This window comes from Anser brachyrhynchus (genome assembly GCF_964034855.1).
Source record: "Anser brachyrhynchus genome assembly, contig: SCAFFOLD_108, whole genome shotgun sequence".
NCBI classification, from domain to species: Eukaryota; Metazoa; Chordata; class Aves; order Anseriformes; family Anatidae; genus Anser; species Anser brachyrhynchus.
Window position 1 is genome coordinate 386,478 of NW_027664112.1, and position 142,251 is coordinate 528,728.

The 142,251-nt window shown below is 52.6% G+C and overlaps 1 long non-coding RNA gene across 1 annotated transcript; it reads left to right on the forward strand.

Moving 5' to 3' along the window:
• Nucleotides 1-1,123: 1,123 nt before the first annotated feature.
• LOC308186292 lies at nt 1,124-121,658 on the forward strand. Its single transcript, XR_013944008.1, has 3 exons — nt 1,124-1,302; nt 39,084-39,332; nt 120,933-121,658. It is a non-coding gene; the product is annotated as an uncharacterized lncRNA (long non-coding RNA).
• Nucleotides 121,659-142,251: the final 20,593 nt, after the last annotated feature.

The following is a 142,251-nucleotide window of genomic DNA, read 5'->3' on the forward strand; positions in this document are numbered from 1 at the left end:
TTATGCGCTTGAGTGGAGTTGTATTGGGTGTTGTGGGGTATGGTCCTAGAACATTCATGCCGGGTGGTTTGGTAGGAGTGTGTTTAAGGGTTTAATGGCCGTGTACATGTATGGGTTTAGCACCTGCTTATAAGATAGTCCGTATATAATGTATATTACTGGTACTATAGTATGTATGTATATGGGGTATATAAATTTATGCACGAATATGCATAACCAAATACCCCCGCCTCGGGGGGGGAGGGGGGGGGGGTTAAGCATAATGGCATAGATGGGGTAGAATTATTGGGGGCTTGCGGTTAGTTCCTGTAGTTGAGAACAATGGCGGCTTTTCGAGCCGCAGGCCTCGGGTAGTGTCCGGGCAGGAATAATGACTTATTTTATGTTTTTTTTAGGGATTTGCTTTGCGGTGGGTGTTTTGGGTGTGGCGTCGAATCCTTCGCCGTATTATGGGGTTGTTGGTTTGGTGTTAGCGTCTGTGGCGGGGTGCGGGTGGTTGCTGGGCCTTGGGGTTTCGTTCGTGGCTTTAGTGCTGTTTATGGTGTATTTGGGGGGTATGCTGGTGGTGTTTGTTTATTCAGTAGCTTTAGCAGCGGAGCCTTTCCCTGGGGCTTGGGGGGATTGACGGGTGATTGGATGTGCAGTAGCGTTTGTGGCAATTGTTTTTGGGGGGTTGGTGTTTGGGGGGTTTATGGGGGCTTGGAAGTTCGGGGTTTCTACTGTGAATAATGTTGGGGTGTTTGTTGTTCGGTCGGATTTTAGTGGAGTTTCCATGTTTTATTCACATGGGGCAGGGATGTTTTTAGTGGCGGGTTGGGGGCTGTTGTTGACTTTGTTTGTTGTATTGGAGCTTGTGCGGGGGTTGTCGCGGGGTGCTATTCGGGCGGTTTAGGGGTTAGGGTCAGAGAATAGTTTATTGAAAATGCCAGCTTTGGGAGCTGGAGATAAAGGTTTGAGTCCTTTTTTTCTGAGTTTGGGGTACTCTAAGAAGTGGTAAGTCTTCAATCTTTGGTTTACAAGACCAATGTTTTTATAAACTATTAGAGTATTTAGCAGTTGAGTATTTTGTTTTCTAGGGCGCTTGCGGCGGGGAGGAGAAATAGGAGGATAGTGAAGTAGGCGATTGAAGCGAGTTGGCCGATGATGATGAATGGGTGTTCGACGGGTTGGCTTCCTACTCATGTTAGGACGAGGAGGTCGGCGACTAGTACTCAGAATAGGAGCTGGGAGAGTGGTCGGAATGTTATTGCTCGTTGTTTTGATTTGTGCAGGAATGGGATTAGGAATAGGATCAGTACGGAGGTGGCCAGTGCTAATACGCCTCCTAGTTTATTTGGGATTGAACGTAGGATGGCGTAGGCGAATAGGAAGTATCATTCTGGCTTGATGTGTGGTGGGGTTACTAGCGGGTTTGCTGGGGTGAAGTTTTCTGGGTCTCCCAGGAGGTTAACCGCTCATGCTTCTTTCTTATGAGACGTTAGTAAACCAATTACATAGCCTTGTCAAGACTAAATCACAGGTAAAAATCCTGTACATCTCATGTGGCCAACCACTCCCAACTAGGATTCCAAGACGCCTCATCACCCATCATAGAAGAACTCGTTGAATTCCACGACCACGCCCTAATCGTTGCCCTAGCTATCTGCAGCCTAGTTCTCTACCTTTTAGCCCACATACTAACAGAAAAACTCTCGTCCAATGCTGTAGACGCCCAAGAAGTAGAGCTGATCTGGACAATCCTACCTGCTATCGTCCTGGTACTCCTCGCCCTCCCATCCCTACAAATCCTCTACATAATGGACGAAATCGACGAACCAGACCTCACCCTAAAAGCCATCGGCCACCAATGATACTGAAGCTACGAATACACAGACTTCAAAGACCTATCATTCGACTCCTACATAGTGCCCACCCCAGACTTACCCAACGGCCACTTCCGACTGCTAGAAGTTGACCACCGCGTAGTTATCCCAATAGAATCCCCCATCCGCGTAATCATTACTGCAGGAGACGTACTCCACTCCTGAGCAGTCCCAACGCTCGGAGTTAAAACAGACGCAATCCCAGGCCGACTAAACCAAACTTCATTCATTACCACCCGGCCTGGGATTTTTTACGGACAATGCTCAGAAATTTGCGGGGCTAATCACAGCTACATACCCATTGTAGTAGAATCAACCCCACTCCCACATTTCGAGGCCTGATCGTCCCTTCTATCATCATCCTAATCATTAAGAAGCTATGCAACAGCACTAGCCTTTTAAGCTAGCCAAAGAGGGACTTCCCCCTCCTTAATGATATGCCACAGCTTAACCCCGCACCATGATTTTCAATCATAATTATAACCTGATTAACCCTAGCACTCCTCATCCAACCAAAACTACTAGCCTTCACCACAACCAACCCCCCATCAAATAAGACCTCCCTCACTACCAAACCCACACCATGATCCTGACCATGAACCTAAGCTTCTTTGACCAATTTTCCAGCCCCAATCTATTCGGCATCCCCTTAATCCTACTATCCCTACTCTTCCCAGCCCTACTATTCCCGTCCCCAAACAACCGATGAATCAACAACCGCCTTTCTACTATCCAAACATGACTCCTTCACCTAATCACAAAACAACTAATAGTCCCACTCAACAAAAATGGCCACAAATGAGCCATAATATTTACATCCCTAATAATCATACTTCTTACAATCAACCTTCTAGGCCTCCTTCCATATACATTCACCCCAACCACCCAACTATCTATGAACATAGCCCTAGCCTTCCCACTATGGCTCGCCACACTACTAACAGGCCTACGAAACCAACCATCAGCCTCTTTAGCCCACCTATTACCCGAAGGTACCCCTACACCCCTAATCCCCGCACTAATCCTGATCGAAACAACCAGCCTACTAATCCGCCCCCTAGCCCTCGGAGTCCGCCTTACAGCCAACCTTACAGCAGGACACTTACTCATCCAACTCATCTCTACAGCCTCCATTGCATTAATACCCACCCTTCCTGCAGTATCCATCCTAACAATAATCATCCTACTACTCCTAACCATCCTAGAAGTAGCAGTAGCCATAATCCAGGCCTACGTCTTCGTGCTCCTTCTAAGCCTATACTTACAAGAAAACATCTAATGGCACACCAAGCACACTCATACCACATAGTTGACCCAAGCCCTTGACCAATCTTCGGGGCAGCCGCCGCCCTACTCACAACCTCAGGATTAATCATGTGATTCCACTACAACTCATCCATACTACTAACCCTAGGCCTCATCTCAATACTCCTAGTAATACTCCAATGATGACGAGACATTGTACGAGAAAGCACCTTCCAAGGCCATCACACTCCCACAGTCCAAAAAGGCCTACGATACGGCATAATCCTTTTCATCACATCCGAAGCATTCTTCTTCTTAGGGTTCTTCTGAGCGTTCTTCCACTCGAGCCTGGCCCCAACCCCAGAACTAGGAGGCCAATGACCCCCAACAGGAATTAAACCACTCAACCCGATAGAAGTCCCCCTACTAAACACAGCCATCCTACTAGCCTCAGGCGTTACCGTAACGTGAGCCCATCACAGCATCACAGAAGGAAACCGAAAACACGCCATCCACGCCCTAACCCTAACGATCCTCCTGGGATTCTACTTCACAGCCCTACAAGCAATAGAATACCACGAAGCCCCATTCTCAATCGCCGATAGCGTCTACGGATCTACCTTCTTCGTTGCCACTGGATTCCACGGACTCCACGTAATCATCGGATCCTCCTTCCTGACCGTCTGCCTCTTCCGACTGATCAAGTTCCACTTTACATCAGACCACCACTTCGGATTCGAGGCAGCAGCCTGATACTGACACTTCGTAGACGTCATCTGACTATTCCTCTACATAACCATCTACTGATGAGGATCTTGCTCTTCTAGTATATTAATTACAATTGACTTCCAATCTCTAGAATCTGGTATAAACCCAGAGGAGAGCAATGAACGCACTCATGTTCATATTCGCCCTATCATCAATCCTAAGCGCCGCCCTAACCGCATTAAACTTCTGACTCGCCCAAATAAACCCCGACTCAGAGAAACTCTCACCGTACGAATGTGGATTCGACCCACTTGGATCTGCTCGATTACCATTCTCAGTCCGATTCTTCCTCAGTAGCCATCCTGTTCGTCCTATTCGACCTAGAAATCGCCCTCCTACTCCCCCTGCCATGAGCCGTCCAACTCCAATCCCCCCTAATGACCCTCACCCTGAACTGTAGTGATCCTCCTTCTCCTAACACTCGGACTGGCCTACGAGTGAATTCAAGGGGGCCTAGAATGAGCAGAATAACAGAAAGTTAGTCTAACCAAAAAGATAGCTGGTTTCGACCCAGCAGATTACAGCCAACCCTGTAACTTTCTTATGTCGCCCCTACATTTAAGCTTCTACTCAGCCTTCATTTTCAGCGGACTAGGACTAGCCTTCCACCGAACCCACCTAGTATCCGCCCTACTATGCCTTGAAAGCATAATATTATCGATATTCGTAGGCCTATCAATATGATCCATCGAAAACCAAGTCTCCTCATTCACCATGGTACCAATTCTCATGCTAACCTTCTCAGCGTGTGAGGCGGGCACAGGCCTGGCCATCCTAGTAGCCTCCACCCGCACACATGGCTCCGACCATCTACACAACCTAAACCTCCTGCAATGCTAAAAATCATCCTACCCACAATCATACTTCTTCCAACAGCCCTGCTGTCTCCACCAAAATTTCTATGGACTAACACCACCTTATACAGCCTCCTAATCGCTGCCCTAAGCCTACAGTGATTAATCCCAACCTACTACCCCTACAAATTTTTATCCAACTGAACAGGAATTGACCAAATCTCATCCCCCCTCCTAGTACTATCCTGCTGACTACTCCCACTCATAATCATAGCAAGCCAAAACCACCTGCAACAAGAACCCCTACAACGCAAACGAATCTTTATCTCAACCTTAGTCGCAGTCCAGCCATTCATCCTACTAGCCTTTTCCACCACAGAACTAGCACTATTTTACATCTCATTTGAAGCAACCCTCATTCCCACCCTAATCTTAATCACCCGATGGGGGAACCAACCAGAACGCCTAAGCGCTGGCATCTACCTGCTATTCTACACGCCAGTAAGCTCTCTACCCCTGCTAATCACAATCATACACCTATACGTTCAAATTGGCACCCTGCACCTGCCAACCCTACAACTAACCCACCCAACCCTATCCACCTCATGGACAGGAATACTATCAGGTCTAGCACTGCTCATAGCATTCATAGTAAAAGCCCCACTATACGGCCTACACCTCTGACTGCCAAAAGCCCACGTAGAAGCACCCATCGCAGGCTCAATACTCCTCGCCGCCCTACTACTAAAGCTAGGAGGATACGGAATTATACGAGTCACTCTATTTATGGGCCCACTGTCCAACCTCCTGCACTACCCCTTCCTAACCCTGGCCCTATGAGGCGCCCTAATGACTAGCTCAATCTGCCTACGACAGACAGACCTAAAATCACTAATCGCTTATTCATCCGTTAGCCACATAGGCCTAGTTATCGCCGCAGGAATAATCCAAACCCACTGATCATTCTCAGGGGCAATGATCCTAATAATTTCCCATGGACTAACTTCCTCCATACTATTCTGCCTAGCCAACACAAACTATGAACGTACGCACAGCCGAATTCTACTACTCACACGAGGCCTACAACCTCTCCTACCACTCATAGCTACTTGATGATTGCTGGCCAATCTAACAAACATAGCCTTACCCCCAACAACAAACCTCATAGCAGAGCTAACCATTATAATCACCTTATTCAACTGATCTGCCTTCACGATCATCCTAACAGGAATCGCAACCCTACTAACCGCCTCCTACACCTTATTCATACTACTAATGACCCAACGAGGCTCAATCCCCTCCCACATCACATCTATGCAAAACTCAACCACGCGAGAACACCTGCTCATAACACTCCACATTATCCCAATATTCCTCCTAATCCTCAAACCCGAACTGATCTCCGGAATCCCCTCATGCAAGTATAGTTTAAACCAAACATTAGACTGTGATTCTAAGAATAGAAGTTCAAACCTTCTTACCTGCCGAGGGGAGGGTTTAACCAACAAGAGCTGCTAACTCTTACATCTGAGCCTAAAACCTCAGCCCCCTTACTTTTAAAGGATAACAGCAATCCACTGGTCTTAGGAACCACCCATCTTGGTGCAAATCCAAGTAAAAGTAGTGAACCCCACACTACTAATCAACTCCCTCACACTACTCACGCTGACAATCCTCCTAACCCCAATCATCCTGCCATTTCTATTTAAAAACTTTAAAAACACCCCACAAGCCACCACCCGCGCTGTTAAAACCGCATTCCTAATTAGCCTAGCCCCTACAACCGCATTCATCTACTCGGGAGTAGAATCTGTCACCTGCCACTGGGAGTGAAAATTCATTATAAACTTTAAAATCCCCCTGAGCCTAAAAATAGACCAATACTCAATAACATTTCTTCCAATCGCCCTATTTGTAACATGATCAATCCTACAATTCGCCATATGATACATGGCCTCAGAGCCATACGTAACAAAATTTTTCACCTACCTACTGACATTCCTAGTCGCCATACTCCTCCTAACAACCGCAAACAACATATTCCTCCTATTCGTAGGCTGGGAAGGAGTACGAATCATGTCCTTCCTTCTCATCGGCTGATGACAAGGCCGAGCAGATGCCAACACCGCCGCCCTACGAGCCGTAATCTACAACCGAATCGGAGACATCGGACTGATCCTGAGCATAGCATGACTAGCTTCAACATTCAACACCTGAGAGATCCAACAAGCCGTACACCCCCACCAAACCCCAATCCTCCCCCTCATAGGATTAATCCTCGCAGCCGCAGGAAAATCCGCCCAATTTGGACTCCACCCATGACTGCCCGCAGCAATAGAAGGCCCCACCCCAGTATCAGCCCTACTGCACTCCAGTACCATAGTAGTAGCCGGAATCTTCCTGCTCATCCGCATGCACCCCCTGCTAGCCACCAACCAGACAGCCCTAACTGCCTGCCTATGCCTAGGTGCTCTATCAACCCTATTCGCTGCCACATGCGCCCTAACCCAAAATGACATCAAAAAAATCATTGCTTTCTCAACATCCAGCCAACTAGGACTAATAATAGTCACTATCGGACTAAACCTCCCACAACTAGCCTTCCTACACATCTCAACCCATGCCTTCTTTAAAGCCATACTATTCCTATGCTCAGGGTCTATCATCCACAACCTAAACGGAGAACAAGATATCCGAAAGATAGGAGGCCTACAGAAAATACTCCCAGTCACTACTTCCTGCCTAACCATCGGAAACCTGGCGCTGATAGGAACCCCATTCCTAGCCGGATTCTACTCAAAAGACCTCATCATCGAAAGCTTAAACACATCATACCTAAATACTTGAGCCCTACTCCTAACCCTTATAGCCACAGCATTCACCGCAACCTACAGCATCCGCATAACCATCCTAGTCCAAGCTGGACAAACCCGAATCCCCCCAGTAGTATCAATAAACGAAAACAACCCACTAATCACCGCCCCCCTAACCCGACTCGCCCTAGGCAGCATTACAGCAGGAATAATCATTACCTCTTTCATCACACCAACCAAAACCCCCCCAATAACCATACCCCTTATCACCAAAACCGCTGCCATCCTCATAACAATCCTAGGAATCATCCTAGGCCCCTCATGTACAGGGCCACACCCCTCTAACGGCGCAAGCTTACATAGAAACATTATTAACAGACCTAGACAGATACAAAAACCCCTACAAGACCACGTATTAACTAACCCTGTTAACCCGACTCAGGAGCGCCTATAAGAGCGATTAAAATCTGTGAAAGGAACTCGGCAAATTAATAAGGCCCGACTGTTTACCAAAAACATAGCCTTCAGCAAATTAAACAAGTATTGAAGGTGATGCCTGCCCGGTGACTTAGGTTTAACGGCCGCGGTATCCTAACCGTGCAAAGATAGCGCAATCAATTGTCCCATAAATCGAGACTTGTATGAATGGCTAAACGAGGTCTTAACTGTCTCTCACAGATAATCAGTGAAATTGATCTCCCCGTGCAAAAGCGGGGATGTGAACATAAGACGAGAAGACCCTGTGGAACTTAAAAATCAACGACCACCGCGAATCCTCAATCAACCCCACTGGGGCCACTACCATCGCAGAGCCTGGTCGATATTTTTCGGTTGGGGCGACCTTGGAGGAGAACAAATCCTCCAAAAACAAGACCATACCTCTTTACCTAGAGCTACCCCTCAAAGTGCTAACAGTGACCAGACCCAATATAATTGATTAATGGACCAAGCTACCCCAGGGATAACAGCGCAATCCCCCTCAAGAGCCCATATCGACAGGGGGGTTTACGACCTCGATGTTGGATCAGGACATCCTAATGGTGCAGCCGCTATTAAGGGTTCGTTTGTTCAACGATTAACAGTCCTACGTGATCTGAGTTCAGACCGGAGCAATCCAGGTCGGTTTCTATCTATGACACACTCTCCCCAGTACGAAAGGACCGGGAAAGTGGGGCCAATACCACAAGCACGCCCCCCCCCCGCTCTAAGCAGTGAAACCAACTAAACCGTGAAGAGGGCCTTCCCCCACCACTTTCAATCCTAGAAAAGGACCAGCTAGAGTGGCAGAGCCCGGCAAGTGCAGAAGGCTTAAGCCCTTTCCCCAGAGGTTCAAATCCTCTCCCTAGCTTCACCCATGATTCAAATAACAACACTAAGCTGCCTCATTATATCCCTCCTATACATCATCCCAATCCTGATTGCCGTAGCCTTCCTAACCCTAGTAGAACGGAAAATCCTAAGCTACATACAATCCCGCAAAGGCCCTAACGTTGTTGGGCCTTTTGGCCTACTTCAACCATTTGCGGACGGACTGAAACTATTTACCAAAGAGCCCATCCGACCCTCTACCTCTTCCCCACTTCTATTCATTCTGATACCAATACTAGCCCTTGTCCTAGCCCTCACCACTTGAGCACCACTACCACTCCCATTTCCCCTAGCAGATCTAAACCTCGGAGTTCTCTTCCTAATAGCCATGTCAAGCCTAGCCGTCTACTCAGTCCTATGATCAGGCTGAGCCTCGAACTCAAAATACGCACTAATCGGAGCCCTACGGGCAGTAGCACAGACCATTTCATACGAAGTGACACTGGCCATAATCCTGCTATCAATAATCATACTAAGCGGAAGCTACACACTCAGCTCCTTTGCCGTCGCACAGGAGCCTCTATACTTCATTTTCTCCTCATGACCCCTAGCAATAATATGATACGTATCCACCCTAGCAGAGACAAACCGAGCTCCTTTTGACCTCACAGAGGGCGAATCTGAGCTAGTCTCAGGGTTTAACGTTGAATACGCCGCAGGACCCTTCGCCTTATTCTTCCTAGCTGAATATGCGAACATTATGCTAATAAATACACTTACAGCCATCATATTCCTAAACCCAAGCGCCCTAGGGCCACCCACAGAACTATTCCCCGTCATCCTAGCCACAAAAGTCCTCCTACTATCTTCTGGTTTCTTATGGGTCCGAGCTTCATACCCACGATTCCGATATGACCAACTAATGCACCTACTATGAAAAAACTTCCTACCCCTCACACTAGCTCTGTGCCTCTGACACATCAGCATACCTATCTGCTATGCAGGCCTACCTCCTTACATAAGGAAATGTGCCTGAACTACAAAGGGTCACTATGATAAAGTGAACATAGAGGTATAACAGCCCTCTCATTTCCTGTTGACCTTAGAAAAGTAGGAATTGAACCCACACAAGAGAAATCAAAATTCTCCATACTTCCCTTATATTATTTTCTAGTAGAGTCAGCTAATCAAGCTATCGGGCCCATACCCCGAAAATGATGGCTTAACCCCCTCCTCTACTAATGAACCCTTACGCGACCCCAATCATAACCTTCAGCCTCATCTTGGGCACCACAATCACAATTTCCAGCAACCACTGAGTTCTGGCCTGGACAGGACTGGAGATCAACGCACTAGCCATCATTCCCCTAATTGCCAAATCCCACCACCCACGAGCAGTAGAAGCCGCAACGAAATACTTCCTAACCCAAGCAGCTGCTTCCGCCCTGGTCCTATTCTCTAGCATAACCAATGCCTGAGTCACCGGCCAATGAGACATCACACAAATAAACCACCCAACCTCCTGTCTACTACTGACAGCAGCAATCGCTATTAAACTGGGCCTAGTGCCATTTCACTTCTGATTCCCAGAAGTTCTACAAGGATCGCCACTAATAACAGCCCTGCTACTCTCGACCCTCATAAAATTCCCCCCACTAACCCTGCTCCTACTAACATCCAAATCCCTCGACCCAGCTCTACTCACCGCCATGGCCCTAGCCTCAACAGCACTAGGAGGCTGAATAGGACTGAACCAAACACAAACACGCAAAATCCTAGCCTTCTCGTCCATCTCCCACTTAGGCTGAATCGCCATCATCCTAGTTTACAGCCCCAAATTGGCCTTACTTACCTTCTACCTATACACAATCATAACATCAGCCGTATTCCTAGCCCTTAACAAAATCAAAGCCCTTAACCTATCCATGATCACAACCTCATGAACAAAAACCCCAGTGCTAAACGCCACCCTAATACTAGTACTTTTATCCCTAGCAGGCCTCCCCCCATTAACAGGCTTTATACCAAAGTGACTTATCATCCAAGAACTAACTAAACAGGAAATAACACCAGCAGCCATGGCAATTGCCATGCTATCACTGCTCAGCCTCTTCTTCTACCTACGCCTCGCATACCACTCAACAATTACCCTTCCCCCCAACTCCTCTAACCACATAAAACAATGATACACTAGCAAAGCCCCAAGCACACCTACTGCGGTCCTTGCCTCACTATCAATCCTCTTACTTCCCCTGTCCCCAATAATACATGCCATTGTCTAGAAACTTAGGATAACACCCCAAACCGAAGGCCTTCAAAGCCTTAAATAAGAGTTAAACCCTCTTAGTTTCTGCACATTAAGACTTACAGAATATTAACCTGTATCTTCTGAATGCAAGTCAGACGCTTTAATTAAGCTAAAGCCTCCCTAGACAGATGGGCTTCGATCCCACAAAACTCTAGTTAACAGCTAAATGCCTAAACCAATTGGCTTCTGCCTACAAAGACCCTGACGCACCCTAGTGCGCATCGATGAGCTTGCAACTCAACATGAATTTCACTACAGAGCCGATAAGAAGAGGAATTAAACCTCTGTAAAAAGGACTACAGCCTAACGCTTCAACACTCAGCCATCTTACCCGTCACCTTCATCAACCGATGACTATTTTCCACTAACCATAAGGATATTGGCACCCTGTACCTCATCTTCGGGGCATGAGCAGGAATAGTCGGCACCGCACTCAGCCTATTAATCCGCGCAGAACTAGGACAACCAGGAACTCTCCTAGGCGACGACCAAATTTACAATGTAATCGTTACCGCTCACGCCTTTGTAATAAGCTTCTTTATAGTCATACCCATCATGATCGGAGGATTCGGCAACTGATTAGTCCCCCTCATAATCGGTGCCCCCGACATAGCATTCCCGCGAATAAACAACATAAGCTTTTGACTCCTCCCCCCATCATTCCTCCTACTACTAGCCTCATCCACTGTAGAAGCTGGCGCCGGCACAGGCTGAACTGTCTACCCTCCCCTAGCAGGTGACCTTGCCCACGCCGGAGCTTCAGTAGACCTGGCTATCTTCTCACTCCACTTAGCCGGTATCTCCTCCATCCTTGGGGCCATCAACTTTATCACCACAGCCATCAACATAAAACCCCCCGCACTCTCACAATACCAAACCCCACTATTTGTCTGATCCGTACTAATTACCGCCATCCTACTCCTTCTATCACTCCCCGTACTCGCCGCCGGTATTACAATATTACTAACTGATCGAAACCTAAACACCACATTCTTCGACCCCGCTGGAGGAGGAGACCCAATCCTGTACCAACACCTATTCTGATTCTTCGGACACCCAGAAGTCTATATTCTGATCCTACCGGGGTTCGGAATCATCTCACACGTAGTCACGTACTACTCAGGCAAAAAGGAGCCCTTCGGCTACATGGGAATAGTCTGAGCCATACTATCCATCGGCTTCCTAGGATTCATCGTCTGAGCTCACCACATGTTTACAGTAGGAATAGACGTTGATACCCGAGCCTACTTTACATCAGCCACTATAATCATTGCCATCCCTACCGGAATCAAAGTATTTAGCTGACTAGCCACCCTGCACGGAGGAACAATCAAATGAGACCCCCCCCAATACTATGAGCTCTAGGATTTATCTTCCTATTTACCATCGGAGGATTAACAGGAATCGTTCTTGCAAACTCTTCCCTAGACATCGCCCTGCACGACACGTACTACGTAGTTGCCCACTTCCACTACGTCCTATCCATAGGCGCCGTCTTTGCCATTCTAGCAGGATTTACTCACTGATTCCCACTACTCACTGGGTTTACCCTACACCAAACATGAGCAAAAGCCCACTTCGGGGTAATATTTACAGGAGTAAACCTAACGTTCTTCCCCCAGCACTTCCTAGGCCTAGCAGGAATACCCCGACGATACTCGGACTATCCCGACGCCTACACACTATGAAACACCATTTCCTCCATCGGCTCCCTAATCTCAATAGTAGCCGTAATCATACTAATATTCATCATCTGAGAAACCTTTTCGGCCAAACGAAAAGTCCTACAACCAGAACTAACTACCACAAACGTTGAATGAATCCACGGCTGCCCTCCCCCATACCATACTTTCGAGGAACCGGCCTTCGTCCAAGTACAAGAAAGGAAGGAATCGAACCCTCACATGCTGGTTTCAAGCCAACTGCATTAACCGCTCATGCTTCTTTCTTATGAGATGTTAGTAAACCAATTACATAGCCTTGTCAAGACTAAATCACAGGTAAAAATCCTGTACATCTCATGTGGCCAACCACTCCCAACTAGGATTCCAAGACGCCTCATCACCCATCATAGAAGAACTCGTTGAATTCCACGACCACGCCCTAATCGTTGCCCTAGCTATCTGCAGCCTAGTTCTCTACCTTTTAGCCCACATACTAACAGAAAAACTCTCGTCCAATGCTGTAGACGCCCAAGAAGTAGAGCTGATCTGGACAATCCTACCTGCTATCGTCCTGGTACTCCTCGCCCTCCCATCCCTACAAATCCTCTACATAATGGACGAAATCGACGAACCAGACCTCACCCTAAAAGCCATCGGCCACCAATGATACTGAAGCTACGAATACACAGACTTCAAAGACCTATCATTCGACTCCTACATAGTGCCCACCCCAGACTTACCCAACGGCCACTTCCGACTGCTAGAAGTTGACCACCGCGTAGTTATCCCAATAGAATCCCCCATCCGCGTAATCATTACTGCAGGAGACGTACTCCACTCCTGAGCAGTCCCAACGCTCGGAGTTAAAACAGACGCAATCCCAGGCCGACTAAACCAAACTTCATTCATTACCACCCGGCCTGGGATTTTTTACGGACAATGCTCAGAAATTTGCGGGGCTAATCACAGCTACATACCTACTGTAGTAGAATCAACCCCACTCCCACATTTCGAGGCCTGATCGTCCCTTCTATCATCATCCTAATCATTAAGAAGCTATGCAACAGCACTAGCCTTTTAAGCTAGCCAAAGAGGGACTTCCCCCTCCTTAATGATATGCCACAGCTTAACCCCGCACCATGATTTTCAATCATAATTATAACCTGATTAACCCTAGCACTCCTCATCCAACCAAAACTACTAGCCTTCACCACAACCAACCCCCCATCAAATAAGACCTCCCTCACTACCAAACCCACACCATGATCCTGACCATGAACCTAAGCTTCTTTGACCAATTTTCCAGCCCCAATCTATTCGGCATCCCCTTAATCCTACTATCCCTACTCTTCCCAGCCCTACTATTCCCGTCCCCAAACAACCGATGAATCAACAACCGCCTTTCTACTATCCAAACATGACTCCTTCACCTAATCACAAAACAACTAATAGTCCCACTCAACAAAAATGGCCACAAATGAGCCATAATATTTACATCCCTAATAATCATACTTCTTACAATCAACCTTCTAGGCCTCCTTCCATATACATTCACCCCAACCACCCAACTATCTATGAACATAGCCCTAGCCTTCCCACTATGGCTCGCCACACTACTAACAGGCATGTTTAACCATGTACGTGCCCCAGGGCCGGCTTAAAGTAGGCTCTATTGTCCCACTTTACTGCTAAATCCGCCTTCCAGAAGTGGTTTCACGCTTCTTTCCGTGTGCCCTATGAATAGGGAATGTAGCCCATTTCTTCCACTCCATAGGCTATACCTTGACCTGTCTTATTAGCGGGGTGCTATTGTGTCCACTGTTGTGCTCTCATTCGAGGTGGGCTGGCGACGGCGGTATGTAGGCTGTGTTGGCAAGGGGTGGTTGGGTTAATCGGGGATTATCGATTGTAGAACAGGCTCCTCTAGGTGGGTTTGGGGCACCGCCAAGTCCTTAGAGTTTTAAGCGTTTGTGCTCGTAGTTCTCTGGCGGATACTTCGGTAAAGTAAGTATCAAGATTTAGGGCCAGGCATAGTGGGGTATCTAATCCCAGTTTGGGCCCTGGCTTTCGTGGGTTTAAATCAGTCTTTAGTTCCTAAGATCATCTTAATGGTGTGTTTAGGTGCATCTTGGGCTTATGACAGCTTAGTTGCATTTTGATCTTAGTTAGCTAGGACAGGCATTTTACCACTCTTTACGCCGTGTCAATAGGACGGTTGATTTGGGTTTCTTGTATGACCGCGGTGGCTGGCACAAGATTTACCAACCCTTGAAGTTAGGCTGTTGCTATAACTAAGTCAAGTTTGCACTCATTGCTTAATGTTAATTACTGCTGAATACCCGTGGGGGCGTGGCTTAGCGAGGCGTCTTGGGCTACTACTTGGGTGTGCCTGATACCCGCTCCTCAAGGCCTGTATGGGGGTAGGTGGTCGAGGGCGTTTACACTGGGGCGCGGATACTTGCATGTATATATTTAGCAAAAACCAACCGTAAGGTTAGGACTAAGTCTTTTGTCCGCAGGCATGTTTTATGCCATCTTGGCAACTTCAGTGCCATGCTTTGTGTTAAGCTATGTGGACGGGGGTGTGGTTAGCTGATAGTTGAGTGGTGAGTGAGAGTGAAGTATATGAAATTATTGCTTGTGTTTACTATTTTTAGTACTGGAGTTTCTCTAAGTCCTAGGACTAGGAGGAAATGGTGTTTCATAGTGTGTAGGCGTCGGGATAGTCCGAGTATCGTCGGGGTATTCCTGCTAGGCCTAGGAAGTGCTGGGGGAAGAACGTTAGGTTTACTCCTGTAAATATTACCCCGAAGTGGGCTTTTGCTCATGTTTGGTGTAGGGTAAACCCAGTGAGTAGTGGGAATCAGTGAGTAAATCCTGCTAGAATGGCAAAGACGGCGCCTATGGATAGGACGTAGTGGAAGTGGGCAACTACGTAGTACGTGTCGTGCAGGGCGATGTCTAGGGAAGAGTTTGCAAGAACGATTCCTGTTAATCCTCCGATGGTAAATAGGAAGATAAATCCTAGAGCTCATAGTATTGGGGGGGGGCCTCATTTGATTGTTCCTCCGTGCAGGGTGGCTAGTCAGCTAAATACTTTGATTCCGGTAGGGATGGCAATGATTATAGTGGCTGATGTAAAGTAGGCTCGGGTATCAACGTCTATTCCTACTGTAAACATGTGGTGAGCTCAGACGATGAATCCTAGGAAGCCGATGGATAGTATGGCTCAGACTATTCCCATGTAGCCGAAGGGCTCCTTTTTGCCTGAGTAGTACGTGACTACGTGTGAGATGATTCCGAACCCCGGTAGGATCAGAATATAGACTTCTGGGTGTCCGAAGAATCAGAATAGGTGTTGGTACAGGATTGGGTCTCCTCCTCCAGCGGGGTCGAAGAATGTGGTGTTTAGGTTTCGATCAGTTAGTAATATTGTAATACCGGCGGCGAGTACGGGGAGTGATAGAAGGAGTAGGATGGCGGTAATTAGTACGGATCAGACAAATAGTGGGGTTTGGTATTGTGAGAGTGCGGGGGGTTTTATGTTGATGGCTGTGGTGATAAAGTTGATGGCCCCAAGGATGGAGGAGATACCGGCTAAGTGGAGTGAGAAGATAGCCAGGTCTACTGAAGCTCCGGCGTGGGCAAGGTCACCTGCTAGGGGAGGGTAGACAGTTCAGCCTGTGCCGGCGCCAGCTTCTACAGTGGATGAGGCTAGTAGGAGGAGGAATGATGGGGGGAGGAGTCAAAAGCTTATGTTGTTTATTCGCGGGAATGCTATGTCGGGGGCACCGATTATGAGGGGGACTAATCAGTTGCCGAATCCTCCGATCATGATGGGTATGACTATAAAGAAGCTTATTACAAAGGCGTGAGCGGTAACGATTACATTGTAAATTTGGTCGTCGCCTAGGAGAGTTCCTGGTTGTCCTAGTTCTGCGCGGATTAATAGGCTGAGTGCGGTGCCGACTATTCCTGCTCATGCCCCGAAGATGAGGTACAGGGTGCCAATATCCTTATGGTTAGTGGAAAATAGTCATCGGTTGATGAAGGTGACGGGTAAGATGGCTGAGTGTTGAAGCGTTAGGCTGTAGTCCTTTTTACAGAGGTTTAATTCCTCTTCTTATCGGCTCTGTAGTGAAATTCATGTTGAGTTGCAAGCTCATCGATGCGCACTAGGGTGCGTCAGGGTCTTTGTAGGCAGAAGCCAATTGGTTTAGGCATTTAGCTGTTAACTAGAGTTTTGTGGGATCGAAGCCCATCTGTCTAGGGAGGCTTTAGCTTAATTAAAGCGTCTGACTTGCATTCAGAAGATACAGGTTAATATTCTGTAAGTCTTAATGTGCAGAAACTAAGAGGGTTTAACTCTTATTTAAGGCTTTGAAGGCCTTCGGTTTGGGGTGTTATCCTAAGTTTCTAGACAATGGCATGTATTATTGGGGACAGGGGAAGTAAGAGGATTGATAGTGAGGCAAGGACCGCAGTAGGTGTGCTTGGGGCTTTGCTAGTGTATCATTGTTTTATGTGGTTAGAGGAGTTGGGGGGAAGGGTAATTGTTGAGTGGTATGCGAGGCGTAGGTAGAAGAAGAGGCTGAGCAGTGATAGCATGGCAATTGCCATGGCTGCTGGTGTTATTTCCTGTTTAGTTAGTTCTTGGATGATAAGTCACTTTGGTATAAAGCCTGTTAATGGGGGGAGGCCTGCTAGGGATAAAAGTACTAGTATTAGGGTGGCGTTTAGCACTGGGGTTTTTGTTCATGAGGTTGTGATCATGGATAGGTTAAGGGCTTTGATTTTGTTAAGGGCTAGGAATACGGCTGATGTTATGATTGTGTATAGGTAGAAGGTAAGTAAGGCCAATTTGGGGCTGTAAACTAGGATGATGGCGATTCAGCCTAAGTGGGAGATGGACGAGAAGGCTAGGATTTTGCGTGTTTGTGTTTGGTTCAGTCCTATTCAGCCTCCTAGTGCTGTTGAGGCTAGGGCCATGGCGGTGAGTAGAGCTGGGTCGAGGGATTTGGATGTTAGTAGGAGCAGGGTTAGTGGGGGGAATTTTATGAGGGTTGAGAGTAGCAGGGCTGTTATTAGTGGCGATCCTTGTAGTACTTCTGGGAATCAGAAGTGAAATGGCACTAGGCCCAGTTTAATAGCGATTGCTGCTGTCAGTAGTAGACAGGAGGTTGGGTGGTTTATTTGTGTGATGTCTCATTGGCCAGTGACTCAGGCATTGGTTATGCTAGAGAATAGGACCAGGGCGGAAGCAGCTGCTTGGGTTAGGAAGTATTTCGTTGCGGCTTCTACTGCTCGTGGGTGGTGGGATTTGGCAATTAGGGGAATGATGGCTAGTGCGTTGATCTCCAGTCCTGTCCAGGCCAGAACTCAGTGGTTGCTGGAAATTGTGATTGTGGTGCCCAAGATGAGGCTGAAGGTTATGATTGGGGTCGCGTAAGGGTTCATTAGTAGAGGAGGGGGTTAAACCATCATTTTCGGGGTATGGGCCCGATAGCTTGATTAGCTGACTCTACTAGAAAATAATATAAGGGAAGTATGGAGAATTTTGATTTCTCTTGTGTGGGTTCAATTCCTACTTTTCTAAGGTCAACAGGAAATGAGAGGGCTGTTATACCTCTATGTTCACTTTATCATAGTGACCCTTTGTAGTTCAGGCACATTTCCTTATGTAAGGAGGTAGGCCTGCATAGCAGATAGGTATGCTGATGTGTCAGAGGCACAGAGCTAGTGTGAGGGGTAGGAAGTTTTTTCATAGTAGGTGCATTAGTTGGTCATATCGGAATCGTGGGTATGAAGCTCGGACCCATAAGAAACCAGAAGATAGTAGGAGGACTTTTGTGGCTAGGATGACGGGGAATAGTTCTGTGGGTGGCCCTAGGGCGCTTGGGTTTAGGAATATGATGGCTGTAAGTGTATTTATTAGCATAATGTTCGCATATTCAGCTAGGAAGAATAAGGCGAAGGGTCCTGCGGCGTATTCAACGTTAAACCCTGAGACTAGCTCAGATTCACCCTCTGTGAGGTCAAAAGGAGCTCGGTTTGTCTCTGCTAGGGTGGATACGTATCATATTATTGCTAGGGGTCATGAGGAGAAAATGAAGTATAGAGGCTCCTGTGCGATGGCAAAGGAGCTGAGTGTGTAGCTTCCGCTTAGTATGATTATTGATAGCAGGATTATGGCCAGTGTCACTTCGTATGAAATGGTCTGTGCTACTGCCCGTAGGGCTCCGATTAGTGCGTATTTTGAGTTCGAGGCTCAGCCTGATCATAGGACTGAGTAGACGGCTAGGCTTGACATGGCTATTAGGAAGAGAACTCCGAGGTTTAGATCTGCTAGGGGAAATGGGAGTGGTAGTGGTGCTCAAGTGGTGATGGCTAGGACAAGGGCTACTATTGGTATCAGAATGAATAGAAGTGGGGAAGAGGTAGAGGGTCGGATGGGCTCTTTGGTAAATAGTTTCAGTCCGTCCGCAAATGGTTGAAGTAGGCCAAAAGGCCCGACAACGTTAGGGCCTTTGCGGGATTGTATGTAGCTTAGGATTTTCCGTTCTACTAGGGTTAGGAAGGCTACGGCAATCAGGATTGGGATGATGTATAGGAGGGATATAACGAGGCAGCTTAGTGTTGTTATTTGAATCATGGGTGAAGCTAGGGAGAGGATTTGAACCTCTGGGAAAAGGGCTTAAGCCTTCTGCACTTGCCGGGCTCTGCCACTCTAGCTGGTCCTTTTCTAGGATTGAAAGTGGTGGGGGAAGGCCCTCTTCACGGTTTAGTTGGTTTCACTGCTTAGAGGGGGGGGGCGTGCTTGTGGTATTGGCCCCACTTTCCCGGTCCTTTCGTACTGGGGAGAGTGTGTCATAGATAGAAACCGACCTGGATTGCTCCGGTCTGAACTCAGATCACGTAGGACTGTTAATCGTTGAACAAACGAACCCTTAATAGCGGCTGCACCATTAGGATGTCCTGATCCAACATCGAGGTCGTAAACCCCCCTGTCGATATGGGCTCTTGAGGGGGATTGCGCTGTTATCCCTGGGGTAGCTTGGTCCATTAATCAATTATATTGGGTCTGGTCACTGTTAGCACTTTGAGGGGTAGCTCTAGGTAAAGAGGTATGGTCTTGTTTTTGGAGGATTTGTTCTCCTCCAAGGTCGCCCCAACCGAAAAATATCGACCAGGCTCTGCGATGGTAGTGGCCCCAGTGGGGTTGATTGAGGATTCGCGGTGGTCGTTGATTTTTAAGTTCCACAGGGTCTTCTCGTCTTATGTTCACATCCCCGCTTTTGCACGGGGAGATCAATTTCACTGATTATCTGTGAGAGACAGTTAAGACCTCGTTTAGCCATTCATACAAGTCTCGATTTATGGGACAATTGATTGCGCTATCTTTGCACGGTTAGGATACCGCGGCCGTTAAACCTAAGTCACCGGGCAGGCATCACCTTCAATACTTGTTTAATTTGCTGAAGGCTATGTTTTTGGTAAACAGTCGGGCCTTATTAATTTGCCGAGTTCCTTTCACAGATTTTAATCGCTCTTATAGGCGCTCCTGAGTCGGGTTAACAGGGTTAGTTAATACGTGGTCTTGTAGGGGTTTTTGTATCTGTCTAGGTCTGTTAATAATGTTTCTATGTAAGCTTGCGCCGTTAGAGGGGTGTGGCCCTGTACATGAGGGGCCTAGGATGATTCCTAGGATTGTTATGAGGATGGCAGCGGTTTTGGTGATAAGGGGTATGGTTATTGGGGGGGTTTTGGTTGGTGTGATGAAAGAGGTAATGATTATTCCTGCTGTAATGCTGCCTAGGGCGAGTCGGGTTAGGGGGGCGGTGATTAGTGGGTTGTTTTCGTTTATTGATACTACTGGGGGGATTCGGGTTTGTCCAGCTTGGACTAGGATGGTTATGCGGATGCTGTAGGTTGCGGTGAATGCTGTGGCTATAAGGGTTAGGAGTAGGGCTCAAGTATTTAGGTATGATGTGTTTAAGCTTTCGATGATGAGGTCTTTTGAGTAGAATCCGGCTAGGAATGGGGTTCCTATCAGCGCCAGGTTTCCGATGGTTAGGCAGGAAGTAGTGACTGGGAGTATTTTCTGTAGGCCTCCTATCTTTCGGATATCTTGTTCTCCGTTTAGGTTGTGGATGATAGACCCTGAGCATAGGAATAGTATGGCTTTAAAGAAGGCATGGGTTGAGATGTGTAGGAAGGCTAGTTGTGGGAGGTTTAGTCCGATAGTGACTATTATTAGTCCTAGTTGGCTGGATGTTGAGAAAGCAATGATTTTTTTGATGTCATTTTGGGTTAGGGCGCATGTGGCAGCGAATAGGGTTGATAGAGCACCTAGGCATAGGCAGGCAGTTAGGGCTGTCTGGTTGGTGGCTAGCAGGGGGTGCATGCGGATGAGCAGGAAGATTCCGGCTACTACTATGGTACTGGAGTGCAGTAGGGCTGATACTGGGGTGGGGCCTTCTATTGCTGCGGGCAGTCATGGGTGGAGTCCAAATTGGGCGGATTTTCCTGCGGCTGCGAGGATTAATCCTATGAGGGGGAGGATTGGGGTTTGGTGGGGGTGTACGGCTTGTTGGATCTCTCAGGTGTTGAATGTTGAAGCTAGTCATGCTATGCTCAGGATCAGTCCGACGTCTCCGATTCGGTTGTAGATTACGGCTCGTAGGGCGGCGGTGTTGGCATCTGCTCGGCCTTGTCATCAGCCGATGAGAAGGAAGGACATGATTCGTACTCCTTCCCAGCCTACGAATAGGAGGAATATGTTGTTTGCGGTTGTTAGGAGGAGTATGGCGACTAGGAATGTCAGTAGGTAGGTGAAAAATTTTGTTACGTATGGCTCTGAGGCCATGTATCATATGGCGAATTGTAGGATTGATCATGTTACAAATAGGGCGATTGGAAGAAATGTTATTGAGTATTGGTCTATTTTTAGGCTCAGGGGGATTTTAAAGTTTATAATGAATTTTCACTCCCAGTGGCAGGTGACAGATTCTACTCCCGAGTAGATGAATGCGGTTGTAGGGGCTAGGCTAATTAGGAATGCGGTTTTAACAGCGCGGGTGGTGGCTTGTGGGGTGTTTTTAAAGTTTTTAAATAGAAATGGCAGGATGATTGGGGTTAGGAGGATTGTCAGCGTGAGTAGTGTGAGGGAGTTGATTAGTAGTGTGGGGTTCACTATTTTTACTTGGATTTGCACCAAGATGGGTGGTTCCTAAGACCAGTGGATTGCTGTTATCCTTTAAAAGTAAGGGGGCTGAGGTTTTAGGCTCAGATGTAAGAGTTAGCAGCTCTTGTTGGTTAAACCCTCCCCTCGGCAGGTAAGAAGGTTTGAACTTCTATTCTTAGAATCACAGTCTAATGTTTGGTTTAAACTATACTTGCATGAGGGGATTCCGGAGATCAGTTCGGGTTTGAGGATTAGGAGGAATATTGGGATAATGTGGAGTGTTATGAGCAGGTGTTCTCGCGTGGTTGAGTTTTGCATAGATGTGATGTGGGAGGGGATTGAGCCTTGTTGGGTCATTAGTAGTATGAATAAGGTGTAGGAGGCGGTTAGTAGGGTTGCGATTCCTGTTAGGATGATCGTGAAGGCAGATCAGTTGAATAAGGTGATTATAATGGTTAGCTCTGCTATGAGGTTTGTTGTTGGGGGTAAGGCTATGTTTGTTAGATTGGCCAGCAATCATCAGGTAGCTATGAGTGGTAGGAGAGGTTGTAGGCCTCGTGTGAGTAGTAGAATTCGGCTGTGCGTACGTTCATAGTTTGTGTTGGCTAGGCAGAATAGTATGGAGGAAGTTAGTCCATGGGAAATTATTAGGATCATTGCCCCTGAGAATGATCAGTGGGTTTGGATTATTCCTGCGGCGATAACTAGGCCTATGTGGCTAACGGATGAATAAGCGATTAGTGATTTTAGGTCTGTCTGTCGTAGGCAGATTGAGCTAGTCATTAGGGCGCCTCATAGGGCCAGGGTTAGGAAGGGGTAGTGCAGGAGGTTGGACAGTGGGCCCATAAATAGAGTGACTCGTATAATTCCGTATCCTCCTAGCTTTAGTAGTAGGGCGGCGAGGAGTATTGAGCCTGCGATGGGTGCTTCTACGTGGGCTTTTGGCAGTCAGAGGTGTAGGCCGTATAGTGGGGCTTTTACTATGAATGCTATGAGCAGTGCTAGACCTGATAGTATTCCTGTCCATGAGGTGGATAGGGTTGGGTGGGTTAGTTGTAGGGTTGGCAGGTGCAGGGTGCCAATTTTCACGTATAGGTGTATGATTGTGATTAGCAGGGGTAGAGAGCTTACTGGCGTGTAGAATAGCAGGTAGATGCCAGCGCTTAGGCGTTCTGGTTGGTTCCCCCATCGGGTGATTAAGATTAGGGTGGGAATGAGGGTTGCTTCAAATGAGATGTAAAATAGTGCTAGTTCTGTGGTGGAAAAGGCTAGTAGGATGAATGGCTGGACTGCGACTAAGGTTGAGATAAAGATTCGTTTGCGTTGTAGGGGTTCTTGTTGCAGGTGGTTTTGGCTTGCTATGATTATGAGTGGGAGTAGTCAGCAGGATAGTACTAGGAGGGGGGATGAGATTTGGTCAATTCCTGCTCAGTTGGATAAAAATTTGTAGGGGTAGTAGGTTGGGATTAATCACTGTAGGCTTAGGGCAGCGATTAGGAGGCTGTATAAGGTGGTGTTAGTCCATAGAAATTTTGGTGGAGACAGCAGGGCTGTTGGAAGAAGTATGATTGTGGGTAGGATGATTTTTAGCATTGCAGGAGGTTTAGGTTGTGTAGATGGTCGGAGCCATGTGTGCGGGTGGAGGCTACTAGGATGGCCAGGCCTGTGCCCGCCTCACACGCTGAGAAGGTTAGCATGAGAATTGGTACCATGGTGAATGAGGAGACTTGGTTTTCGATGGATCATATTGATAGGCCTACGAATATCGATAATATTATGCTTTCAAGGCATAGTAGGGCGGATACTAGGTGGGTTCGGTGGAAGGCTAGTCCTAGTCCGCTGAAAATGAAGGCTGAGTAGAAGCTTAAATGTAGGGGCGACATAAGAAAGTTACAGGGTTGGCTGTAATCTGCTGGGTCGAAACCAGCTATCTTTTTGGTTAGACTAACTTTCTGTTATTCTGCTCATTCTAGGCCCCCTTGAATTCACTCGTAGGCCAGTCCGAGTGTTAGGAGAAGGAGGATCACTACAGTTCAGGTGAGGGTCATTAGGGGGGATTGGAGTTGGACGGCTCATGGCAGGGGGAGTAGGAGGGCGATTTCTAGGTCGAATAGGACGAACAGGATGGCTACTGAGAAAGAATCGGACTGAGAATGGTAATCGAGCAGATCCAAGTGGGTCGAATCCACATTCGTACGGTGAGAGTTTCTCTGAGTCGGGGTTTATTTGGGCGAGTCAGAAGTTTAATGCGGTTAGGGCGGCGCTTAGGATTGATGATAGGGCGAATATGAACATGAGTGCGTTCATTGCTCTCCTCTGGGTTTATACCAGATTCTAGAGATTGGAAGTCAATTGTAATTAATATACTAGAAGAGCAAGATCCTCATCAGTAGATGGTTATGTAGAGGAATAGTCAGATGACGTCTACGAAGTGTCAGTATCAGGCTGCTGCCTCGAATCCGAAGTGGTGGTCTGATGTAAAGTGGAACTTGATCAGTCGGAAGAGGCAGACGGTCAGGAAGGAGGATCCGATGATTACGTGGAGTCCGTGGAATCCAGTGGCAACGAAGAAGGTAGATCCGTAGACGCTATCGGCGATTGAGAATGGGGCTTCGTGGTATTCTATTGCTTGTAGGGCTGTGAAGTAGAATCCCAGGAGGATCGTTAGGGTTAGGGCGTGGATGGCGTGTTTTCGGTTTCCTTCTGTGATGCTGTGATGGGCTCACGTTACGGTAACGCCTGAGGCTAGTAGGATGGCTGTGTTTAGTAGGGGGACTTCTATCGGGTTGAGTGGTTTAATTCCTGTTGGGGGTCGTTGGCCTCCTAGTTCTGGGGTTGGGGCCAGGCTCGAGTGGAAGAACGCTCAGAAGAACCCTAAGAAGAAGAATGCTTCGGATGTGATGAAAAGGATTATGCCGTATCGTAGGCCTTTTTGGACTGTGGGAGTGTGATGGCCTTGGAAGGTGCTTTCTCGTACAATGTCTCGTCATCATTGGAGTATTACTAGGAGTATTGAGATGAGGCCTAGGGTTAGTAGTATGGATGAGTTGTAGTGGAATCACATGATTAATCCTGAGGTTGTGAGTAGGGCGGCGGCTGCCCCGAAGATTGGTCAAGGGCTTGGGTCAACTATGTGGTATGAGTGTGCTTGGTGTGCCATTAGATGTTTTCTTGTAAGTATAGGCTTAGAAGGAGCACGAAGACGTAGGCCTGGATTATGGCTACTGCTACTTCTAGGATGGTTAGGAGTAGTAGGATGATTATTGTTAGGATGGATACTGCAGGAAGGGTGGGTATTAATGCAATGGAGGCTGTAGAGATGAGTTGGATGAGTAAGTGTCCTGCTGTAAGGTTGGCTGTAAGGCGGACTCCGAGGGCTAGGGGGCGGATTAGTAGGCTGGTTGTTTCGATCAGGATTAGTGCGGGGATTAGGGGTGTAGGGGTACCTTCGGGTAATAGGTGGGCTAAAGAGGCTGATGGTTGGTTTCGTAGGCCTGTTAGTAGTGTGGCGAGCCATAGTGGGAAGGCTAGGGCTATGTTCATAGATAGTTGGGTGGTTGGGGTGAATGTATATGGAAGGAGGCCTAGAAGGTTGATTGTAAGAAGTATGATTATTAGGGATGTAAATATTATGGCTCATTTGTGGCCATTTTTGTTGAGTGGGACTATTAGTTGTTTTGTGATTAGGTGAAGGAGTCATGTTTGGATAGTAGAAAGGCGGTTGTTGATTCATCGGTTGTTTGGGGACGGGAATAGTAGGGCTGGGAAGAGTAGGGATAGTAGGATTAAGGGGATGCCGAATAGATTGGGGCTGGAAAATTGGTCAAAGAAGCTTAGGTTCATGGTCAGGATCATGGTGTGGGTTTGGTAGTGAGGGAGGTCTTATTTGATGGGGGGTTGGTTGTGGTGAAGGCTAGTAGTTTTGGTTGGATGAGGAGTGCTAGGGTTAATCAGGTTATAATTATGATTGAAAATCATGGTGCGGGGTTAAGCTGTGGCATATCATTAAGGAGGGGGAAGTCCCTCTTTGGCTAGCTTAAAAGGCTAGTGCTGTTGCATAGCTTCTTAATGATTAGGATGATGATAGAAGGGACGATCAGGCCTCGAAATGTGGGAGTGGGGTTGATTCTACTACAATGGGTATGTAGCTGTGATTAGCCCCGCAAATTTCTGAGCATTGTCCGTAAAAAATCCCAGGCCGGGTGGTAATGAATGAAGTTTGGTTTAGTCGGCCTGGGATTGCGTCTGTTTTAACTCCGAGCGTTGGGACTGCTCAGGAGTGGAGTACGTCTCCTGCAGTAATGATCACGCGGATGGGGGATTCTATTGGGATAACTACGCGGTGGTCAACTTCTAGCAGTCGGAAGTGGCTGTTGGGTAAGTCTGGGGTGGGCACTATGTAGGAGTCGAATGATAGGTCTTTGAAGTCTGTGTATTCGTAGCTTCAGTATCATTGGTGGCCGATGGCTTTTAGGGTGAGGTCTGGTTCATCGATTTTGTCCATTATGTAGAGGATTTGTAGGGATGGGAGGGCGAGGAGTACCAGGACGATAGCAGGTAGGATTGTCCAGATCAGCTCTACTTCTTGGGCGTCTACAGCATTGGACGAGAGTTTTTCTGTTAGTATGTGGGCTAAAAGGTAGAGAACTAGGCTGCAGATAGCTAGGGCAACGATTAGGGCGTGGTCGTGGAATTCAACGAGTTCTTCTATGATGGGTGATGAGGCGTCTTGGAATCCTAGTTGGGAGTGGTTGGCCACATGAGATGTACAGGATTTTTACCTGTGATTTAGTCTTGACAAGGCTATGTAATTGGTTTACTAACATCTCATAAGAAAGAAGCATGAGCGGTTAATGCAGTTGGCTTGAAACCAGCATGTGAGGGTTCGATTCCTTCCTTTCTTGTACTTGGACGAAGGCCGGTTCCTCGAAAGTATGGTATGGGGGAGGGCAGCCGTGGATTCATTCAACGTTTGTGGTAGTTAGTTCTGGTTGTAGGACTTTTCGTTTGGCCGGAAAGGCTTCTCAGATGATGAATATTAGTATGATTACGGCTACTATTGAGATTAGGGAGCCGATGGAGGAAATGGTGTTTCATAGTGTGTAGGCGTCGGGATAGTCCGAGTATCGTCGGGGTATTCCTGCTAGGCCTAGGAAGTGCTGGGGGAAGAACGTTAGGTTTACTCCTGTAAATATTACCCCGAAGTGGGCTTTTGCTCATGTTTGGTGTAGGGTAAACCCAGTGAGTAGTGGGAATCAGTGAGTAAATCCTGCTAGAATGGCAAAGACGGCGCCTATGGATAGGACGTAGTGGAAGTGGGCAACTACGTAGTACGTGTCGTGCAGGGCGATGTCTAGGGAAGAGTTTGCAAGAACGATTCCTGTTAATCCTCCGATGGTAAATAGGAAGATAAATCCTAGAGCTCATAGTATTGGGGGGGGTCTCATTTGATTGTTCCTCCGTGCAGGGTGGCTAGTCAGCTAAATACTTTGATTCCGGTAGGGATGGCAATGATTATAGTGGCTGATGTAAAGTAGGCTCGGGTATCAACGTCTATTCCTACTGTAAACATGTGGTGAGCTCAGACGATGAATCCTAGGAAGCCGATGGATAGTATGGCTCAGACTATTCCCATGTAGCCGAAGGGCTCCTTTTTGCCTGAGTAGTACGTGACTACGTGTGAGATGATTCCGAACCCCGGTAGGATCAGAATATAGACTTCTGGGTGTCCGAAGAATCAGAATAGGTGTTGGTACAGGATTGGGTCTCCTCCTCCAGCGGGGTCGAAGAATGTGGTGTTTAGGTTTCGATCAGTTAGTAATATTGTAATACCGGCGGCGAGTACGGGGAGTGATAGAAGGAGTAGGATGGCGGTAATTAGTACGGATCAGACAAATAGTGGGGTTTGGTATTGTGAGAGTGCGGGGGGTTTTATGTTGATGGCTGTGGTGATAAAGTTGATGGCCCCAAGGATGGAGGAGATACCGGCTAAGTGGAGTGAGAAGATAGCCAGGTCTACTGAAGCTCCGGCGTGGGCAAGGTTACCTGCTAGGGGAGGGTAGACAGTTCAGCCTGTGCCGGCGCCAGCTTCTACAGTGGATGAGGCTAGTAGGAGGAGGAATGATGGGGGGAGGAGTCAAAAGCTTATGTTGTTTATTCGCGGGAATGCTATGTCGGGGGCACCGATTATGAGGGGGACTAATCAGTTGCCGAATCCTCCGATCATGATGGGTATGACTATAAAGAAGCTTATTACAAAGGCGTGAGCGATAACGATTACATTGTAAATTTGGTCGTCGCCTAGGAGAGTTCCTGGTTGTCCTAGTTCTGCGCGGATTAATAGGCTGAGTGCGGTGCCGACTATTCCTGCTCATGCCCCGAAGATGAGGTACAGGGTGCCAATATCCTTATGGTTAGTGGAAAATAGTCATCGGTTGATGAAGGTGACGGGTAAGATGGCTGAGTGTTGAAGCGTTAGGCTGTAGTCCTTTTTACAGAGGTTTAATTCCTCTTCTTATCGGCTCTGTAGTGAAATTCATGTTGAGTTGCAAGCTCATCGATGCGCACTAGGGTGCGTCAGGGTCTTTGTAGGCAGAAGCCAATTGGTTTAGGCATTTAGCTGTTAACTAGAGTTTTGTGGGATCGAAGCCCATCTGTCTAGGGAGGCTTTAGCTTAATTAAAGCGTCTGACTTGCATTCAGAAGATACAGGTTAATATTCTGTAAGTCTTAATGTGCAGAAACTAAGAGGGTTTAACTCTTATTTAAGGCTTTGAAGGCCTTCGGTTTGGGGTGTTATCCTAAGTTTCTAGACAATGGCATGTATTATTGGGGACAGGGGAAGTAAGAGGATTGATAGTGAGGCAAGGACCGCAGTAGGTGTGCTTGGGGCTTTGCTAGTGTATCATTGTTTTATGTGGTTAGAGGAGTTGGGGGGAAGGGTAATTGTTGAGTGGTATGCGAGGCGTAGGTAGAAGAAGAGGCTGAGCAGTGATAGCATGGCAATTGCCATGGCTGCTGGTGTTATTTCCTGTTTAGTTAGTTCTTGGATGATAAGTCACTTTGGTATAAAGCCTGTTAATGGGGGGAGGCCTGCTAGGGATAAAAGTACTAGTATTAGGGTGGCGTTTAGCACTGGGGTTTTTGTTCATGAGGTTGTGATCATGGATAGGTTAAGGGCTTTGATTTTGTTAAGGGCTAGGAATACGGCTGATGTTATGATTGTGTATAGGTAGAAGGTAAGTAAGGCCAATTTGGGGCTGTAAACTAGGATGATGGCGATTCAGCCTAAGTGGGAGATGGACGAGAAGGCTAGGATTTTGCGTGTTTGTGTTTGGTTCAGTCCTATTCAGCCTCCTAGTGCTGTTGAGGCTAGGGCCATGGCGGTGAGTAGAGCTGGGTCGAGGGATTTGGATGTTAGTAGGAGCAGGGTTAGTGGGGGGAATTTTATGAGGGTCGAGAGTAGCAGGGCTGTTATTAGTGGCGATCCTTGTAGTACTTCTGGGAATCAGAAGTGAAATGGCACTAGGCCCAGTTTAATAGCGATTGCTGCTGTCAGTAGTAGACAGGAGGTTGGGTGGTTTATTTGTGTGATGTCTCATTGGCCGGTGACTCAGGCATTGGTTATGCTAGAGAATAGGACCAGGGCGGAAGCAGCTGCTTGGGTTAGGAAGTATTTCGTTGCGGCTTCTACTGCTCGTGGGTGGTGGGATTTGGCAATTAGGGGAATGATGGCTAGTGCGTTGATCTCCAGTCCTGTCCAGGCCAGAACTCAGTGGTTGCTGGAAATTGTGATTGTGGTGCCCAAGATGAGGCTGAAGGTTATGATTGGGGTCGCGTAAGGGTTCATTAGTAGAGGAGGGGGTTAAACCATCATTTTCGGGGTATGGGCCCGATAGCTTGATTAGCTGACTCTACTAGAAAATAATATAAGGGAAGTATGGAGAATTTTGATTTCTCTTGTGTGGGTTCAATTCCTACTTTTCTAAGGTCAACAGGAAATGAGAGGGCTGTTATACCTCTATGTTCACTTTATCATAGTGACCCTTTGTAGTTCAGGCACATTTCCTTATGTAAGGAGGTAGGCCTGCATAGCAGATAGGTATGCTGATGTGTCAGAGGCACAGAGCTAGTGTGAGGGGTAGGAAGTTTTTTCATAGTAGGTGCATTAGTTGGTCATATCGGAATCGTGGGTATGAAGCTCGGACCCATAAGAAACCAGAAGATAGTAGGAGGACTTTTGTGGCTAGGATGACGGGGAATAGTTCTGTGGGTGGCCCTAGGGCGCTTGGGTTTAGGAATATGATGGCTGTAAGTGTATTTATTAGTATAATGTTCGCATATTCAGCTAGGAAGAATAAGGCGAAGGGTCCTGCGGCGTATTCAACGTTAAACCCTGAGACTAGCTCAGATTCGCCCTCTGTGAGGTCAAAAGGAGCTCGGTTTGTCTCTGCTAGGGTGGATACGTATCATATTATTGCTAGGGGTCATGAGGAGAAAATGAAGTATAGAGGCTCCTGTGCGACGGCAAAGGAGCTGAGTGTGTAGCTTCCGCTTAGTATGATTATTGATAGCAGGATTATGGCCAGTGTCACTTCGTATGAAATGGTCTGTGCTACTGCCCGTAGGGCTCCGATTAGTGCGTATTTTGAGTTCGAGGCTCAGCCTGATCATAGGACTGAGTAGACGGCTAGGCTTGACATGGCTATTAGGAAGAGAACTCCGAGGTTTAGATCTGCTAGGGGAAATGGGAGTGGTAGTGGTGCTCAAGTGGTGAGGGCTAGGACAAGGGCTACTATTGGTATCAGAATGAATAGAAGTGGGGAAGAGGTAGAGGGTCGGATGGGCTCTTTGGTAAATAGTTTCAGTCCGTCCGCAAATGGTTGAAGTAGGCCAAAAGGCCCGACAACGTTAGGGCCTTTGCGGGATTGTATGTAGCTTAGGATTTTCCGTTCTACTAGGGTTAGGAAGGCTACGGCAATCAGGATTGGGATGATGTATAGGAGGGATATAACGAGGCAGCTTAGTGTTGTTATTTGAATCATGGGTGAAGCTAGGGAGAGGATTTGAACCTCTGGGAAAAGGGCTTAAGCCTTCTGCACTTGCCGGGCTCTGCCACTCTAGCTGGTCCTTTTCTAGGATTGAAAGTGGTGGGGGAAGGCCCTCTTCACGGTTTAGTTGGTTTCACTGCTTAGAGCGGGGGGGGGGGCGTGCTTGTGGTATTGGCCCCACTTTCCCGGTCCTTTCGTACTGGGGAGAGTGTGTCATAGATAGAAACCGACCTGGATTGTTCCGGTCTGAACTCAGATCACGTAGGACTGTTAATCGTTGAACAAACGAACCCTTAATAGCGGCTGCACCATTAGGATGTCCTGATCCAACATCGAGGTCGTAAACCCCCCTGTCGATATGGGCTCTTGAGGGGGATTGCGCTGTTATCCCTGGGGTAGCTTGGTCCATTAATCAATTATATTGGGTCTGGTCACTGTTAGCACTTTGAGGGGTAGCTCTAGGTAAAGAGGTATGGTCTTGTTTTTGGAGGATTTGTTCTCCTCCAAGGTCGCCCCAACCGAAAAATATCGACCAGGCTCTGCGATGGTAGTGGCCCCAGTGGGGTTGATTGAGGATTCGCGGTGGTCGTTGATTTTTAAGTTCCACAGGGTCTTCTCGTCTTATGTTCACATCCCCGCTTTTGCACGGGGAGATCAATTTCACTGATTATCTGTGAGAGACAGTTAAGACCTCGTTTAGCCATTCATACAAGTCTCGATTTATGGGACAATTGATTGCGCTATCTTTGCACGGTTAGGATACCGCGGCCGTTAAACCTAAGTCACCGGGCAGGCATCACCTTCAATACTTGTTTAATTTGCTGAAGGCTATGTTTTTGGTAAACAGTCGGGCCTTATTAATTTGCCGAGTTCCTTTCACAGATTTTAATCGCTCTTATAGGCGCTCCTGAGTCGGGTTAACAGGGTTAGTTAATACGTGGTCTTGTAGGGGTTTTTGTATCTGTCTAGGTCTGTTAATAATGTTTCTATGTAAGCTTGCGCCGTTAGAGGGGTGTGGCCCTGTACATGAGGGGCCTAGGATGATTCCTAGGATTGTTATGAGGATGGCAGCGGTTTTGGTGATAAGGGGTATGGTTATTGGGGGGGTTTTGGTTGGTGTGATGAAAGAGGTAATGATTATTCCTGCTGTAATGCTGCCTAGGGCGAGTCGGGTTAGGGGGGCGGTGATTAGTGGGTTGTTTTCGTTTATTGATACTATTGGGGGGATTCGGGTTTGTCCAGCTTGGACTAGGATGGTTATGCGGATGCTGTAGGTTGCGGTGAATGCTGTGGCTATAAGGGTTAGGAGTAGGGCTCAAGTATTTAGGTATGATGTGTTTAAGCTTTCGATGATGAGGTCTTTTGAGTAGAATCCGGCTAGGAATGGGGTTCCTATCAGCGCCAGGTTTCCGATGGTTAGGCAGGAAGTAGTGACTGGGAGTATTTTCTGTAGGCCTCCTATCTTTCGGATATCTTGTTCTCCGTTTAGGTTGTGGATGATAGACCCTGAGCATAGGAATAGTATGGCTTTAAAGAAGGCATGGGTTGAGATGTGTAGGAAGGCTAGTTGTGGGAGGTTTAGTCCGATAGTGACTATTATTAGTCCTAGTTGGCTGGATGTTGAGAAAGCAATGATTTTTTTGATGTCATTTTGGGTTAGGGCGCATGTGGCAGCGAATAGGGTTGATAGAGCACCTAGGCATAGGCAGGCAGTTAGGGCTGTCTGGTTGGTGGCTAGCAGGGGGTGCATGCGGATGAGCAGGAAGATTCCGGCTACTACTATGGTACTGGAGTGCAGTAGGGCTGATACTGGGGTGGGGCCTTCTATTGCTGCGGGCAGTCATGGGTGGAGTCCAAATTGGGCGGATTTTCCTGCGGCTGCGAGGATTAATCCTATGAGGGGGAGGATTGGGGTTTGGTGGGGGTGTACGGCTTGTTGGATCTCTCAGGTGTTGAATGTTGAAGCTAGTCATGCTATGCTCAGGATCAGTCCGATGTCTCCGATTCGGTTGTAGATTACGGCTCGTAGGGCGGCGGTGTTGGCATCTGCTCGGCCTTGTCATCAGCCGATGAGAAGGAAGGACATGATTCGTACTCCTTCCCAGCCTACGAATAGGAGGAATATGTTGTTTGCGGTTGTTAGGAGGAGTATGGCGACTAGGAATGTCAGTAGGTAGGTGAAAAATTTTGTTACGTATGGCTCTGAGGCCATGTATCATATGGCGAATTGTAGGATTGATCATGTTACAAATAGGGCGATTGGAAGAAATGTTATTGAGTATTGGTCTATTTTTAGGCTCAGGGGGATTTTAAAGTTTATAATGAATTTTCACTCCCAGTGGCAGGTGACAGATTCTACTCCCGAGTAGATGAATGCGGTTGTAGGGGCTAGGCTAATTAGGAATGCGGTTTTAACAGCGCGGGTGGTGGCTTGTGGGGTGTTTTTAAAGTTTTTAAATAGAAATGGCAGGATGATTGGGGTTAGGAGGATTGTCAGCGTGAGTAGTGTGAGGGAGTTGATTAGTAGTGTGGGGTTCACTCCTTTTACTTGGATTTGCACCAAGATGGGTGGTTCCTAAGACCAGTGGATTGCTGTTATCCTTTAAAAGTAAGGGGGCTGAGGTTTTAGGCTCAGATGTAAGAGTTAGCAGCTCTTGTTGGTTAAACCCTCCCCTCGGCAGGTAAGAAGGTTTGAACTTCTATTCTTAGAATCACAGTCTAATGTTTGGTTTAAACTATACTTGCATGAGGGGATTCCGGAGATCAGTTCGGGTTTGAGGATTAGGAGGAATATTGGGATAATGTGGAGTGTTATGAGCAGGTGTTCTCGCGTGGTTGAGTTTTGCATAGATGTGATGTGGGAGGGGATTGAGCCTCGTTGGGTCATTAGTAGTATGAATAAGGTGTAGGAGGCGGTTAGTAGGGTTGCGATTCCTGTTAGGATGATCGTGAAGGCAGATCAGTTGAATAAGGTGATTATAATGGTTAGCTCTGCTATGAGGTTTGTTGTTGGGGGTAAGGCTATGTTTGTTAGATTGGCCAGCAATCATCAGGTAGCTATGAGTGGTAGGAGAGGTTGTAGGCCTCGTGTGAGTAGTAGAATTCGGCTGTGCGTACGTTCATAGTTTGTGTTGGCTAGGCAGAATAGTATGGAGGAAGTTAGTCCATGGGAAATTATTAGGATCATTGCCCCTGAGAATGATCAGTGGGTTTGGATTATTCCTGCGGCGATAACTAGGCCTATGTGGCTAACGGATGAATAAGCGATTAGTGATTTTAGGTCTGTCTGTCGTAGGCAGATTGAGCTAGTCATTAGGGCGCCTCATAGGGCCAGGGTTAGGAAGGGGTAGTGCAGGAGGTTGGACAGTGGGCCCATAAATAGAGTGACTCGTATAATTCCGTATCCTCCTAGCTTTAGTAGTAGGGCGGCGAGGAGTATTGAGCCTGCGATGGGTGCTTCTACGTGGGCTTTTGGCAGTCAGAGGTGTAGGCCGTATAGTGGGGCTTTTACTATGAATGCTATGAGCAGTGCTAGACCTGATAGTATTCCTGTCCATGAGGTGGATAGGGTTGGGTGGGTTAGTTGTAGGGTTGGCAGGTGCAGGGTGCCAATTTTCACGTATAGGTGTATGATTGTGATTAGCAGGGGTAGAGAGCTTACTGGCGTGTAGAATAGCAGGTAGATGCCAGCGCTTAGGCGTTCTGGTTGGTTCCCCCATCGGGTGATTAAGATTAGGGTGGGAATGAGGGTTGCTTCAAATGAGATGTAAAATAGTGCTAGTTCTGTGGTGGAAAAGGCTAGTAGGATGAATGGCTGGACTGCGACTAAGGTTGAGATAAAGATTCGTTTGCGTTGTAGGGGTTCTTGTTGCAGGTGGTTTTGGCTTGCTATGATTATGAGTGGGAGTAGTCAGCAGGATAGTACTAGGAGGGGGGATGAGATTTGGTCAATTCCTGTTCAGTTGGATAAAAATTTGTAGGGGTAGTAGGTTGGGATTAATCACTGTAGGCTTAGGGCAGCGATTAGGAGGCTGTATAAGGTGGTGTTAGTCCATAGAAATTTTGGTGGAGACAGCAGGGCTGTTGGAAGAAGTATGATTGTGGGTAGGATGATTTTTAGCATTGCAGGAGGTTTAGGTTGTGTAGATGGTCGGAGCCATGTGTGCGGGTGGAGGCTACTAGGATGGCCAGGCCTGTGCCCGCCTCACACGCTGAGAAGGTTAGCATGAGAATTGGTACCATGGTGAATGAGGAGACTTGGTTTTCGATGGATCATATTGATAGGCCTACGAATATCGATAATATTATGCTTTCAAGGCATAGTAGGGCGGATACTAGGTGGGTTCGGTGGAAGGCTAGTCCTAGTCCGCTGAAAATGAAGGCTGAGTAGAAGCTTAAATGTAGGGGCGACATAAGAAAGTTACAGGGTTGGCTGTAATCTGCTGGGTCGAAACCAGCTATCTTTTTGGTTAGACTAACTTTCTGTTATTCTGCTCATTCTAGGCCCCCTTGAATTCACTCGTAGGCCAGTCCGAGTGTTAGGAGAAGGAGGATCACTACAGTTCAGGTGAGGGTCATTAGGGGGGATTGGAGTTGGACGGCTCATGGCAGGGGGAGTAGGAGGGCGATTTCTAGGTCGAATAGGACGAACAGGATGGCTACTGAGGAAGAATCGGACTGAGAATGGTAATCGAGCAGATCCAAGTGGGTCGAATCCACATTCGTACGGTGAGAGTTTCTCTGAGTCGGGGTTTATTTGGGCGAGTCAGAAGTTTAATGCGGTTAGGGCGGCGCTTAGGATTGATGATAGGGCGAATATGAACATGAGTGCGTTCATTGCTCTCCTCTGGGTTTATACCAGATTCTAGAGATTGGAAGTCAATTGTAATTAATATACTAGAAGAGCAAGATCCTCATCAGTAGATGGTTATGTAGAGGAATAGTCAGATGACGTCTACGAAGTGTCAGTATCAGGCTGCTGCCTCGAATCCGAAGTGGTGGTCTGATGTAAAGTGGAACTTGATCAGTCGGAAGAGGCAGACGGTCAGGAAGGAGGATCCGATGATTACGTGGAGTCCGTGGAATCCAGTGGCAACGAAGAAGGTAGATCCGTAGACGCTATCGGCGATTGAGAATGGGGCTTCGTGGTATTCTATTGCTTGTAGGGCTGTGAAGTAGAATCCCAGGAGGATCGTTAGGGTTAGGGCGTGGATGGCGTGTTTTCGGTTTCCTTCTGTGATGCTGTGATGGGCTCACGTTACGGTAACGCCTGAGGCTAGTAGGATGGCTGTGTTTAGTAGGGGGACTTCTATCGGGTTGAGTGGTTTAATTCCTGTTGGGGGTCATTGGCCTCCTAGTTCTGGGGTTGGGGCCAGGCTCGAGTGGAAGAACGCTCAGAAGAACCCTAAGAAGAAGAATGCTTCGGATGTGATGAAAAGGATTATGCCGTATCGTAGGCCTTTTTGGACTGTGGGAGTGTGATGGCCTTGGAAGGTGCTTTCTCGTACAATGTCTCGTCATCATTGGAGTATTACTAGGAGTATTGAGATGAGGCCTAGGGTTAGTAGTATGGATGAGTTGTAGTGGAATCACATGATTAATCCTGAGGTTGTGAGTAGGGCGGCGGCTGCCCCGAAGATTGGTCAAGGGCTTGGGTCAACTATGTGGTATGAGTGTGCTTGGTGTGCCATTAGATGTTTTCTTGTAAGTATAGGCTTAGAAGGAGCACGAAGACGTAGGCCTGGATTATGGCTACTGCTACTTCTAGGATGGTTAGGAGTAGTAGGATGATTATTGTTAGGATGGATACTGCAGGAAGGGTGGGTATTAATGCAATGGAGGCTGTAGAGATGAGTTGGATGAGTAAGTGTCCTGCTGTAAGGTTGGCTGTAAGGCGGACTCCGAGGGCTAGGGGGCGGATTAGTAGGCTGGTTGTTTCGATCAGGATTAGTGCGGGGATTAGGGGTGTAGGGGTACCTTCGGGTAATAGGTGGGCTAAAGAGGCTGATGGTTGGTTTCGTAGGCCTGTTAGTAGTGTGGCGAGCCATAGTGGGAAGGCTAGGGCTATGTTCATAGATAGTTGGGTGGTTGGGGTGAATGTATATGGAAGGAGGCCTAGAAGGTTGATTGTAAGAAGTATGATTATTAGGGATGTAAATATTATGGCTCATTTGTGGCCATTTTTGTTGAGTGGGACTATTAGTTGTTTTGTGATTAGGTGAAGGAGTCATGTTTGGATAGTAGAAAGGCGGTTGTTGATTCATCGGTTGTTTGGGGACGGGAATAGTAGGGCTGGGAAGAGTAGGGATAGTAGGATTAAGGGGATGCCGAATAGATTGGGGCTGGAAAATTGGTCAAAGAAGCTTAGGTTCATGGTCAGGATCATGGTGTGGGTTTGGTAGTGAGGGAGGTCTTATTTGATGGGGGGTTGGTTGTGGTGAAGGCTAGTAGTTTTGGTTGGATGAGGAGTGCTAGGGTTAATCAGGTTATAATTATGATTGAAAATCATGGTGCGGGGTTAAGCTGTGGCATATCATTAAGGAGGGGGAAGTCCCTCTTTGGCTAGCTTAAAAGGCTAGTGCTGTTGCATAGCTTCTTAATGATTAGGATGATGATAGAAGGGACGATCAGGCCTCGAAATGTGGGAGTGGGGTTGATTCTACTACAATGGGTATGTAGCTGTGATTAGCCCCGCAAATTTCTGAGCATTGTCCGTAAAAAATCCCAGGCCGGGTGGTAATGAATGAAGTTTGGTTTAGTCGGCCTGGGATTGCGTCTGTTTTAACTCCGAGCGTTGGGACTGCTCAGGAGTGGAGTACGTCTCCTGCAGTAATGATTACGCGGATGGGGGATTCTATTGGGATAACTACGCGGTGGTCAACTTCTAGCAGTCGGAAGTGGCCGTTGGGTAAGTCTGGGGTGGGCACTATGTAGGAGTCGAATGATAGGTCTTTGAAGTCTGTGTATTCGTAGCTTCAGTATCATTGGTGGCCGATGGCTTTTAGGGTGAGGTCTGGTTCGTCGATTTCGTCCATTATGTAGAGGATTTGTAGGGATGGGAGGGCGAGGAGTACCAGGACGATAGCAGGTAGGATTGTCCAGATCAGCTCTACTTCTTGGGCGTCTACAGCATTGGACGAGAGTTTTTCTGTTAGTATGTGGGCTAAAAGGTAGAGAACTAGGCTGCAGATAGCTAGGGCAACGATTAGGGCGTGGTCGTGGAATTCAACGAGTTCTTCTATGATGGGTGATGAGGCGTCTTGGAATCCTAGTTGGGAGTGGTTGGCCACATGAGATGTACAGGATTTTTACCTGTGATTTAGTCTTGACAAGGCTATGTAATTGGTTTACTAACATCTCATAAGAAAGAAGCATGAGCGGTTAATGCAGTTGGCTTGAAACCAGCATGTGAGGGTTCGATTCCTTCCTTTCTTGTACTTGGACGAAGGCCGGTTCCTCGAAAGTATGGTATGGGGGAGGGCAGCCGTGGATTCATTCAACGTTTGTGGTAGTTAGTTCTGGTTGTAGGACTTTTCGTTTGGCCGGAAAGGCTTCTCAGATGATGAATATTAGTATGATTACGGCTACTATTGAGATTAGGGAGCCGATGGAGGAAATGGTGTTTCATAGTGTGTAGGCGTCGGGATAGTCCGAGTATCGTCGGGGTATTCCTGCTAGGCCTAGGAAGTGCTGGGGGAAGAACGTTAGGTTTACTCCTGTAAATATTACCCCGAAGTGGGCTTTTGCTCATGTTTGGTGTAGGGTAAACCCAGTGAGTAGTGGCGGGGTTAGGGTCAGAGAATAGTTTATTGAAAATGCCAGCTTTGGGAGCTGGAGATAAAGGTTTGAGTCCTTTTTTTCTGAGTTTGGGGTACTCTAAGAAGTGGTAAGTCTTCAATCTTTGGTTTACAAGACCAATGTTTTTATAAACTATTAGAGTATTTAGCAGTTGAGTATTTTGTTTTCTAGGGCGCTTGCGGCGGGGAGGAGAAATAGGAGGATAGTGAAGTAGGCGATTGAAGCGAGTTGGCCGATGATGATGAATGGGTGTTCGACGGGTTGGCTTCCTACTCATGTTAGGACGAGGAGGTCGGCGACTAGTACTCAGAATAGGAGCTGGGAGAGTGGTCGGAATGTTATTGCTCGTTGTTTTGATTTGTGCAGGAATGGGATTAGGAATAGGATCAGTACGGAGGTGGCCAGTGCTAATACGCCTCCTAGTTTATTTGGGATTGAACGTAGGATGGCGTAGGCGAATAGGAAGTATCATTCTGGCTTGATGTGTGGTGGGGTTACTAGCGGGTTTGCTGGGGTGAAGTTTTCTGGGTCTCCCAGGAGGTTAACCGCTCATGCTTCTTTCTTATGAGACGTTAGTAAACCAATTACATAGCCTTGTCAAGACTAAATCACAGGTAAAAATCCTGTACATCTCATGTGGCCAACCACTCCCAACTAGGATTCCAAGACGCCTCATCACCCATCATAGAAGAACTCGTTGAATTCCACGACCACGCCCTAATCGTTGCCCTAGCTATCTGCAGCCTAGTTCTCTACCTTTTAGCCCACATACTAACAGAAAAACTCTCGTCCAATGCTGTAGACGCCCAAGAAGTAGAGCTGATCTGGACAATCCTACCTGCTATCGTCCTGGTACTCCTCGCCCTCCCATCCCTACAAATCCTCTACATAATGGACGAAATCGACGAACCAGACCTCACCCTAAAAGCCATCGGCCACCAATGATACTGAAGCTACGAATACACAGACTTCAAAGACCTATCATTCGACTCCTACATAGTGCCCACCCCAGACTTACCCAACGGCCACTTCCGACTGCTAGAAGTTGACCACCGCGTAGTTATCCCAATAGAATCCCCCATCCGCGTGATCATTACTGCAGGAGACGTACTCCACTCCTGAGCAGTCCCAACGCTCGGAGTTAAAACAGACGCAATCCCAGGCCGACTAAACCAAACTTCATTCATTACCACCCGGCCTGGGATTTTTTACGGACAATGCTCAGAAATTTGCGGGGCTAATCACAGCTACATACCCATTGTAGTAGAATCAACCCCACTCCCACATTTCGAGGCCTGATCGTCCCTTCTATCATCATCCTAATCATTAAGAAGCTATGCAACAGCACTAGCCTTTTAAGCTAGCCAAAGAGGGACTTCCCCCTCCTTAATGATATGCCACAGCTTAACCCCGCACCATGATTTTCAATCATAATTATAACCTGATTAACCCTAGCACTCCTCATCCAACCAAAACTACTAGCCTTCACCACAACCAACCCCCCATCAAATAAGACCTCCCTCACTACCAAACCCACACCATGATCCTGACCATGAACCTAAGCTTCTTTGACCAATTTTCCAGCCCCAATCTATTCGGCATCCCCTTAATCCTACTATCCCTACTCTTCCCAGCCCTACTATTCCCGTCCCCAAACAACCGATGAATCAACAACCGCCTTTCTACTATCCAAACATGACTCCTTCACCTAATCACAAAACAACTAATAGTCCCACTCAACAAAAATGGCCACAAATGAGCCATAATATTTACATCCCTAATAATCATACTTCTTACAATCAACCTTCTAGGCCTCCTTCCATATACATTCACCCCAACCACCCAACTATCTATGAACATAGCCCTAGCCTTCCCACTATGGCTCGCCACACTACTAACAGGCCTACGAAACCAACCATCAGCCTCTTTAGCCCACCTATTACCCGAAGGTACCCCTACACCCCTAATCCCCGCACTAATCCTGATCGAAACAACCAGCCTACTAATCCGCCCCCTAGCCCTCGGAGTCCGCCTTACAGCCAACCTTACAGCAGGACACTTACTCATCCAACTCATCTCTACAGCCTCCATTGCATTAATACCCACCCTTCCTGCAGTATCCATCCTAACAATAATCATCCTACTACTCCTAACCATCCTAGAAGTAGCAGTAGCCATAATCCAGGCCTACGTCTTCGTGCTCCTTCTAAGCCTATACTTACAAGAAAACATCTAATGGCACACCAAGCACACTCATACCACATAGTTGACCCAAGCCCTTGACCAATCTTCGGGGCAGCCGCCGCCCTACTCACAACCTCAGGATTAATCATGTGATTCCACTACAACTCATCCATACTACTAACCCTAGGCCTCATCTCAATACTCCTAGTAATACTCCAATGATGACGAGACATTGTACGAGAAAGCACCTTCCAAGGCCATCACACTCCCACAGTCCAAAAAGGCCTACGATACGGCATAATCCTTTTCATCACATCCGAAGCATTCTTCTTCTTAGGGTTCTTCTGAGCGTTCTTCCACTCGAGCCTGGCCCCAACCCCAGAACTAGGAGGCCAATGACCCCCAACAGGAATTAAACCACTCAACCCGATAGAAGTCCCCCTACTAAACACAGCCATCCTACTAGCCTCAGGCATTACCGTAACGTGAGCCCATCACAGCATCACAGAAGGAAACCGAAAACACGCCATCCACGCCCTAACCCTAACGATCCTCCTGGGATTCTACTTCACAGCCCTACAAGCAATAGAATACCACGAAGCCCCATTCTCAATCGCCGATAGCGTCTACGGATCTACCTTCTTCGTTGCCACTGGATTCCACGGACTCCACGTAATCATCGGATCCTCCTTCCTGACCGTCTGCCTCTTCCGACTGATCAAGTTCCACTTTACATCAGACCACCACTTCGGATTCGAGGCAGCAGCCTGATACTGACACTTCGTAGACGTCATCTGACTATTCCTCTACATAACCATCTACTGATGAGGATCTTGCTCTTCTAGTATATTAATTACAATTGACTTCCAATCTCTAGAATCTGGTATAAACCCAGAGGAGAGCAATGAACGCACTCATGTTCATATTCGCCCTATCATCAATCCTAAGCGCCGCCCTAACCGCATTAAACTTCTGACTCGCCCAAATAAACCCCGACTCAGAGAAACTCTCACCGTACGAATGTGGATTCGACCCACTTGGATCTGCTCGATTACCATTCTCAGTCCGATTCTTCCTCAGTAGCCATCCTGTTCGTCCTATTCGACCTAGAAATCGCCCTCCTACTCCCCCTGCCATGAGCCGTCCAACTCCAATCCCCCCTAATGACCCTCACCTGAACTGTAGTGATCCTCCTTCTCCTAACACTCGGACTGGCCTACGAGTGAATTCAAGGGGGCCTAGAATGAGCAGAATAACAGAAAGTTAGTCTAACCAAAAAGATAGCTGGTTTCGACCCAGCAGATTACAGCCAACCCTGTAACTTTCTTATGTCGCCCCTACATTTAAGCTTCTACTCAGCCTTCATTTTCAGCGGACTAGGACTAGCCTTCCACCGAACCCACCTAGTATCCGCCCTACTATGCCTTGAAAGCATAATATTATCGATATTCGTAGGCCTATCAATATGATCCATCGAAAACCAAGTCTCCTCATTCACCATGGTACCAATTCTCATGCTAACCTTCTCAGCGTGTGAGGCGGGCACAGGCCTGGCCATCCTAGTAGCCTCCACCCGCACACATGGCTCCGACCATCTACACAACCTAAACCTCCTGCAATGCTAAAAATCATCCTACCCACAATCATACTTCTTCCAACAGCCCTGCTGTCTCCACCAAAATTTCTATGGACTAACACCACCTTATACAGCCTCCTAATCGCTGCCCTAAGCCTACAGTGATTAATCCCAACCTACTACCCCTACAAATTTTTATCCAACTGAACAGGAATTGACCAAATCTCATCCCCCCTCCTAGTACTATCCTGCTGACTACTCCCACTCATAATCATAGCAAGCCAAAACCACCTGCAACAAGAACCCCTACAACGCAAACAAATCTTTATCTCAACCTTAGTCGCAGTCCAGCCATTCATCCTACTAGCCTTTTCCACCACAGAACTAGCACTATTTTACATCTCATTTGAAGCAACCCTCATTCCCACCCTAATCTTAATCACCCGATGGGGGAACCAACCAGAACGCCTAAGCGCTGGCATCTACCTGCTATTCTACACGCCAGTAAGCTCTCTACCCCTGCTAATCACAATCATACACCTATACGTGAAAATTGGCACCCTGCACCTGCCAACCCTACAACTAACCCACCCAACCCTATCCACCTCATGGACAGGAATACTATCAGGTCTAGCACTGCTCATAGCATTCATAGTAAAAGCCCCACTATACGGCCTACACCTCTGACTGCCAAAAGCCCACGTAGAAGCACCCATCGCAGGCTCAATACTCCTCGCCGCCCTACTACTAAAGCTAGGAGGATACGGAATTATACGAGTCACTCTATTTATGGGCCCACTGTCCAACCTCCTGCACTACCCCTTCCTAACCCTGGCCCTATGAGGCGCCCTAATGACTAGCTCAATCTGCCTACGACAGACAGACCTAAAATCACTAATCGCTTATTCATCCGTTAGCCACATAGGCCTAGTTATCGCCGCAGGAATAATCCAAACCCACTGATCATTCTCAGGGGCAATGATCCTAATAATTTCCCATGGACTAACTTCCTCCATACTATTCTGCCTAGCCAACACAAACTATGAACGTACGCACAGCCGAATTCTACTACTCACACGAGGCCTACAACCTCTCCTACCACTCATAGCTACCTGATGATTGCTGGCCAATCTAACAAACATAGCCTTACCCCCAACAACAAACCTCATAGCAGAGCTAACCATTATAATCACCTTATTCAACTGATCTGCCTTCACGATCATCCTAACAGGAATCGCAACCCTACTAACCGCCTCCTACACCTTATTCATACTACTAATGACCCCACGAGGCTCAATCCCCTCCCACATCACATCTATGCAAAACTCAACCACGCGAGAACACCTGCTCATAACACTCCACATTATCCCAATATTCCTCCTAATCCTCAAACCCGAACTGATCTCCGGAATCCCCTCATGCAAGTATAGTTTAAACCAAACATTAGACTGTGATTCTAAGAATAGAAGTTCAAACCTTCTTACCTGCCGAGGGGAGGGTTTAACCAACAAGAGCTGCTAACTCTTACATCTGAGCCTAAAACCTCAGCCCCCTTACTTTTAAAGGATAACAGCAATCCACTGGTCTTAGGAACCACCCATCTTGGTGCAAATCCAAGTAAAAATAGTGAACCCCACACTACTAATCAACTCCCTCACACTACTCACGCTGACAATCCTCCTAACCCCAATCATCCTGCCATTTCTATTTAAAAACTTTAAAAACACCCCACAAGCCACCACCCGCGCTGTTAAAACCGCATTCCTAATTAGCCTAGCCCCTACAACCGCATTCATCTACTCGGGAGTAGAATCTGTCACCTGCCACTGGGAGTGAAAATTCATTATAAACTTTAAAATCCCCCTGAGCCTAAAAATAGACCAATACTCAATAACATTTCTTCCAATCGCCCTATTTGTAACATGATCAATCCTACAATTCGCCATATGATACATGGCCTCAGAGCCATACGTAACAAAATTTTTCACCTACCTACTGACATTCCTAGTCGCCATACTCCTCCTAACAACCGCAAACAACATATTCCTCCTATTCGTAGGCTGGGAAGGAGTACGAATCATGTCCTTCCTTCTCATCGGCTGATGACAAGGCCGAGCAGATGCCAACACCGCCGCCCTACGAGCCGTAATCTACAACCGAATCGGAGACGTCGGACTGATCCTGAGCATAGCATGACTAGCTTCAACATTCAACACCTGAGAGATCCAACAAGCCGTACACCCCCACCAAACCCCAATCCTCCCCCTCATAGGATTAATCCTCGCAGCCGCAGGAAAATCCGCCCAATTTGGACTCCACCCATGACTGCCCGCAGCAATAGAAGGCCCCACCCCAGTATCAGCCCTACTGCACTCCAGTACCATAGTAGTAGCCGGAATCTTCCTGCTCATCCGCATGCACCCCCTGCTAGCCACCAACCAGACAGCCCTAACTGCCTGCCTATGCCTAGGTGCTCTATCAACCCTATTCGCTGCCACATGCGCCCTAACCCAAAATGACATCAAAAAAATCATTGCTTTCTCAACATCCAGCCAACTAGGACTAATAATAGTCACTATCGGACTAAACCTCCCACAACTAGCCTTCCTACACATCTCAACCCATGCCTTCTTTAAAGCCATACTATTCCTATGCTCAGGGTCTATCATCCACAACCTAAACGGAGAACAAGATATCCGAAAGATAGGAGGCCTACAGAAAATACTCCCAGTCACTACTTCCTGCCTAACCATCGGAAACCTGGCGCTGATAGGAACCCCATTCCTAGCCGGATTCTACTCAAAAGACCTCATCATCGAAAGCTTAAACACATCATACCTAAATACTTGAGCCCTACTCCTAACCCTTATAGCCACAGCATTCACCGCAACCTACAGCATCCGCATAACCATCCTAGTCCAAGCTGGACAAACCCGAATCCCCCCAATAGTATCAATAAACGAAAACAACCCACTAATCACCGCCCCCCTAACCCGACTCGCCCTAGGCAGCATTACAGCAGGAATAATCATTACCTCTTTCATCACACCAACCAAAACCCCCCCAATAACCATACCCCTTATCACCAAAACCGCTGCCATCCTCATAACAATCCTAGGAATCATCCTAGGCCCCTCATGTACAGGGCCACACCCCTCTAACGGCGCAAGCTTACATAGAAACATTATTAACAGACCTAGACAGATACAAAAACCCCTACAAGACCACGTATTAACTAACCCTGTTAACCCGACTCAGGAGCGCCTATAAGAGCGATTAAAATCTGTGAAAGGAACTCGGCAAATTAATAAGGCCCGACTGTTTACCAAAAACATAGCCTTCAGCAAATTAAACAAGTATTGAAGGTGATGCCTGCCCGGTGACTTAGGTTTAACGGCCGCGGTATCCTAACCGTGCAAAGATAGCGCAATCAATTGTCCCATAAATCGAGACTTGTATGAATGGCTAAACGAGGTCTTAACTGTCTCTCACAGATAATCAGTGAAATTGATCTCCCCGTGCAAAAGCGGGGATGTGAACATAAGACGAGAAGACCCTGTGGAACTTAAAAATCAACGACCACCGCGAATCCTCAATCAACCCCACTGGGGCCACTACCATCGCAGAGCCTGGTCGATATTTTTCGGTTGGGGCGACCTTGGAGGAGAACAAATCCTCCAAAAACAAGACCATACCTCTTTACCTAGAGCTACCCCTCAAAGTGCTAACAGTGACCAGACCCAATATAATTGATTAATGGACCAAGCTACCCCAGGGATAACAGCGCAATCCCCCTCAAGAGCCCATATCGACAGGGGGGTTTACGACCTCGATGTTGGATCAGGACATCCTAATGGTGCAGCCGCTATTAAGGGTTCGTTTGTTCAACGATTAACAGTCCTACGTGATCTGAGTTCAGACCGGAGCAATCCAGGTCGGTTTCTATCTATGACACACTCTCCCCAGTACGAAAGGACCGGGAAAGTGGGGCCAATACCACAAGCACGCCCCCCCCCCCTCTAAGCAGTGAAACCAACTAAACCGTGAAGAGGGCCTTCCCCCACCACTTTCAATCCTAGAAAAGGACCAGCTAGAGTGGCAGAGCCCGGCAAGTGCAGAAGGCTTAAGCCCTTTCCCCAGAGGTTCAAATCCTCTCCCTAGCTTCACCCATGATTCAAATAACAACACTAAGCTGCCTCATTATATCCCTCCTATACATCATCCCAATCCTGATTGCCGTAGCCTTCCTAACCCTAGTAGAACGGAAAATCCTAAGCTACATACAATCCCGCAAAGGCCCTAACGTTGTCGGGCCTTTTGGCCTACTTCAACCATTTGCGGACGGACTGAAACTATTTACCAAAGAGCCCATCCGACCCTCTACCTCTTCCCCACTTCTATTCATTCTGATACCAATACTAGCCCTTGTCCTAGCCCTCACCACTTGAGCACCACTACCACTCCCATTTCCCCTAGCAGATCTAAACCTCGGAGTTCTCTTCCTAATAGCCATGTCAAGCCTAGCCGTCTACTCAGTCCTATGATCAGGCTGAGCCTCGAACTCAAAATACGCACTAATCGGAGCCCTACGGGCAGTAGCACAGACCATTTCATACGAAGTGACACTGGCCATAATCCTGCTATCAATAATCATACTAAGCGGAAGCTACACACTCAGCTCCTTTGCCGTCGCACAGGAGCCTCTATACTTCATTTTCTCCTCATGACCCCTAGCAATAATATGATACGTATCCACCCTAGCAGAGACAAACCGAGCTCCTTTTGACCTCACAGAGGGTGAATCTGAGCTAGTCTCAGGGTTTAACGTTGAATACGCCGCAGGACCCTTCGCCTTATTCTTCCTAGCTGAATATGCGAACATTATGCTAATAAATACACTTACAGCCATCATATTCCTAAACCCAAGCGCCCTAGGGCCACCCACAGAACTATTCCCCGTCATCCTAGCCACAAAAGTCCTCCTACTATCTTCTGGTTTCTTATGGGTCCGAGCTTCATACCCACGATTCCGATATGACCAACTAATGCACCTACTATGAAAAAACTTCCTACCCCTCACACTAGCTCTGTGCCTCTGACACATCAGCATACCTATCTGCTATGCAGGCCTACCTCCTTACATAAGGAAATGTGCCTGAACTACAAAGGGTCACTATGATAAAGTGAACATAGAGGTATAACAGCCCTCTCATTTCCTGTTGACCTTAGAAAAGTAGGAATTGAACCCACACAAGAGAAATCAAAATTCTCCATACTTCCCTTATATTATTTTCTAGTAGAGTCAGCTAATCAAGCTATCGGGCCCATACCCCGAAAATGATGGTTTAACCCCCTCCTCTACTAATGAACCCTTACGCGACCCCAATCATAACCTTCAGCCTCATCTTGGGCACCACAATCACAATTTCCAGCAACCACTGAGTTCTGGCCTGGACAGGACTGGAGATCAACACACTAGCCATCATTCCCCTAATTGCCAAATCCCACCACCCACGAGCAGTAGAAGCCGCAACGAAATACTTCCTAACCCAAGCAGCTGCTTCCGCCCTGGTCCTATTCTCTAGCATAACCAATGCCTGAGTCACTGGCCAATGAGACATCACACAAATAAACCACCCAACCTCCTGTCTACTACTGACAGCAGCAATCGCTATTAAACTGGGCCTAGTGCCATTTCACTTCTGATTCCCAGAAGTACTACAAGGATCGCCACTAATAACAGCCCTGCTACTCTCGACCCTCATAAAATTCCCCCCACTAACCCTGCTCCTACTAACATCCAAATCCCTCGACCCAGCTCTACTCACCGCCATGGCCCTAGCCTCAACAGCACTAGGAGGCTGAATAGGACTGAACCAAACACAAACACGCAAAATCCTAGCCTTCTCGTCCATCTCCCACTTAGGCTGAATCGCCATCATCCTAGTTTACAGCCCCAAATTGGCCTTACTTACCTTCTACCTATACACAATCATAACATCAGCCGTATTCCTAGCCCTTAACAAAATCAAAGCCCTTAACCTATCCATGATCACAACCTCATGAACAAAAACCCCAGTGCTAAACGCCACCCTAATACTAGTACTTTTATCCCTAGCAGGCCTCCCCCCATTAACAGGCTTTATACCAAAGTGACTTATCATCCAAGAACTAACTAAACAGGAAATAACACCAGCAGCCATGGCAATTGCCATGCTATCACTGCTCAGCCTCTTCTTCTACCTACGCCTCGCATACCACTCAACAATTACCCTTCCCCCCAACTCCTCTAACCACATAAAACAATGATACACTAGCAAAGCCCCAAGCACACCTACTGCGGTCCTTGCCTCACTATCAATCCTCTTACTTCCCCTGTCCCCAATAATACATGCCATTGTCTAGAAACTTAGGATAACACCCCAAACCGAAGGCCTTCAAAGCCTTAAATAAGAGTTAAACCCTCTTAGTTTCTGCACATTAAGACTTACAGAATATTAACCTGTATCTTCTGAATGCAAGTCAGACGCTTTAATTAAGCTAAAGCCTCCCTAGACAGATGGGCTTCGATCCCACAAAACTCTAGTTAACAGCTAAATGCCTAAACCAATTGGCTTCTGCCTACAAAGACCCTGACGCACCCTAGTGCGCATCGATGAGCTTGCAACTCAACATGAATTTCACTACAGAGCCGATAAGAAGAGGAATTAAACCTCTGTAAAAAGGACTACAGCCTAACGCTTCAACACTCAGCCATCTTACCCGTCACCTTCATCAACCGATGACTATTTTCCACTAACCATAAGGATATTGGCACCCTGTACCTCATCTTCGGGGCATGAGCAGGAATAGTCGGCACCGCACTCAGCCTATTAATCCGCGCAGAACTAGGACAACCAGGAACTCTCCTAGGCGACGACCAAATTTACAATGTAATCGTTACCGCTCACGCCTTTGTAATAAGCTTCTTTATAGTCATACCCATCATGATCGGAGGATTCGGCAACTGATTAGTCCCCCTCATAATCGGTGCCCCCGACATAGCATTCCCGCGAATAAACAACATAAGCTTTTGACTCCTCCCCCCATCATTCCTCCTACTACTAGCCTCATCCACTGTAGAAGCTGGCGCCGGCACAGGCTGAACTGTCTACCCTCCCCTAGCAGGTGACCTTGCCCACGCCGGAGCTTCAGTAGACCTGGCTATCTTCTCACTCCACTTAGCCGGTATCTCCTCCATCCTTGGGGCCATCAACTTTATCACCACAGCCATCAACATAAAACCCCCCGCACTCTCACAATACCAAACCCCACTATTTGTCTGATCCGTACTAATTACCGCCATCCTACTCCTTCTATCACTCCCCGTACTCGCCGCTGGTATTACAATATTACTAACTGATCGAAACCTAAACACCACATTCTTCGACCCCGCTGGAGGAGGAGACCCAATCCTGTACCAACACCTATTCTGATTCTTCGGACACCCAGAAGTCTATATTCTGATCCTACCGGGGTTCGGAATCATCTCACACGTAGTCACGTACTACTCAGGCAAAAAGGAGCCCTTCGGCTACATGGGAATAGTCTGAGCCATACTATCCATCGGCTTCCTAGGATTCATCGTCTGAGCTCACCACATGTTTACAGTAGGAATAGACGTTGATACCCGAGCCTACTTTACATCAGCCACTATAATCATTGCCATCCCTACCGGAATCAAAGTATTTAGCTGACTAGCCACCCTGCACGGAGGAACAATCAAATGAGACCCCCCCAATACTATGAGCTCTAGGATTTATCTTCCTATTTACCATCGGAGGATTAACAGGAATCGTTCTTGCAAACTCTTCCCTAGACATCGCCCTGCACGACACGTACTACGTAGTTGCCCACTTCCACTACGTCCTATCCATAGGCGCCGTCTTTGCCATTCTAGCAGGATTTACTCACTGATTCCCACTACTCACTGGGTTTACCCTACACCAAACATGAGCAAAAGCCCACTTCGGGGTAATATTTACAGGAGTAAACCTAACGTTCTTCCCCCAGCACTTCCTAGGCCTAGCAGGAATACCCCGACGATACTCGGACTATCCCGACGCCTACACACTATGAAACACCATTTCCTCCATCGGCTCCCTAATCTCAATAGTAGCCGTAATCATACTAATATTCATCATCTGAGAAACCTTTTCGGCCAAACGAAAAGTCCTACAACCAGAACTAACTACCACAAACGTTGAATGAATCCACGGCTGCCCTCCCCCATACCATACTTTCGAGGAACCGGCCTTCGTCCAAGTACAAGAAAGGAAGGAATCGAACCCTCACATGCTGGTTTCAAGCCAACTGCATTAACCGCTCATGCTTCTTTCTTATGAGACGTTAGTAAACCAATTACATAGCCTTGTCAAGACTAAATCACAGGTAAAAATCCTGTACATCTCATGTGGCCAACCACTCCCAACTAGGATTCCAAGACGCCTCATCACCCATCATAGAAGAACTCGTTGAATTCCACGACCACGCCCTAATCGTTGCCCTAGCTATCTGCAGCCTAGTTCTCTACCTTTTAGCCCACATACTAACAGAAAAACTCTCGTCCAATGCTGTAGACGCCCAAGAAGTAGAGCTGATCTGGACAATCCTACCTGCTATCGTCCTGGTACTCCTCGCCCTCCCATCCCTACAAATCCTCTACATAATGGACGAAATCGACGAACCAGACCTCACCCTAAAAGCCATCGGCCACCAATGATACTGAAGCTACGAATACACAGACTTCAAAGACCTATCATTCGACTCCTACATAGTGCCCACCCCAGACTTACCCAACGGCCACTTCCGACTGCTAGAAGTTGACCACCGCGTAGTTATCCCAATAGAATCCCCCATCCGCGTGATCATTACTGCAGGAGACGTACTCCACTCCTGAGCAGTCCCAACGCTCGGAGTTAAAACAGACGCAATCCCAGGCCGACTAAACCAAACTTCATTCATTACCACCCGGCCTGGGATTTTTTACGGACAATGCTCAGAAATTTGCGGGGCTAATCACAGCTACATACCCATTGTAGTAGAATCAACCCCACTCCCACATTTCGAGGCCTGATCGTCCCTTCTATCATCATCCTAATCATTAAGAAGCTATGCAACAGCACTAGCCTTTTAAGCTAGCCAAAGAGGGACTTCCCCCTCCTTAATGATATGCCACAGCTTAACCCCGCACCATGATTTTCAATCATAATTATAACCTGATTAACCCTAGCACTCCTCATCCAACCAAAACTACTAGCCTTCACCACAACCAACCCCCCATCAAATAAGACCTCCCTCACTACCAAACCCACACCATGATCCTGACCATGAACCTAAGCTTCTTTGACCAATTTTCCAGCCCCAATCTATTCGGCATCCCCTTAATCCTACTATCCCTACTCTTCCCAGCCCTACTATTCCCGTCCCCAAACAACCGATGAATCAACAACCGCCTTTCTACTATCCAAACATGACTCCTTCACCTAATCACAAAACAACTAATAGTCCCACTCAACAAAAATGGCCACAAATGAGCCATAATATTTACATCCCTAATAATCATACTTCTTACAATCAACCTTCTAGGCCTCCTTCCATATACATTCACCCCAACCACCCAACTATCTATGAACATAGCCCTAGCCTTCCCACTATGGCTCGCCACACTACTAACAGGCCTACGAAACCAACCATCAGCCTCTTTAGCCCACCTATTACCCGAAGGTACCCCTACACCCCTAATCCCCGCACTAATCCTGATCGAAACAACCAGCCTACTAATCCGCCCCCTAGCCCTCGGAGTCCGCCTTACAGCCAACCTTACAGCAGGACACTTACTCATCCAACTCATCTCTACAGCCTCCATTGCATTAATACCCACCCTTCCTGCAGTATCCATCCTAACAATAATCATCCTACTACTCCTAACCATCCTAGAAGTAGCAGTAGCCATAATCCAGGCCTACGTCTTCGTGCTCCTTCTAAGCCTATACTTACAAGAAAACATCTAATGGCACACCAAGCACACTCATACCACATAGTTGACCCAAGCCCTTGACCAATCTTCGGGGCAGCCGCCGCCCTACTCACAACCTCAGGATTAATCATGTGATTCCACTACAACTCATCCATACTACTAACCCTAGGCCTCATCTCAATACTCCTAGTAATACTCCAATGATGACGAGACATTGTACGAGAAAGCACCTTCCAAGGCCATCACACTCCCACAGTCCAAAAAGGCCTACGATACGGCATAATCCTTTTCATCACATCCGAAGCATTCTTCTTCTTAGGGTTCTTCTGAGCGTTCTTCCACTCGAGCCTGGCCCCAACCCCAGAACTAGGAGGCCAATGACCCCCAACAGGAATTAAACCACTCAACCCGATAGAAGTCCCCCTACTAAACACAGCCATCCTACTAGCCTCAGGCGTTACCGTAACGTGAGCCCATCACAGCATCACAGAAGGAAACCGAAAACACGCCATCCACGCCCTAACCCTAACGATCCTCCTGGGATTCTACTTCACAGCCCTACAAGCAATAGAATACCACGAAGCCCCATTCTCAATCGCCGATAGCGTCTACGGATCTACCTTCTTCGTTGCCACTGGATTCCACGGACTCCACGTAATCATCGGATCCTCCTTCCTGACCGTCTGCCTCTTCCGACTGATCAAGTTCCACTTTACATCAGACCACCACTTCGGATTCGAGGCAGCAGCCTGATACTGACACTTCGTAGACGTCATCTGACTATTCCTCTACATAACCATCTACTGATGAGGATCTTGCTCTTCTAGTATATTAATTACAATTGACTTCCAATCTCTAGAATCTGGTATAAACCCAGAGGAGAGCAATGAACGCACTCATGTTCATATTCGCCCTATCATCAATCCTAAGCGCCGCCCTAACCGCATTAAACTTCTGACTCGCCCAAATAAACCCCGACTCAGAGAAACTCTCACCGTACGAATGTGGATTCGACCCACTTGGATCTGCTCGATTACCATTCTCAGTCCGATTCTTCCTCAGTAGCCATCCTGTTCGTCCTATTCGACCTAGAAATCGCCCTCCTACTCCCCCTGCCATGAGCCGTCCAACTCCAATCCCCCCTAATGACCCTCACCTGAACTGTAGTGATCCTCCTTCTCCTAACACTCGGACTGGCCTACGAGTGAATTCAAGGGGGCCTAGAATGAGCAGAATAACAGAAAGTTAGTCTAACCAAAAAGATAGCTGGTTTCGACCCAGCAGATTACAGCCAACCCTGTAACTTTTTTATGTCGCCCCTACATTTAAGCTTCTACTCAGCCTTCATTTTCAGCGGACTAGGACTAGCCTTCCACCGAACCCACCTAGTATCCGCCCTACTACGCCTTGAAAGCATAATATTATCGATATTCGTAGGCCTATCAATATGATCCATCGAAAACCAAGTCTCCTCATTCACCATGGTACCAATTCTCATGCTAACCTTCTCAGCGTGTGAGGCGGGCACAGGCCTGGCCATCCTAGTAGCCTCCACCCGCACACATGGCTCCGACCATCTACACAACCTAAACCTCCTGCAATGCTAAAAATCATCCTACCCACAATCATACTTCTTCCAAAAGCCCTGCTGTCTCCACCAAAATTTCTATGGACTAACACCACCTTATACAGCCTCCTAATCGCTGCCCTAAGCCTACAGCGATTAATCCCAACCTACTACCCCTACAAATTTTTATCCAACTGAACAGGAATTGACCAAATCTCATCCCCCCTCCTAGTACTATCCTGCTGACTACTCCCACTCATAATCATAGCAAGCCAAAACCACCTGCAACAAGAACCCCTACAACGCAAACGAATCTTTATCTCAACCTTAGTCGCAGTCCAGCCATTCATCCTACTAGCCTTTTCCACCACAGAACTAGCACTATTTTACATCTCATTTGAAGCAACCCTCATTCCCACCCTAATCTTAATCACCCGATGGGGGAACCAACCAGAACGCCTAAGCGCTGGCATCTACCTGCTATTCTACACGCTAGTAAGCTCTCTACCCCTGCTAATCACAATCATACACCTATACGTGAAAATTGGCACCCTGCACCTGCCAACCCTACAACTAACCCACCCAACCCTATCCACCTCATGGACAGGAATACTATCAGGTCTAGCACTGCTCATAGCATTCATAGTAAAAGCCCCACTATACGGCCTACACCTCTGACTGCCAAAAGCCCACGTAGAAGCACCCATCGCAGGCTCAATACTCCTCGCCGCCCTACTACTAAAGCTAGGAGGATACGGAATTATACGAGTCACTCTATTTATGGGCCCACTGTCCAACCTCCTGCACTACCCCTTCCTAACCCTGGCCCTATGAGGCGCCCTAATGACTAGCTCAATCTGCCTACGACAGACAGACCTAAAATCACTAATCGCTTATTCATCCGTTAGCCACATAGGCCTAGTTATCGCCGCAGGAATAATCCAAACCCACTGATCATTCTCAGGGGCAATGATCCTAATAATTTCCCATGGACTAACTTCCTCCATACTATTCTGCCTAGCCAACACAAACTATGAACGTACGCACAGCCGAATTCTACTACTCACACGAGGCCTACAACCTCTCCTACCACTCATAGCTACCTGATGATTGCTGGCCAATCTAACAAACATAGCCTTACCCCCAACAACAAACCTCATAGCAGAGCTAACCATTATAATCACCTTATTCAACTGATCTGCCTTCACGATCATCCTAACAGGAATCGCAACCCTACTAACCGCCTCCTACACCTTATTCATACTACTAATGACCCAACAAGGCTCAATCCCCTCCCACATCACATCTATGCAAAACTCAACCACGCGAGAACACCTGCTCATAACACTCCACATTATCCCAATATTCCTCCTAATCCTCAAACCCGAACTGATCTCCGGAATCCCCTCATGCAAGTATAGTTTAAACCAAACATTAGACTGTGATTCTAAGAATAGAAGTTCAAACCTTCTTACCTGCCGAGGGGAGGGTTTAACCAACAAGAGCTGCTAACTCTTACATCTGAGCCTAAAACCTCAGCCCCCTTACTTTTAAAGGATAACAGCAATCCACTGGTCTTAGGAACCACCCATCTTGGTGCAAATCCAAGTAAAAGGAGTGAACCCCACACTACTAATCAACTCCCTCACACTACTCACGCTGACAATCCTCCTAACCCCAATCATCCTGCCATTTCTATTTAAAAACTTTAAAAACACCCCACAAGCCACCACCCGCGCTGTTAAAACCGCATTCCTAATTAGCCTAGCCCCTACAACCGCATTCATCTACTCGGGAGTAGAATCTGTCACCTGCCACTGGGAGTGAAAATTCATTATAAACTTTAAAATCCCCCTGAGCCTAAAAATAGACCAATACTCAATAACATTTCTTCCAATCGCCCTATTTGTAACATGATCAATCCTACAATTCGCCATATGATACATGGCCTCAGAGCCATACGTAACAAAATTTTTCACCTACCTACTGACATTCCTAGTCGCCATACTCCTCCTAACAACCGCAAACAACATATTCCTCCTATTCGTAGGCTGGGAAGGAGTACGAATCATGTCCTTCCTTCTCATCGGCTGATGACAAGGCCGAGCAGATGCCAACACCGCCGCCCTACGAGCCGTAATCTACAACCGAATCGGAGACATCGGACTGATCCTGAGCATAGCATGACTAGCTTCAACATTCAACACCTGAGAGATCCAACAAGCCGTACACCCCCACCAAACCCCAATCCTCCCCCTCATAGGATTAATCCTCGCAGCCGCAGGAAAATCCGCCCAATTTGGACTCCACCCATGACTGCCCGCAGCAATAGAAGGCCCCACCCCAGTATCAGCCCTACTGCACTCCAGTACCATAGTAGTAGCCGGAATCTTCCTGCTCATCCGCATGCACCCCCTGCTAGCCACCAACCAGACAGCCCTAACTGCCTGCCTATGCCTAGGTGCTCTATCAACCCTATTCGCTGCCACATGCGCCCTAACCCAAAATGACATCAAAAAAATCATTGCTTTCTCAACATCCAGCCAACTAGGACTAATAATAGTCACTATCGGACTAAACCTCCCACAACTAGCCTTCCTACACATCTCAACCCATGCCTTCTTTAAAGCCATACTATTCCTATGCTCAGGGTCTATCATCCACAACCTAAACGGAGAACAAGATATCCGAAAGATAGGAGGCCTACAGAAAATACTCCCAGTCACTACTTCCTGCCTAACCATCGGAAACCTGGCGCTGATAGGAACCCCATTCCTAGCCGGATTCTACTCAAAAGACCTCATCATCGAAAGCTTAAACACATCATACCTAAATACTTGAGCCCTACTCCTAACCCTTATAGCCACAGCATTCACCGCAACCTACAGCATCCGCATAACCATCCTAGTCCAAGCTGGACAAACCCGAATCCCCCCAATAGTATCAATAAACGAAAACAACCCACTAATCACCGCCCCCCTAACCCGACTCGCCCTAGGCAGCATTACAGCAGGAATAATCATTACCTCTTTCATCACACCAACCAAAACCCCCCCAATAACCATACCCCTTATCACCAAAACCGCTGCCATCCTCATAACAATCCTAGGAATCATCCTAGCCCTAGAACTATCGAACATAACACACACCCTCACTCACCCCAAACCAAACCCCCTCATAAACTTCTCCTCTGCATTAGGGTACTTCAACCCCCTAGTACACCGATTCTTCTCCAAAAACCTACTAGAAAAGGGACAAAACATTGCCCTACACTTGATCGACCTCTCCTGACTCAAAAAAATAGGGCCAGAGGGCCTTGCTGAACTACAAGTAGCCGCAAGCAAAGCCGCAACCTCAATACACACAGGGCTAATTAAGGCCTACCTAGGATCCTTCGCCCTCTCCATCCTGGTAATAATCCTAATAACACACAGACTCACTAATGGCCCCTAACATCCGCAAATCCCATCCCCTACTAAAAATAATCAACAACTCCCTAATCGACCTACCCGCCCCCTCCAACATCTCTGCCTGATGAAACTTCGGCTCCCTTCTAGCCATCTGCTTAGCCACACAAATCCTAACAGGCCTGCTACTAGCCATACACTACACCGCAGACACTTCACTCGCCTTCTCCTCAGTAGCTCACACATGCCGAGACGTCCAGTACGGATGGCTCATCCGCAACCTCCACGCCAACGGTGCTTCGCTCTTCTTTATCTGCATCTACTTACACATCGGACGAGGCCTCTACTACGGCTCCTACCTATACAAAGAAACCTGAAACACAGGAGTAATCCTCCTACTCACCCTAATAGCAACTGCCTTCGTAGGGTATGTCCTACCATGAGGACAAATGTCATTCTGAGGGGCCACCGTAATCACCAACCTATTCTCAGCCATCCCGTACATTGGGCAAACTCTAGTAGAATGAGCCTGAGGAGGATTCTCAGTAGACAATCCAACCTTAACCCGATTCTTCGCCATCCACTTCCTACTGCCCTTCCTAATTGCAGGAATCACCCTAGTCCACCTAACCTTCCTACACGAATCAGGCTCAAATAACCCACTAGGAATCGTATCAGACTGCGACAAAATCCCATTCCACCCATACTTCTCCATTAAAGACAGCTTAGGGCTTACCCTAATAATCACCCCTCTAATAGCACTAGCCCTATTTTCACCGAACCTCCTGGTTCTTGGAATCCTAGTTGGGAGTGGTTGGCCACATGAGATGTACAGGATTTTTACCTGTGATTTAGTCTTGACAAGGCTATGTAATAGGTTTACTAACGTCTCATAAGAAAGAAGCATGAGCGGTTAATGCAGTTGGCTTGAAACCCATCCCCAGTGGTGCAAGTGCACTCTCTGCACTCACTGCACTGCATCCCCAGTGGTGCCAGTGCAATCTCTGGACTCACTGCACTGCATCCCCAGTGGTGCCAGTGCACTCTCTGGACTCACTGAAGTGCATCCCCATTGGTGCCATTGCACTCTCTGCACTCACTGCACTGCATCCCCAGTGGTGCCAGTGCACTCACTGGACTGACTACACTACATCCCCAGTGGTGCCAGTGCGCTCTCCGGAGTCACAGCACTGCATCCCCAGTGGTGCCAGAGCACTCACTGGACACACTGTACTGCATCACAGGTGGTGCCAGTGCACTCTCTGCACTCACTGCACAGCATCCCCAGTGGTGCCAGTGCATTCACTGGACTCACTGGACTGCATCACCAGTGGTGCCAGTGCACTCTCTGGACTCACTGCAGTGCATCCCCAGTGGTGCCAGTGCACTCTCTGGACTCACTGCAGTGCATCCCCAGTGGTGCCAGTGCAGTCTCTGGACTCACTGCACTGCATCCCCAGTGGTGCCAGAGCACTCTCTGGACTCACTGCACCGCATCCCCAGTGGTGTCAGTGCAATCTCTGGACTCACTGTACTGCATCCCCAGTGGTGCCAGAGCACTCTCTGGACTCACTGCACCGCATCCCCAGTGGTGTCAGTGCAATCTCTGGACTCACTGTACTGCATCCCCAGTGGTGCCAGTGCACTCTCAAGACTCACTGCAGTGCATCCCCAGTGGTGCCAGTGCACTCTCTGGACTCCCTGCAGTGCATACCCAGTGGCGCCAGTGCACTCTCTGGACTCACTGCACTGCATCCCCAGTGGTGCCAGTGCACTCTCTGGACTCACTGCACTGCATCCCCAGTGGTGCCAGAGCACTCTCTGGACTCACTGCACCGCATCCCCAGTGGTGTCAGTGCAATCTCTGGACTCACTGGACTGCATCACCAGTGGTGCCAGTGCACTCTCTGGACTCACTGAAGTGCATCCCCAGTGGTGCCAGTGCACTCTCTGGACTCACTGCAGTGCATCCCCAGTGGTGCCAGTGCACTCTCTGGACTCACTGCAGTGCATCCCCAGTGGTGCCAGTGCACTCTCTGGACTCACTGTAGTGCATCCCCAGTGGTGCCAGTGCAATCTCTGGACTCACTGCAGTGCATCCCTAGTGGTGCCAGTGCACTCTCTGGACTCACTGTACTGCATCCCCAGTGGTGCCAGTGCACTCTCAAGACTCACTGCAGTGCATCCCCAGTGGTGCCAGTGCACTCTCTGGACTCCCTGCAGTGCATACCCAGTGGCGCCAGTGCACTCTCTGGACTCACTGCACTGCATCCCCAGTGGCGCCAGTGCACTCTCTGGACTCACTGCACTGCATCCCCAGTGGTGCCAGTGCACTCACTGGACTCACTGTACTGCATCACCAGTGGTGCCAGTGCACTCTCTGGACTCACTGCACTGCATCCCCAGTGGTTCCAGTGCATTCACTGGACTCACTGTACTGCATCTCCAGTGGTGCCAGTGCACTCTCTGGACTCACTGCACTGCATCCCCAGTGGTGCCAGTGCACTCTCTGGACTCACTGCACTGCATCCCCAGTGGTGCCAGTGCACTCTCTGCACTCACTTCTCTGCATTCCCAGTGGTGCCAGTGAAGTCTCTGGACTCACTGCACTGCATCCACAGTGGTGCCAGTGCAATCTCTGGACTCACTGCAGTGCATCCCCAGTGGTGCCAGTGCACTCTCTGGACTCACTGCACTGCATCCCCAGTGGTGCCAGTGCACTCTCTGGACTCACTGCACTGCATCCCCAGTGGTGCCAGTGCACTCTCTGGACTCACTGCACTGCATCCCCAGTGGTGCAAGTGCACTCTCTCGAGTCACTGCACTACATACCCAGTGGTGCCAGTGCACTCACTGGACTCACTGTACTGCATCATCTGTGGTGCCAGTGCACTCTCTGGACTCACTGCAATGCATCTCCAGTGGTGCCAGTGCACTCTCTGGACTCACTGCACTGCATCCCCAGTGGTGCCAGTGCACTCTCTGGACTCACTGCACTGTATCCCCAGTGGTGCCAGTGCACTCACTGGATTCACTGCAGTGCATCCCCAGTGGTGCCAGTGCACTCTCTGGACTCACTGCACTGCATCCCCAGTGGTGCCAGTGCACTCTGTGGACTCACTGCACTGCATCCCCAGTGGTGACAGTGCACTCTCTGGACTCACTGCAGTGCATCCCCAGTGGTGACAGTGCACTCTCTGGACTCACTGCAGTGCATGCCCAGTGGTGCCAGTGCACTCTCTGGACTCACTGCACTGCATCCCCAGTGGTGCCAGTGCAGTCTCTGGAGTAACTGCACTGCTTCCCCAGTGGTGCCAGTGCACTCTCTGGACTCACTGCACCGCATCCCCAGTGGTGCCAGTGCACTCTCTGGACTCACTACACTGCATCCCCAGTGGTGCCAGTGCACTCTCTGGAGTCACAGCACTGCATCCCCAGTGGTGCCAGTGCACTCTCTGGACTCACTGAAGTGCATCCCCAGTGGTGCCAGTGCACTCTCTGGACTCACTGAAGTTCATTCTCAGTGGTGCCAGTGCACTCTCTGGACTCACTGCAGTGCATCCCCAGTGGTGCCAGTGCACTCTCTGGACTCACTGCACTGCATCCCCAGTGGTGCCAGTGCACTCTCTGCACTCACTTCTCTGCATTCCCAGTGGTGCCAGTGAAGTCTCTGGACTCACTGCACTGCATCCACAGTGGTGCCAGTGCAATCTCTGGACTCACTGCAGTGCATCCCCAGTGGTGCCAGTGCACTCTCTGGACTCACTGCACTGCATCCCCAGTGGTGCCAGTGCACTCTCTGGACTCACTGCAGTGCATCCCCAGTGGTGCCAGTGCACTCTCTGGACTCACTGCACTGCATCCCCAGTGGTGCAAGTGCACTCTCTCGAGTCACTGCACTACATACCCAGTGGTGCCAGTGCACTCACTGGACTCACTGTACTGCATCATCTGTGGTGCCAGTGCACTCTCTGGACTCACTGCACTGCATCCCCAGTGGTGCCAGTGCACTCTCTGGACTCACTGCACTGTATCCCCAGTGGTGCCAGTGCACTCACTGGATTCACTGCAGTGCATCCCCAGTGGTGCCAGTGCACTCTCTGGACTCACTGCACTGCATCCCCAGTGGTGCCAGTGCACTCTGTGGACTCACTGCACTGCATCCCCAGTGGTGACAGTGCACTCTCTGGACTCACTGCAGTGCATCCGCAGTGGTGACAGTGCACTCTCTGGACTCACTGCAGTGCATGCCCAGTGGTGCCAGTGCACTCTCTGGACTCACTGCACTGCATCCCCAGTGGTGCCAGTGCAGTCTCTGGAGTAACTGCACTGCTTCCCCAGTGGTGCCAGTGCACTCTCTGGACTCACTGCACCGCATCCCCAGTGGTGCCAGTGCACTCTCTGGACTCACTACACTGCATCCCCAGTGGTGCCAGTGCACTCTCTGGAGTCACAGCACTGCATCCCCAGTGGTGCCAGTGCACTCTCTGGACTCACTGAAGTGCATCCCCAGTGGTGCCAGTGCACTCTCTGGACTCACTGAAGTTCATTTTCAGTGGTGCCAGTGCACTCTCTGGACTCACTGCAGTGCATCCCCAGTGGTGCCAGTACACTCACTGGACTCACTGCACTGCATCCCCAGTGGTGCCAGTGCACTCTCTGGACTCACTAAACTGCATCACCAGTGGTGCTAGTGCACTCTCTGGACTCACTGCACTGCTTCCCCAGTGGTGCCAGTGCACTCACTAGACTCACTGCAGTGCATCCCCACTGGTGCCAGTGCACTCTCTGGGCTCACTGCAGTGCATCCCCAGTGGTGCCAGTGCACTCTCTGGACTCACTGCACTGCATCCCCAGTGGTGCCTGTGCGCTCTCTGGAGTCACAGCACTGCATCCACAGTGGTGCCAGTGCAATCTCTGGACTCACTGCACTGCATCCCCAGTGGTGCCAGTGCACTCTCTGGACTCACTGAAGTGCATTCTCAGTGGTGCCAGTGCACTCTCTGGACTCACTGCACTGCATCCCCAGTGGTGCCAGTGCACTCTCTGGACTCACTGAACTGCATCCCCAGTGGTGCCAGTGCACTCTCTGGACTCACTGCACTGCATCCCCAGTGCTGCCAGCGCACTCTCTGGACTCACTGCACTGCATCCCTAGTGGTGCCACTGCACTCTCTGGACTCACTGCACTGCTTCCCCAGGGGTGCCAGTGCACTCTCTGGACTCACTGCACTGCATCCCCAGTGGTGCCAGTACACTCACTGGACTCACTGCAGTGCATCCCCACTGGTGCCAGTGCACTCTCTGGACTCACTGCACTGCATCCCCAGTGCTGCCAGTGCACTCTCTGGACTCACTGCACTGCATCCCCAGTGGTTCCAGCGCACTCTCTGGACTCACTGCACTGCATCCCCAGTGGTGCTAGTGCACTCTCTGGACTCACTGCAGTGCATCCCCAGTGGTGCCAGTGCACTCTCTGGACTCACTGAAGTGCATTCTCAGTGGTGCCAGTGCACTCTCTGGACTCACTTCAGTGCATCCCCAGTGGTGCCAGTGCACTCTCTGGACTCACTGCAGTGCATCCCCAGTGGTGCCAGTGCACTCTCTGGACTCACTGTACTGCATCCCCAGTGGTGCCAGTGCACTCTCAGGACTCACTGCACTGCATCCCCAGTGGTGCCAGTGCACTCTCTGGACTCACTGCACTGCATCCCCAGTAGTGACAGTTCACTCTCTGGACTCACTGCTGTGCATCCCCAGTGGTGCCAGTGCACTCTCTGGACTCACTGCACTGCATCCCCAGTGGTGCCAGTGCACTCTCTGGACTCACTGCACTGCATCCCCAGTGGTGCCAGTGCACTCACTGGATTCACTGCACTGCATCCCCAGTAGTGCCAGTGCACTCTCTGGACTCACTGCACTGCATCCCCAGTGGTGCCAGTGCACTCTGTGGACTCACTGTACTGCATCCCCAGTGGTGACAGTGCACTCTCTGGACTCACTGCAGTGCATCCCCAGTGGTGCCAGTGCACTCTCTGGAGTCACTGCACTGCATCCCCAGTGGTGCCAGTGCACTCTCTGGACTCACTGCACTGCATCCCCAGTGGTGCCAGTGCAGTCTCTGGAGTAACTGCAGTGCATCCCCACTGGTGCCAAAGCACTCTCTGGACTCACTGCAGTGCATCCCCAGTGGTGCCACTGCACTCTCTGGACTCACTGCAGTGCATCCCCAGTGGTGCCAGTGCACTCTCTGGACTCATTGAAGTGCATTCTCAGTGGTGCCAGTGCACTCTCTGGACTCACTGCACTGCATCCCCAGTGGTGCCAGTGCGCTCTCTGGAGTCACAGCACTGCATCCCCAGTGGTGCCAGTGCAATCTCTCGACTCACTGCACTGCATCCCCAGTGGTGCCAGTGCACTCTCTGGACTCACTGCACTGCATCCCCGGTGGTGCCAGTGCACTCTCTGGAGTAACTGCACTGCATCCCCCTTGTGCCAAAGCACTCTCTGGACTCCCAGCACCGCATCCCCAGTGGTGCCAGTGCACTCTCTGGACTCACTGCACTGCATCCCCAGTGGTGCCAGTGCACTCTCTGGACTCACTGCAGTGCATCCCCAGTGGTGCCAGTGCACTCTCTGGACTCACTGCACTGCATCCCCAGTGGTGCCAGTGCACTCTCTGGACTCACTGCAGTGCATCCCCAGTGGTGCCACTGCACTCTCTGGACTCACTGCAGTGCATCCCCAGTGGTGCCAGTGCACTCTCTGGACTCACTGCAGTGCATCCCCAGTGGTGCCAGTACACTCACTGGACTCACTGCACTGCATCCCCAGTGGTGCCAGTGCACTCTCTGGACTCACTAAACTGCATCACCAGTGGTGCCACTGCACTCTCTGGACTCACTGCACTGCTTCCCCAGTGGTGCCAGTGCACTCACTGGACTGACTGCAGTGCATCCCCAGTGGTGCCAGTGCACTCTCTGGACTCACTGCACTGCATCCCCAGTGGTGCTAGTGCACTGTGTGGACTCACTGTACTGCATCCCCAGTGGTGCCAGTGCACTCTCTGGACTCACTGAAGTGCATTCTCAGTGGTGCCAGTGCACTCTCTGGACTCACTGCACTGCATCCCCAGTATTGCCAGTGCACTCTCTGGACTCACTGCAGTGCATCCCCAGTGGTGCCAGTGCACTCTCTGGACTCACTGCACTGCTTCCCCAGTGGTGCCAGTGCACTCTTTCGAGTCACTGCAGTGCATCCCCATTGGTGCCACTGCACTCTCTGGACTCACTGCACTGCATCCCCAGTGGTGCCAGTGCACTCTCTGGACTCACTGCAGTGCATCACCAGTGGTGCCAGTGCGCTCTCTGGAGTCACAGCACTGCATCCCCAGTGGTGCCAGTGCAATCTCTGGACTCACTGCACTGCATCCCCAGTGGTGCCAGTGCGCTCTCTGGACTCACTGCAGTGCATTCTCAGTGGTGCCAGTGCACTCTCTGGACTCACTGCACTGCATCCCCAGTGGTGCCAGTGCACTCTCTGGACTCACTGAACTGCATCCCCAGTGGTGCCAGTGCAATCTCTGGACTCACTGCAGTGCATCCCCAGTGGTGCCAGTGCACTCTCTGGACTCACTGCAGTGCATCCACAGTGGTGCCACTGCACTCTCTGGATTCACTGCACTGCATACCCAGTGGTGCCAGTGCACTCTCTGAACTTACTGCACTGCATCCCCAGTGGTGCCAGTGCACTCACTGGACTCACTGCAGTGCATCCCCAGTGGTGCCAGTGCACTCTCTGGACTCACTGCACTGCATCCCCAGTGGTGCCAGTGCACTCTCTGGACTCACTGCACTGCACCCCCAGTGGTTCCAGCGCACTCTCTGGACTCACTGCACTGCATCCCCAGTAGTGCTAGTGCACTCTGTGGACTCACTGCAGTGCATCCGCAGTGGTGCCAGTGCACTCTCTGGACTCACTGCAGTGCATCCCCAGTGGTGCCAGTGCACTCTCTGGACTCACTTCAGTGCATCCCCAGTGGTGCCAGTACACTCTCTGGACTCACTGCAGTGCATCCCCAGTGGTGCCAGTGCACTCTCTGGACTCACTGCAGTGCATCCCCGGTGGAGCCAGTGCACTCTCTGGACTCACTGCAGTGCATCCGCAGTGGTGCCAGTGCACTCTCTGGACTCACTGCACTGCATCCCCAGTGGTGCCAGTGCACTCTCTGGACTCACTGCACTGCATCCCCAGTGGTGCTAGTGCACTGTGTGGACTCACTGTACTGCATCCCCAGTGGTGCCAGTGCAATCTCTGGACTCACTGCAGTGCATCCCCAGTGGTGCCAGTGCACCCTCTGGACTCACTGAAGTGCATTCTCAGTGGTGCCAGTGCACTCTCTAGACTCACTGCACTGCATCCCCAGTATTGCCAGTGCACTCTCTGGACTCACTGCAGTGCATCCCCAGTGGTGCCAGTGCACTCTCTGGACTCACTGCACTGCTTCCCCAGTGGTGCCAGTGCACTCTTTCGAGTCACTGCAGTGCATCCCCAGTGGTGCCAGTGCACTCTCTGGACTCACTGCACTGCATCCCCAGTGGTGCCAGTGCACTCTCTGGACTCACTGCAGTGCATCTCCAGTGGTGCCAGTGCGCTCTCTGGAGTCACAGCACTGCATCCCCAGTGGTGCCAGTGCAATCTCTGGACTCACTGCACTGCATCCCCAGTGGTGCCAGTGCACTCACTGGATTCACTGCACTGCATCCCCAGTGGTGCCAGTGCACTCTCTGGACTCACTGCACTGCATCCCCAGTGGTGCCAGTGCACTCTGTGGACTCACTGTACTGCATCCCCAGTGGTGACAGTGCACTCTCTGGACTCACTGCAGTACATCCCCAGTGGTGCCAGTGCACTCTCTGGACTCACTGCAGTGCATCCCCACTGGTGCCAGTGCACTCTCTGGAGTCACTGCACTGCATCCCCAGTGGTGCCAGTGCAGTCTCTGGAGTAACTGCAGTGCATCACCACTGGTGCCAAAGCACTCTCTGGACTCACTGCACTGCATCCCCAGTGGTGCCACTGCACTCTCTGGACTCACTGCAGTGCATCCCCAGTGGTGCCAGTGCACTCTCTGGACTCACTGCAGTGCATCCCCAGTGGTGCCAGTGCACTCTCTGGACTCACTGAAGTGCATCCCCAGTGGTGCCAGTACACTCACTGGACTCACTGCACTGCATCCCCAGTGGTGCCAGTGCACTCTCTGGACTCACTAAACTGCATCCCCAGTGGTGCCACTGCACTCTCTGGACTCACTGCACTGCTTCCCCAGTGGTGCCAGTGCACTCTCTGGACTCACTGCAGTGCATCCCCACTGGTGCCAGTGCACTCTCTGGGCTCACTGAAGTGCATCCCCAGTGGTGCCAGTGCACTCTCTGGACTCACTGCACTGCATCCCCAGTGGTGCCAGTGCGCTCTCTGGAGTCACAGCACTGCATCCCCAGTGCTGCCAGTGCAATCTCTGGACTCACTGCACTGCATCCCCAGTGGTGCCAGTGCACTCTCTGGACTCACTGCACTGCATCCCCGGTGGTGCCAGTGCAGTCTCTGGAGTAACTGCACTGCATCCCCACTGGTGCCAAAGCACTCTCTGGACTCCCAGCACCGCATCCCAAGTGGTGCCAGTGCACTCTCTGGACTCACTGCCCTGCATCCCCAGTGGTGCCAGTGCACTCTCTGGACTCACTGCACTGCATCCCCAGTGGTGCCAGTGCACTCTCTGGACTCACTGCACTGCATCCCCAGTGGTGCCAGTGCACTCTCTGGACTCACTGCAGTGCATCCCCTGTGGTGCCACTGCACTCTCTGGACTCACTGCAGTGCATCCCCAGTGGTGCCAGTGCACTCTCTGGACTCACTAAACTGCATCCCCAGTGGTGCCAGTACACTCACTGGACTCACTGCACTGCATCCCCAGTGGTGCCAGTGCACTCTCTGGACTCACTAAACTGCATCACCAGTGGTGCCACTGCACTCTCTGGACTCACTGCACTGCTTCCCCAGTGGTGAAGTGCACTCACTGGACTGACTGCAGTGCATCCCCACTGGTGCCAGTGCACTCTCTGGACTCACTGCAGTGCATCCCCAGTGGTGCCAGTGCACTCTCTGGACTCACTGCACTGCATCCCCAGTGGTGCCTGTGCGCTCTCTGGAGTCACAGCACTGCATTCTCAGTGGTGCCAGTGCACTCTCTGGACTCACTGCACTGCATCCCCAGTGGTGCCAGTGCACTCTCTGGACTCACTGAACTGCTTCCCTAGTGGTGCCAGTGCACTCTCTGGACTCACTGCACTGCATCCCCAGTGCTGCCAGTGCACTCTCTGGACTCACTGCACTGCATCCCCAGTGGTGCCACTGCACTCTCTGGACTCACTGCACTGCTTCCCCAGTGGTGCCAGTGCACTCTCTGGACTTACTGCACTGCATCCCCAGTGGTGCCAGTGCACTCACTGGACTCACTGCAGTGCATCCCCAGTGGTGCCAGTGCACTCTCTGGAGTCACTGCACTGCATCCCCAGTGGTGCCAGTGCACTCTCTGGACTCACTGCACTGCATCCCCAGTGGTTCCAGCGCACTCTCTGGACTCACTGCACTGCATCCCCAGTAGTGCTAGTGCACTCTGTGGACTCACTGCAGTGCATCCCCAGTGGTGCCAGTGCACTCTCTGGACTCACTGAAGTGCATTCTCAGTGGTGCCAGTGCACTCTCTGGACTCACTGCAGTGCATCCGCAGTGGTGCCATTGCACTCTCTGGACTCACTGCACTGCATCCCCAGTGGTGCCAGTGCACTCTCTGGACTCACTGAACTGCATCCCCAGTGGTGCCAGTGCACTGTGTGGACTCACTGTACTGCATCCCCAGTGGTGCCAGTGCAATCTCTGGACTCACTGCTGTGCATCCCCAGTGGTGCCAGTGCACTCTCTGGACTCACTGAAGTGCATTCTCAGTGGTGCCAGTGCACTCTCTGGACTCACTGCACTGCATCCCCAGTATTGCCAGTGCACCCTCTGGACTCACTGCAGTGCATCCCCAGTGGTGCCAGTGCACTCTCTGGACTCACTGCACTGCTTCCCCAGTGGTGCCAGTGCACTCTTTCGAGTCACTGCAGTGCATCCCCAGTGGTGCCAGTGCACTCTCTGGACTCACTGCAGTGCATCCCCAGTGGTGCCAGTGCACTCTCTGGACTCACTGCACTGCATCCCCAGTGGTGCCAGTGCGCTCTCTGGAGTAACAGCACTGCATCCCCGGTGGTGCCAGTGCAATCTCTGGACTCACTGCACTGCATCCCCAGTGGTGCCAGTGCGCTCTCTGGACACACTGCAGTGCATTCTCAGTGGTGCCAGTGCACTCTCTGGACTCACTGCACTGCATCCCCAGTGGTGCCAGTGCACTCTCTGGACTCACTGAACTGCATCCCCAGTGGTGCCAGTGCAATCTCTGGACTCACTGCAGTGCATCCCCAGTGGTGCCAGTGCACTCTCTGGACTCACTGAAGTGCATTATCAGTGGTGCCAGTGCACTCTCTGGACTCACTGCAGTGCATCCCCAGTAGTGACAGTGCACTCTCTGGACTCACTGCAGTGCATCCCCAGTGGTGACAGTGCACTCTCTGGACTCACTGCGCTGCATCCCCAGTGGTGCCAGTGCACTCTCTGGACTCACCGCACTGCATCGCCAGTGCACTCTCTGGACTCACTGCAGGGCATCCCCGGTGGAGCCAGTGTACTCTCAGGACTCACTGCACTGCATCCCCAGTGCTGCCAGTGCACTCTCTTGAGTCACTGCACTGCATCCCCTGTGGTGCAAGAGCACTCTCTGGACTCACAGCAGTGCATCACCAGTGGTACCAGTGCACTCTCTGGACTCACTGCACTGCATCCCCAGTGGTGCCAGTGCACTCTCTGGACTCACTGCACTGCATCCCCAGTGGTGCTAGTGCACTGTGTGGACTCACTGTACTGCATCCCCAGTGGTGCCAGTGCAATCTCTGGACTCACTGCAGTGCATCCCCAGTGGTGCCAGTGCACTCTGTGGACTCACTGTACTGCATCCCCAGTGGTGACAGTGCACTCTCTGGACTCACTGCAGTGCACCCCCAGTGGTGCCAGTGCACTCTCTGGACTCACTGCAGTGCATCCCCAGTGGTGCCAGTGCACTCTCTGGACTCACTGCACTGCATCCCCATTGGTGCCAGTGCAGTCTCTGGAGTAACTGCAGTGCATCCCCACTGGTGCCAAAGCACTCTCTGGACTCACTGCAGTGCATCCCCAGTGGTGCCACTGCACTCTCTGGACTCACTGCAGTGCATCCCCAGTGGTGTCAGTGCACTCTCTGGACTCATTGAAGTGCATTCTCAGTGGTGCCAGTGCACTCTCTGGACTCACTGCAGTGCATCCCCAGTGGTGCCAGTACACTCACTGGACTCACTGCACTGCATCCCCAGTGGTGCCAGTGCACTCTCTGGACTCACTGCACTGCATCCCCAGTGGTTCCAGCGCACTCTCTGAACTCACTGCACTGCATCTCCAGTAGTGCTAGTGCACTCTGTGGACTCACTGCAGTGCATCCCCAGTGGTGCCAGTGCACTCTCTGGACTCACTGAAGTGCATTCTCAGTGGTGCCAGTGCACTCTCTGGACTCACTTCAGTGCATCCCCAGTGGTGCCAGTACACTCTCTGGACTCACTGCAGTGCATCCCCAGTGGTGCCAGTGCACTCTCTGGACTCACTGCAGTGCATCCCCAGTGGTGCCAGTGCACTCTCTGGACTCACTGCAGTGCATCCGCAGTGGTGCCATTGCACTCTCTGGACTCACTGCACTGCATCCCCAGTGGTGCCAGTGCACTCTCTGGACTCACTGCACTGCATCCCCAGTGCTGCCAGTGCACTCTCTTGAGTCACTGCACTGCATCCCCTGTGGTGCAAGAGCACTCTCTGGACTCACAGCAGTGCATCACCAGTGGTGCCAGTGCACTCTCTGGACTCACTGCACTGCATCCCCAGTGGTGCCAGTGCACTCTCTGGACTCACTGCACTGCATCCCCAGTGGTGCTAGTGCACTGTGTGGACTCACTGTACTGCATCCCCAGTGGTGCCAGTGCAATCTCTGGACTCACTGCAGTGCATCCCCAGTGGTGCCAGTGCACTCTCTGGACTCACTGAAGTGCATTCTCAGTGGTGCCAGTGCACTCTCTGGACTCACTAAACTGCATCCCCAGTATTGCCACTGCACTCTCTGGACTCACTGCAGTGCATCCCCAGTGGTGCCAGTGCACTCTCTGGACTCACTGCACTGCATCTCCAGTAGTGCTAGTGCACTCTGTGGACTCACTGCAGTGCATCCCCAGTGGTGCCAGTGCACTCTCTGGACTCACTGAAGTGCATTCCCAGTGGTGCCAGTGCACTCTCTGGACTCACTTCAGTGCATCCCCAGTGGTGCCAGTACACTCTCTGGACTCACTGCAGTGCATCCCCAGTGGTGCCAGTGCACTCTCTGGACTCACTGCAGTGCGTCCCCAGTGGAGCCAGTGCACTCTCTGGACTCACTGCAGTGCATCCGCAGTGGTGCCAGTGCACTCTCTGGACTCACTGCACTGCATCCCCAGTGGTGCCAGTGCACTCTCTGGACTCACTGCACTGCATCCCCAGTGCTGCCAGTGCACTCTCTTGAGTCACTGCACTGCATCCCCTGTGGTGCAAGAGAACTCTCTGGACTCACAGAAGTGCATCACCAGTGGTGCCAGTGCGCTCTCTGGACTCACTGCACTGCATCCCCAGTGGTGCCAGTGCACTCTCTGGACTCACTGCACTGCATCCCCAGTGGTGCCAGTGCACTGTGTGGACTCACTGTACTGCATCCCCAGTGGTGCCAGTGCACTCTCTGGACTCACTGAAGTGCATTCTCAGTGGTGCCAGTGCACTCTCTGGACTCACTGCACTGCATCCCCAGTATTGCCAGTGCACTCTCTGGACTCACTGCACTGCATCCCCAGTGGTGCCAGTGCACTCTCTGGACTCACTGCACTGCTTCCCCAGTGGTGCCAGTGCACTCTTTCGAGTCACTGCAGTGCATCCCCAGTGGTGCCAGTGCACTCTCTGGACTCACTGCAGTGCATCACAAGTGGTGCCAGTGCACTCTCTGGACTCACTGCAGTGCATCCCCAGTGGTGCCAGTGCGCTCTCTGGAGTCACAGCACTGCATCCCCAGTGGTGCCAGTGCAATCTCTGGACTCACTGCACTGCATCCCCAGTGGTGCCAGTGCGCTCTCTGGACTCACTGCAGTGCATTCTCAGTGGTGCCAGTGCACTCTCTGGACTCACTGCACTGCATCCCCAGTGGTGCCAGTGCACTCTCTGGACTCACTGAACTGTATCCACAGTGGTGGCAGTTCAATCTCCGGACTCACTGCAGTGCATCCCCAGTGGTGCCAGTGCACTCTCTGGACTCACTGCACTGCATCCACAGTGGTGCCACTGCACTCTCTGGACTCACTGCACTGCTTCCCCAGTGGTGCCAGTGCACTCTCTGAACTTACTGCACTGCATCCCCAGTGGTGCCAGTGCACTCACTGGACTCACTGCAGTGCATCCCCAGTGGTGCCAGTGCACTCTCTGGAGTCCCTGCACTGCATCCCCAGTGGTGCCAGTGCACTCTCTGTACTCACTGCACTGCACCCCCAGTGGTTCCAGCGCACTCTCTGGACTCACTGCACTGCATCCGCAGTAGTGCTATTGCACTCTGTGGACTCACTGCAGTGCATCCCCAGTGGTGCCAGTGCACTCTCTGGACTCACTGAAGTGCATTCCCAGTGGTGCCAGTGCACTCTCTGGACTCACTTCAGTGCATCCCCAGTGGTGCCAGTACACTCTCTGGACTCACTGCAGTGCATCCCCAGTGGTGCCAGTGCACTCTCTGGACTCACTGCAGTGCATCCCCAGTGGAGCCAGTGCACTCTCTGGACTCACTGCAGTGCATCCGCAGTGGTGCCATTGCACTCTCTGGACTCACTGCAGTGCATCCCCAGTGGTGCCAGTGCACTCTCTGGACTCACTGCAGTGCATCCCCAGTAGTGCCAGTGCACTCTCTTGAGACACTGCACTGCATCCGCTGTGGTGCAAGAGCACTCTCTGGACTCACAGCAGTGCATCACCAGTGGTGCCAGTGCACTCTCTGGACTCACTGCACTGCATCCCCAGTGTTGCTAGTGCACTGTGTGGACTCACTGCACTGCATCCCCAGTGGTGCCAGTGCAATCTCTGGACTCACTGCAGTGCATCCCCAGTGGTACCAGTGCACTCTCTGGACTCACTGCAGTGCATTCTCAGTGGTGCCAGTGCACTCTCTGGACTCACTGCACTGCATCCCCAGTATTGCCAGTGCACTCTCTGGACGCACTGCAGTGCATCCCCAGTGGTGCCAGTGCACTCTCTGGACTCACTGCACTGCATCCCCAGTAGTGCTAGTGCACTCTCTGGACTCACTGCAGTGCATCCCCAGTGGTGCCAGTGCACTCTCTGGACTCATTGAAGTGCATTCCCAGCGGTGCCAGTGCACTCTCTGGACTCACTTCAGTGCATCCCCAGTGGTGCCAGTACACTCTCTGGACTCACTGCAGTGCATCCCCAGTGGTGCCAGTGCACTCTCTGGACTCACTGCAGTGCATCCCCAGTGGAGCCAGTGCACTCTCTGGACTCACTGCAGTGCATCCGCAGTGGTGCCATTGCACTCTCTGGACTCACTGCACTGCATCCCCAGTGGTGCCAGTGCACTCTCTGGACTCACTGCACTGCATCCCCAGTGCTGCCAGTGCACTCTCTTGAGTCACTGCACTGCATCCCCTGTGGTGCAAGAGCACTCTCTGGACTCACAGCAGTGCATCACCAGTGGTGCCAGTGCGCTCTCTGGACTCACTGCACTGCATCCCCAGTGGTGCCAGTGCACTCTCTGGACTCACTGCACTGCATCCACAGTGGTGCTAGTGCACTCTCTGGACTCACTGTACTGCATCCCCAGTTTTGCCAGTGCAATCTCTGGACTCACTGCAGTGCATCCCCAGTGGTGCCAGTGCACTCTCTGGACTCACTGAAGTGCATTCTCAGTGGTGCCAGTGCACTCTCTGGTCTCACTGCACTGCTTCCCCAGTGGTGCCAGTGCACTCTCTGAACTTACTGCACTGCATCCCCAGTGGTGCCAGTGCACTCTCTGGACTCACTGCAGTGCATCCCCAGTGGTGCCAGTGCACTCTCTGGACTCACTGCACTGCATCCCCAGTGGTGCCAGTGCACTCTCTGTACTCACTGCACTGCACCCCCAGTGGTTCCAGCGCACTCTCTGGACTCACTGCACTGCATCCGCAGTAGTGCTATTGCACTCTGTGGACTCACTGCAGTGCATCCCCAGTGGTGCCAGTGCACTCTCTGGACTCACTGAAGTGCATTCCCAGTGGTGCCAGTGTACTCTCTGGACTCACTTCAGTGCATCCCCAGTGGTGCCAGTACACTCTCTGGACTCACTGCAGTGCATCCCCAGTGGTGCCAGTGCACTCTCTGGACTCACTGCAGTGCATCCCCAGTGGAGCCAGTGCACTCTCTGGACTCACTGCAGTGCATCCACAGTGGTGCCATTGCACTCTCTGGACTCACTGCACTGCATCCCCAGTGGTGCCAGTGCACTCTCTGGACTCACTGCAGTGCATCCCCAGTAGTGCCAGTGCACTCTCTTGAGACACTGCACTGCATCCGCTGTGGTGCAAGAGCACTCTCTGGACTCACAGCAGTGCATCACCAGTGGTGCCAGTGCACTCTCTGGACTCACTGCACTGCATCCCCAGTGGTGCCAGTGCACTCTCTGGACTCACTGCACTGCCTCCCCAGTGGTGCTAGTGCACTGTGTGGACTCACTGTACTGCATCCCCAGTGGTGCCAGTGCAATCTCTGGACTCACTGCAGTGCATCCCCAGTGGTGCCAGTGCACTCTCTGGACTCACTGAAGTGCATTCTCAGTGGTGCCAGTGCACTCTCTGGACTCACTGCACTGCATCCCCAGTATTGCCAGTGCACTCTCTGGACGCACTGCAGTGCATCCCCAGTGGTGCCAGTGCACTCTCTGGACTCACTGCACTGCATCCCCAGTAGTGCTAGTGCACTCTCTGGACTCACTGCAGTGCATCCCCAGTGGTGCCAGTGCACTCTCTGGACTCATTGAAGTGCATTCCCAGCGGTGCCAGTGCACTCTCTGGACTCACTTCAGTGCATCCCCAGTGGTGCCAGTACACTCTCTGGACTCACTGCAGTGCATCCCCAGTGGTGCCAGTGCACTCTCTGGACTCACTGCAGTGCATCCCCAGTGGAGCCAGTGCACTCTCTGGACTCACTGCAGTGCATCCGCAGTGGTGCCATTGCACTCTCTGGACTCACTGCACTGCATCCCCAGTGGTGCCAGTGCACTCTCTGGACTCACTGCACTGCATCCCCAGTGCTGCCAGTGCACTCTCTTGAGTCACTGCACTGCATCCCCTGTGGTGCAAGAGCACTCTCTGGACTCACAGCAGTGCATCACCAGTGGTGCCAGTGCGCTCTCTGGACTCACTGCACTGCATCCCCAGTGGTGCCAGTGCACTCTCTGGACTCACTGCACTGCATCCACAGTGGTGCTAGTGCACTCTCTGGACTCACTGTACTGCATCCCCAGTGGTGCCAGTGCAATCTCTGGACTCACTGCAGTGCATCCCCAGTGGTGCCAGTGCACTCTCTGGACTCACTGAAGTGCATTCTCAGTGGTGCCAGTGCACTCTCTGGACTCACTGCACTGCATCCCCAATATTGCCAGTGCACTCTCTGGACTCACTGCAGTGCATCCGCAGTGTTGCCATTGATCTCCCTGGACTCACTGCACTGCATCCCCAGTGGTGCCAGTGCACTCTCTGGACTCACTGCACTGCATCCCCAGTGGTGCCAGTGCACTGTGTGGACTCACTGTACTGCATCCCCAGTGGTGCCAGTGCAATCTCTGGACTCACTGCAGTGCATCCCCAGTGGTGCCAGTGCACTCTCTGGACTCACTGAAGTGCATTCTCAGTGGTGCCAGTGCCATCTCTGGACTCACTGCACTGCATCCCCAGTATTGCCAGTGCACTCTCTGGACTCACTGCAGTGCATCCCCAGTGGTGCCAGTGCACTCTCTGGACTCACTGCACTGCTTCCCCAGTGGTGCCAGTGCACTCTTTCGAGTCACTGCAGTGCATCCCCAGTGGTGCCAGTGCACTCTCTGGACTCACTGCACTGCATCCCCAGTGGTGCCAGTGCACTCTCTGGACTCACTGCACTGCATCCCCAGTGGTGCCAGTGCGCTCTCTGGAGTAACAGCACTGCATCCCCGGTGGTGCCAGTGCAATCTCTGGACTCACTGCACTGCATCCCCAGTGGTGCCAGTGCGCTCTCTGGACACACTGCAGTGCATTCTCAGTGGTGCCAGTGCACTCTCTGGACTCACTGCACTGCATCCCCAGTGGTGCCAGTGCACTCTCTGGACTCACTGAACTGCATCCCCAGTGGTGCCAGTGCAATCTCTGGACTCACTGCAGTGCATCCCCAGTGGTGCCAGTGCACTCTCTGGACTCACTGAAGTGCATTATCAGTGGTGCCAGTGCACTCTCTGGACTCACTGCAGTGCATCCCCTGTAGTGACAGTGCACTCTCTGGACTCACTGCAGTGCATCCCCAGTGGGGCCAGTGCACTCTCTGGACTCACTGCGCTGCATCCCCAGTGGTGCCAGTGCACTCTCTGGACTCACTGCACTGCATCGCCAGTGCACTCTCTGGACTCACTGCAGGGCATCCCCAAGAGAGCCAGTGTACTCTCAGGACTCACTGCACTGCATCCCCAGTGCTGCCAGTGCACTCTCTTGAGTCACTGCACTGCATCCCCTGTGGTGCAAGAGCACTCTCTGGACTCACAGCAGTGCATCACCAGTGGTGCCAGTGCACTCTCTGGACTCACTGCACTGCATCCCCAGTGGTGCCAGTGCACTCTCTGGACTCACTGCACTGCATCCCCAGTGGTGCTAGTGCACTCTCTGGACTCACTGCACTGCATCCCCAGTGCTGCCAGTGCACTCTCTTGAGTCACTGCACTGCATCCCCTCTGGTGCAAGAGCACTCTCTGGACTCACAGCAGTGCATCACCAGTGGTGCCAGTGCACTCTCTGGACTCACTGCACTGCATCCCCAGTGCTGCCAGTGCACTCTCTGGACTCACTGCACTGCATCCCCAGTGGTGCCAGTGCACTCTCTGGAGTCACTGCACTGCATCCCCAGTGGTGCCAGTGCACTCTCTGGACTCACTGCACTGCATCCCCAGTGGTTCCAGCGCACTCTCTGGACTCACTGCACTGCATCCCCAGTAGTGCTAGTGCACTCTGTGGACTCACTTCAGTGCATCCCCAGTGGTGCCAGTGCACTCTCTGGACTCACTGAAGTGCATTCTCAGTGGTGCCAGTGCACTCTCTGGGCTCACTTCAGTGCATCCCCAGTGGTGCCAGTACACTCTCTGGACTCACTGCAGTGCATCCCCAGTGGTGCCAGTGCACTCTCTGGACTCACTGCAGTGCATCCCCAGTGGTGCCAGTGCACTCTCTGGACTCACTGCAGTGCATCCGCAGTGGTGCCATTGCACTCTCTGGACTCACTGCACTGCATCCCCAGTGGTGCCAGTGCACTCTCTGGACTCACTGCACTGCATCCCCAGTGCTGCCAGTGCACTCTCTTGAGTCACTGCACTGCATCCCCTCTGGTGCAAGAGCACTCTCTGGACTCACAGCAGTGCATCACCAGTGGTGCCAGTGCACTCTCTGGACTCACTGCACTGCATCCCCAGTGGTGCCAGTGCACTCTCTGGACTCACTGCACTGCATCCCCAGTGGTGCTAGTGCACTGTGTGGACTCACTGTACTGCATCCCCAGTGGTGCCAGTGCAATCTCTGGACTCACTGCAGTGCATCCCCAGTGGTGCCAGTGCACTCTCTGGACTCACTGCAGTGCATTCTCAGTGGTGCCAGTGCACTCTCTGGACTCACTAAACTGCATCCCCAGTATTGCCAGTGGACTTTCTGGACTCACTGCAGTGCATCCCCAGTGGTGCCAGTGCACTCTCTGGACTCACTGCACTGCATCCCCAGTAGTGACAGTGCACTCTCTGGACTCACTGCAGTGCATCCCCAGTGGTGCCAGTGCACTCTCTGGACTCACTGCACTGCATCCCCAGTGGTGCCAGTGCACTCTCTGGACTCACTGCACTGCATCCCCAGTATTGCCAGTGCACTCTCTGGACTCACTGCAGTGCATCCCCAGTGGTGCCAGTGCACGCTCTGGACTCACTGCACTGCATCCCCAGTGGTGCCAGTGCACTCTGCGGACTCACTGTACTGCATCCCCAGTGGTGACAGTGCACTCTCTGGACTCACTGCAGTGCACCCCCAGTGGTGCCAGTGCACTCTCTGCACTCACTGCTCTGCATCCCCATTGGTGCCAGTGCAGTCTCTGGAGTAACTGCAGTGCATCCCCACTGGTGCCAAAGCACTCTCTGGACTCACTGCAGTGCATCCCCAGTGGTGCCACTGCACTCTCTGGACTCACTGCAGTGCATCCCCAGTGGTGCCAGTGCACTCTCTGGACTCATTGAAGTGCATTCTCAGTGGTGCCAGTGCACTCTCTGGACTCACTGCAGTGCATCCCCAGTGGTGCCAGTACACTCACGGGACTCACTGCACTGCATCCCCAGTGGTGCCAGTGCACTCTCTGGACTCACTAAACTGCATCCCCAGTGGTGCCACTGCACTCTCTGGACTCACTGCACTGCATCCCCAGTGGTGCCAGTGCACTCACTGGACTCACTGCAGTGCATCCGCACTGGTGCCAGTGCACTCTCTGGGCTCACTGCAGTGCATCCCCAGTGGTGCCAGTGCACTCTCTGGAGTCACTGCACTGCATCCCCACTGGTGCCTGTGCGCTCTCTGGAGTCACAGCACTGCATTCTCAGTGGTGCCAGTACACTCTCTGGACTCACTGCACTGCATCCCCAGTGGTGCCAGTGCACTCTCTGGACTCACTGCACTGCATCCCCAGTGCTGCCAGTGCACTCTCTGGACTCACTGCACTGCATCCCCAGTGGTGCCAGTGCACTCTCTGGAGTCACTGCACTGCATCCCCAGTGGTGCCAGTGCACTCTCTGGACTCACTGCACTGCATCCCCAGTGGTTCCAGCGCACTCTCTGGACTCACTGCACTGCATCCCCAGTAGTGCTAGTGCACTCTGTGGACTCACTTCAGTGCATCCCCAGTGGTGCCAGTGCACTCTCTGGACTCACTGAAGTGCATTCTCAGTGGTGCCAGTGCACTCTCTGGGCTCACTTCAGTGCATCCCCAGTGGTGCCAGTACACTCTCTGGACTCACTGCAGTGCATCCCCAGTGGTGCCAGTGCACTCTCTGGACTCACTGCAGTGCATCCCCAGTGGTGCCAGTGCACTCTCTGGACTCACTGCAGTGCATCCGCAGTGGTGCCATTGCACTCTCTGGACTCACTGCACTGCATCCCCAGTGGTGCCAGTGCACTCTCTGGACTCACTGCACTGCATCCCCAGTGCTGCCAGTGCACTCTCTTGAGTCACTGCACTGCATCCCCTCTGGTGCAAGAGCACTCTCTGGACTCACAGCAGTGCATCACCAGTGGTGCCAGTGCACTCTCTGGACTCACTGCACTGCATCCCCAGTGGTGCCAGTGCACTCTCTGGACTCACTGCACTGCATCCCCAGTGGTGCTAGTGCACTGTGTGGACTCACTGTACTGCATCCCCAGTGGTGCCAGTGCAATCTCTGGACTCACTGCAGTGCATCCCCAGTGGTGCCAGTGCACTCTCTGGACTCACTGCAGTGCATTCTCAGTGGTGCCAGTGCACTCTCTGGACTCACTAAACTGCATCCCCAGTATTGCCAGTGCACTTTCTGGACTCACTGCAGTGCATCCCCAGTGGTGCCAGTGCACTCTCTGGACTCACTGCACTGCATCCCCAGTAGTGCTAGTGCACTCTGTGGACTCACTGCAGTGCATCCCCAGTGGTGCCAGTGCACTCTCTGGACTCACTGAAGTGCATTCCCAGTGGTGCCAGTGCACTCTCTGGACTCACTTCAGTGCATCCCCAGTGGTGCCAGTACACTCTCTGGACTCACTGCAGTGCATCCCCAGTGGTGCCAGTGCACTCTCTGGACTCACTGCAGTGCATCCCCAGTGGAGCCAGTGCACTCTCTGGACTCACTGCAGTGCATCCGCAGTGGTGCCATTGCACTCTCTGGACTCACTACACTGCATCCCCAGTGGTGCCAGTGCACTCTCTGGACTCACTGCACTGCATCCCCAGTGCTGCCAGTGCACTCTCTTGAGTCACTGCACTGCATCCCCTGTGGTGCAAGAGAACTCTCTGGACTCACAGCAGTGCATCACCAGTGGTGCCAGTGCGCTCTCTGGACTCACTGCACTGCATCCCCAGTGGTGCCAGTGCACTCTCTGGACTCACTGCACTGCATCCCCAGTGGAGCTAGTGCACTGTGTACACTCACTGTACTGCATCCCCAGTGGTGCCAGTGCACTCTCTGGACTCACTGAAGTGCATTCTCAGTGGTGCCAGTGCACTCTCTGGACTCACTGCACTGCATCCCCAGTATTGCCAGTGCACTCTCTGGACTCACTGCACTGCTTCCCCAGTGGTGCCAGTGCACTCTTTCGAGTCACTGCAGTGCATCCCCATTGGTGCCAGTGCACTCTCTGGACTCACTGCAGTGCATCACCAGTGGTGCCAGTGCACTCTCTGGACTCACTGCAGTGCATCCCCAGTGGTGCCAGTGCGCTCTCTGGAGTCACAGCACTGCATCCCCAGTGGTGCCAGTGCAGTCTCTGGACTCACTGCACTGCATCCCCAGTGGTGCCAGTGCGCTCTCTGGACTCACTGCAGTGCATTCTCAGTGGTGCCAGTGCACTCTCTGGACTCACTGCACTGCATCCCCAGTGGTGCCAGTGCACTCTCTGGACTCACTGAACTGCATCCCCAGTGGTGCCAGTGCAATCTCCGGACTCAATGCAGTGCATCCCCAGTGGTGCCAGTGCACTCTCTGGACTCACTGCACTGCATCCACAGTGGTGCCACTGCACTCTCTGGACTCACTGCACTGCTTCCCCAGTGGTGCCAGTGCACTCTCTGAACTTACTGCACTGCATCCCCAGTGGTGCCAGTGCATTCACTGGACTCACTGCACTGCATCCCCAGTGGTGCCAGTGCACTCTCTGGAGTCCCTGCACTGCATCCCCAGTGGTGCCAGTGCACTCTCTGTACTCACTGCACTGCACCCCCAGTGGTTCCAGCGCACTCTCTGGACTCACTGCACTGCATCCGCAGTAGTGCTATTGCACTCTGTGGACTCACTGCAGTGCATACCCAGTGGTGCCAGTGCACTCTCTGGACTCACTGAAGTGCATTCCCAGTGGTGCCAGTGCACTCTCTGGACTCACTTCAGTGCATCCCCAGTGGTGCCAGTACACTCTCTGGACTCACTGCAGTGCATCCCCAGTGGTGCCAGTGCACTCTCTGGACTCACTGCAGTGCATCCCCAGTGGAGCCAGTGCACTCTCTGGACTCACTGCAGTGCATCCGCATTGGTGCCATTGCACTCTCTGGACTCAATGCACTGCATCCCCAGTGGTGCCAGTGCACTCTCTGGACTCACTGCAGTGCATCCCCAGTAGTGCCAGTGCACTCTCTTGAGACACTGCACTGCATCCGCTGTGGTGCAAGAGCACTCTCTGGACTCACAGCAGTGCATCACCAGTGGTGCCAGTGCACTCTCTGGACTCACTGCACTGCATCCCCAGTGGTGCCAGTGCACTCTCTGGACTCACTGCACTGCATCCCCATTGGTGCTAGTGCACTGTGTGGACTCACTGTACTGCATCCCCAGTGGTGCCAGTGCATCTCTGGACTCACTGCAGTGCATCCCCAGTGGTGCCAGTGCACTCTCTGGACTCACTGAAGTGCATTCTCAGTGGTGCCAGTGCACTCTCTGGACTCACTGCACTGCATCCCCAGTATTGCCAGTGCACTCTCTGGACGCACTGCAGTGCATCCCCAGTGGTGCCAGTGCACTCTCTGGACTCACTGCACTGCATCCCCAGTAGTGCTAGTGCACTCTCTGGACTCACTGCAGTGCATCCCCAGTGGTGCCAGTGCACTCTCTGGACTCATTGAAGTGCATTCACAGCGGTGCCAGTGCACTCTCTGGACTCACTTCAGTGCATCCCCAGTGGTGCCAGTACACTCTCTGGACTCACTGCAGTGCATCCCCAGTGGTGTCAGTGCACTCTCTGGACTCACTGCAGTGCATCCCCATTGGAGCCAGTGCACTCTCTGGACTCACTGCAGTGCATCCGCAGTGGTGCCATTGCACTCTCTGGACTCACTGCACTGCATCCCCAGTGGTGCCAGTGCACTCTCTGGACTCACTGCACTGCATCCCCAGTGCTGCCAGTGCACTCTCTTGAGTCACTGCACTGCATCCCCCGTGGTGCAAGAGCACTCTCTAGACTCACAGCAGTGCATCCCCAGTGGTGCTAGTGCACTCTCTGGACTCACTGTACTGCATCCCCAGTGGTGCCAGTGCAATCTCTGGACTCACTGCAGTGCATCCCCAGTGGTGCCAGTGCACTCTCTGGACTCACTGAAGTGCATTCTCAGTGGTGCCAGTGCACTCTCTGGACTCACTGCACTGCACCCCCAATGGTGCCAGTGCACTCTCTGGACTCACTGCAGTGCATCCCCAGTGGTGCCAGTGCACTCTCTGGACTCACTGCACTGCTTCCCCAGTGGTGCCAGTGCACTCTTTCGAGTCACTGCAGTGCATCCCCATTGGTGCCAGTGCACTCTCTGGACTCACTGCAGTGCATCCCCAGTGGTGCCAGTGCAATCTCTGGACTCACTGCAGTGCATCCCCAGTGGTGCCAGTGCGCTCTCTGGAGTCACAGCACTGCATCCCCAGTGGTGCCAGTGCAATCTCTGGACTCACTGCACTTCATCCCCAGTGGTGCCAGTGCGCTCTCTGGACTCACTGCAGTGCATTATCAGTGGCGCCAGTGCACTCTCTGGACTCACTGCACTGCATCCCCAGTAGTGACAGTGATCTATCTGGACTCACTGCAGGGCATCCCCGGTGGAGCCAGTGTACTATCAGGACTCATTGCAGTGCATCCCCTGTGGTGCCAGTGCACTCTCTGGACTCACTGCACTGCACCCCAATGCTGCCAGTGCACTCTCTGGCGTCACTGCACTGCATCCCCGGTGGTGCCAGTGCACTCTCTGGACTCACTGCACTGCATCCCCAGTGCTGCCAGTGCACTCTCTGGACTCACTGCACCGCATCACCTGTGGTTCCAGTGCACTCTCTGGACTCACTGCACTGCATCCCCAGTGGTGCCAGTGCACTTTCTAGAGTCACTGCTCTGCATCCCCAGTTGTGCCAGTGCACTCTCTGGACTCACTGTACTGCATCCCCAGTGGTGCCAGTGCACTCTCTGGACTCACCGCACTGCACCCTGAGTGGTGCCAGTACACTCTCTGGACTCACTGCACTGCATCCCCAGTGGTGCCAGTGCACTCTCTGGACTCACTGCACCGCATCCCCAGTGGTGCCAGTGCACTCTCTGGACTCACTGTACTGCATCCCCAGTGGTGCCAAAGCACTCTCTGGACTCCCGCCACCGCTTCCCCAGTGGTTCCAGTGCACTCTCTGGACTCACTGCACTGCATCCCCAGTGGTGCCAGTGCACTCTCTGGACTCGCGTCAATGCATCCCCAGTGGTGCTAATGCACTCTGGACTCACTGCACTGCATCCCGAGCGGTGCCAGTGCACTCTCTGGACTCACTGCATTGCATCCCCAGTGGTGCCAGTGCACTCTCTGGACTCACTGCACTGCATCCCCAGTGGTGCCAAAGCACTCTCTGGACTCCAGGCACCGCATCCCCAGTGGTGTCAGTGCACTCTCTGGACTCCCGGCACCGTATCCCCAGTGGTGCCAAACACTCTCTGGACTCCCGGCACCGCATCCCCAGTGGTGCCAGTGCACTCTCTGGACTCGCGGCACTGCATCCGCAGTGGAGTCAGTGCAGTCTCTGCAGTCACTGTAGTGCATTCCCAGTGTTGCCGGGGCACTCTCTGGACTCACAGCACTGCATGCCCAGTGGTGCCAGTGCACTCTCTGGACTCACTGCATTGCATCCCCAGTGGTGCCAGTGCACTCTCTGGACTCACTGCACTGCATCCCCAGTGGTGCCAGTGCACTCTCTGGACTCACTGCACTGCATCCCCAGTGCTGCCAGTGCTCTCTCTGGACTCACTGCACTGCATCCACAGTGGTGCCAGTGCACTCACTGGACTCACTGCAGTGCATCACCAGTGGTGCCAGTGCACTCTCTGGACACACTGAAGTGCATTCTCAGTGGTGCCAGTGCACTCTCTTGACTCACTGCGCTGCATCCCCAGTGGTGCCAGTACACTCACTGGACTCACTGCACTGCATCCCCAGTGGTGCCAGTGCAGTCTCTGCACTCACTGAAGTGCATCTCCAGTGGTGCCAGTGAACTCTCTGGACTCACTGCACTGCTTCCCCATTGGTGTCAGTGCACTCTCTGGACTCACTGCACTGCATCCCTAGTGGTGCCTCTGCACTCTCTGGACTCACTGAACTACTCCAGCCGCGGCAGTCGCTCCAGCCGCGGTAGCCCTCCAGCCTCGGCAGCCGCGGCAGCCGCGGCAGCCGCTCCAGCCGCGGCATACGCGGCAGACTCTCCAACCGCGGCAGCCGCACCAGCCGCGGAAGCCGCGGCAGCCGCTCCAAACGCGGCAGGCGCTCCAACCGCGGCAACCGCTCCATCCGTGGCAGACGCTCCACTCGGTAGCGGCTGGAGCGGCTGCCGCGGCCAGAGCGGCTGGAGCGGCTGCCGCGGCTGGAGCTCCTGCCGCGTTTAGAGCGGTTACCGCGGCTGGAGCGGCTGCCGCGGTTGGAGCGGCTGCCGCGGCTGGAGGGGCTAACGCGGCTGGAGAGGCTGACGCGGTTGAAGCCTCTAGAGCGTCTGCCGCGGCTGGAGGGGCTACCGCGGCTGGAGCGGTTGACGCGGCTGCAGCGGAAACCGAGGCTGGAGCGCCACTCTCTGGACTCACTGCACTGCATCCCCAGTGGTGCCAGTGCACTCTCTGGACTCACTGCACTGCATCCCCAGTGGTGCCAGTGCACTCACTGGACTCACTGCAGTGCATCCCCAGTGGTGCCAGTGCACTCTCTGGACTCACTGCACTGCATCCCCAGTGGCGCTAGTGCACTCTCTGTTCTCACTGCACTGCATCCCCAGTGGTGCCAGTGCACTCTCTGGACACACTGAAGTGCATTTTCAGTGGTGCCAGTGCACTCTCTGGACTCACTGCACTGCATCCCCAGTGGTGCCAGTGCACTCTCTGGACTCACTGCAGTGCATCCCCAGTGGTGCCAGTGCACTCTGTGGACTCACTGCAGTGCATCCCCAGTGGTGCCAGTGCACTCTGTGGACTCACTGCAGTGCATCCCCAGTGGTGCCAGTGCGCTCTCTGGTCTCAGGGCAGTGCATCCCCCGTGGTGCCAGTGCACTCTGTGGACTCACTGCAGTGCATCCCCAGTGGTGCCAGTGCGCTCTCTGGACTCACTGCACTGCATCCCCCGTGGTTCAAGTGCACTCACTGGACTGACTGAAGTGCATCCCCAGTGGTGTCAGTGCACTCTCTGGAGTCACTGCGCTGCATCCCCAGTGGTGCCAGTGCACTCCCTGGACTCACTGCACTGCTACAGCCGCGGCAGCCGCTCCAGCCGCGGTAGCCCTCCAGCCGCGGCAGCCGCTCCAGCCGCTCCAGCCGCGCTAACCGCTCCAAACGCGGCAGGAGCTCCAGCCGCGGCAGCCGCTCCAGCCGCTCCAGCCGCGGCAGCCGCTCCAGCCGCTACCGAGTGGAGCGGCTGCCGCGGCTGGAGCGGCTGCCGCGGATGGAGAGGCTGGCGCGGCTGGAGGGGCTGGAGCGGCTGCCGCGGCTGGAGCGACTGGAGCGGCTGCCGCGGCTGGAGCGTCTGCCGCGGCTGGAGGGGCTACCGCGGGGTTGACTCGGCTGGAGCGGATGCCGAGGCTGGAGAGGCACTCTCTGGTCTCACTGAAATACATTCTCCGTGTTGCCAGTGCACTCTCTGGACTCACTGATCTGCATCCCCGGTGGTGCTAGTGAACTCTGGACTCACTGCACCGCATTCCCACTGGTGTCAGTGCACTCTGTGGACTCACTGCACTGCATCCCCAGTGGTGCCAAAGCACTCTCTGGACTCCAGGCACCGCATCCCCAGTGGTGTCAGTGCACTCTCTGGACTCCCGGCACCGTATCCCCAGTGGTGCCAAACACTCTCTGGACTCCCGGCACCGCATCCCCAGTGGTGCCAGTGCACTCTCTGGACTCGCGGCACTGCATCCGCAGTGGAGTCAGTGCAGTCTCTGCAGTCACTGTAGTGCATTCCCAGTGTTGCCGGGGCACTCTCTGGACTCACAGCACTGCATGCCCAGTGGTGCCAGTGCACTCTCTGGACTCACTGCATTGCATCCCCAGTGGTGCCAGTGCACTCTCTGGACTCACTGCACTGCATCCCCAGTGGTGCCAGTACACTCTCTGGACTCACTGCACTGCATCCCCAATGGTGCCAGTGCACTCTCTTTACTCACTGCACTGCATCCCCAAGGAGGCAGTGCACTCTCTGAACTCACTGCACTGCTCCAGCCGCGGCATCCGCTCCAGCCTCGGCATCCGCTCCAGCCGCGTTAACCGCTCCAGACGCGGTAGCTCCTCCAGCCGCGCCAGCCGCTCCAGCCGCGGCAGCCGCTCCAGCCGCTCCAGCCGCGGCAGCCGCTCCAGCCGCTCCAGCCGCGGCAGCCGCTCCAACCGCGGCAGCCGCTCCAGCCGCGGCAGCCGCTCTAGCCGCTCCAGCCGCGGCAGCCGCTCCAGCCGCTACCGAGTGGAGCGGCTGCCACGGCTGGAGGGCTACCGCGGCTGGAGCGGCTGCCGCGGCTAGAGCAGTGCAGTGAGTCCAGGGAGTGCAAAGGCACCAGTGGGGATGGAGTGCAGTGAGTCCAAAGACTTCACTGTCACCACTGGGAATGCAGTGCAGTGAGTCCAGGGAGTGCACTTGCACCACTGGGGATGCAGCGCACTGACTCCAGAGAGTGCACTGACACCACTGGGGATGCACTTCAGTCAGTCCAGTGAGTGTACTGGCACCACTGGGGATGCACTGCAGTGAGTCCACAGAGTGCACTGGCACCACTGGTGATGCCCTGCAGTGAGTCCAGAGAGTGCACTGGCACCACTGGGGATGCAGTGCAGTGAGTCCAGAGAGTGCACTGGCACCACTGAAAATGCACTTCAGTGTGTCCAGAGAGTGCACTGGCACCACTGGGGATGCAGTGCAGTGAGAACAGAGAGTGCACTAGCGCCACTGGGGATGCAGTGCAGTGAGTCCAGAGAGTGCACTGGCACCACTGGGGATGCAGTGCAGTGAGTCCAGTGAGTGCACTGGCACCACTGGGGATGCAGTGCAGTGAGTCCAGAGAGTGCACTGGCACCACTGGGGATGCAGTGCAGTGAGTCCAGAGAGTGGCGCTCCAGCCTCGGTTTCCGCTGCAGCCGCGTCAACCGCTCCAGCCGCGGTAGCCCCTCCAGCCGCGGCAGACGCTCTAGAGGCTTCAACCGCGTCAGCCTCTCCAGCCGCGTTAGCCCCTCCAGCCGCGGCAGCCGCTCCAGCCGCGGCAGCCGCTCCAGCCGCGGTAACCGCTCCAAACGCGGCAGGAGCTCCAGCCGCGGCAGCCGCTCCAGCCGCTCTGGCCGCGGCAGCCGCTCCAGCCGCTACCGAGTGGAGCGTCTGCCACGGATGGAGCGGTTGCCGCGGTTGGAGCGCCTGCCGCGTTTGGAGCGGCTGCCGCGGCTTCCGCGGCTGGTGCGGCTGCCGCGGTTGGAGAGTCTGCCGCGTATGCCGCGGACGGAGCGGCTGCCGCGGCTGGAGCGGCTGTCGAGGCTGGAGGGCTACCGCGGCTGGAGCGACTGCCGCGGCTGGAGTAGTTCAGTGAGTCCAGAGAGTGCAGAGGCACCACTAGGGATGCAGTGCAGTGAGTCCAGAGAGTGCACTGACACCAATGGGGAAGCAGTGCAGTGAGTCCAGAGAGTTCACTGGCACCACTGGAGATGCACTTCAGTGAGTGCAGAGACTGCACTGGCACCACTGGGGATGCAGTGCAGTGAGTCCAGTGAGTGTACTGGCACCACTGGGGATGCAGCGCAGTGAGTCAAGAGAGTGCACTGGCACCACTGAGAATGCACTTCAGTGTGTCCAGAGAGTGCACTGGCACCACTGGGGATGCACTGCAGTGAGTCCAGTGAGTGCACTGGCACCACTGTGGATGCAGTGCAGTGAGTCCAGAGAGAGCACTGGCAGCACTGGGGATGCAGTGCAGTGAGTCCAGAGAGTGCACTGGCACCACTGGGGATGCAGTGCAGTGAGAACAGAGAGTGCACTAGCGCCACTGGGGATGCAGTGCAGTGAGTCCAGAGAGTGCACTGGCACCACTGGGGATGCAGTGCAGTGAGTCCAGTGAGTGCACTGGCACCACTGGGGATGCAGTGCAGTGAGTCCAGAGAGTGCACTGGCACCACTGGGGATGCAGTGCAGTGAGTCCAGAGAGTGGCGCTCCAGCCTCGGTTTCCGCTGCAGCCGCGTCAACCGCTCCAGCCGCGGTAGCCCCTCCAGCCGCGGCAGACGCTCTAGAGGCTTCAACCGCGTCAGCCTCTCCAGCCGCGTTAGCCCCTCCAGCCGCGGCAGCCGCTCCAGCCGCGGCAGCCGCTCCAGCCGCTCCAGCCGCGGTAACCGCTCCAAACGCGGCAGGAGCTCCAGCCGCGGCAGCCGCTCCAGCCGCTCTGGCCGCGGCAGCCGCTCCAGCCGCTACCGAGTGGAGCGTCTGCCACGGATGGAGCGGTTGCCGCGGTTGGAGCGCCTGCCGCGTTTGGAGCGGCTGCCGCGGCTTCCGCGGCTGGTGCGGCTGCCGCGGTTGGAGAGTCTGCCGCGTATGCCGCGGACGGAGCGGCTGCCGCGGCTGGAGCGGCTGCCGCGGCTGCCGCGGCTGCCGAGGCTGGAGGGCTACCGCGGCTGGAGCGACTGCCGCGGCTGGAGTAGTTCAGTGAGTCCAGAGAGTGCAGAGGCACCACTAGGGATGCAGTGCAGTGAGTCCAGAGAGTGCACTGACACCAATGGGGAAGCAGTGCAGTGAGTCCAGAGAGTTCACTGGCACCACTGGAGATGCACTTCAGTGAGTGCAGAGACTGCACTGGCACCACTGGGGATGCAGTGCAGTGAGTCCAGTGAGTGTACTGGCACCACTGGGGATGCAGCGCAGTGAGTCAAGAGAGTGCACTGGCACCACTGAGAATGCACTTCAGTGTGTCCAGAGAGTGCACTGGCACCACTGGTGATGCACTGCAGTGAGTCCAGTGAGTGCACTGGCACCACTGTGGATGCAGTGCAGTGAGTCCAGAGAGAGCACTGGCAGCACTGGGGATGCAGTGCAGTGAGTCCAGAGAGTGCACTGGCACCACTAGGGATGCACTGCAGTGAGTCCAGAGAGTGCACTGGCACCACTGGGGATGCACTGCAGTGAGTCCAGAGAGTGCACTGGCACCGCTCGGGATGCAGTGCAGTGAGTCCAGAGTGCATTAGCACCACTGGGGATGCATTGACGCGAGTCCAGAGAGTGCACTGGCACCACTGGGGATGCAGTGCAGTGAGTCCAGAGAGTGCACTGGAACCACTGGGGATGCGGTGGCGGGAGTCCAGAGAGTGCTTTGGCACTACTGGGGATGCAGTACAGTGAGTCCAGAGAGTGCACTGGCACCACTGCGGATGCGGTGCAGTGAGTCCAGAGAGTGCACTGGCACCACTGGGGATGCAGTGCAGTGAGTCCAGAGAGTGTACTGGCACCACTCAGGGTGCAGTGCGGTGAGTCCAGAGAGTGCACTGGCACCACTGGGGATGCAGTACAGTGAGTCCAGAGAGTGCACTGGCACAACTGGGGATGCAGAGCAGTGACTCTAGAAAGTGCACTGGCACCACTGGGGATGCACTGCAGTGAGTCCAGAGATTGCACTGGCACCACAGGTGATGCGGTGCAGTGAGTCCAGAGAGTGCACTGGCAGCACTGGGGATGCAGTGCAGTGAGTCCAGAGAGTGCACTGGCACCACTGGGGATGCAGTGCAGTGAGTCCAGAGAGTGCACTGGCACCACAGGGGATGAACTGCAATGAGTCCTGATAGTACACTGGCTCCACCGGGGATGCCCTGCAGTGAGTCCAGAGAGTGCACTGGCGATGCAGTGCAGTGAGTCCAGAGAGTGCACTGGCACCACTGGGGATGCAGCGCAGTGAGTCCAGAGAGTGCACTGGCCCCACTGGGGATGCACTGCAGTGAGTCCAGATAGATCACTGTCACTACTGGGGATGCACTGCAGTGAGTCCAGAGAGCGCACTGGCACCACTGGGGATGAAGTGCAGTGAGTCCAGAGATTGCACTGGCACCACTGGGGATGCAGTGCTGTGACTCCAGAGAGCGCACTGGCACCACTGGGGATGCACTGCAGTGACTCGAAAGAGTGCACTGGCACCACTGGGGAAGCAGTGCAGTGAGTCCAGAGAGTGCACTGGCACCACTGGGGATGCACTGCAGTGAGTCCAGAGAGTGCACTGGCACCACTGGGGGTGCAGTGCAGTGAGTCCAGAGAGTGCACTGGCACCACTGAGAATGCACTTCAGTGAGTCCAGAGAGTGCACTGGCACCACTGGGGATGCACTGCAGTGAGTCCAGAGATTGCACTGGCACCACTGGGGATGCAGTACAGTGAGTCCAGAGAGTGCACTAGCACCACTGGGGATGCACTACTGTGAGTCCAGAGAGTGCTCTTGCACCACAGGGGATGCAGTGCAGTGACTCAAGAGAGTGCACTGGCAGCACTGGGGATGCAGTGCAGTGAGTCCAGAGAGTGCACTGGCACCACTGGGGATGCAGTGCAGTGAGTCCAGAGAGTGCAATGGCACCACTGCGGATGCACTGCAGTGAGTCCAGAGAGTGCACTGGCTCCAAAGGGATGCACTGCAGTGAGTCCAGAGAGTGCACTGACACCACTGGGGATGCACTGCAGTGAGTCCAGAGAGTGTACTGGCACCACTGGGGATGCACTGAAGTGAGTCCAGAGAGTGCACTGGCACCGCTGTGAATGCACTTCAATGAGTCCAGAGAGTGCACTGGCACCACTGGGGATGCACTGCAGTGAGTCCAGAGAGTGCACTAGCACTACTGGGGATGCAGTGCAGTGAGTCCAGAGAGTGCACTGGCACCACTGGGGATGCACTGCAGTGCGTCCAGAGAGTGCACTGGCAATACTGGGGATGCAGTGCAGTGAGTCCAGAGAGTGCACTGGCACCACTGAGAATGCACTTCAGTGAGTCCAGAGAGTGCACTGGCACCACTGGGGATGCACTGCAGTGAGTCCAGAGATTGCACTGGCACCACTGGGGATGCAGTACAGTGAGTCCACACAGTGCACTAGCACCAATGGGGATGCAGTGCAGTGAGTCCAGAGAGTGCACTGGCACCACTGGGGATGCAGTGCAGTGAGTCCAGAGAGTGCACTGGCACCACTGGTGATGCACTGCTGTGAGTCCAGAGAGTGCTCTTGCACCACAGCGGATGCAGTGCAGTGTCTCAAGAGAGTGCACTGGCACTACTGGGGATGCACTGCAGTGAGTCCAGAGAGTGCACTGGCACCACTGGGGATGCAGTGCAGTGAGTCCAGAGAGTGCAATGGCACCAATGCGGATGCACTGCAGTGAGTCCAGAGAGTGCACTGGCTCCACTGGGGATGCACTGCAGTGAGTCCAGAGAGTGCACTGGCACCACTGGGGATGCACTGCAGTGAGTCCAGAGAGTGTACTGGCACCACTGGGGATGCACTGAAGTGAGTCCAGAGAGTGCACTGGCACCACTGGGAATGCACTTCAGTGAGTCCAGAGAGTGCACTGGCACCACTGGGGATGCACTGCAGTGAGTCCACAGAGTGCAATAGCACTACTGCGGATGCAGTGCAGTGAGTCCAGAGAGTGCGCTGGAACCACTGGGGGTGCAGTGCAGTGAGTACAGAGAGTGCACTGGCACCACTGGGGATGCAGTGCAGTGACTCCAGAGAGTGCACTGGCACCACTGGGGATGCAGTGCAGTGAGTCCAGTGAATGCACTGGCACCACTGGGGATGCAGTGCAGTAAGTTCAGAGAGTGCACTGGCACCACTGGGGAAGCAGTGCAGTGAGTCCAGAGAGTGCAGTGGCACCACTGTGGATGCAGTGCAGTGAGTCCAGAGAGTGCACTGGCACCACTGGGGATGCACTGCAGTGAGTCCGGAGATTGCACTGGCACCACTGGGGATGCAGTTCAGTGAGTCCAGAGAGTGCACTGGCACCACTGGGGATGCAGTGCAGTGAGTCCAGAGAGTGCACTGGCACCACTGAGAATGCACTGCAGTGAGTCCAGAGAGCGCACTGGCACCACTGGGGATGCAGTGCAGTGAGTCCAGAGATTGCACTGGCACCACTGGGGATGCAGTGCTGTGACTCCAGAGAGCGCACTGGCACCACTGGGGATGCACTGCAGTGAGTCCAGAGAGTGCACTGGCACCACTGGTGATGCACTGCAGTGAGTCCAGAGAGTGCACTGGCACCAATGGGGATGCACTGCAGTGACTCGAAAGAGTGCACTGGCACCACTGGGGAAGCAGTGCAGTGAGTCCAGAGAGTGCACTGGCAATACTGGGGATGCAGTGCAGTGAGTCCAGAGAGTGCACTGGCACCACTGAGAATGCACTTCAGTGAGTCCAGAGAGTGCACTGGCACCACTGGGGATGCAGTACAGTGAGTCCACACAGTGCACTAGCTCCACTGGGGATGCAGTGCAGTGAGTCCAGAGAGTGCACTGGCACCACTGGGGATGCAGTGCAGTGAGTCCAGAGAGCGCACTGACACCACTGGTGATGCACTGCTGTGAGTCCAGAGAGTTCTCTTGCACCACAGGGGATGCAGTGCAGTGACTCAAGAGAGTGCACTGGCAGCACTGGGGATGCAGTGCAGTGAGTCCAGAGAGTGCACTGGCACCACTGGGGATGCAGTGTAGTGAGTCCAGAGAGTGCAATGGCACCACTGCGGATGCACTGCAGTGAGTCCAGAGAGTGCACTGGCTCCTCTGGGGATGCACTGCAGTGAGTCCAGAGAGTGCACTGGCACCACTGGGGATGCACTGCAGTGAGTCCAGAGAGTGTACTGGCACCACTGGGGATGGACTGAAGTGAGTCCAGAGAGTGCACTGGCACCACTGGGAATGCACTTCAGTGAGTCCAGAGAGTGCACTGGCACCACTGGGGATGCACTGCAGTGAGTCCACAGAGTGCACTAGCACTACTGGGGATGCAGTGCAGTGAGTCCAGAGAGTGCACTGGCACCACTGGGGATGCACTGCAGTGAGTCCAGAAAGTGCACTGGCAATACTGGGGATGCAGTTTAGTGAGTCCAGAGAGTGCACTGGCACCACTGGGGATGCAGTGCAGTGAGTCCAGAGAGTGCACTGGCAACACTGGGGATGCACTGCAGTGAGTCCAGAGATTGCACTGGCACCACTGGGGAAGCAGTGCAGTGAGTCCAGAGAGTGCAGTGGCACCACTGGGGATGCAGTGCAGTGAGTCCAGAGAGTGCACTGGCACCACTGGTGATGCACTGCTGTGAGTCCAGAGAGTGCTCTTGCACCAGAGGGGATGCAGTGCAGTGACTCAAGAGAGTGCACTGGCAGCACTGGGGATGCAGTGCAGTGAGTCCAGAGAGTGCACTGGCACCACTGGGGATGCAGTGCAGTGAGTCCAGAGAGTGCAATGGCACCACTGCGGATGCACTGCAGTGAGTCCAGAGAGTGCACTGGCACCACTGGGGATGCACTGCAGTGAGTCCAGAGAGTGCACTGGCACCACTGGGGATGCACTGCAGTGAGTCCAGAGAGTGTACTGGCACCACTGGGGATGCACTGAAGTGAGTCCAGAGAGTGCACTGGCACCACTGAGAATGCACTTCAGTGAGTCCAGAGAGTGCACTGGCACCACTGGGGATGCACTGAAGTGAGTCCACAGAGTGCACTAGCACTACTGGGGATGCAGTGCAGTGAGTCCAGAGAGTGCGCTGGAACCACTGGGGATGCAGTGCAGTGAGTCCAGAGAGTGCACTGGCACCACTGGGGATGCAGTGCAGTGACTCCAGAGAGTGCACTGGCACCACTGGGGATGCACTGCAGTGAGTCCAGTGAGTGCACTGGCACCACTGGGGATGCAGTGCAGTAAGTTCAGAGAGTGCACTGGCACCACTGGGGAAGCAGTGCAGTGAGTCCAGAGAGTGCAGTGGCACCACTGGGGATGCAGTGCAGTGAGTCCAGAGAGTGCACTGGCAGCACTGGGGATGCAGTGCAGTGAGTCCAGAGAGTGCACTGGCACCACTGGGGATGCAGTTCAGTGAGTCCAGAGAGTGCACTGGCACCACTGGGGATGCAGTGCAGTGAGTCCAGAGAGTGTACTGGCACCACTGAGAATGCAGTGCTGTGACTCCAGAGAGCGCACAGGCACCAGTGGGGATGCAGTGCAGTGACTCCAGAGAGTGCACTGGCACCACTGGGGATGCACTGCAGTGAGCCCAGAGAGTGCACTGGCACCAGTGCGGATGCACTGCAGTGAGTCCAGTGAGTGCACTGGCACCACTGGGGATGCACTGCAGTGAGTCCAGAGAGTGCAGTGGCACCACTGGGGATGCAGTTTAGTGAGTCCAGAGAGTGCACTGGCACCACTGGGGATGCAGTGCAGTGAGTCCAGTGAGTGTACTGGCACCACTGGGGATGCACTGCAGTGAGTCCAGAGAGTGCACTGGCACCACTGAGAATGCACTTCAATGAGTCCAGAGAGTGCACTGGCACCACTGGGGATGCACTGCAGTGAGTCCAGAGAGTGCAGTGGCACCACTGGGGATGCACTGCAGTGAGTCCAGAGAGTGCTTTGGCACCAGTGGGGATGCACTGCAGTTACTCCAGAGACTGCACTGGCACCAATGGGGATGCAGAGCAGTGAGTGCAGAGAGTGCACTGGCACCACTGGGGGTGCACTGCAGTGAGTCCAGAGAGTGCACTGTCACCACTGGGGATGCAGTACAGTGAGTCCGCAGAGTGCACTGGCACCACTGGGGATGCAGTGCAGTGAGTCCAGAGCGTGCACTGGCACCACTGGGGATGCAGTGCAGTGAATCCAGTGAGTGCACTGGCACCACTGGGGATGCAGTGCAGTGAGTCCAGAGAGTGCACTGGCACCACTGGGGATGCAGTGCAGTGAGTCCAGAGAGTGCACTGGCACCACTGGGGATGCAGTGCAGTGAGTCCAGAGAGTGCACTGGCACCACTGGGGATGCACTGCAGTGAGTCCAGAGAGTGCACTGTCACTACTGGGGATGCAGTGCAGTGAGTCCAGAGAGTGCACTGGCACCACTGGGGATGCAGTGCAGTGAGTCCTGAGAGTGCACTGGCACCACTGGGGATGCACTGCAGTGAGTCCAGAGATTGCACTGGCCCCACTGGGGATGCAGTACAGTGAGTCCACACAGTGCACTAGCACCACTGGGGATGCAGTGCAGTGAGTCCAGAGAGTGCACTGGCACCACTGGGGATGCAGTGCAGTGAGTCCAGAGAGTGCACTGGCACCAATGGGGATGCACTGCAGTGACTCGAAAGAGTGCACTGGCACCACTGGGGAAGCAGTGCAGTGAGTCCAGAGAGTGCACTGGCACCACTGGGGATGCACTGCAGTGAGTCCAGAGAGTGCACTGGCACCACTGGGGGTGCAGTGCAGTGAGTCCAGAGAGTGCACTGGCACCACTGAGAATGCACTTCAGTGAGTCCAGAGAGTGCACTGGCACCACTGGGGATGCACTGCAGTGAGTCCAGAGATTGCACTGGCACCACTGGGGATGCAGTACAGTGAGTCCAGAGAGTGCACTAGCACCACTGGGGATGCACTACTGTGAGTCCAGAGAGTGCTCTTGCACCACAGGGGATGCAGTGCAGTGACTCAAGAGAGTGCACTGGCAGCACTGGGGATGCAGTGCAGTGAGTCCAGAGAGTGCACTGGCACCACTGGGGATGCAGTGCAGTGAGTCCAGAGAGTGCAATGGCACCACTGCGGATGCACTGCAGTGAGTCCAGAGAGTGCACTGGCTCCAATGGGGATGCACTGCAGTGAGTCCAGAGAGTGCACTGACACCACTGGGGATGCACTGCAGTGAGTCCAGAGAGTGTACTGGCACCACTGGGGATGCACTGAAGTGAGTCCAGAGAGTGCACTGGCACCGCTGTGAATGCACTTCAATGAGTCCAGAGAGTGCACTGGCACCACTGGGGATGCACTGCAGTGAGTCCAGAGAGTGCACTAGCACTACTGGGGATGCAGTGCAGTGAGTCCAGAGAGTGCACTGGCACCACTGGGGATGCACTGCAGTGCGTCCAGAGAGTGCACTGGCAATACTGGGGATGCAGTGCAGTGAGTCCAGAGAGTGCACTGGCACCACTGAGAATGCACTTCAGTGAGTCCAGAGAGTGCACTGGCACCACTGGGGATGCACTGCAGTGAGTCCAGAGATTGCACTGGCACCACTGGGGATGCAGTACAGTGAGTCCACACAGTGCACTAGCACCAATGGGGATGCAGTGCAGTGAGTCCAGAGAGTGCACTGGCACCACTGGGGATGCAGTGCAGTGAGTCCAGAGAGTGCACTGGCACCACTGGTGATGCACTGCTGTGAGTCCAGAGAGTGCTCTTGCACCACAGCGGATGCAGTGCAGTGTCTCAAGAGAGTGCACTGGCACTACTGGGGATGCACTGCAGTGAGTCCAGAGAGTGCACTGGCACCACTGGGGATGCAGTGCAGTGAGTCCAGAGAGTGCAATGGCACCAATGCGGATGCACTGCAGTGAGTCCAGAGAGTGCACTGGCTCCACTGGGGATGCACTGCAGTGAGTCCAGAGAGTGCACTGGCACCACTGGGGATGCACTGCAGTGAGTCCAGAGAGTGTACTGGCACCACTGGGGATGCACTGAAGTGAGTCCAGAGAGTGCACTGGCACCACTGGGAATGCACTTCAGTGAGTCCAGAGAGTGCACTGGCACCACTGGGGATGCACTGCAGTGAGTCCACAGAGTGCAATAGCACTACTGCGGATGCAGTGCAGTGAGTCCAGAGAGTGCGCTGGAACCACTGGGGGTGCAGTGCAGTGAGTACAGAGAGTGCACTGGCACCACTGGGGATGCAGTGCAGTGACTCCAGAGAGTGCACTGGCACCACTGGGGATGCAGTGCAGTGAGTCCAGTGAATGCACTGGCACCACTGGGGATGCAGTGCAGTAAGTTCAGAGAGTGCACTGGCACCACTGGGGAAGCAGTGCAGTGAGTCCAGAGAGTGCAGTGGCACCACTGTGGATGCAGTGCAGTGAGTCCAGAGAGTGCACTGGCACCACTGGGGATGCACTGCAGTGAGTCCGGAGATTGCACTGGCACCACTGGGGATGCAGTTCAGTGAGTCCAGAGAGTGCACTGGCACCACTGGGGATGCAGTGCAGTGAGTCCAGAGAGTGCACTGGCACCACTGAGAATGCACTGCAGTGAGTCCAGAGAGCGCACTGGCACCACTGGGGATGCAGTGCAGTGAGTCCAGAGATTGCACTGGCACCACTGGGGATGCAGTGCTGTGACTCCAGAGAGCGCACTGGCACCACTGGGGATGCACTGCAGTGAGTCCAGAGAGTGCACTGGCACCACTGGTGATGCACTGCAGTGAGTCCAGAGAGTGCACTGGCACCAATGGGGATGCACTGCAGTGACTCGAAAGAGTGCACTGGCACCACTGGGGAAGCAGTGCAGTGAGTCCAGAGAGTGCACTGGCAATACTGGGGATGCAGTGCAGTGAGTCCAGAGAGTGCACTGGCACCACTGAGAATGCACTTCAGTGAGTCCAGAGAGTGCACTGGCACCACTGGGGATGCAGTACAGTGAGTCCACACAGTGCACTAGCTCCACTGGGGATGCAGTGCAGTGAGTCCAGAGAGTGCACTGGCACCACTGGGGATGCAGTGCAGTGAGTCCAGAGAGCGCACTGGCACCACTGGTGATGCACTGCTGTGAGTCCAGAGAGTTCTCTTGCACCACAGGGGATGCAGTGCAGTGACTCAAGAGAGTGCACTGGCAGCACTGGGGATGCAGTGCAGTGAGTCCAGAGAGTGCACTGGCACCACTGGGGATGCAGTGTAGTGAGTCCAGAGAGTGCAATGGCACCACTGCGGATGCACTGCAGTGAGTCCAGAGAGTGCACTGGCTCCTCTGGGGATGCACTGCAGTGAGTCCAGAGAGTGCACTGGCACCACTGGGGATGCACTGCAGTGAGTCCAGAGAGTGTACTGGCACCACTGGGGATGGACTGAAGTGAGTCCAGAGAGTGCACTGGCACCACTGGGAATGCACTTCAGTGAGTCCAGAGAGTGCACTGGCACCACTGGGGATGCACTGCAGTGAGTCCACAGAGTGCACTAGCACTACTGGGGATGCAGTGCAGTGAGTCCAGAGAGTGCACTGGCACCACTGGGGATGCACTGCAGTGAGTCCAGAAAGTGCACTGGCAATACTGGGGATGCAGTTTAGTGAGTCCAGAGAGTGCACTGGCACCACTGGGGATGCAGTGCAGTGAGTCCAGAGAGTGCACTGGCAACACTGGGGATGCACTGCAGTGAGTCCAGAGATTGCACTGGCACCACTGGGGAAGCAGTGCAGTGAGTCCAGAGAGTGCAGTGGCACCACTGGGGATGCAGTGCAGTGAGTCCAGAGAGTGCACTGGCACCACTGGTGATGCACTGCTGTGAGTCCAGAGAGTGGTCTTGCACCAGAGGGGATGCAGTGCAGTGACTCAAGAGAGTGCACTGGCAGCACTGGGGATGCAGTGCAGTGAGTCCAGAGAGTGCACTGGCACCACTGGGGATGCAGTGCAGTGAGTCCAGAGAGTGCAATGGCACCACTGCGGATGCACTGCAGTGAGTCCAGAGAGTGCACTGGCACCACTGGGGATGCACTGCAGTGAGTCCAGAGAGTGCACTGGCACCACTGGGGATGCACTGCAGTGAGTCCAGAGAGTGTACTGGCACCACTGGGGATGCACTGAAGTGAGTCCAGAGAGTGCACTGGCACCACTGAGAATGCACTTCAGTGAGTCCAGAGAGTGCACTGGCACCACTGGGGATGCACTGAAGTGAGTCCACAGAGTGCACTAGCACTACTGGGGATGCAGTGCAGTGAGTCCAGAGAGTGCGCTGGAACCACTGGGGATGCAGTGCAGTGAGTCCAGAGAGTGCACTGGCACCACTGGGGATGCAGTGCAGTGACTCCAGAGAGTGCACTGGCACCACTGGGGATGCACTGCAGTGAGTCCAGTGAGTGCACTGGCACCACTGGGGATGCAGTGCAGTAAGTTCAGAGAGTGCACTGGCACCACTGGGGAAGCAGTGCAGTGAGTCCAGAGAGTGCAGTGGCACCACTGGGGATGCAGTGCAGTGAGTCCAGAGAGTGCACTGGCAGCACTGGGGATGCAGTGCAGTGAGTCCAGAGAGTGCACTGGCACCACTGGGGATGCAGTTCAGTGAGTCCAGAGAGTGCACTGGCACCACTGGGGATGCAGTGCAGTGAGTCCAGAGAGTGTACTGGCACCACTGAGAATGCAGTGCTGTGACTCCAGAGAGCGCACAGGCACCAGTGGGGATGCAGTGCAGTGACTCCAGAGAGTGCACTGGCACCACTGGGGATGCACTGCAGTGAGCCCAGAGAGTGCACTGGCACCAGTGCGGATGCACTGCAGTGAGTCCAGTGAGTGCACTGGCACCACTGGGGATGCACTGCAGTGAGTCCAGAGAGTGCAGTGGCACCACTGGGGATGCAGTTTAGTGAGTCCAGAGAGTGCACTGGCACCACTGGGGATGCAGTGCAGTGAGTCCAGTGACTGTACTGGCACCACTGGGGATGCACTGCAGTGAGTCCAGAGAGTGCACTGGCACCACTGAGAATGCACTTCAATGAGTCCAGAGAGTGCACTGGCACCACTGGGGATGCACTGCAGTGAGTCCAGAGAGTGCAGTGGCACCACTGGGGATGCACTGCAGTGAGTCCAGAGAGTGCTTTGGCACCAGTGGGGATGCACTGCAGTTACTCCAGAGACTGCACTGGCACCAATGGGGATGCAGAGCAGTGAGTGCAGAGAGTGCACTGGCACCACTGGGGGTGCACTGCAGTGAGTCCAGAGAGTGCACTGTCACCACTGGGGATGCAGTACAGTGAGTCCGCAGAGTGCACTGGCACCACTGGGGATGCAGTGCAGTGAGTCCAGAGCGTGCACTGGCACCACTGGGGATGCAGTGCAGTGAATCCAGTGAGTGCACTGGCACCACTGGGGATGCAGTGCAGTGAGTCCAGAGAGTGCACTGGCACCACTGGGGATGCAGTGCAGTGAGTCCAGAGAGTGCACTGGCACCACTGGGGATGCAGTGCAGTGAGTCCAGAGAGTGCACTGGCACCACTGGGGTTGCACTGCAGTGAGTCCAGAGAGTGCACTGTCACTACTGGGGATGCAGTGCAGTGAGTCCAGAGAGTGCACTGGCACCACTGGGGATGCAGTGCAGTGAGTCCTGAGAGTGCACTGGCACCACTGGGGATGCACTGCAGTGAGTCCAGAGATTGCACTGGCCCCACTGGGGATGCAGTACAGTGAGTCCACACAGTGCACTAGCACCACTGGGGATGCAGTGCAGTGAGTCCAGAGAGTGCACTGGCACCACTGGGGATGCAGTGCAGTGAGTCCAGAGAGTGCACTGGCACCACTGGTGATGCACTGCTGTGAGTCCAGAGAGTGCTCTTGCACCACAGGGGATGCAGTGCAGTGACTCAAGAGAGTGCACTGGCAGCACTGGGGATGCAGTGCAGTGAGTCCTGAGAGTACACTGGCTCTCTTGGGGATGCCCTGCAGTGAGTCCAGAGAGTGCACTGGCGATGCAGTGCAGTGAGTCCAGAGAGTGCACTGGCACCACTGGGGATGCAGCGCAGTGAGTCCAGAGAGTGCACTGGCCCCACTGGGGATGCACTGCAGTGAGTCCAGAGAGTGCACTGTCACTACAGGGGATGCACTGCAGTGAGTCCAGAGAGTGCACTGGCACCACTGATAATGCACTTCAGTGAGTCCAGAGAGTGCACTGGCACCACTGGGGATGCACTGCAGTGAGTCCAGAGATTGCACTGGCACCACTGGGGATGCAGTTCAGTGAGTCCAGAGAGTGCACTGGCACCACTGGGGATGCAGTGCAGTGAGTCCAGAGAGTGCACTGGCACCACTGAGAATGCACTGCAGTGTATCCAGAGAGCGCACTGGCACCACTGGGGATGCAGTGCAGTGAGTCCAGAGATTGCACTGGCACCACCGGGGATGCAGTGCTGTTACTCCAGAGAGCGCACTGGCACCACTGGGGATGCAGTGCAGTGAGTCCAGAGAGTGCACTGGCACCACTGGGGATGCAGTGCAGTGAGTCCAGAGAGTGCACTGGCACCACTGGGGATGCACTGCAGTGACTCGAAAGAGTGCACTGGCACCACTGGGGAAGCAGTGCAGTGAGTCCAGAGAGTGCACTGGCACCACTGGGGATGCACTGCAGTGAGTCCAGAGAGTGCACTGGCAATACTGGGGATGCAGTGCAGTGAGTCCAGAGATGGCACTGGCACCACTGAGAATGCACTTCAGTGAGTCCAGAGAGTGCACTGGCACCACTGGGGATGCACTGCAGTGAGTCCAGAGATTGCACTGGCACCACTGGGGATGCAGTACAGTGAGTCCACACAGTGCACTGGCACCACTGGGGATGCAGTGCAGTGAGTCCAGAGAGTGCACTGGCACCACTGGGGATGCAGTGCAGTGAGTCCAGTGAGTGCACTGGCACCACTGGGGATGCAGTGCAGTAAGTTCAGAGAGTGCACTGGCACCACTGGGGAAGCAGTGCAGTGAGACCAGAGAGTGCACTGGCACCACTGAGAATGCACTTCAGTGAGTCCAGAGAGTGCACTGGCACCACTGGGGATGCACTGCAGTGAGTCCAGAGATTGCACTGGCACCACTGGGGATGCAGTACAGTGAGTCCAGAGAGTGCACTAGCACCACTGTGGATGCAGTGCAGTGAGTCCAGAGAGTGCACTGGCACCACTGGGGATGCAGTGCAGTGAGTCCAGAGAGCGCACTGGCACCACTGGTGATGCACTGCTGTGAGTCCAGAGAGTGCTCTTGCACCACAGGGGATGCAGTGCAGTGACTCAAGAGAGTGCACTGGCAGCACTGGGGATGCAGTGCAGTGAGTCCAGAGAGTGCACTGGCACCACTGGGGATGCAGTGCAGTGAGTCCAGAGAGTGCAATGGCACCACTGCGGATGCACTGCAGTGAGTCCAGAGAGTGCACTGGCTCCACTGGGGATGCACTGCAGTGAGTCCAGAGAGTGCACTGGCACCACTGGGGATGCACTGCAGTGAGTCCAGAGAGTGTACTGGCACCACTGGGGATGCACTGATGTGAGTCCAGAGAGTGCACTGGCACCGCTGGGAATGCACTTCAATGAGTCCAGAGAGTGCACTGGCACCACTGGGGATGCACTGCAGTGAGTCCAGAGAGTGCACTAGCACTACTGGGGATGCAGTGCAGTGAGTCCAGAGAGTGCACTGGCACCACTGGGGATGCACTGCAGTGCGTCCAGAGAGTGCACTGGCAATACTGGGGATGCAGTGCAGTGAGTCCAGAGAGTGCACTGGCACCACTGAGAATGCACTTCAGTGAGTCCAGAGAGTGCACTGGCACCACTGGGGATGCACTGCAGTGAGTCCAGAGATTGCACTGGCACCACTGGGGATGCAGTGCAGTGAGTCCACACAGTGCACTAGCAACACTGGGGATGCAGTGCAGTGAGTCCAGAGAGTGCACTGGCACCACTGGGGATGCAGTGCAGTGAGTCCAGAGAGTGCACTGGCACCACTGGTGATGCACTGCTGTGAGTCCAGAGAGTGCTCTTGCACCACAGCGGATGCAGTGCAGTGTCTCAAGAGAGTGCACTGGCACTACTGGGGATGCACTGCAGTGAGTCCAGACAGTGCACTGGCACCACTGGGGATGCACTGCAGTGAGTCCAGAGAGTGCAATGGCACCACTGCGGATGCACTGCAGTGAGTCCAGAGAGTGCACTGGCTCCACTGGGGATGCACTGCAGTGAGTCCAGAGAGTGCACTGGCACCACTGGGGATGCACTGCAGTGAGTCCAGAGAGTGTACTGGCACCACTGGGGATGCACTGAAGTGAGTCCAGAGAGTGCACTGGCACCACTGGGAATGCACTTCAGTGAGTCCAGAGAGTGCACTGGCACCACTGGGGATGCACTGCAGTGAGTCCACAGAGTGCAATAGCACTACTGCGGATGCAGTGCAGTGAGTCCAGAGAGTGCGCTGGAACCACTGGGGGTGCAGTGCAGTGAGTACAGAGAGTGCACTGGCACCACTGGGGATGCAGTGCAGGGACTCCAGAGAGTGCACTGGCACCACTGGGGATGCACTGCAGTGAGTCCAGTGAGTGCACTGGCACCACTGGGGATGCAGTGCAGTAAGTTCAGAGAGTGCACTGGCACCACTGGGGAAGCAGTGCAGTGAGTCCAGAGAGTGCAGTGGCACCACTGTGGATGCAGTGCAGTGAGTCCAGAGAGTGCACTGGCACCACTGGGGATGCACTGCAGTAAGTCCGGAGATTGCACTGGCACCACTGGGGATGCAGTTCAGTGAGTCCAGAGAGTGCACTGGCACCACTGGGGATGCAGTGCAGTGAGTCCAGAGAGTGCACTGGCACCACTGAGAATGCACTGCAGTGAGTCCAGAGAGCGCACTGGCACCACTGGTGATGCACTGCAGTGAGTCCAGAGAGTGCACTGGCACCAATGGGGATGCACTGCAGTGACTCGAAAGAGTGCACTGGCACCACTGGGGAAGCAGTGCAGTGAGTCCAGAGAGTGCACTGGCACCACTGGGGATGCACTGCAGTGAGTCCAGAGAGTGCACTGGCAATACTGGGGATGCAGTGCAGTGAGTCCAGAGAGTGCACTGGCACCACTGAGAATGCACTTCAGTGAGTCCAGAGAGTGCACTGGCACCACTGGGGATGCAGTACAGTGAGTCCACACAGTGCACTGGCACCACTGGGGATGCAGTGCAGTGAGTCCAGAGAGTGCACTGGCACCACTGGGGATGCAGTGCAGTGAGTCCAGAGAGCGCACTGGCACCACTGGTGATGCACTGCTGTGAGTCCAGAGAGTGCTCTTGCACCACAGGGGATGCAGTGCAGTGACTCAAGAGAGTGCACTGGCAGCACTGGGGATGCAGTGCAGTGAGTCCTGAGAGTACACTGGCTCTCTTGGGGATGCCCTGCAGTGAGTCCAGAGAGTGCACTGGCGATGCACTTCAGTGAGTCCAGAGAGTGCACTGGCACCACTGGGGATGCAGCGCAGTGAGTCCAGAGAGTGCACTGTCACTACAGGGGATGCACTGCAGTGAGTCCAGAGAGTGCACTGGCACCACTGATAATGCACTTCAGTGAGTCCAGAGAGTGCACTGGCACCACTGGGGATGCACTGCAGTGAGTCCAGAGATTGCACTGGCACCACTGGGGATGCAGTTCAGTGAGTCCAGAGAGTGCACTGGCACCACTGGGGATGCAGTGCAGTGAGTCCAGAGAGTGCACTGGCACCACTGAGAATGCACTGCAGTGTGTCCAGAGAGCGCACTGGCACCACTGGGGATGCAGTGCAGTGAGTCCAGAGATTGCACTGGCACCACCGGGGATGCAGTGCTGTTACTCCAGAGAGCGCACTGGCACCACTGGGGATGCAGTGCAGTGAGTCCAGAGAGTGCACTGGCACCACTGGGGATGCAGTGCAGTGAGTCCAGAGAGTGCACTGGCACCACTGGGGATGCACTGCAGTGACTCGAAAGAGTGCACTGGCACCACTGGGGAAGCAGTGCAGTGAGTCCAGAGAGTGCACTGGCACCACTGGGGATGCACTGCAGTGAGTCCAGAGAGTGCACTGGCAATACTGGGGATGCAGTGCAGTGAGTCCAGAGATGGCACTGGCACCACTGAGAATGCACTTCAGTGAGTCCAGAGAGTGCACTGGCACCACTGGGGATGCACTGCAGTGAGTCCAGAGATTGCACTGGCACCACTGGGGATGCAGTACAGTGAGTCCACACAGTGCACTGGCACCACTGGGGATGCAGTGCAGTGAGTCCAGAGAGTGCACTGGCACCACTGGGGATGCAGTGCAGTGAGTCCAGTGAGTGCACTGGCACCACTGGGGATGCAGTGCAGTAAGTTCAGAGAGTGCACTGGCACCACTGGGGAAGCAGTGCAGTGAGACCAGAGAGTGCACTGGCACCACTGAGAATGCACTTCAGTGAGTCCAGAGAGTGCACTGGCACCACTGGGGATGCACTGCAGTGAGTCCAGAGATTGCACTGGCACCACTGGGGATGCAGTACAGTGAGTCCAGAGAGTGCACTAGCACCACTGTGGATGCAGTGCAGTGAGTCCAGAGAGTGCACTGGCACCACTGGGGATGCAGTGCAGTGAGTCCAGAGAGCGCACTGGCACCACTGGTGATGCACTGCTGTGAGTCCAGAGAGTGCTCTTGCACCACAGGGGATGCAGTGCAGTGACTCAAGAGAGTGCACTGGCAGCACTGGGGATGCAGTGCAGTGAGTCCAGAGAGTGCACTGGCACCACTGGGGATGCAGTGCAGTGAGTCCAGAGAGTGCAATGGCACCACTGCGGATGCACTGCAGTGAGTCCAGAGAGTGCACTGGCTCCACTGGGGATGCACTGCAGTGAGTCCAGAGAGTGCACTGGCACCACTGGGGATGCACTGCAGTGAGTCCAGAGAGTGTACTGGCACCACTGGGGATGCACTGATGTGAGTCCAGAGAGTGCACTGGCACCGCTGGGAATGCACTTCAATGAGTCCAGAGAGTGCACTGGCACCACTGGGGATGCACTGCAGTGAGTCCAGAGAGTGCACTAGCACTACTGGGGATGCAGTGCAGTGAGTCCAGAGAGTGCACTGGCACCACTGGGGATGCACTGCAGTGCGTCCAGAGAGTGCACTGGCAATACTGGGGATGCAGTGCAGTGAGTCCAGAGAGTGCACTGGCACCACTGAGAATGCACTTCAGTGAGTCCAGAGAGTGCACTGGCACCACTGGGGATGCACTGCAGTGAGTCCAGAGATTGCACTGGCACCACTGGGGATGCAGTGCAGTGAGTCCACACAGTGCACTAGCAACACTGGGGATGCAGTGCAGTGAGTCCAGAGAGTGCACTGGCACCACTGGGGATGCAGTGCAGTGAGTCCAGAGAGTGCACTGGCACCACTGGTGATGCACTGCTGTGAGTCCAGAGAGTGCTCTTGCACCACAGCGGATGCAGTGCAGTGTCTCAAGAGAGTGCACTGGCACTACTGGGGATGCACTGCAGTGAGTCCAGAGAGTGCACTGGCACCACTGGGGATGCACTGCAGTGAGTCCAGAGAGTGCAATGGCACCACTGCGGATGCACTGCAGTGAGTCCAGAGAGTGCACTGGCTCCACTGGGGATGCACTGCAGTGAGTCCAGAGAGTGCACTGGCACCACTGGGGATGCACTGCAGTGAGTCCAGAGAGTGTACTGGCACCACTGGGGATGCACTGAAGTGAGTCCAGAGAGTGCACTGGCACCACTGGGAATGCACTTCAGTGAGTCCAGAGAGTGCACTGGCACCACTGGGGATGCACTGCAGTGAGTCCACAGAGTGCAATAGCACTACTGCGGATGCAGTGCAGTGAGTCCAGAGAGTGCGCTGGAACCACTGGGGGTGCAGTGCAGTGAGTACAGAGAGTGCACTGGCACCACTGGGGATGCAGTGCAGGGACTCCAGAGAGTGCACTGGCACCACTGGGGATGCACTGCAGTGAGTCCAGTGAGTGCACTGGCACCACTGGGGATGCAGTGCAGTAAGTTCAGAGAGTGCACTGGCACCACTGGGGAAGCAGTGCAGTGAGTCCAGAGAGTGCAGTGGCACCACTGTGGATGCAGTGCAGTGAGTCCAGAGAGTGCACTGGCACCACTGGGGATGCACTGCAGTAAGTCCGGAGATTGCACTGGCACCACTGGGGATGCAGTTCAGTGAGTCCAGAGAGTGCACTGGCACCACTGGGGATGCAGTGCAGTGAGTCCAGAGAGTGCACTGGCACCACTGAGAATGCACTGCAGTGAGTCCAGAGAGCGCACTGGCACCACTGGTGATGCACTGCAGTGAGTCCAGAGAGTGCACTGGCACCAATGGGGATGCACTGCAGTGACTCGAAAGAGTGCACTGGCACCACTGGGGAAGCAGTGCAGTGAGTCCAGAGAGTGCACTGGCACCACTGGGGATGCACTGCAGTGAGTCCAGAGAGTGCACTGGCAATACTGGGGATGCAGTGCAGTGAGTCCAGAGAGTGCACTGGCACCACTGAGAATGCACTTCAGTGAGTCCAGAGAGTGCACTGGCACCACTGGGGATGCAGTACAGTGAGTCCACACAGTGCACTGGCACCACTGGGGATGCAGTGCAGTGAGTCCAGAGAGTGCACTGGCACCACTGGGGATGCAGTGCAGTGAGTCCAGAGAGCGCACTGGCACCACTGGTGATGCACTGCTGTGAGTCCAGAGAGTTCTCTTGCACCACAGGGGATGCAGTGCAGTGACTCAAGAGAGTGCACTGGCAGCACTGGGGATGCAGTGCAGTGAGTCCAGAGAGTGCACTGGCACCACTGGGGATGCAGTGCAGTGAGTCCAGAGAGTGCAATGGCACCACTGCGGATGCACTGCAGTGAGTCCAGAGAGTGCACTGGCTCCACTGGGGACGCACTGCAGTGAGTCCAGAGAGTGCACTGGCACCACTGGGGATGCACTGCAGTGAGTCCAGAGAGTGTACTGGCACCACTGGGGATGCACTGAAGTGAGTCCAGAGAGTGCACTGGCACCACTGGGAATGCACTTCAGTGAGTCCAGAGAGTGCACTGGCACCACTGGGGATGCACTGCAGTGAGTCCACAGAGTGCACTAGCACTACTGGAGATGCAGTGCAGTGAGTCCAGAGAGTGCACTGGCACCACTGGGGATGCACTGCAGTGAGTCCAGAGAGTGCAGTGGCAATACTGGGGATGCAGTTTAGTGAGTCCAGAGAGTGCACTGGCACCACTGAGAATGCACTTCAGTGAGTCCAGAGAGTGCACTGGCACCACTGGGGATGCACTGCAGTGAGTCCAGAGATTGCACTGGCACCACTGGGGATGCAGTACAGTGAGTCCACACAGTGCACTAGCACCACTGGGGATGCAGTGCAGCGAGTCCAGAGAGTGCACTGGCACCACTGGGGATGCAGTGCAGTGAGTCCAGAGAGTGCACTGGCACCACTGGTGATGCACTGCTGTGAGTCCAGAGAGTGCTCTTGCACCACAGGGGATGCAGTGCAGTGACTCAAGAGAGTGCACTGGCAGCACTGGGGATGCAGTGCAGTGAGTCCAGAGAGTGCACTGGCACCACTGGGGATGCAGTGCAGTGAGTCCAGAGAGTGCAATGGCACCACTGCGGATGCACTGCAGTGAGTCCAGAGAGTGCACTGGCACCACTGGGGATGCACTGCAGTGAGTCCAGAGAGTGCACTGGCACCACTGGGGATGCACTGCAGTGAGTCCAGAGAGTGTACTGGCACCACTGGGGATGCACTGAAGTGAGTCCAGAGAGTGCACTGGCACCACTGAGAATGCACTTCAGTGAGTCCAGAGAGTGCACTGGCACCACTGGGGATGCACTGCAGTGAGTCCACAGAGTGCACTAGCACTACTGGAGATGCAGTGCAGTGAGTCCAGAGAGTGCGCTGGAACCACTGGGGATGCAGTGCAGTGAGTCCAGAGAGTGCACTGGCACCACTGGGGATGCAGTGCAGTGACTCCAGAGAGTGCACTGGCACCACTGGGGATGCACTGCAGTGAGTCCAGTGAGTGCACTGGCACCACTGGGGATGCAGTGCAGTAAGTTCAGAGAGTGCACTGGCACCACTGGGGAAGCAGTGCAGTGAGTCCAGAGAGTGCAGTGGCACCACTGGGGATGCAGTGCAGTGAGTCCAGAGAGTGCACTGGCAGCACTGGGGATGCAGTGCAGTGAGTCCAGAGAGTGCACTGGCACCACTGGGGATGCAGTTCAGTGAGTCCAGAGAGTGCACTGGCACCACTGGGGATGCAGTGCAGTGAGTCCAGAGAGTGCACTGGCACCACTGAGAATGCAGTGCTGTGACTCCAGAGAGCGCACAGGCACCAGTGGGGATGCAGTGCAGTGAGTCCAGAGAGTGCACTGGCACCACTGGGGATGCAGTGCAGTGAGTCCAGTGAGTGTACTGGCACCACTGGGGATGCACTGCAGTGAGTCCAGAGAGTGCACTGGCACCACTGAGAATGCACTTCAATGAGTCCAGAGAGTGCACTGACACCACTGGAGATGCACTGCAGTGAGTCCAGAGAGTGCAGTGGCACCACTGGGGATGCACTGCAGTGAGTCCAGAGAGTGCTTTGGCACCAGTGGGGATGCACTGCAGTTACTCCAGAGACTGCACTGGCACCAATGGGGATGCAGTGCAGTGAGTGCAGAGAGTGCACTGGCACCACTGGGGATGCACTGCAGTGAGTCCAGAGAGTGCACTGGCACCACTGGGGGTGCACTGCAGTGAGTCCAGAGAGTGCACTGTCACCACTGGGGATGCAGTACAGTGAGTCCACACAGTGCACTGGCACCACTGGGGATGCACTGCAGTGAGTCCAGAGATTGCACTGGCACCACTGGGGATGCAGTACAGTGAGTCCACACAGTGCACTAGCACCACTGGGGATGCAGTGCAGTGAGTCCAGAGAGTGCACTGGCACCACTGGGGATGCAGTGCAGTGAGTCCAGAGAGTGCACTGGTACCACTGGTGATGCACTGCTGTGAGTCCAGAGAGTGCTCTTGCACCACAGGGGATGCAGTGCAGTGACTCAAGAGAGTGCACTGGCAGCACTGGGGATGCAGTGCAGTGAGTCCTGAGAGTACACTGGCTCCACCGGGGATGCCCTGCAGTGAGTCCAGAGAGTGCACTGGCGATGCAGTGCGGTGAGTCCAGAGAGTGCACTGGCACCACTGGGGATGCACTGCAGTGAGTCCAGAGAGTGCACTGGCTCCACTGGGGATGCACTGCAGTGAGTCCAGAGAGTGCACTGTCACTACTGGGGATGCACTGCAGTGAGTCCAGAGAGTGCACTGGCACCACTGATAATGCACTTCAGTGAGTCCAGAGAGTGCACTGGCACCACTGGGGATGCACTGCAGTGAGTCCAGAGATTGCACTGGCACCACTGGGGATGCAGTTCAGTGAGTCCAGAGAGTGCACTGGCACCACTGGGGATGCAGTGCAGTGAGTCCAGAGAGTGCACTGGCACCACTGAGAATGCACTGCAGTGTGTCCAGAGAGCGCACTGGCACCACTGGGGATGCAGTGCAGTGAGTCCAGAGATTGCACTGGCACCACCGGGGATGCAGTGCTGTTACTCCAGAGAGCGCACTGGCACCACTGGGGATGCAGTGCAGTGAGTCCAGAGAGTGCACTGGCACCACTGGGGATGCACTGCAGTGAGTCCAGAGAGTGCACTGGCACCACTGGGGATGCACTGCAGTGACTCGAAAGAGTGCACTGGCACCACTGGGGAAGCAGTGCAGTGAGTCCAGAGAGTGCACTGGCACCACTGGGGATGCACTGCAGTGAGTCCAGAGGGTGCACTGGCAATACTGGGGATGCAGTGCAGTGAGTCCAGAGAGTGCACTGGCACCACTGAGAATGCACTTCAGTGAGTCCAGAGAGTGCACTGGCACCACTGGGGATGCACTGCAGTGAGTCCAGAGATTGCACTGGCACCACTGGGGATGCAGTACAGTGAGTCCACACAGTGCACTGGCACCACTGGGGATGCAGTGCAGTGAGTCCAGAGAGTGCACTGGCACCACTGGGGATGCAGTGCAGTGAGTCCAGAGAGTGCAATGGCACCACTGCGGATGCACTGCAGTGAGTCCAGAGAGTGCACTGGCACCACTGAGAATGCACTTCAGTGAGTCCAGAGAGTGCACTGGCACCACTGGGGATGCACTGCAGTGAGTCCACAGAGTGCACTAGCACTACTGGGGATGCAGTGCAGTGAGTCCAGAGAGTGCGCTGGAACCACTGGGGATGCAGTGCAGTGAGTCCAGAGAGTGCACTGGCACCACTGGGGATGCAGTGCAGTGACTCCAGAGAGTGCACTGGCACCACTGGGGATGCAGTGCAGTGAGTCCAGTGAGTGCACTGGCACCACTGGGGATGCAGTGCAGTAAGTCCAGAGAGTGCACTGGCACCACTGGGGAAGCAGTGCAGTGAGTCCAGAGAGTGCAGTGGCACCACTGGGGATGCAGTGCAGTGAGTCCAGAGAGTGCACTGGCAGCACTGGGGATGCAGTGCAGTGAGTCCAGAGAGTGCACTGGCACCACTAGGGAAGCAGTTCAGTGAGTCCAGAGAGTGCACTGGCACCACTGGGGATGCAGTGCAGTGAGTCCAGAGAGTGCACTGGCACCACTGAGAATGCAGTGCTGTGACTCCAGAGAGCGCACAGGCACCACTGGGGATGCAGTGCAGTGAGTCCAGAGAGTGCACTGGCACCACTGGGGATGCACTGCAGTGAGTCCAGAGAGTGCACTGGCACCAGTGGGGATGCACTGCAGTCAGTCCAGTGAGTGCACTTCACCACTGGGGAAGCAGTGCAGTGAGTCCAGAGAGTGCAGTGGCACCACTGGTGATGCAGTTTAGTGAGTCCAGAGAGTGCACTGGCACCACTGGGGATGCAGTGCAGTGAGTCCAGTGAGTGTACTGGCACCACTGGGGATGCAGTTTAGTGAGTCCAGAGAGTGCACTGGCACCACTGGGGATGCACTGCAGTGAGTCCAGAGAGTGCAGTGGCACCACAGGGGATGCACTGCAGTGAGTCCAGAGAGTGCACTGGCACCACTGGGGATGCAGTGCAGTGAGTCCAGAGAGTGCACTGGCACCACTGGGGATGCAGTGCAGTGAGTCCAGAGAGTGCACTGGCACCACTTGGGATGCGGTACTGGGAGTCCAGAGAGTGCTTTGGCACCAGTGGGGATGCAGTGCAGTTACTCCAGAGACTGCACTGGCACCACCGGGGATGCAGTGCAGTGAGTCCAGAGAGTGCACTGGCACCACTGGGGATGCAGTGCAGTGAGTCCAGAGATTGCACTGGCACCACTGGGGATGCAGTGCTGTGACTCCAGAGAGCGCACTGGCACCACTGGGGATGCAGTGCAGTGAGTCCAGAGAGTGCACTGGCACCACTGGGGATGCACTTCAGTGAGCTCAGAGAGTGCACTGGCACCAGTGGGGATGCACTGCAGTGAGTCCAGAGAGTGCACTGGCACCACTGGGGAAGCAGTGCAGTGAGTCCAGAGAGTGCAGTGGCACCACTGGGGATGCAGTTTAGTGAGTCCAGAGAGTGCACTGGCACCACTGGGGATGAGTGCAGTGAGTCCAGTGAGTGTACTGGCACCACTGGGGATGCAGTGCAGTGAGTCCAGAGAGTGCACTGGCACCACTGGGGATGCACTGCAGTGAGTCCAGAGAGTGCACTGGCACCACTGGGGATGCACTGCAGTGAGTCCAGAGAGTGCAGTGGCACCACTGGGGATGCAGTGCAGTGAGTCCAGAGAGTGCTTTGGCACCAGTGGGGATGCACTGCAGTTACTCCAGAGACTGCACTGGCACCACTGGGGATGCAGTGCAGTGACTCCAGAGAGTGCACTGGCACCAGTGGGGATGCACTGCAGTGAGTCCAGAGAGTGCACTGGCACCACTGGGGATGTACTGCAGTGAGTCCAGAGAGTGCACTGTCACCACTGGGGATGCAGTACAGTGAGTCCACAGAGTGCACTGGCACCACTGGGGATGCAGTGCAGTGAGTCCAGAGAGTGCACTGGCACCACTGGGGATGCAGTGCAGTGAATCCAGTGAGTGCACTGGCACCACTGGGGATGCAGTGCAGTGAGTCCAGAGATTGCACTGGCACCACTGGGGATGCAGTGCTGTGACTCCAGAGAGCGCACTGGCACCACTGGAGATGCACTGCAGTGAGTCCAGAGAGTGCACTGGCACCACTGGGGATGCACTGCAGTGAGTCCAGAGAGTGCACTGGCACCACTGGGGATGCACTGCAGTGACTCGAAAGAGTGCACTGGCACCACTGGGGAAGCAGTGCAGTGAGTCCAGAGAGTGCACTGGCACCACTGGGGATGCACTGCAGTGAGTCCAGAGAGTGCACTGGCAATACTGGGGATGCAGTGCAGTGAGTCTAGAGAGTGCACTGGCACCACTGAGAATGCACTTCAGTGAGTCCAGAGGGTGCACTGGCACCACTGGGGATGCACTGCAGTGAGTCCAGAGATTGCACTGGCACCACTGGGGATGCAGTACAGTGAGTCCACACAGTGCACTAGCACCACTGGGGATGCAGTGCAGTGAGTCCAGAGAGTGCACTGGCACCACTGGGGATGCAGTGCAGTGAGTCCAGAGAGTGCACTGGCACCACTGCGGATGCACTGCAGTGAGTCCAGAGAGTGCACTGGCTCCACTGGGGATGCACTGCAGTGAGTCCAGAGAGTGCACTGGCACCACTGGGGATGCACTGCAGTGAGTCCAGAGAGTGTACTGGCACCACTGGGGATGCACTGAAGTGAGTCCAGAGAGTGCACTGGCACCACTGGGGATGCACTGCAGTGAGTCCAGAGAGTGCACTGGCACCACTGGGGATGCACTGCAGTGAGTCCACAGAGTGCACTAGCACTACTGGGGATGCAGTGCAGTGAGTCCAGAGAGTGCGCTGGAACCACTGGGGGTGCAGTGCAGTGAGTCCAGAGAGTGCACTGGCACCACTGGGGATGCAGTGCAGTGAGTCCAGAGAGTGCACTGGCACCACTGGGGATGCACTGCAGTGAGTCCAGTGAGTGCACTGGCACCACTGGGGATGCAGTGCAGTAAGTTCAGAGAGTGCACTGGCACCACTGGGTATGCAGTGCAGTGAATCCAGAGAGTGCAGTGGCACCACTGTGGATGCACTGCAGTGAGTCCAGAGAGTGCACTGGCACCACTGGGGATGCACTGCAGTGAGTCCAGAGATTGCACTGGCACCACTGGGGATGCAGTTCAGTGAGTCCAGAGAGTGCACTGGCACCACTGGGGATGCAGTGCAGTGAGTCCAGAGAGTGCACTGGCACCACTGAGAATGCACTGCAGTGAGTCCAGAGAGCGCACTGGCACCACTGGGGATGCAGTGCAGTGAGTCCAGAGATTGCACTGGCACCACTGGGGATGCAGTGCTGTGACTCCAGAGAGCGCACTGGCACCACTGGTGATGCACTGCAGTGAGTCCAGAGAGTGCACTGGCACCACTGGGGATGCAGTGCAGTGAGTCCAGAGAGTGCAGTGGCACCAATGGGGATGCACTGCAGTGACTCGAAAGAGTGCACTGGCACCACTGGGGAAGCAGTGCAGTGAGTCCAGAGAGTGCACTGGCACCACTGGGGATGCACTGCAGTGAGTCCAGAGAGTGCACTGGCAATACTGGGGATGCAGTGCAGTGAGTCCAGAGAGTGCACTGGCACCACTGAGAATGCACTTCAGTGAGTCCAGAGAGTGCACTGGCACCACTGGGGATGCAGTACAGTGAGTCCACACAGTGCACTAGCACCACTGGGGATGCAGTGCAGTGAGTCCAGAGAGTGCACTGGCACCACTGGGGATGCACTGCAGTCAGTCCAGTGAGTGCACTGGCACCACTGGGGAAGCAGTGCAGTGAGTCCAGAGAGTGCAGTGGCACCACTGGTGATGCAGTTTAGTGAGTCCAGAGAGTGCACTGGCACCACTGGGGATGCACTGCAGTGAGTCCAGAGAGTGCACTGGCACCACTGGGGATGCACTGCAGTGAGTCCAGAGAGTGCAGTGGCACCACTGGGGATGCACTGCAGTGAGTCCAGAGAGTGCACTGGCACCACTGGGGATGCAGTGCAGTGAGTCCAGAGAGTGCACTGGCACCACTGGGGATGCACTGCAGTGAGTCCAGAGAGTGCACTGGCACCACTGGGGATGCAGTGCAGTGAGTCCAGAGAGTGCACTGGCACCACTGGGGATGCGGTGCTGGGAGTCCAGAGAGTGCTTTGGCACAAGGGGGATGCAGTGCAGTTACTCCAGAGAGTGCACTGGCACCACCGGGGATGCAGTGCAGTGAGTCCAGAGAGTGCACTGGCACCACTGGGGATGCAGTGCAGTGAGTCGAGAGATTGCACTGGCACCACTGGGGATGCAGTGCTGTGACTCCAGAGAGCGCACTGGCACCACTGGGGATGCAGTGCAGTGAGTCCAGAGAGTGCACTGGCACCACTGAGAATGCACTTCAATGAGTCCAGAGAGTGCACTGGCACCACTGGGGATGCACTGCAGTGAGTCCAGAGAGTGCAGTGGCACCACTGGGGATGCACTGCAGTGAGTCCAGAGAGTGCTTTGGCACCAGTGGGGATGCACTGCAGTTACTCCAGAGACTGCACTGGCACCACTGGGGATGCAGTGCAGTGAGTCCAGAGAGTGCACTGGCACCACTGGGGATGCAGTGCAGTGACTCCAGAGAGTGCACTGGCACCACTGGGGATGCAGTTTAGTGAGTCCAGAGAGTGCACTGGCACCACTGGGGATGCAGTACAGTGAGTCCACAGAGTGCACTGGCACCACTGGGGATGCACTGCAGTGAGTCCAGAGAGTGCACTGGCACTACTGGGGATGCAGTGCAGTGAATCCAGTGAGTGCACTGGCACCACTGGGGATGCAGTGCAGTGAGTCCAGAGAGTGCACTGGCACCACTGGGGATGCAGTGCAGTGAGTCCAGAGAGTGCACTGGCACCACTGGGGATGCACAGCAGTGAGTCCAGAGAGTGAACTGTCACTACTGGGGATGCAGTGCAGTGAGTCCAGAGAGTGCACTGGCACCACTGGGGATGCAGTGCAGTGAGTCCAGAGAGTGCACTGGCACCACTGGGGATGCAGTACAGTGAGTCCAGAGAGTGCACTGGCACCACTGGGGATGCACTGCAGTGAGTCCAGAGAGTGTACTGGCACCACTGGGGATGCACTGAAGTGAGTCCAGAGAGTGCACTGGCACCACTGAGAATGCACTTCAGTGAGTCCAGAGAGTGCACTGGCACCACTGGGGATGCACTGCAGTGAGTCCAGAGAGTGCACTAGCACCACTGGGGATGCAGTGCAGTGAGTCCAGAGAGTGCGCTGGAACCACTGGGGATGCAGTGCAGTGAGTCCAGAGAGTGCACTGGCAGCACTGGGGATGCAGTGCAGTGAGTCCAGAGAGTGCACTGGCACCAGTGGGGATGCAGTTTAGTGAGTCCAGAGAGTGTACTGGCACCACTGGGGATGCAGTGCAGTGAGTCCAGAGAGTGCACTGGCACCACTGGGGAAGCAGTGCAGTGAGTCCAGAGAGTGCAGTGGCACCACTAGGGATGCAGTGCAGTGAGTCCAGAGAGTGCGCTGGCAGCACTGGGGATGCAGTGCAGTGAGTCCAGAGAGTGCACTGGCACCACTGGGGATGCAGTTCAGTGAGTCCAGAGAGTGCACTGGCACCACTGGGGATGCAGTGCAGTGAGTCCAGAGAGTGCACTGGCACCACTGAGAATGCACTTCAGTGAGTCCAGAGAGTGCACTGGCACCACTGGGGATGCAGTGCAGTGAGTCCAGAGATTGCACTGGCACCACTGTGGATGCAGTGCTGTGACTCCAGAGAGCGCACAGGCACCACTGGGGATGCAGTGCAGTGAGTCCAGAGAGTGCACTGGCACCACTGGGGATGCACTGCAGTGAGCCCAGAGAGTGCACTGGCACCAGTGGGGATGCACTGCAGTGAGTCTAGTGAGTGCACTGGCACCACTGGGGAAGCAGTGCAGTGAGTCCAGAGAGTGCAGAGGCACCACTGGTGATGCAGTTTAGTGAGTCCAGAGAGTGCACTGGCACCACTGGGGATGCAGTGCAGTGAGTCCAGTGAGTGTACTGGCACCACTGGGGATGCACTGCAGTGAGTCCAGAGAGTGCACTGGCACCACTGAAAATGAACTTCAGTGAGTCCAGAGAGTGCACTGGCACCACTGGGGATGCACTTCAGTGAGTCCAGAGAGTGCACTGGCACCACTGGGGATGCAGTGCTGTGACTCCAGAGAGTGCACTGGCACCACTGGGGATGCAGTGTAGTGAGTCCAGAGAGTGCACTGGCACCACTGGGGATGCGGTGCAGTGAGTCCAGAGAGTGCACTGGCACCACTGGGGAAGCAGTGCAGTTACTCCAGAGACTGCACTGGCACCACTGGGGATGCAGTGCAGTGAGTCCAGAGAGTGCACTGGCACCACTGGGCATGCACTGCAGTGAGTCCAGAGAGTGCACTGTCACCACTGGGGATGCACTGCAGTGAGTCCAGAGAGTGCACTGTCACCACTGGGGATGCAGTGCAGTGAGTCCACAGAGTGCACTGGCACCACTGGGGATGCAGTGCAGTGAGTCCAGAGAGTGCACTGGCACCACTGGGGATGCACTGCAGTGAATCCAGTGAGTGCACTGGCACCACTGGGGATACAGTGCAGTGAGTCCAGAGAGTGCACTGGCACCACTGGGGATGCAGTGCAGTGAGTCCAGAGAGTGCACTGGCACCACAGATGATGCAGTACAGTGAGTCCAGTGAGTGCACTGGCACCACTGGGTATGTAGTGCAGTGACTCGAGAGAGTGCACTTGCACCACTGGGGATGCAGTGCAGTGAGTCCAGAGAGTGCACTGGCACCACTGGGGATGCACTGCAGTGAGTCCAGAGAGTGCACTGGCACCACTGGGGATGCAGTGCAGTGAGTCCAGAGAGTGCACTGGCACCACTGGGGATGCACTGCAGTGAGTCCAGAGATTGCACTGGCACCACTGTGGATGCAGTGCAGTGAGTCCAGAGACTTCACTGGCACCACTGGGAATGCAGAGAAGTGAGTGCAGAGAGTGCACTGGCACCACTGGGGATGCAGTGCAGTGAGTCCAGAGAGTGCACTGGCACCACTGGGGATGCACTGCAGTGAGTCCAGAGAGTGCACTGGCACCACTGAGAATGAACTTCAGTGAGTCCAGAGAGTGCACTGGCACCACTGGGGATGCACTTCAGTGAGTCCAGAGAGTGCACTGGCACCACTGGGGATGCAGTGCTGTGACTCCAGAGAGTGCACTGGCACCACTGGGGATGCAGTGTAGTGAGTCCAGAGAGTGCACTGGCACCACTGGGGATGCGGTGCAGTGAGTCCAGAGAGTGCACTGGCACCACTGGGGAAGCAGTGCAGTTACTCCAGAGACTGCACTGGCACCACTGGGGATGCAGTGCAGTGAGTCCAGAGAGTGCACTGGCACCACTGGGCATGCACTGCAGTGAGTCCAGAGAGTGCACTGTCACCACTGGGGATGCACTGCAGTGAGTCCAGAGAGTGCACTGTCACCACTGGGGATGCAGTGCAGTGAGTCCACAGAGTGCACTGGCACCACTGGGGATGCAGTGCAGTGAATCCAGAGAGTGCACTGGCACCACTGGGGATGCACTGCAGTGAATCCAGTGAGTGCACTGGCACCACTGGGGATACAGTGCAGTGAGTCCAGAGAGTGCACTGGCACCACTGGGGATGCAGTGCAGTGAGTCCAGAGAGTGCACTGGCACCACTGGAGATGCATTGCAGTGAGTCCAGAGAGTGCACTGGCACCACAGATGATGCAGTACAGTGAGTCCAGTGAGTGCACTGGCACCACTGGGTATGTAGTGCAGTGACTCGAGAGAGTGCACTTGCACCACTGGGGATGCAGTGCAGTGAGTCCAGAGAGTGCACTGGCACCACTGGGGATGCACTGCAGTGAGTCCAGAGAGTGCACTGGCACCACTGGGGATGCAGTGCAGTGAGTCCAGAGAGTGCACTGGCACCACTGGGGATGCACTGCAGTGAGTCCAGAGATTGCACTGGCACCACTGTGGATGCAGTGCAGTGAGTCCAGAGACTTCACTGGCACCACTGGGAATGCAGAGAAGTGAGTGCAGAGAGTGCACTGGCACCACTGGGGATGCAGTGCAGTGAGTCCAGAGAGTGCACTGGCACCACTGGGGATGCAGTGCAGTGAGTCCAGAGAGTGCACTGGCACCACTGGAGATGCAGTACAGTGAGTCCAGTGAATGCACTGGAACCACTGGGGATGCAGTGCAGTGAGTCCAGAGAGTGCACTGGCACCACTGGTGATGCAGTACAGTGAGTCCAGTGAGTGCACTGGCACCACTGGGGATGCAGTGCAGTGAGTCCAGAGAGTGCACTGGCGCCACTGGGGATGCAGTGCAGTGAGTCCAGAGAGTGCACTGGCGCCACTGGGTATGCACTGCAGGGAGTCCAGAGAGTGCACTGGCACCACTGGGGATGCACTGCAGTGAGTCTTGAGAGTGCACTGGCACCACTGGGGATGCAGTACAGTGAGTCCAGAGAGTGCACTGGCACCACTGGGGATGCACTGCAGTGAGTCCAGAGATTGCACTGGCACCACTGGGGATGCACTACAGGGAGTCCAGAGATTGCACTGGCACCACTGGGGATGCACTGCAGTGAGTCCAGAGAGTGCACTGGCACCACTGGGGATGCACTGCAGTGAGTCCAGAGAGTGCACTGGCACCACTGGGGATGCACTTCAGTGAGTCCAGAGAGTGCACTGGCACCACTGGTGATGCAGTCCAGTGAATCCAGAGATTGCACTGACACCACTGGGGATGCGGTGCAGTGAGTCCAGAGAGTGCTCTGGCACCACTGGGGATGCAGTGCAGTGAGTCCAGAGAGTGCACTGGCACCACTGGGGATGCAGTGCAGTGAGTCCAGAGAGTGCACTGGCGCCACTGGGTATGCACTGCAGGGAGTCCAGAGAGTGCACTGGCACCACTGGGGATGCACTGCAGTGAGTCTTGAGAGTGCACTGGCACCACTGGTGATGCAGTACAGTGAGTCCAGAGATTGCACTGACACCACTGGGGATGCGGTGCAGTGAGTCCAGAGAGTGCTCTGGCACCACTGGGGATGCAGTGCAGTGAGTCCAGAGACTGCACTGGCACCACTGGGGATGCACTGCAGTGAGTCCAGAGAGTGCACTGGCACCACTGGGGATGCACTGCAGTGAGTCCAGAGAGTGCACTGGCACCACTGGTGATGCAGTCCAGTGAGTCCAGTGAATGCACTGGCACCACTGGGGATGCTGTGCAGTGAGTGCAGAGAGTGCACTGGCACCACCTGTGATGCAGTACAGTGTGTCCAGTGAGTGCTCTGGCACCACTGGGGATGCAGTGCTGTGACTCCGGAGAGCGCACTGGCACCACTGGGGATGTAGTGTAGTCAGTCCAGTGAGTGCACTGGCACCACTGGGGATGCAGTGCAGTGAGTGCAGAGAGTGCAATGGCACCAATGGGGATGCACTTCAGTGAGTCCAGAGAGTGCACTGGCACCACTGGGGATGCAGTGCAGTGAGTCCAGAGATTGCACTGGCACCACTGGGGATGCAGTGCAGTGAGTGCAGAGAGTGCACTTGCACCACTGGGGATGGGTTTCAAGCCAACTGCATTAACCGCTCATGCTTCTTTCTTATGAGACGTTAGTAAACCAATTACATAGCCTTGTCAAGACTAAATCACAGGTAAAAATCCTGTACTTCTCATGTGGCCAACCACTCCCAACTAGGATTCCAAGAACCAGGAGGTTCGGTGAAAATAGGGCTAGTGCTATTAGAGGGGTGATTATTAGGGTAAGCCCTAAGCTGTCTTTAATGGAGAAGTATGGGTGGAATGGGATTTTGTCGCAGTCTGATACGATTCCTAGTGGGTTATTTGAGCCTGATTCGTGTAGGAAGGTTAGGTGGACTAGGGTGATTCCTGCAATTAGGAAGGGCAGTAGGAAGTGGATGGCGAAGAATCGGGTTAAGGTTGGATTGTCTACTGAGAATCCTCCTCAGGCTCATTCTACTAGAGTTTGCCCAATGTACGGGATGGCTGAGAATAGGTTGGTGATTACGGTGGCCCCTCAGAATGACATTTGTCCTCATGGTAGGACATACCCTACGAAGGCAGTTGCTATTAGGGTGAGTAGGAGGATTACTCCTGTGTTTCAGGTTTCTTTGTATAGGTAGGAGCCGTAGTAGAGGCCTCGTCCGATGTGTAAGTAGATGCAGATAAAGAAGAGCGAAGCACCGTTGGCGTGGAGGTTGCGGATGAGCCATCCGTACTGGACGTCTCGGCATGTGTGAGCTACTGAGGAGAAGGCGAGTGAAGTGTCTGCGGTGTAGTGTATGGCTAGTAGCAGGCCTGTTAGGATTTGTGTGGCTAAGCAGATGGCTAGAAGGGAGCCGAAGTTTCATCAGGCAGAGATGTTGGAGGGGGCGGGTAGGTCGATTAGGGAGTTGTTGATTATTTTTAGTAGGGGATGGGATTTGCGGATGTTAGGGGCCATTAGTGAGTCTGTGTGTTATTAGGATTATTACCAGGATGGAGAGGGCGAAGGATCCTAGGTAGGCCTTAATTAGCCCTGTGTGTATTGAGGTTGCGGCTTTGCTTGCGGCTACTTGTAGTTCAGCAAGGCCCTCTGGCCCTATTTTTTTGAGTCAGGAGAGGTCGATCAAGTGTAGGGCAATGTTTTGTCCCTTTTCTAGTAGGTTTTTGGAGAAGAATCGGTGTACTAGGGGGTTGAAGTACCCTAATGCAGAGGAGAAGTTTATGAGGGGGTTTGGTTTGGGGTGAGTGAGGGTGTGTGTTATGTTCGATAGTTCTAGGGCTAGGATGATTCCTAGGATTGTTATGAGGATGGCAGCGGTTTTGGTGATAAGGGGTATGGTTATTGGGGGGGTTTTGGTTGGTGTGATGAAAGAGGTAATGATTATTCCTGCTGTAATGCTGCCTAGGGCGAGTCGGGTTAGGGGGGCGGTGATTAGTGGGTTGTTTTCGTTTATTGATACTATTGGGGGGATTCGGGTTTGTCCAGCTTGGACTAGGATGGTTATGCGGATGCTGTAGGTTGCGGTGAATGCTGTGGCTATAAGGGTTAGGAGTAGGGCTCAAGTATTTAGGTATGATGTGTTTAAGCTTTCGATGATGAGGTCTTTTGAGTAGAATCCGGCTAGGAATGGGGTTCCTATCAGCGCCAGGTTTCCGATGGTTAGGCAGGAAGTAGTGACTGGGAGTATTTTCTGTAGGCCTCCTATCTTTCGGATATCTTGTTCTCCGTTTAGGTTGTGGATGATAGACCCTGAGCATAGGAATAGTATGGCTTTAAAGAAGGCATGGGTTGAGATGTGTAGGAAGGCTAGTTGTGGGAGGTTTAGTCCGATAGTGACTATTATTAGTCCTAGTTGGCTGGATGTTGAGAAAGCAATGATTTTTTTGATGTCATTTTGGGTTAGGGCGCATGTGGCAGCGAATAGGGTTGATAGAGCACCTAGGCATAGGCAGGCAGTTAGGGCTGTCTGGTTGGTGGCTAGCAGGGGGTGCATGCGGATGAGCAGGAAGATTCCGGCTACTACTATGGTACTGGAGTGCAGTAGGGCTGATACTGGGGTGGGGCCTTCTATTGCTGCGGGCAGTCATGGGTGGAGTCCAAATTGGGCGGATTTTCCTGCGGCTGCGAGGATTAATCCTATGAGGGGGAGGATTGGGGTTTGGTGGGGGTGTACGGCTTGTTGGATCTCTCAGGTGTTGAATGTTGAAGCTAGTCATGCTATGCTCAGGATCAGTCCGATGTCTCCGATTCGGTTGTAGATTACGGCTCGTAGGGCGGCGGTGTTGGCATCTGCTCGGCCTTGTCATCAGCCGATGAGAAGGAAGGACATGATTCGTACTCCTTCCCAGCCTACGAATAGGAGGAATATGTTGTTTGCGGTTGTTAGGAGGAGTATGGCGACTAGGAATGTCAGTAGGTAGGTGAAAAATTTTGTTACGTATGGCTCTGAGGCCATGTATCATATGGCGAATTGTAGGATTGATCATGTTACAAATAGGGCGATTGGAAGAAATGTTATTGAGTATTGGTCTATTTTTAGGCTCAGGGGGATTTTAAAGTTTATAATGAATTTTCACTCCCAGTGGCAGGTGACAGATTCTACTCCCGAGTAGATGAATGCGGTTGTAGGGGCTAGGCTAATTAGGAATGCGGTTTTAACAGCGCGGGTGGTGGCTTGTGGGGTGTTTTTAAAGTTTTTAAATAGAAATGGCAGGATGATTGGGGTTAGGAGGATTGTCAGCGTGAGTAGTGTGAGGGAGTTGATTAGTAGTGTGGGGTTCACTCCTTTTACTTGGATTTGCACCAAGATGGGTGGTTCCTAAGACCAGTGGATTGCTGTTATCCTTTAAAAGTAAGGGGGCTGAGGTTTTAGGCTCAGATGTAAGAGTTAGCAGCTCTTGTTGGTTAAACCCTCCCCTCGGCAGGTAAGAAGGTTTGAACTTCTATTCTTAGAATCACAGTCTAATGTTTGGTTTAAACTATACTTGCATGAGGGGATTCCGGAGATCAGTTCGGGTTTGAGGATTAGGAGGAATATTGGGATAATGTGGAGTGTTATGAGCAGGTGTTCTCGCGTGGTTGAGTTTTGCATAGATGTGATGTGGGAGGGGATTGAGCCTCGTTGGGTCATTAGTAGTATGAATAAGGTGTAGGAGGCGGTTAGTAGGGTTGCGATTCCTGTTAGGATGATCGTGAAGGCAGATCAGTTGAATAAGGTGATTATAATGGTTAGCTCTGCTATGAGGTTTGTTGTTGGGGGTAAGGCTATGTTTGTTAGATTGGCCAGCAATCATCAGGTAGCTATGAGTGGTAGGAGAGGTTGTAGGCCTCGTGTGAGTAGTAGAATTCGGCTGTGCGTACGTTCATAGTTTGTGTTGGCTAGGCAGAATAGTATGGAGGAAGTTAGTCCATGGGAAATTATTAGGATCATTGCCCCTGAGAATGATCAGTGGGTTTGGATTATTCCTGCGGCGATAACTAGGCCTATGTGGCTAACGGATGAATAAGCGATTAGTGATTTTAGGTCTGTCTGTCGTAGGCAGATTGAGCTAGTCATTAGGGCGCCTCATAGGGCCAGGGTTAGGAAGGGGTAGTGCAGGAGGTTGGACAGTGGGCCCATAAATAGAGTGACTCGTATAATTCCGTATCCTCCTAGCTTTAGTAGTAGGGCGGCGAGGAGTATTGAGCCTGCGATGGGTGCTTCTACGTGGGCTTTTGGCAGTCAGAGGTGTAGGCCGTATAGTGGGGCTTTTACTATGAATGCTATGAGCAGTGCTAGACCTGATAGTATTCCTGTCCATGAGGTGGATAGGGTTGGGTGGGTTAGTTGTAGGGTTGGCAGGTGCAGGGTGCCAATTTTCACGTATAGGTGTATGATTGTGATTAGCAGGGGTAGAGAGCTTACTAGCGTGTAGAATAGCAGGTAGATGCCAGTGCTTAGGCGTTCTGGTTGGTTCCCCCATCGGGTGATTAAGATTAGGGTGGGAATGAGGGTTGCTTCAAATGAGATGTAAAATAGTGCTAGTTCTGTGGTGGAAAAGGCTAGTAGGATGAATGGCTGGACTGCGACTAAGGTTGAGATAAAGATTCGTTTGCGTTGTAGGGGTTCTTGTTGCAGGTGGTTTTGGCTTGCTATGATTATGAGTGGGAGTAGTCAGCAGGATAGTACTAGGAGGGGGGATGAGATTTGGTCAATTCCTGTTCAGTTGGATAAAAATTTGTAGGGGTAGTAGGTTGGGATTAATCGCTGTAGGCTTAGGGCAGCGATTAGGAGGCTGTATAAGGTGGTGTTAGTCCATAGAAATTTTGGTGGAGACAGCAGGGCTGTTGGAAGAAGTATGATTGTGGGTAGGATGATTTTTAGCATTGCAGGAGGTTTAGGTTGTGTAGATGGTCGGAGCCATGTGTGCGGGTGGAGGCTACTAGGATGGCCAGGCCTGTGCCCGCCTCACACGCTGAGAAGGTTAGCATGAGAATTGGTACCATGGTGAATGAGGAGACTTGGTTTTCGATGGATCATATTGATAGGCCTACGAATATCGATAATATTATGCTTTCAAGGCGTAGTAGGGCGGATACTAGGTGGGTTCGGTGGAAGGCTAGTCCTAGTCCGCTGAAAATGAAGGCTGAGTAGAAGCTTAAATGTAGGGGCGACATAAAAAAGTTACAGGGTTGGCTGTAATCTGCTGGGTCGAAACCAGCTATCTTTTTGGTTAGACTAACTTTCTGTTATTCTGCTCATTCTAGGCCCCCTTGAATTCACTCGTAGGCCAGTCCGAGTGTTAGGAGAAGGAGGATCACTACAGTTCAGGTGAGGGTCATTAGGGGGGATTGGAGTTGGACGGCTCATGGCAGGGGGAGTAGGAGGGCGATTTCTAGGTCGAATAGGACGAACAGGATGGCTACTGAGGAAGAATCGGACTGAGAATGGTAATCGAGCAGATCCAAGTGGGTCGAATCCACATTCGTACGGTGAGAGTTTCTCTGAGTCGGGGTTTATTTGGGCGAGTCAGAAGTTTAATGCGGTTAGGGCGGCGCTTAGGATTGATGATAGGGCGAATATGAACATGAGTGCGTTCATTGCTCTCCTCTGGGTTTATACCAGATTCTAGAGATTGGAAGTCAATTGTAATTAATATACTAGAAGAGCAAGATCCTCATCAGTAGATGGTTATGTAGAGGAATAGTCAGATGACGTCTACGAAGTGTCAGTATCAGGCTGCTGCCTCGAATCCGAAGTGGTGGTCTGATGTAAAGTGGAACTTGATCAGTCGGAAGAGGCAGACGGTCAGGAAGGAGGATCCGATGATTACGTGGAGTCCGTGGAATCCAGTGGCAACGAAGAAGGTAGATCCGTAGACGCTATCGGCGATTGAGAATGGGGCTTCGTGGTATTCTATTGCTTGTAGGGCTGTGAAGTAGAATCCCAGGAGGATCGTTAGGGTTAGGGCGTGGATGGCGTGTTTTCGGTTTCCTTCTGTGATGCTGTGATGGGCTCACGTTACGGTAACGCCTGAGGCTAGTAGGATGGCTGTGTTTAGTAGGGGGACTTCTATCGGGTTGAGTGGTTTAATTCCTGTTGGGGGTCATTGGCCTCCTAGTTCTGGGGTTGGGGCCAGGCTCGAGTGGAAGAACGCTCAGAAGAACCCTAAGAAGAAGAATGCTTCGGATGTGATGAAAAGGATTATGCCGTATCGTAGGCCTTTTTGGACTGTGGGAGTGTGATGGCCTTGGAAGGTGCTTTCTCGTACAATGTCTCGTCATCATTGGAGTATTACTAGGAGTATTGAGATGAGGCCTAGGGTTAGTAGTATGGATGAGTTGTAGTGGAATCACATGATTAATCCTGAGGTTGTGAGTAGGGCGGCGGCTGCCCCGAAGATTGGTCAAGGGCTTGGGTCAACTATGTGGTATGAGTGTGCTTGGTGTGCCATTAGATGTTTTCTTGTAAGTATAGGCTTAGAAGGAGCACGAAGACGTAGGCCTGGATTATGGCTACTGCTACTTCTAGGATGGTTAGGAGTAGTAGGATGATTATTGTTAGGATGGATACTGCAGGAAGGGTGGGTATTAATGCAATGGAGGCTGTAGAGATGAGTTGGATGAGTAAGTGTCCTGCTGTAAGGTTGGCTGTAAGGCGGACTCCGAGGGCTAGGGGGCGGATTAGTAGGCTGGTTGTTTCGATCAGGATTAGTGCGGGGATTAGGGGTGTAGGGGTACCTTCGGGTAATAGGTGGGCTAAAGAGGCTGATGGTTGGTTTCGTAGGCCTGTTAGTAGTGTGGCGAGCCATAGTGGGAAGGCTAGGGCTATGTTCATAGATAGTTGGGTGGTTGGGGTGAATGTATATGGAAGGAGGCCTAGAAGGTTGATTGTAAGAAGTATGATTATTAGGGATGTAAATATTATGGCTCATTTGTGGCCATTTTTGTTGAGTGGGACTATTAGTTGTTTTGTGATTAGGTGAAGGAGTCATGTTTGGATAGTAGAAAGGCGGTTGTTGATTCATCGGTTGTTTGGGGACGGGAATAGTAGGGCTGGGAAGAGTAGGGATAGTAGGATTAAGGGGATGCCGAATAGATTGGGGCTGGAAAATTGGTCAAAGAAGCTTAGGTTCATGGTCAGGATCATGGTGTGGGTTTGGTAGTGAGGGAGGTCTTATTTGATGGGGGGTTGGTTGTGGTGAAGGCTAGTAGTTTTGGTTGGATGAGGAGTGCTAGGGTTAATCAGGTTATAATTATGATTGAAAATCATGGTGCGGGGTTAAGCTGTGGCATATCATTAAGGAGGGGGAAGTCCCTCTTTGGCTAGCTTAAAAGGCTAGTGCTGTTGCATAGCTTCTTAATGATTAGGATGATGATAGAAGGGACGATCAGGCCTCGAAATGTGGGAGTGGGGTTGATTCTACTACAATGGGTATGTAGCTGTGATTAGCCCCGCAAATTTCTGAGCATTGTCCGTAAAAAATCCCAGGCCGGGTGGTAATGAATGAAGTTTGGTTTAGTCGGCCTGGGATTGCGTCTGTTTTAACTCCGAGCGTTGGGACTGCTCAGGAGTGGAGTACGTCTCCTGCAGTAATGATCACGCGGATGGGGGATTCTATTGGGATAACTACGCGGTGGTCAACTTCTAGCAGTCGGAAGTGGCCGTTGGGTAAGTCTGGGGTGGGCACTATGTAGGAGTCGAATGATAGGTCTTTGAAGTCTGTGTATTCGTAGCTTCAGTATCATTGGTGGCCGATGGCTTTTAGGGTGAGGTCTGGTTCGTCGATTTCGTCCATTATGTAGAGGATTTGTAGGGATGGGAGGGCGAGGAGTACCAGGACGATAGCAGGTAGGATTGTCCAGATCAGCTCTACTTCTTGGGCGTCTACAGCATTGGACGAGAGTTTTTCTGTTAGTATGTGGGCTAAAAGGTAGAGAACTAGGCTGCAGATAGCTAGGGCAACGATTAGGGCGTGGTCGTGGAATTCAACGAGTTCTTCTATGATGGGTGATGAGGCGTCTTGGAATCCTAGTTGGGAGTGGTTGGCCACATGAGATGTACAGGATTTTTACCTGTGATTTAGTCTTGACAAGGCTATGTAATTGGTTTACTAACGTCTCATAAGAAAGAAGCATGAGCGGTTAATGCAGTTGGCTTGAAACCAGCATGTGAGGGTTCGATTCCTTCCTTTCTTGTACTTGGACGAAGGCCGGTTCCTCGAAAGTATGGTATGGGGGAGGGCAGCCGTGGATTCATTCAACGTTTGTGGTAGTTAGTTCTGGTTGTAGGACTTTTCGTTTGGCCGAAAAGGTTTCTCAGATGATGAATATTAGTATGATTACGGCTACTATTGAGATTAGGGAGCCGATGGAGGAAATGGTGTTTCATAGTGTGTAGGCGTCGGGATAGTCCGAGTATCGTCGGGGTATTCCTGCTAGGCCTAGGAAGTGCTGGGGGAAGAACGTTAGGTTTACTCCTGTAAATATTACCCCGAAGTGGGCTTTTGCTCATGTTTGGTGTAGGGTAAACCCAGTGAGTAGTGGGAATCAGTGAGTAAATCCTGCTAGAATGGCAAAGACGGCGCCTATGGATAGGACGTAGTGGAAGTGGGCAACTACGTAGTACGTGTCGTGCAGGGCGATGTCTAGGGAAGAGTTTGCAAGAACGATTCCTGTTAATCCTCCGATGGTAAATAGGAAGATAAATCCTAGAGCTCATAGTATTGGGGGGGTCTCATTTGATTGTTCCTCCGTGCAGGGTGGCTAGTCAGCTAAATACTTTGATTCCGGTAGGGATGGCAATGATTATAGTGGCTGATGTAAAGTAGGCTCGGGTATCAACGTCTATTCCTACTGTAAACATGTGGTGAGCTCAGACGATGAATCCTAGGAAGCCGATGGATAGTATGGCTCAGACTATTCCCATGTAGCCGAAGGGCTCCTTTTTGCCTGAGTAGTACGTGACTACGTGTGAGATGATTCCAAACCCCGGTAGGATCAGAATATAGACTTCTGGGTGTCCGAAGAATCAGAATAGGTGTTGGTACAGGATTGGGTCTCCTCCTCCAGCGGGGTCGAAGAATGTGGTGTTTAGGTTTCGATCAGTTAGTAATATTGTAATACCAGCGGCGAGTACGGGGAGTGATAGAAGGAGTAGGATGGCGGTAATTAGTACGGATCAGACAAATAGTGGGGTTTGGTATTGTGAGAGTGCGGGGGGTTTTATGTTGATGGCTGTGGTGATAAAGTTGATGGCCCCAAGGATGGAGGAGATACCGGCTAAGTGGAGTGAGAAGATAGCCAGGTCTACTGAAGCTCCGGCGTGGGCAAGGTCACCTGCTAGGGGAGGGTAGACAGTTCAGCCTGTGCCGGCGCCAGCTTCTACAGTGGATGAGGCTAGTAGTAGGAGGAATGATGGGGGGAGGAGTCAAAAGCTTATGTTGTTTATTCGCGGGAATGCTATGTCGGGGGCACCGATTATGAGGGGGACTAATCAGTTGCCGAATCCTCTGATCATGATGGGTATGACTATAAAGAAGCTTATTACAAAGGCGTGAGCGGTAACGATTACATTGTAAATTTGGTCGTCGCCTAGGAGAGTTCCTGGTTGTCCTAGTTCTGCGCGGATTAATAGGCTGAGTGCGGTGCCGACTATTCCTGCTCATGCCCCGAAGATGAGGTACAGGGTGCCAATATCCTTATGGTTAGTGGAAAATAGTCATCGGTTGATGAAGGTGACGGGTAAGATGGCTGAGTGTTGAAGCGTTAGGCTGTAGTCCTTTTTACAGAGGTTTAATTCCTCTTCTTATCGGCTCTGTAGTGAAATTCATGTTGAGTTGCAAGCTCATCGATGCGCACTAGGGTGCGTCAGGGTCTTTGTAGGCAGAAGCCAATTGGTTTAGGCATTTAGCTGTTAACTAGAGTTTTGTGGGATCGAAGCCCATCTGTCTAGGGAGGCTTTAGCTTAATTAAAGCGTCTGACTTGCATTCAGAAGATACAGGTTAATATTCTGTAAGTCTTAATGTGCAGAAACTAAGAGGGTTTAACTCTTATTTAAGGCTTTGAAGGCCTTCGGTTTGGGGTGTTATCCTAAGTTTCTAGACAATGGCATGTATTATTGGGGACAGGGGAAGTAAGAGGATTGATAGTGAGGCAAGGACCGCAGTAGGTGTGCTTGGGGCTTTGCTAGTGTATCATTGTTTTATGTGGTTAGAGGAGTTGGGGGGAAGGGTAATTGTTGAGTGGTATGCGAGGCGTAGGTAGAAGAAGAGGCTGAGCAGTGATAGCATGGCAATTGCCATGGCTGCTGGTGTTATTTCCTGTTTAGTTAGTTCTTGGATGATAAGTCACTTTGGTATAAAGCCTGTTAATGGGGGGAGGCCTGCTAGGGATAAAAGTACTAGTATTAGGGTGGCGTTTAGCACTGGGGTTTTTGTTCATGAGGTTGTGATCATGGATAGGTTAAGGGCTTTGATTTTGTTAAGGGCTAGGAATACGGCTGATGTTATGATTGTGTATAGGTAGAAGGTAAGTAAGGCCAATTTGGGGCTGTAAACTAGGATGATGGCGATTCAGCCTAAGTGGGAGATGGACGAGAAGGCTAGGATTTTGCGTGTTTGTGTTTGGTTCAGTCCTATTCAGCCTCCTAGTGCTGTTGAGGCTAGGGCCATGGCGGTGAGTAGAGCTGGGTCGAGGGATTTGGATGTTAGTAGGAGCAGGGTTAGTGGGGGGAATTTTATGAGGGTCGAGAGTAGCAGGGCTGTTATTAGTGGCGATCCTTGTAGTACTTCTGGGAATCAGAAGTGAAATGGCACTAGGCCCAGTTTAATAGCGATTGCTGCTGTCAGTAATAGACAGGAGGTTGGGTGGTTTATTTGTGTGATGTCTCATTGGCCAGTGACTCAGGCATTGGTTATGCTAGAGAATAGGACCAGGGCGGAAGCAGCTGCTTGGGTTAGGAAGTATTTCGTTGCGGCTTCTACTGCTCGTGGGTGGTGGGATTTGGCAATTAGGGGAATGATGGCTAGTGTGTTGATCTCCAGTCCTGTCCAGGCCAGAACTCAGTGGTTGCTGGAAATTGTGATTGTGGTGCCCAAGATGAGGCTGAAGGTTATGATTGGGGTCGCGTAAGGGTTCATTAGTAGAGGAGGGGGTTAAACCATCATTTTCGGGGTATGGGCCCGATAGCTTGATTAGCTGACTCTACTAGAAAATAATATAAGGGAAGTATGGAGAATTTTGATTTCTCTTGTGTGGGTTCAATTCCTACTTTTCTAAGGTCAACAGGAAATGAGAGGGCTGTTATACCTCTATGTTCACTTTATCATAGTGACCCTTTGTAGTTCAGGCACATTTCCTTATGTAAGGAGGTAGGCCTGCATAGCAGATAGGTATGCTGATGTGTCAGAGGCACAGAGCTAGTGTGAGGGGTAGGAAGTTTTTTCATAGTAGGTGCATTAGTTGGTCATATCGGAATCGTGGGTATGAAGCTCGGACCCATAAGAAACCAGAAGATAGTAGGAGGACTTTTGTGGCTAGGATGACGGGGAATAGTTCTGTGGGTGGCCCTAGGGCGCTTGGGTTTAGGAATATGATGGCTGTAAGTGTATTTATTAGCATAATGTTCGCATATTCAGCTAGGAAGAATAAGGCGAAGGGTCCTGCGGCGTATTCAACGTTAAACCCTGAGACTAGCTCAGATTCACCCTCTGTGAGGTCAAAAGGAGCTCGGTTTGTCTCTGCTAGGGTGGATACGTATCATATTATTGCTAGGGGTCATGAGGAGAAAATGAAGTATAGAGGCTCCTGTGCGACGGCAAAGGAGCTGAGTGTGTAGCTTCCGCTTAGTATGATTATTGATAGCAGGATTATGGCCAGTGTCACTTCGTATGAAATGGTCTGTGCTACTGCCCGTAGGGCTCCGATTAGTGCGTATTTTGAGTTCGAGGCTCAGCCTGATCATAGGACTGAGTAGACGGCTAGGCTTGACATGGCTATTAGGAAGAGAACTCCGAGGTTTAGATCTGCTAGGGGAAATGGGAGTGGTAGTGGTGCTCAAGTGGTGAGGGCTAGGACAAGGGCTAGTATTGGTATCAGAATGAATAGAAGTGGGGAAGAGGTAGAGGGTCGGATGGGCTCTTTGGTAAATAGTTTCAGTCCGTCCGCAAATGGTTGAAGTAGGCCAAAAGGCCCGACAACGTTAGGGCCTTTGCGGGATTGTATGTAGCTTAGGATTTTCCGTTCTACTAGGGTTAGGAAGGCTACGGCAATCAGGATTGGGATGATGTATAGGAGGGATATAATGAGGCAGCTTAGTGTTGTTATTTGAATCATGGGTGAAGCTAGGGAGAGGATTTGAACCTCTGGGGAAAGGGCTTAAGCCTTCTGCACTTGCCGGGCTCTGCCACTCTAGCTGGTCCTTTTCTAGGATTGAAAGTGGTGGGGGAAGGCCCTCTTCACGGTTTAGTTGGTTTCACTGCTTAGAGGGGGGGGGGCGTGCTTGTGGTATTGGCCCCACTTTCCCGGTCCTTTCGTACTGGGGAGAGTGTGTCATAGATAGAAACCGACCTGGATTGCTCCGGTCTGAACTCAGATCACGTAGGACTGTTAATCGTTGAACAAACGAACCCTTAATAGCGGCTGCACCATTAGGATGTCCTGATCCAACATCGAGGTCGTAAACCCCCCTGTCGATATGGGCTCTTGAGGGGGATTGCGCTGTTATCCCTGGGGTAGCTTGGTCCATTAATCAATTATATTGGGTCTGGTCACTGTTAGCACTTTGAGGGGTAGCTCTAGGTAAAGAGGTATGGTCTTGTTTTTGGAGGATTTGTTCTCCTCCAAGGTCGCCCCAACCGAAAAATATCGACCAGGCTCTGCGATGGTAGTGGCCCCAGTGGGGTTGATTGAGGATTCGCGGTGGTCGTTGATTTTTAAGTTCCACAGGGTCTTCTCGTCTTATGTTCACATCCCCGCTTTTGCCCTGGGGATGCACTGCAGTGAGTCCAGAGAGTGCACTGGCACCACTGGGGATGAACTGCAGTGAGTCCAGAGATTGCACTGGCACCACTGGGGATGCAGTGCAGTGAGTCCAGAGACTTCACTGGCACCACTGGGAATGCAGTGCAGTGAGTGCAGAGAGTGCACTGGCACCACTGGGGATGCAGTGCAGTGAGTCCAGAGAGTGCACTGGCACCACTGGCGATGCACTGCAGTGAGTCCAGAGAGTGCACTGGCACCACTGGGGATGCAGTGCAGTGAGTCCAGAGAGTGCACTGGCACCACTGGGGATGCAGTGCAGTGAGTCAAGAGAGTGCACTGGCAACACCGGGGATGCACTGCAGTGAGTCCAGAGAGTGCACTGACATCACTGGGGATGCACTACAGTGAGTCCAGAGATTGTACCATCACCACTGGGGATGCAGTGCAGTGAGTCCAGAGAGTGCACTGGCACCACTGGGGATGCAGTGCAGTGAGTCCAGAGAGTGCACTGGCACCACTGGGGATGCAGTCCAGTGAGTCCAGTGAGTGCACTGGCACCACTGGGGATGCTGTGCAGTGAGTGCAGAGAGTGCACTGGCACCACCGGGGATTCACTGTAGTGAGTCCAGAGAGTGCACTGGCACCACCTGTGATGCAGTACAGTGAGTCCAGCGAGTGCACTGGCACCACTGGGGATGCAGTGCTGTGACTCCGGAGAGCGCACTGGCACCACTGGGGATGCAGTGCAGTCAGTCCAGTGAGTGCACTGACACCACTGGGGATGCACTTCAGTGAGTCCAGAGAGTGCACTGGCACCACTGGCGATGCACTGCAGTGAGTCCAGAGACTGCACTGGCACCACTGGGGATGCACTGCAGTGAGTCCAGAGAGTGCACTGGCACCACTGGGGATGCAGTGCAGTGAGTCCAGAGACTGCACTGGCACCACTGGGGATGCAGTGCAGTGAGTCCAGAGACTGCACTGGCACCACTGGGGATGCACTGCAGTGAGTCCAGAGACTGCACTGGCACCACTGGGGCTGCACTGCAGTGAGTCCAGAGAGTGCACTGGCACCACTGGGGATGCAGTGCAGTGAGTCCAGAGAGTGCACTGGCACCACTGGGGATGCAGTCCAGTGAGTCCAGAGAGTGCACTGGCACCACTGGGGATGCACTTCAGTGAGTTCAGAGAGTGCACTTGCACCACTGGGGATGGGTTTCAAGCCAACTGCATTAACCGCTCATGCTTCTTTCTTATGAGACGTTAGTAAACCAATTACATAGCCTTGTCAAGACTAAATCACAGGTAAAAATCCTGTACATCTCATGTGGCCAACCACTCCCAACTAGGATTCCAAGAACCAGGAGGTTCGGTGAAAATAGGGCTAGTTCTATTAGAGGGGTGATTATTAGGGTAAGCCCTAAGCTGTCTTTAATGGAGAAGTATGGGTGGAATGGGATTTTGTCGCAGTCTGATACGATTCCTAGTGGGTTATTTGAGCCTGATTCGTGTAGGAAGGTTAGGTGGACTAGGGTGATTCCTGCAATTAGGAAGGGCAGTAGGAAGTGGATGGCGAAGAATCGGGTTAAGGTTGGATTGTCTACTGAGAATCCTCCTCAGGCTCATTCTACTAGAGTTTGCCCAATGTACGGGATGGCTGAGAATAGGTTGGTGATTACGGTGGCCCCTCAGAATGACATTTGTCCTCATGGTAGGACATACCCTACGAAGGCAGTTGCTATTAGGGTGAGTAGGAGGATTACTCCTGTGTTTCAGGTTTCTTTGTATAGGTAGGAGCCGTAGTAGAGGCCTCGTCCGATGTGTAAGTAGATGCAGATAAAGAAGAGCGAAGCACCGTTGGCGTGGAGGTTGCGGATGAGCCATCCGTACTGGACGTCTCGGCATGTGTGAGCTACTGAGGAGAAGGCGAGTGAAGTGTCTGCGGTGTAGTGTATGGCTAGTAGCAGGCCTGTTAGGATTTGTGTGGCTAAGCAGATGGCTAGAAGGGAGCCGAAGTTTCATCAGGCAGAGATGTTGGAGGGGGCGGGTAGGTCGATTAGGGAGTTGTTGATTATTTTTAGTAGGGGATGGGATTTGCGGATGTTAGGGGCCATTAGTGAGTCTGTGTGTTATTAGGATTATTACCAGGATGGAGAGGGCGAAGGATCCTAGGTAGGCCTTAATTAGCCCTGTGTGTATTGAGGTTGCGGCTTTGCTTGCGGCTACTTGTAGTTCAGCAAGGCCCTCTGGCCCTATTTTTTTGAGTCAGGAGAGGTCGATCAAGTGTAGGGCAATGTTTTGTCCCTTTTCTAGTAGGTTTTTGGAGAAGAATCGGTGTACTAGGGGGTTGAAGTACCCTAATGCAGAGGAGAAGTTTATGAGGGGGTTTGGTTTGGGGTGAGTGAGGGTGTGTGTTATGTTCGATAGTTCTAGGGCTAGGATGATTCCTAGGATTGTTATGAGGATGGCAGCAGTTTTGGTGATAAGGGGTATGGTTATTGGGGGGGTTTTGGTTGGTGTGATGAAAGAGGTAATGATTATTCCTGCTGTAATGCTGCCTAGGGCGAGTCGGGTTAGGGGGGCGGTGATTAGTGGGTTGTTTTCGTTTATTGATACTATTGGGGGGATTCGGGTTTGTCCAGCTTGGACTAGGATGGTTATGCGGATGCTGTAGGTTGCGGTGAATGCTGTGGCTATAAGGGTTAGGAGTAGGGCTCAAGTATTTAGGTATGATGTGTTTAAGCTTTCGATGATGAGGTCTTTTGAGTAGAATCCGGCTAGGAATGGGGTTCCTATCAGCGCCAGGTTTCCGATGGTTAGGCAGGAAGTAGTGACTGGGAGTATTTTCTGTAGGCCTCCTATCTTTCGGATATCTTGTTCTCCGTTTAGGTTGTGGATGATAGACCCTGAGCATAGGAATAGTATGGCTTTAAAGAAGGCATGGGTTGAGATGTGTAGGAAGGCTAGTTGTGGGAGGTTTAGTCCGATAGTGACTATTATTAGTCCTAGTTGGCTGGATGTTGAGAAAGCAATGATTTTTTTGATGTCATTTTGGGTTAGGGCGCATGTGGCAGCGAATAGGGTTGATAGAGCACCTAGGCATAGGCAGGCAGTTAGGGCTGTCTGGTTGGTGGCTAGCAGGGGGTGCATGCGGATGAGCAGGAAGATTCCGGCTACTACTATGGTACTGGAGTGCAGTAGGGCTGATACTGGGGTGGGGCCTTCTATTGCTGCGGGCAGTCATGGGTGGAGTCCAAATTGGGCGGATTTTCCTGCGGCTGCGAGGATTAATCCTATGAGGGGGAGGATTGGGGTTTGGTGGGGGTGTACGGCTTGTTGGATCTCTCAGGTGTTGAATGTTGAAGCTAGTCATGCTATGCTCAGGATCAGTCCGACGTCTCCGATTCGGTTGTAGATTACGGCTCGTAGGGCGGCGGTGTTGGCATCTGCTCGGCCTTGTCATCAGCCGATGAGAAGGAAGGACATGATTCGTACTCCTTCCCAGCCTACGAATAGGAGGAATATGTTGTTTGCGGTTGTTAGGAGGAGTATGGCGACTAGGAATGTCAGTAGGTAGGTGAAAAATTTTGTTACGTATGGCTCTGAGGCCATGTATCATATGGCGAATTGTAGGATTGATCATGTTACAAATAGGGCGATTGGAAGAAATGTTATTGAGTATTGGTCTATTTTTAGGCTCAGGGGGATTTTAAAGTTTATAATGAATTTTCACTCCCAGTGGCAGGTGACAGATTCTACTCCCGAGTAGATGAATGCGGTTGTAGGGGCTAGGCTAATTAGGAATGCGGTTTTAACAGCGCGGGTGGTGGCTTGTGGGGTGTTTTTAAAGTTTTTAAATAGAAATGGCAGGATGATTGGGGTTAGGAGGATTGTCAGCGTGAGTAGTGTGAGGGAGTTGATTAGTAGTGTGGGGTTCACTCCTTTTACTTGGATTTGCACCAAGATGGGTGGTTCCTAAGACCAGTGGATTGCTGTTATCCTTTAAAAGTAAGGGGGCTGAGGTTTTAGGCTCAGATGTAAGAGTTAGCAGCTCTTGTTGGTTAAACCCTCCCCTCGGCAGGTAAGAAGGTTTGAACTTCTATTCTTAGAATCACAGTCTAATGTTTGGTTTAAACTATACTTGCATGAGGGGATTCCGGAGATCAGTTCGGGTTTGAGGATTAGGAGGAATATTGGGATAATGTGGAGTGTTATGAGCAGGTGTTCTCGCGTGGTTGAGTTTTGCATAGATGTGATGTGGGAGGGGATTGAGCCTCGTTGGGTCATTAGTAGTATGAATAAGGTGTAGGAGGCGGTTAGTAGGGTTGCGATTCCTGTTAGGATGATCGTGAAGGCAGATCAGTTGAATAAGGTGATTATAATGGTTAGCTCTGCTATGAGGTTTGTTGTTGGGGGTAAGGCTATGTTTGTTAGATTGGCCAGCAATCATCAGGTAGCTATGAGTGGTAGGAGAGGTTGTAGGCCTCGTGTGAGTAGTAGAATTCGGCTGTGCGTACGTTCATAGTTTGTGTTGGCTAGGCAGAATAGTATGGAGGAAGTTAGTCCATGGGAAATTATTAGGATCATTGCCCCTGAGAATGATCAGTGGGTTTGGATTATTCCTGCGGCGATAACTAGGCCTATGTGGCTAACGGATGAATAAGCGATTAGTGATTTTAGGTCTGTCTGTCGTAGGCAGATTGAGCTAGTCATTAGGGCGCCTCATAGGGCCAGGGTTAGGAAGGGGTAGTGCAGGAGGTTGGACAGTGGGCCCATAAATAGAGTGACTCGTATAATTCCGTATCCTCCTAGCTTTAGTAGTAGGGCGGCGAGGAGTATTGAGCCTGCGATGGGTGCTTCTACGTGGGCTTTTGGCAGTCAGAGGTGTAGGCCGTATAGTGGGGCTTTTACTATGAATGCTATGAGCAGTGCTAGACCTGATAGTATTCCTGTCCATGAGGTGGATAGGGTTGGGTGGGTTAGTTGTAGGGTTGGCAGGTGCAGGGTGCCAATTTTCACGTATAGGTGTATGATTGTGATTAGCAGGGGTAGAGAGCTTACTGGCGTGTAGAATAGCAGGTAGATGCCAGCGCTTAGGCGTTCTGGTTGGTTCCCCCATCGGGTGATTAAGATTAGGGTGGGAATGAGGGTTGCTTCAAATGAGATGTAAAATAGTGCTAGTTCTGTGGTGGAAAAGGCTAGTAGGATGAATGGCTGGACTGCGACTAAGGTTGAGATAAAGATTCGTTTGCGTTGTAGGGGTTCTTGTTGCAGGTGGTTTTGGCTTGCTATGATTATGAGTGGGAGTAGTCAGCAGGATAGTACTAGGAGGGGGGATGAGATTTGGTCAATTCCTGTTCAGTTGGATAAAAATTTGTAGGGGTAGTAGGTTGGGATTAATCACTGTAGGCTTAGGGCAGCGATTAGGAGGCTGTATAAGGTGGTGTTAGTCCATAGAAATTTTGGTGGAGACAGCAGGGCTGTTGGAAGAAGTATGATTGTGGGTAGGATGATTTTTAGCATTGCAGGAGGTTTAGGTTGTGTAGATGGTCGGAGCCATGTGTGCGGGTGGAGGCTACTAGGATGGCCAGGCCTGTGCCCGCCTCACACGCTGAGAAGGTTAGCATGAGAATTGGTACCATGGTGAATGAGGAGACTTGGTTTTCGATGGATCATATTGATAGGCCTACGAATATCGATAATATTATGCTTTCAAGGCATAGTAGGGCGGATACTAGGTGGGTTCGGTGGAAGGCTAGTCCTAGTCCGCTGAAAATGAAGGCTGAGTAGAAGCTTAAATGTAGGGGCGACATAAAAAAGTTACAGGGTTGGCTGTAATCTGCTGGGTCGAAACCAGCTATCTTTTTGGTTAGACTAACTTTCTGTTATTCTGCTCATTCTAGGCCCCCTTGAATTCACTCGTAGGCCAGTCCGAGTGTTAGGAGAAGGAGGATCACTACAGTTCAGGTGAGGGTCATTAGGGGGGATTGGAGTTGGACGGCTCATGGCAGGGGGAGTAGGAGGGCGATTTCTAGGTCGAATAGGACGAACAGGATGGCTACTGAGGAAGAATCGGACTGAGAATGGTAATCGAGCAGATCCAAGTGGGTCGAATCCACATTCGTACGGTGAGAGTTTCTCTGAGTCGGGGTTTATTTGGGCGAGTCAGAAGTTTAATGCGGTTAGGGCGGCGCTTAGGATTGATGATAGGGCGAATATGAACATGAGTGCGTTCATTGCTCTCCTCTGGGTTTATACCAGATTCTAGAGATTGGAAGTCAATTGTAATTAATATACTAGAAGAGCAAGATCCTCATCAGTAGATGGTTATGTAGAGGAATAGTCAGATGACGTCTACGAAGTGTCAGTATCAGGCTGCTGCCTCGAATCCGAAGTGGTGGTCTGATGTAAAGTGGAACTTGATCAGTCGGAAGAGGCAGACGGTCAGGAAGGAGGATCCGATGATTACGTGGAGTCCGTGGAATCCAGTGGCAACGAAGAAGGTAGATCCGTAGACGCTATCGGCGATTGAGAATGGGGCTTCGTGGTATTCTATTGCTTGTAGGGCTGTGAAGTAGAATCCCAGGAGGATCGTTAGGGTTAGGGCGTGGATGGCGTGTTTTCGGTTTCCTTCTGTGATGCTGTGATGGGCTCACGTTACGGTAACGCCTGAGGCTAGTAGGATGGCTGTGTTTAGTAGGGGGACTTCTATCGGGTTGAGTGGTTTAATTCCTGTTGGGGGTCATTGGCCTCCTAGTTCTGGGGTTGGGGCCAGGCTCGAGTGGAAGAACGCTCAGAAGAACCCTAAGAAGAAGAATGCTTCGGATGTGATGAAAAGGATTATGCCGTATCGTAGGCCTTTTTGGACTGTGGGAGTGTGATGGCCTTGGAAGGTGCTTTCTCGTACAATGTCTCGTCATCATTGGAGTATTACTAGGAGTATTGAGATGAGGCCTAGGGTTAGTAGTATGGATGAGTTGTAGTGGAATCACATGATTAATCCTGAGGTTGTGAGTAGGGCGGCGGCTGCCCCGAAGATTGGTCAAGGGCTTGGGTCAACTATGTGGTATGAGTGTGCTTGGTGTGCCATTAGATGTTTTCTTGTAAGTATAGGCTTAGAAGGAGCACGAAGACGTAGGCCTGGATTATGGCTACTGCTACTTCTAGGATGGTTAGGAGTAGTAGGATGATTATTGTTAGGATGGATACTGCAGGAAGGGTGGGTATTAATGCAATGGAGGCTGTAGAGATGAGTTGGATGAGTAAGTGTCCTGCTGTAAGGTTGGCTGTAAGGCGGACTCCGAGGGCTAGGGGGCGGATTAGTAGGCTGGTTGTTTCGATCAGGATTAGTGCGGGGATTAGGGGTGTAGGGGTACCTTCGGGTAATAGGTGGGCTAAAGAGGCTGATGGTTGGTTTCGTAGGCCTGTTAGTAGTGTGGCGAGCCATAGTGGGAAGGCTAGGGCTATGTTCATAGATAGTTGGGTGGTTGGGGTGAATGTATATGGAAGGAGGCCTAGAAGGTTGATTGTAAGAAGTATGATTATTAGGGATGTAAATATTATGGCTCATTTGTGGCCATTTTTGTTGAGTGGGACTATTAGTTGTTTTGTGATTAGGTGAAGGAGTCATGTTTGGATAGTAGAAAGGCGGTTGTTGATTCATCGGTTGTTTGGGGACGGGAATAGTAGGGCTGGGAAGAGTAGGGATAGTAGGATTAAGGGGATGCCGAATAGATTGGGGCTGGAAAATTGGTCAAAGAAGCTTAGGTTCATGGTCAGGATCATGGTGTGGGTTTGGTAGTGAGGGAGGTCTTATTTGATGGGGGGTTGGTTGTGGTGAAGGCTAGTAGTTTTGGTTGGATGAGGAGTGCTAGGGTTAATCAGGTTATAATTATGATTGAAAATCATGGTGCGGGGTTAAGCTGTGGCATATCATTAAGGAGGGGGAAGTCCCTCTTTGGCTAGCTTAAAAGGCAAGTGCTGTTGCATAGCTTCTTAATGATTAGGATGATGATAGAAGGGACGATCAGGCCTCGAAATGTGGGAGTGGGGTTGATTCTACTACAATGGGTATGTAGCTGTGATTAGCCCCGCAAATTTCTGAGCATTGTCCGTAAAAAATCCCAGGCCGGGTGGTAATGAATGAAGTTTGGTTTAGTCGGCCTGGGATTGCGTCTGTTTTAACTCCGAGCGTTGGGACTGCTCAGGAGTGGAGTACGTCTCCTGCAGTAATGATCACGCGGATGGGGGATTCTATTGGGATAACTACGCGGTGGTCAACTTCTAGCAGTCGGAAGTGGCCGTTGGGTAAGTCTGGGGTGGGCACTATGTAGGAGTCGAATGATAGGTCTTTGAAGTCTGTGTATTCGTAGCTTCAGTATCATTGGTGGCCGATGGCTTTTAGGGTGAGGTCTGGTTCATCGATTTTGTCCATTATGTAGAGGATTTGTAGGGATGGGAGGGCGAGGAGTACCAGGACGATAGCAGGTAGGATTGTCCAGATCAGCTCTACTTCTTGGGCGTCTACAGCATTGGACGAGAGTTTTTCTGTTAGTATGTGGGCTAAAAGGTAGAGAACTAGGCTGCAGATAGCTAGGGCAACGATTAGGGCGTGGTCGTGGAATTCAACGAGTTCTTCTATGATGGGTGATGAGGCGTCTTGGAATCCTAGTTGGGAGTGGTTGGCCACATGAGATGTACAGGATTTTTACCTGTGATTTAGTCTTGACAAGGCTATGTAATTGGTTTACTAACGTCTCATAAGAAAGAAGCATGAGCGGTTAATGCAGTTGGCTTGAAACCAGCATGTGAGGGGTTCGATTCCTTCCTTTCTTGTACTTGGACGAAGGCCGGTTCCTCGAAAGTATGGTATGGGGGAGGGCAGCCGTGGATTCATTCAACGTTTGTGGTAGTTAGTTCTGGTTGTAGGACTTTTCGTTTGGCCGGAAAGGCTTCTCAGATGATGAATATTAGTATGATTACGGCTACTATTGAGATTAGGGAGCCGATGGAGGAAATGGTGTTTCATAGTGTGTAGGCGTCGGGATAGTCCGAGTATCGTCGGGG